The 121,751-nt window shown below is 32.7% G+C and overlaps 8 protein-coding genes across 22 annotated transcripts; 4 read left to right on the top strand and 4 right to left on the bottom strand.

Annotated features, from left to right (window-relative positions):
- Window positions 1–11,978: 11,978 nt before the first annotated feature.
- LOC148625487 (uncharacterized) lies at window positions 11,979–25,879 on the top strand. 4 transcript variants are annotated; one of them, XM_088569073.1, is made up of 13 exons: window positions 11,979–12,346; window positions 13,472–13,577; window positions 14,825–14,915; window positions 16,166–16,311; window positions 17,171–17,309; window positions 17,992–18,177; window positions 19,155–19,355; window positions 19,820–19,909; window positions 20,769–20,876; window positions 21,557–21,673; window positions 22,794–22,907; window positions 23,463–23,561; window positions 24,799–25,879. In XM_088569073.1, exons 1-13 carry the CDS (start codon window positions 12,244–12,246, stop codon window positions 25,015–25,017), a joined length of 1,719 nt encoding a protein of 572 aa, XP_088425199.1. In that variant the 5' UTR covers window positions 11,979–12,243; the 3' UTR covers window positions 25,018–25,879. The 4 variants fall into 4 exon arrangements, with proteins under 4 accessions (XP_088425199.1, XP_088425201.1, XP_088425200.1 ...); XM_088569075.1 differs by lacking the exon at window positions 21,557–21,673; XM_088569074.1 differs by lacking the exon at window positions 22,794–22,907.
- A 1,680-nt stretch (window positions 25,880–27,559) lies between these two features.
- On the bottom strand, window positions 27,560–39,593 carry LOC148625486 (zinc metalloproteinase nas-4-like). Its single transcript, XM_088569077.1, has 12 exons — window positions 39,470–39,593; window positions 38,715–38,733; window positions 37,466–37,498; window positions 36,516–36,550; window positions 35,069–35,153; window positions 33,315–33,453; window positions 32,765–32,940; window positions 31,349–31,573; window positions 30,844–30,876; window positions 30,182–30,334; window positions 28,081–28,328; window positions 27,560–27,675 (listed from the first exon to the last, which is right to left on the bottom strand). Exons 1-12 carry the CDS (start codon window positions 39,536–39,538, stop codon window positions 27,589–27,591), a joined length of 1,302 nt encoding a protein of 433 aa, XP_088425203.1. The 5' UTR covers window positions 39,539–39,593; the 3' UTR covers window positions 27,560–27,588.
- Window positions 39,594–43,797: 4,204 nt separating this feature from the next.
- Window positions 43,798–56,065, bottom strand: LOC148625485 (CAP-Gly domain-containing linker protein 2-like). 3 transcript variants are annotated; one of them, XM_088569071.1, is made up of 7 exons: window positions 55,677–56,065; window positions 54,830–54,996; window positions 52,892–52,909; window positions 51,858–51,966; window positions 50,915–50,985; window positions 49,288–49,362; window positions 43,798–48,802 (listed from the first exon to the last, which is right to left on the bottom strand). In XM_088569071.1, the coding sequence occupies exons 2-7, from the start codon at window positions 54,969–54,971 to the stop codon at window positions 48,498–48,500; spliced, it is 720 nt and encodes a 239-aa protein (XP_088425197.1). In that variant the 5' UTR covers window positions 54,972–54,996; window positions 55,677–56,065; the 3' UTR covers window positions 43,798–48,497. The 3 variants fall into 3 exon arrangements, with proteins under 3 accessions (XP_088425197.1, XP_088425196.1, XP_088425198.1); XM_088569070.1 differs by having other exon boundaries at window positions 55,735–56,053; XM_088569072.1 differs by lacking the exon at window positions 52,892–52,909 and having other exon boundaries at window positions 55,735–56,037.
- A 1,528-nt stretch (window positions 56,066–57,593) lies between these two features.
- On the top strand, window positions 57,594–66,617 carry LOC148625484 (uncharacterized). 3 transcript variants are annotated; one of them, XM_088569068.1, is made up of 7 exons: window positions 57,594–57,870; window positions 58,707–58,898; window positions 62,843–63,056; window positions 63,528–63,661; window positions 64,186–64,344; window positions 65,077–65,199; window positions 65,790–66,617. In XM_088569068.1, the coding sequence occupies exons 1-7, from the start codon at window positions 57,792–57,794 to the stop codon at window positions 66,146–66,148; spliced, it is 1,260 nt and encodes a 419-aa protein (XP_088425194.1). In that variant the 5' UTR covers window positions 57,594–57,791; the 3' UTR covers window positions 66,149–66,617. The 3 variants fall into 3 exon arrangements, with proteins under 3 accessions (XP_088425194.1, XP_088425193.1, XP_088425195.1); XM_088569067.1 differs by having other exon boundaries at window positions 58,590–58,898; XM_088569069.1 differs by lacking the exon at window positions 58,707–58,898.
- Window positions 66,399–80,899, top strand: LOC148625483 (uncharacterized). 6 transcript variants are annotated; one of them, XM_088569065.1, is made up of 9 exons: window positions 66,399–66,539; window positions 72,502–72,596; window positions 75,394–75,485; window positions 75,691–75,984; window positions 76,469–76,664; window positions 77,545–77,684; window positions 78,922–79,086; window positions 79,434–79,562; window positions 80,352–80,899. In XM_088569065.1, the coding sequence occupies exons 3-9, from the start codon at window positions 75,395–75,397 to the stop codon at window positions 80,798–80,800; spliced, it is 1,464 nt and encodes a 487-aa protein (XP_088425191.1). In that variant the 5' UTR covers window positions 66,399–66,539; window positions 72,502–72,596; window position 75,394; the 3' UTR covers window positions 80,801–80,899. The 6 variants fall into 6 exon arrangements, with proteins under 6 accessions (XP_088425191.1, XP_088425192.1, XP_088425187.1 ...); XM_088569061.1 differs by having other exon boundaries at window positions 66,403–66,539; window positions 72,517–72,596; XM_088569062.1 differs by lacking the exon at window positions 66,399–66,539 and adding an exon at window positions 66,679–66,823.
- Window positions 80,900–90,273: 9,374 nt separating this feature from the next.
- LOC148625482 (octopamine receptor beta-2R-like) lies at window positions 90,274–91,714 on the bottom strand. Its single transcript, XM_088569060.1, has one exon. The coding sequence runs from the start codon at window positions 91,385–91,387 to the stop codon at window positions 90,290–90,292; it is 1,098 nt and encodes a 365-aa protein (XP_088425186.1). The 5' UTR covers window positions 91,388–91,714; the 3' UTR covers window positions 90,274–90,289.
- A 2,127-nt stretch (window positions 91,715–93,841) lies between these two features.
- LOC148625481 (meiotic recombination protein DMC1 homolog) lies at window positions 93,842–95,025 on the bottom strand. Its single transcript, XM_088569058.1, has one exon. The coding sequence runs from the start codon at window positions 94,982–94,984 to the stop codon at window positions 93,959–93,961; it is 1,026 nt and encodes a 341-aa protein (XP_088425184.1). The 5' UTR covers window positions 94,985–95,025; the 3' UTR covers window positions 93,842–93,958.
- Window positions 95,026–95,258: 233 nt separating this feature from the next.
- On the top strand, window positions 95,259–113,876 carry LOC148625480 (uncharacterized). Of its 3 annotated transcripts, none has more exons than XM_088569055.1 (15): window positions 95,259–95,327; window positions 99,805–100,036; window positions 101,142–101,254; window positions 101,363–101,439; window positions 102,123–102,245; window positions 102,574–102,658; window positions 103,351–103,442; window positions 104,049–104,086; window positions 104,777–104,917; window positions 106,518–106,589; window positions 107,402–107,521; window positions 107,676–107,798; window positions 108,668–108,782; window positions 109,396–109,526; window positions 110,689–113,876. In XM_088569055.1, the coding sequence occupies exons 2-15, from the start codon at window positions 99,897–99,899 to the stop codon at window positions 113,780–113,782; spliced, it is 4,464 nt and encodes a 1,487-aa protein (XP_088425181.1). In that variant the 5' UTR covers window positions 95,259–95,327; window positions 99,805–99,896; the 3' UTR covers window positions 113,783–113,876. The 3 variants fall into 3 exon arrangements, with proteins under 3 accessions (XP_088425181.1, XP_088425183.1, XP_088425182.1); XM_088569057.1 differs by having other exon boundaries at window positions 95,296–95,313; XM_088569056.1 differs by lacking the exon at window positions 95,259–95,327 and adding an exon at window positions 98,903–99,267.
- The last annotated feature ends 7,875 nt before the right edge of the window (window positions 113,877–121,751 follow it).

Below are 121,751 nucleotides of genomic sequence, written 5' to 3'. Positions count from 1 at the left end.
TGTCTTATCTCTTAATCAATGGAAATGCACTAAAATGCAACCATTTTTGTTCTGTGATTCAACTTTTGTCGGAAAAAGTTCTTTTTTACATTTTTTAAATTCTATACATATGTTCTTTTCTTATTTTCCGTTACCTACAATAAACGATTCCACTTAAATCACTCATCGAAGAGTATTGGGGTCGATTGACTCCACCTCTAATTAATACAAAATAGCAGAAAACTTTACCACTTTTCAGTTAAAAAAGAATGATATTCAAAAACTACATTGATTTGTCTTTCCGCTGACATATGATATATCCGTACACCCTCTAGGCACATTAAAGTTCGAAAAATCCTTAGCCGTCCGCAGCACTAATAGTATATAGCTTCCGTGCAAATTCCAGGGTATATTGCAATGTCGTTTCCCGGTCTTTCCTATTATAATAACGACGAAATATAATAGGAAATCCCAAAAATGACATACGTGAGATTCATTTATATGCGGTACTTCATACTACTATCTAATAAAATGAAGTGCTGATTATGAATGAATCTCGCGTATGTCACTTTGACATGATGTATGGTTGGACCTCAACTTTTTAGACGGTACTACTCAGTTGAAAAGTTGACCGATAAAATATTAAAATAATTATTAAATTCTGTATTGTCTAAGATAGCTGTGGCTGCACAGATGTACGGTTGATCAAACATTTACATAAAAAAACGCCATATTAACATAGAAAAATTGAGTCGTTACTCGTTCTCCTCACCGAATCGGTAATATACGCTCCCAGCTGCTGGGTTTTCTAGATCATTACATTGACCATCGAGACGTCTATACTTGTTGAAAAACCTTGGACAGCTCTTCAAAGCTCTTTCATAATGACCTATGTTAAATGTTAAAACGATAATCAATAAATCTTGCATTTCTTCATTGTATTTTGTTCTTCTGTAGAAGCAAATCAACTAAAACGAAAACGTAAAAAAACATACAAGCCAAAAGGTTGAAATTATTTAAGATAATATACAAAATAGAAAAATTATAAAGACAAAAAAATGCTTGCTTAGCTAAACGTTGCATGTGTAAAACCAGCACTGAACAAACATGAAGCCAGTCGATGATTATTTAAGCAACTGACTATATAGGCCTCGTAAGTACAATGATCAAAATTAGTAGTTACCAATTTTCGGATCCACGCATCCTTCGACTATAGTATGCCTATGTTCGGTGTAGCTGTTAATAAGATTATTGTTTTGTAATTCTGATTGTGACTTCATAAGCATCACGATGTCGTTCGGGTAAGGATATTGCCACCAATTTGAATTAACTAAGGAAAAAGTCATGTATGCAAATTAAATATGTAATGATTGCTGATTAAAATCTTACAAATGCAACAAATGCAACATTTTTGTTTGTTTCCATCCTTCAATGAATTAAGTGGTGATTAAAACAAAAAGGAAAAAAAATAAAGTCAAGAATAGCGGCATTATAATTGATAACTGGATGAATTCATGACGTTATTACAAATATTTTGATATATAAACTGTTATGTCTTGTCCTTTTAAATTCGGTAGATTTTGCACTCATTCAATCAGTACATCCTCGGCAAATCCCGGCAATGCTCGGAATCAACGAGATTGGCCGAGAAGTTGCGATTGGCACTAATTTGATGTTGATATTGAATTCTTACATATCCACTTTCAGACATTATAATCGTCTTCTTATAATCGAGTTTTCACCTTAGTAAATTGTTAAGTCTTGAAGAAGCTGTTTTTTATGTTGTCATTCAACGGTTTCTGTCGGCTGATACTGTTTTCTTGTATTAATTGGCCTGAATTATTTATATCTTGTACATGCAATATATATATTGGTTTATAATTATTTCGGCATATTCTTATGAATGTCAAAAATCTGTGTGACTAGTCCTATTTGTAATGCTACTGCTACATATTAAGTAGCAGTCTTTGTAAAAATTATGCAAATTCTGTTGTAATATGTGATACACCTAAAAAAATACTACACATCTTTATTTATATCATTAAGTTGCTTTATAGGTCTATATGTATAATTATTCATTCCAATCTGTCTGCTCTTAGGAGATAATCCACATTGAAAATCTAACAGTTTCTATTGTGTTTTAGTGTCATTTACAGAGTTATCGCCCTTAGTTTTAAAATAAATTCTACAGTGCATTCTATTTATTTTTTTTTATCTCTTATGAACAAGAGTTTTATGAAAAGCCGTATGTAATTTTCTGTTTACTTAAGCATTTTAAACAAAATATCAAACACAAAAATATGTAGGCTTTCTAACCATGTGTTACATTTTGCATGATCTTAGTTGGAATGCTACTTAAGTAAAATACATGAAAGCAATTATCATCCGTTTTATTTCGCTTACGAGACGTTTACACTGGTAGTCGTTGCTTGTCTGTTATCCGACATGATTTTGTGGTTTTTTTTTTGTTTTTTGTTAACTGAACAAAAAAGAAAAAAAGGAAATGAAAATAATACTTTGATTACGATATCAGCATCCTTAAATCAAAGCCACCGTAAATATTTAAACCAATAGTTCACCATCATACTAAGCTCGCGTAACAAAACAATTTGTTGAATCGTACTTTTTAGCTTCCAGAAATCAAACTGTTTGAAGAACCACAAGATTGCATATTCCATGAAAAAACACCAAACAAGGAAAAAAAACGGGGAAAATACAGCACGTCAGTAGATAAGATTATTCAGTGATCCTTCGAGTCAAAGAGGAAGTGATTCAGAAACCCACCGAGTTCACTTTTATTTCTAATTTAAAACAGTTACAGACCACATAATAGACCCTTTTGTGCTCATTATACACTTCCGCGAGGAAAATTCTTCTGTTCTGCCCAAGTCCTACCTCTCGGAAGTGTACATTGAGCATGCGCATCAACTTACCACAAAAGGGTCTATTAGACTTATTTGTCATGCTATTGTTGTAGTTACGGGAGGAAAAAAATAATAATATAGATTGTGTATTAAATTGGCAGTTTGCAAGAGTTGTCGTTCTTGATTTTGTTTTTTGACTTTGGTTGATTTTAGTGGGAGATGAACTTATTGTTTTCTCAAAAATACAGATATGTATACAGTAAAGGACTAACGTTACGTAAAAATAAAGGATATGTTGACTAAAAAGCATCGTTTGTCCGATGGATTTTGCTACACCATGAGTCACCTCTACCTTCAACAGTGTCTGAATTTTATATGGACGTATGCTTACCCGGACAGCTGTCTGCAGTGAAATTCTCTGTTAGTTCTGGAAGCAAAATTTGATAAATGTATGTTTTATTCTTTTAACAACTTAGAAATACAACATTAAATGATTTATGATGACCTTGGATTTTTTCCTTGTGAATGTTTTAAATAATAAAAATACCACTGATATGTCTAGTGTATCATCTATTTACAGCATTCTCTCTTGAGACGTTATAAAAATATGTTTAAACCATGTTTCTATCACAAAGATCATAACAAAACCTACCTTTTAACATTGAATTTAAATGTCCATAATCGAAATCTGAAAGAAAGATGTACGTATTTTTGTATGTATTTTCAATACATGTAGGTAAGTGAGAGTCAAGCATTCAGTATCACTATGTGAAATAGAAAAGAATAAAAACAAACAAACAAACCAAAAACAGCCTCAAAAGCTTTCAGTTCGAACTGAGCGAACTAACTGCTAACGTAGTTAAAATAATTAAAAATATCGCTTGACAATAACCTGTCAAATGAAGAGTTGAGGTTTTTGAACAAGCTAAAAACAAATATGCACCAAATTAAGAACTTTCGGAACATTTTTAACGAACCAAGAACGAACATGAAAGCGTAAAGGAAACGAATCACGGCCTATTGTATTATATAACGTTTTAAAAATGAGAGTTAACGTTCCGTATTTTTTTTATTTCAAAGAGACATTGATGAGATTAAGGAGATCTTTTTTTGCTCATGGTTTCACTGAAGGAGGTACATATAAGTTGTTCACTTTTATACATCTCAGTACAGGCATTTACAAATTTTTGTAGGTTTAAGAATTCTTACAAGAAACACTGTCCAAGTTTTTTAAATGGAATAACCACGAGCGTTGAAATAGGGTTAAAATTGCATGTTAAATTTAAGTTACAAATGTAGATTTTCGCCCTCTAAAGTGTTATTCCTTCGTGTTACTGTACAAATAATGCCGAAACTTCCTTTATAGTTCAAACAAAATCTCTTTTCGGTTTAGAAGGAGCTGGTTTTTTTATAGTGTTAACATAAATCATTTTAGTTGTAAATTACGTCAATTTATCACTTTCCTTGAGACGTTTAGGAGGAGCTGTGTTTAGCCTTTACAATAAAGAAACGTGGACAGAGAGACGGAATGATTCCTTTATTACCCCTTAACTTTGTTTGCAAGGGGGGGGTATATATTTGTTGATACTGAAAACGAAAATAGACTTTCCAACTCCAGGATAACTTTGAATAACTTCACACAACTTCGAATGACAAACCTTACCCGCGGTCATCAACTTCAGTTTTGATATTATCTTTTTTTTCTAATGGGTTCCTTCGAAAGCAAGTCGGGGTTCTCAAGACTTTTTTTTTTTTATATGTTGAAGAATCAAGGTACAAAGAGTCTTGAGAACCCCGGAAAGCAATGAAATAATTTTATAATTATATACTATTCTATTCAAGATACCATATATATTCCCATCGGAGTTGCTCAATTTAAGCGATAGTAAATTCTATGGGGGTAATAAAAATCTGTTCCCTTCATTACCTTCCAATAAATGTATAATATAATAATAATTTGACAATTTTTTTATTTTCAAAGTAGAGATGTAAAACTGTTGATAACAATGCAAACTTACAATATAACTATTTAGTGACCACTCATGACCCTTATATACTTTGACACACCGAACAAATTATTGTTATGGTTGCCTTTAGCACTGGACCCAACGTTTAAACCTGCTTGTTTCTGTAACATTTCCAGTAGCCTTGTCTTATCAGCATTTTGTTTGTAAGACAGGTTAGGTACGCCTGAACTAAACGTTGTCGTTGTTAAACTCTCTGCACCAGTGTCAGTTTGAAAGAAAATGTTACTCCTATGAGCAGAAGCAGCACTTGAGCCTGTCAGGTTTAAAATTAAAGACATTTACTTCTTTGTACAAAGTAATACTTGATTTAAAAACCTTTGCTTCAAAAACTTAACATATTCTGCTGCGAATATGTAAAAAATCTCAATGTGGTTTTCCATTGCCATTTTCGGCCTCTACGGTGGCCTCCCCGCCGGAAACTAGGCATGTAATTACCATTCCCCATAACAGCCAAAAATGAGATTCATGTGGTTTGTGACATACTATTATCATACACCAATGTATGAATCGAGCATGATATAATATGATAATAGTATACTTCAGTTAACATATGGTAATCGCATAATTATCATTATGATAATCATAAACTTTTTACAAATATACAATTATCATATGCTTCCAAGCCAAAATGATCACATGGAATAACAAAAAATATGATAAACATATGACAATCATAATCTATGTAAATATGTCTATCACATGATTATCATGTGATTATCATATGAACACCATAATGATCAACATATGTGACACATTTGGCGTGTATAATCTCAAGATGTTTTTAACATGTACCTCGTATTGTTTTGCGTATTTCAGATCATTGTCATTTGTCTCCTTTTTGGTAAGTTGTTTTGTTAATCAATTTTATAAGGCAAAAGAAATTTTTAGTTTTCCTCAAAAGTATCGTGGGGGAAAAACGTCACTTCGTAAAATGTAAAACTTTTCTTGGGTGAAATTGAGTTTTCTTTTATTTTTCTCTCAGGGAACTAAAGCAAATCCTAAATAAAGGATTTCATCCGATATTGTTGCTTAAGCCTACACCTGAATTAATATTAACTGTAATTTTAACCATTTTTGTCATTTTTGTCGTTTTGAAAGCTACGGAATATCTTAATACTATCCTAATAATTTCATGAAACTTGTATTGTCGGCTTTATTTGCATACTTCGAATGGATACGTCCCTACCTGCCCGGCTAAAATCTGCTCTGAAAAGAACTGAAAAGAACAGTGTGAAGATTGTCGTATTCATCGTGTGCAAAGCACTTTCTTCTCTGTCCATGTCTTTCTTAAATACCAAGGTTATAGCGGTAATTGAACAAATAGTCCATGATTTTTAGGTACCATAATACCTCCCATTACCGAATCAACAAAGCTTTGTTGATTCGGTAATGGGTAGGGTCCACCGTGCACCCCACTCATCAACTTCATAGTGATTTTTAGGTACCATAATACCTCCCATTACCGAATCAGCAAAGCTTTGTTGATTCGGTAATGGGAGGTATTATGGTACCTAAAATTCACTATGAAGTTGATGAGTGGGGTGCACGGTGGACCCTCCCAGCCTATGGACTAAATGTTGAATTACCGCTATAACCTTGGTTCCCTTGATTACTCTTTTAAAGGTGTGTACATGTACACTTTAAGATAAGTCACGCTTCATGCAGAAACAGTGAAACATGTCATAACCGAAATCTGAATACCAAAACGATCGATATAGCAGCCTGAACTTTCCCTTTTTAGCCCCATTAAAAACTCTCTAGATTTGCACCATATACACATTCTAAATATATATTTAATTGGCTTTAATTAGAGTGTTTATGGAAGTCACAGAAATTATTTTTACACTTAAAGAAGAATATTGTATTTACGTTGTATGTAGCAATAACTGTTTATATGGACAAGAGCACATACTTTCCGTTTTCGGAAGGAAATACACACATGTATGTTAATTCTGACATAAGCACCAGTCAGAGTTATATTCTCGAAGTTACTATATATCTTTGGCTTAGTTTAGGATCCAGACTGATCGTGTGGTACAGTACCTGAACCGGTCCGTGCAAGAAAAAATTGCGAGAGGTCATCGATCACCGATCAGTGTCCGATTAGTTATCGATCCGTCAAACCGATCCATTAAACCGGTGATCGCATCACGTTGCCTGCACAGAACGTCAATATTTTTTTACGGATTCCGATGTATTATTTGTTAATTTTACATATATCAACATAATGCAATGGATTTAAACATCAATTAATACTTTTATTTTACATTTGTTTCATTTTAAACAGAGCATCCGTCATTTAATTAACATAACAAAAATGCGATCAGACCGGTCACTGGGTATCGATCCGTTAGCGATCAATCAGTCAGCGGTCATCGATCCGTCAAATCATTGAGCCGATTGGTTCAGGGATTGTAACTAGGGAGAAGAGATAAATTAAAAATAGGAATGATGAATAAGTGAACAATATCCACGTTTAAAGGATGAAAAAGAACTACATACAAATAAAATATAAATAAAATGTAAAAAAAAATAAAGAAAATGAGCCCAAATTTTCGGCCTTACGGCCTTCGTCAAGGGATATGGATTTAAATATGCGAATCAGAATATTTTGGATCGCAACGTTGTGAGTATGATATGTCAAGACCAAAGGAACACGGTCCCGGTTTTTCACCCTTTCTTGACAAAAAAAAAAGATTGCATTGTGTCACATTGAGCCCTGAAATCTTGGTCATCGCTGCAAATGCGGCGAAGTCTCAGAAATTGTGACTTGGGAATGGCATTTTTGCATGACTGAGGATGACATGACTGATGATTTGAGTAACGATGTGCATCCGCGTGTTTGTAAAAAACTGAAGTTGAAATAAAAAATAACCTTGATATGCCTAATATACGTTAAATGACTGCCTCCTAAAATTTTCAGTCCCACTATAAATAGCTACTAGAATATGATGACTGCTCGGGGATGCTTGTTCTCGTAATAATGCGACACAAGGCGTTTTTTGATAGATAACTCATCCACAAAAGCACATATTCATATTCGCATTAAAATTTCTGTTAAGGAGGTAGACCTAGGGTAAGGGACACAACTCTTAAAAATCATTGGAACGTTTGTATTCAGCATTTTACATCAATCTTATGTAAGCATCTAATTAACTTGGATTCATTTTATTCTGCTTCAAACCAAAGCTTGAGAGGCTTTGGTGAAATTGAATATAATACAAACATATCACTGATTTCATGAGTTATGTCTTTTACTCTAGGTCTACCTCCTTAATCCTATCATGGTCTACATTCAACATTAATATCCATCAGATGACAATGTTGCGTTAACACGTAGGGTTTTACTGTTAAATGAACAAAATATACCCCTACCCCGCCGGAAAATCGCTTAAATTGACATATTTTTCAATGTCAAAACCTCTAGAGTGTTAATGCTTCAGTAAAAAAGGCTTATTTGGTATTTTCTGTTTAGTATTTTTTAACATTTTTAACAGATACTTCTGGGGTTCTTTTAATGAATTTTGGCGATTTTCGTGGTCAGAATTTATCAAAAAATGCAAAAATTGGGATTTCCGATTTTTCGGCCAAAAGTCAAATAAATTCGACGCTTCAAGTTATTACTCAACTAAAACGTCTCAAATTTGGTATCATTCGATAGATAATTTAATTTTCTACATAAATGAACCAGAAAAACTAATTTTCAAGAAAGGATTTTCAAAAAATGTTAAAAATGTTACCCCTACCCCTAGAAAGCTCGTTTCAGTATCAATCAGATATCTCATTCAAAGCATACTGACACCGTAAAACTCATATTTTAGGTATTCATAATTAAGCTAATGATGTACCTAACATGTCTGATCAATTCAGGCGCTTAGATCTTCCCTTTGGTGTGACATTGCTATAAAATCGGAAAAATTGGAATTTTCAGAATTTTAGAATTTTCTACTATATCACCTGATATTGTCTCTTTTCAGAATACCGTAGTTTAAACAAGCTTTTGTGTGACACGGTTCATTAATATAATGTCTTAGATTCAAAATTAGCCCAAGTAATAAATATTTGAACTTTTCCAAGTCAAGTCCTACCCATGATAAAAAAAATGCCATATCATGAACTAAATTATTAATTTTTGGCATATTAACGGTATTCAATAGACAGGTTGTGTACTATTGTTTAAATTGTCGATGTATTCAACATTTTTCTCCTTTCAGGCGTGTATTTTTCGGTTTTAATGTGACAAAGAGGAGTTTTTTCATAAAAAGGGGAATTTTGGGAATTTCATATTTTCTTAAATTTCACCTATAATTGGCCATTTCTTTCATATACAGTACTTCAAACAAGCTTTTGTATATTCAAATACATTTATATAGTGTCTTAGCTTTCTAACGAGCTCAAGTAAAAAATATCTGAACTTTGAAGTCCAAATAGGTGGGAAATTGCCACCCCTACCCATGAGAAAAAATGCCTCAACATGAACTAAAATATTAATTTTTGGCATATTAGCGGTGAACAATAGATATGTTGTGTTCTGGTATTTTATTTATCGATGTATTCAACATACCTGCTCATTTCAGGCGCGTATTTTTCAGTTTCAATATGTCAATAATGAGTTTTTCATAAAATTGGGAATTTTCGGATATTCATATTTTCTTCCATTTCAACGGTATTTGGCATTTTTTTTTTCAAGTACCCTACTTCAAACAAACTTTTACATATATAAACACAGCTATGTAGCATCTTAGCTTTCTAATCAGCCAAGGCATCGCATACTTTAACGTATTCCAAGCCATTTGGGCTAAAGAATGGTACCCATACCCACTAAAATTTCCGTATGTGGTAGATTAGCATTTTTTAAATGGTGTTGGATACATGTATGCTAATCATTCATTGTAGTTGCATCTTTGAAACCTTATATGTATAAAAATAATGATAGCAAACAAAATTAAATTATATAAAGACTGTGATATTTTAAACAAAAATTATACAATTTACGTGCTAAAATGCGTGATAATCTGTTTGATTCTAAAATTTCCCTTTTTTGTAATATTTTGTCGTCTTCGGGACGATAAAAGCATAAGTTTGCTTGACAATGTGATTGATACAAGAAGATCTCCATAATAAATGCCAGACAGACATTGCGTACAGTTCGTGTTTGCTATTAACGATTATTTTCTTTCACATTGGGGCAGATTTTAGTGGGTAGGAGTACCATCCATTCTTTCGCCTAACTCGCCTGAAATGAGAAGATATGTTGAATGCACCGATAATTAAAACAACAGTACACAACATGTCTTTTTTACATCGATTATGTGCTAAAAATTAACATTTTGATTCATATTTAGGTAATCTCTTCATGGGTGGGTGTGGCAATTTTTCACCTAATTGAACTTTGGAAAGTTCAAATATTTATTATTTGGGCTCAATACAAAGCTAAGACACTATATAATTGTATTTGAATATACAAAAGCTTATTTGAAGCGCGGTATTTGAATGCTAATATGAAATTCTGAAAAATCCCTTTTATGAAAAACTCATTATTGTCACATTGAAACTGAAATATACGCCCCTAAAATGTGAAGATATGTTGGATACATCGATAACTAAAACAATAGTACCCAACATGTCTATTGTACACTGTTTATGTATTAATTATTAACTTTTGAGTTCATGTTGAGGTTTTTTTTTCATGGGTAGGGGTGGCAATTTTTCACCTAACTTGACTTATTAAAGTTCAAATATTTATCACTTGGGCTCATATTGTACCTTAGACTATATATTAATGTATTGTATCACATATAAGCTTAATTGATCCACGGGAGATATAGAAGAAATTCTGAAATTCTGAAAATTCCCCTTTTTATGATTTTATAGTAATTATTATCCCAAAAAGAAAATCTAAGCGCCTGAATTGATCAAATATATTGGGAACATCATTATCTGAATTATGAATATCTAAAATATGAGTTTTAAGGTGTCAGTATGCTGTGAATGAGAATTCTGTTTGATACTGAGACCAGTTTTCTAGGGGTATGAGTAATATTTTTATTATTTTTTTTAATCCTTTCTTGAAAATTAGTTTTTTGTGGTTCATTTTTGTAGGAAATTAAATTATCTATCGAATGATACCAAATTTGAGACGTTTTAGTCGAGCAATAACTTGTAGAGTCGAATGTATATGGCTTTTGAAGAAAAATCGAAAATCCCATTTTTAAAATTTTTTGGGGGATAAATTCTGACTACGAAAATCGCCATCAAAAGAACCCCAGACGTATAAATTTTGATAATAATAAACAAAAAACACCAAATAAGCCATGTTTACGGAAGCATTAATACTCTAGGTATTTTGACATTGAAAAATATGTCAATTTAAGCGATTTTTCGGCGGGGTAGGGATACATGTTTTTTCATTTAACCGTAAAACCCTATGCGTAACCGCAACTTTCTTTGTACCATTGTAAAGCTGAGACACTTGGCTACATGATGATATACGCACTTGTCAGCTTACTTCGTTCTGTAGAAAGAAGTACGTAGAATAAAAAAAACTTTAAAAATAGATTTTTGCCTCAATGAGGTATAAAAAGTAGACAAAAAAATACAAAATGCTTCAGTTAATTTTTTGGCGACAAAAAGATTCGTAAATGGGAGATATAAGGGTACCTGAAAATCATATTTTCGTTGATGAGTGGGGATGCACGGGGGTTATCTCAGCCAACGTACTAAAATAGATGGCCTAAAAATAGCCCCTTTTGTGCTAACGGTGTGGTAGTCGATGAACATGCGTAAAGCATGCTCAATATACGGTTCCGCGAGGAAAATTCTTTTGTTCTACCCAAGCCCTACCTCGCGGAAATGTATATTGAGCATGCTCACCAACTTACCACAAAAGGGTCTATTGACGTATCAAAAATGTTTTCGTTTATTTTTTTTTTTTCATTTTTAATGACAAAAAAAATCGATCAAGCTTTAATATACCACCAACTCTGTACACTTTATCTGCTAATAGAAATTTTATCTATTCTCCTAGTCATAAATAATGAAGTATATAATTGCAGGGAGAGTCCCAGACAGAAATCACGGAAAAACCTATTCACCGACAACAGTTTCGTACATTACACACTTCTTTGATGTAAACAAAAAATTGGCAAAAAAATAAGGCACAATATTACTTATTTATTTAGCTATTTATGAAATGTCAGTCATTATAAATGCTGCAGTGCTTTTTTGTTATTACCACTGTATACTTACGGAGACCTAGTCGTAAACATTGTTAACATATTTACAACATTTTAGAGACTCGTAATTCATTTAAACAACACGTGATGGTTGATAATTTCAACAAGCTTGAGTGAAAGTGAAAGTGAAGTATCGCAATGGCATATACTGGAACAAGTCAGCAGGGCCAGCTTTTATGGACAAGACAGGTTGAAATCGCAAACACAACTGAACAGGCAGTGGATTCCAGCATCCACAAAGGTACTTGTTAAAAAAATTAATCCCTTATGCCAGTTTTGGGGCTGGGCACAGGAGATATATATTTGTTTTTGTTTTGACCGCCACACGGCATCACAAGTCTTGTTGTATGCTTATTCTATTCAGAGAGAATAGAGTCCCTGTTCAGTTGGCCTACAATGTAGACACTTGTTTCTGTTGATGCTGTTTACTGGTATTAAATTAAATGTGAAATTAATATTCATACTGATAGCAGGGTCTTTATATTATATACAGGGTCTGGTCACTAACAAAGTCTATATATTGTACAAAAATAACTATACCTCCCCAGTCTTTAAAGCAGGTAAACTTAATACCTATAATAAAAAAAAAGAATACATACAATGTAATTACCTGAAAATGCAGACTACCACATTAACATTTTACCTATTTATACCCCAGAGAAAGGAAATTATTCAGGATTTTGTTGAATTACTTTTGTTGCTTTATACGCATTATTTTGGTTATCTTGCATTCTTTGTTGTGTGTGTCTGTCTTTGTCCCTGGATTACTTTCTTTTGATTTCTGCTAGAATCTTAGTTCCCTTGATTACTCTTTAGTCATATGAGATGTAAATTATCAAAATGATAATGGCAAAGTAATGACGAAAATACTGAGGAACAGTGTGTTCTCAAAACACAAAATTATTACACCAATGTAAAAAATTACATGTAAAAATCAATGATTGCTTATAAGTTAGAAAGGAAAAATAAGTGAAAATGGTCAAATTCAACCTGATAATTAAAAATTTAAACTCACTGTCAAGCAACCTTAGAAATTATACCATTTTAATTGGTACAATGTATTTCATTTGTAAGTTAAAAAAACAGAAAGATACAATGATTAACAGGTAACTGGAGTATAGATTCTAATGGTGAAGGAATGTCATTTAGTCATTATTTTATTATTATTCATGCCACATTTGTTAAAAATAGGGTATTACTTAATTTTCCATTTATGCCCCATTTTTAAGGTTTTGTAGCAGGTTTAAAATGGAAAGCATGCTTCCTTCTTTTCTTATTTCTGACATAATAAAGTATGTACATGTAGGCTCATTGATTCTTTATTTCAGTCTGGATTGCTAATGTATGTATCTTCTTCATTTTTTAGAAATAACCAGAAATCACTGGAAAAATACAGATGGAGTTTTATGCTGCAGAAACAAAAGCTGTAAAAAAAAATTTTCATTAATTGAGAGGTTTCACCATTGTAGAAGGTACTAAAAGTATTTATCGTAAGGGAACAACTAATGTTTTTTAAAGGGTGGCAAAGATAAGATTTGGAGTCCTGGGATTTTTTTTAAAACTTACCAAAATTTTGAAATCAAGCTACTGAAAATAAAAATCATTATTTTAGTACATTGTACTTGCACAAAAAAATATTTCTAACTGAACATAATTTTCAAGTTCCCATTGAGTAAAAAATTGTATGTGCCTTATGTTTTTTCTTTTTCATATTTTTGTTCTTTTAAATAGAAAGGGGTATTTTTTAATATACCAGCCTTGTTGTAAAGGGAAATTTTTAGTTTTTTGAAACAAGGAAAATTGTTACCCACAAATATGTTCACTTGACAGAATCTGAAAAAAGTAGCAACCGCAAAATATAATCTGTTTACAATATCTTGACATTGTCTGTCCATCTGTCCATTTCAATTCATGTCATGGCTGTAATGTTTTGTCTTTGGTACAGGCTTTGTGTCTATGCTATAACTTTTTTGTCTTTTCATGTAGGCTTTTGATATTTGACATAAGGGTAGATCAGCTTAAGATGATGTGGACCACATATCATGGTTGATGACCTTTGACCTCATGGACAAATTAATTATTTTTTCATAACTTGTTTTGTGTATTTAGGCTGTAATGAGTTTTGTGTGATAAATTGAATGTAAATGCATGGCTGTTGTACATGATTTTTACCACAATGATGCCCATAGAGATGGATTCCTTTTCAGTGATATCTAGTGTAGTTGAACTAAAGATCAACTTTTGTTATGTGGGTCAAAACTTGTTGGTCTTGGTTTAAAATCTGTATTAACATAAGGCAGTGTTTCAGTATAATGATGACCTTCAAGTGACCTTGACATATTCAAAGGTCAACATTATGCACTTTTTGGGAGAATTATTATACCTTATTCTGAAACCTTTACATATTTTGGTTTTTTAAAATCTTTGGCATGTAGGTGTTTTAGCATATATCAAAAGTGTGGCGTATGCAAGTCAGTCCTGACTTCTGAGTTCAAGTCAAATTCATGTTGTTTTATCTTTTTATTTAACCACTTAAAGTGATTAATATCTTCTCATTGTATAAAATCGAAAACCACTATAACATGTATATTCTATATGTTATAGAAATCAAATTTGGTGGAATAATTTGGCATAGACTGAATAAGAGAAATATCAAATGTTGATAAATCACTATCTTCTGTATAACAAAAAAGTATATTTATTTTTATTTTACTTGTAGATGTGGTGAGATCTTTTGCAAAGTTTGTTTGAATTTTCAAAGACGCCTTAATATTTTGGCTCATCCAGATCCAGAAGGAAAGCTATATAAGGTGAGTTTGAACAATCCAATTCTAATAATGATGCATTTATTTGTGTCACTCATATTTTAGGTTGATGATTTGTTGTTGGGTCTTTTTTAAACTTTTTTTTTCCTTTGGTTTTAAAAGGAATTAGCTATTTATATTCTTTTTTTTTTTCATATTTAAACGTTAATGTTGAAAGGTTTCTTTTTTTTTTAAAGGAGCTTACTGTTTTGTTGGAGACTTATATGTACTCTGTGTTTTTATACTTCCTGTTTGCAAAGTTGGGTGTAAAGTGATAGGTACATCCATCTTTACTCCCTTACCTTCGCATTGCTGAAGAGAATTAAATGAAACTTTTACAGAATCTTGAAAATATATTTCTATTGTGCACCTCCTAATTTGGGGGTTTCACATGACAAAACATGGACTTAGTTATAAATAATGGGCTGCAGAGGCACTAATTTCTAATCCAATATTCTTCCTGCATCAACTAATGAACTTCAGTAATAGTTTTACAGATCTTAGATTTTTTTTAAAATCATCTAAGGGATAAAAAATATATATTATCAAATGGATGATCAGGGGTATAAGTTAAGTGTCACAGTTTGTAGTCAGGTTGTTTGTTGGTTTTCTCTGTGTAGTTACTCCACTATTAGAAGTACATATATAATAAGGGTTCTACTGTAGATTGTGATACTAACATAAAAATATTCTTCATGTCTGTTTTATTATAAAGATATTGACAGAGTATGTAAGACCAAAAAAAATTAATGGTGTAGTTTCCTGCTACTAGCAAGAAAAAAATAGGGTACATTGAATTTATGGGGAAACAACCCAGACTTTAATAGTGCTTGAGTCAAAATGACAATAACATGTATAGGGTAGGTAGGGTAGCAGGAAACCGATATTTTAAATTTTGTTTGCCTAATAGGAAATGTCAGTTAATGTTACTGGGATCAGAGGCAGATACTGGGATGAGTAACCAAAGATTTAGTTGCACCATCATGCTTCAGGGATTTTCTTTCATTTCAACCATTTTTTTTTAAACTGGAGGTTGTGAGCTTGGTGAACTGGTCTTGGTGAGCTTGGTGAACTGGTCTGGGTGTGAGCTTGGTGAACTGGTCTGGATCTGCCTCTTGGGATCAGATTTTTTTCCAGCTTTTATACTTTGTAGTAGATGTGTAAAAATGTACTGAAAGCATAAAACATGTAGTATATTAGCACATGGACATAAAATGGTATGAATCTTTTTTTTTAATTATTTGATCATTATCAAGGTTTGCAGAACATGTTTTGAGGAAGGAAAAGATTCAGAAGGTCAGAAGCGAAATTTAACTGAAATATTCAAGTTTCTTAGAAAACAGGGACAGGAAAACACGGTTCGTGCAGAAAATGGAAAAATATGTGGTTCATGGCGAAATAGGTAAGTATGTGAAATTAAACAAATACATCTATTTTTTATCATTAATATCATAAATGAACACTAAGGCATAAAGAATAAAGAGAACTGTAATGAAAATATTGTGTAAGTAAAGTTTGCCCTTTTTAAGATACTGACAAATTTAAATGAAATATACTATGGAAAATGGCTAGAAAATGTTCTCACAATTTTCTGTATAAAAGTAGTCCAAAAATATTTACATCTCAGATGTTTCAGGATAAATTTAAATAGTTTTTCAGTTGTTTTCTAGATGTATTGAATATATTTAAGACAAAAAAGACCAAATTGAGAAAAATGATGTGCAACCCATTGCCTGATTCTTACACAGAATGGTACTTAAGAAAAACACAAGCCATAAACATATTAAAATAAATCATATAGTTATACAAATACATTTGTACTAAAGGAGACTGCATGATTTGTGTGTCATGCATAGAAATAAAGACCATATTATCATGCTGATTATGATAATGTGTTTGTGTGTATCAGTTAATTTAGGATATAAACCTTGATAAAGAATTTTTGTATAGTGAGAAAATGATTTCTGTGTATGTATACATTTGTAGATGTGTTTGAGAACTTGATTTTTTTATGAAGTCTTTTTCATCGTTTACTATAGACAGTTACTAATCCAGAGGGGTTGTGGGGGGTTGGCATCCCCCTTTTTATTGGAAAATTTGTCATTTTCATGTGTAAAATTCATGAAAAATGGAAAATAATGTCCTAGAACTCTTCTTTTTATGAGGAACCTTGGCTGGCACCTCTCCTTTTTAAAGTGTCTGGATCCCGCCCTGTAGACATTTCCACCTGCATTCTGCTTAGTTGTATTTTTGTAATGTAGAATGAACCTTGAAAAAGAGATTGGTAGATTGTTAATTGGCTTCAAAGAAACTATTGGATCCTCAGAAATGAAAAGAACATTACATGAAATGACAACAATTATATCCACACCTGTGTGGCAGAAAGCAACTTTCTGGGTGGTATGTCAGTATAGTAAAGTTGATATTTATGAGGCTTTCTTTATTTGATGATGTTAGCAGTGTTTTTTTCTGTTATGCAATGTTAGGCCAAATAAAAATATGTGTTTCCTGTTACAACTTTGAAAAAATAGGGAAGGTAGGGATTTTTATTTCATTTTACTGATTTTTTTCTTTGAGTCAATGGGGGAAACATTCTGACTTTTAACAGTGCTCAATGAAATTGGACTTAAAAAAACTTTAGGGTACACTGTTTTTATCTGAAAAAAAAATAGGATGGATATGGCAATAGATAAGACACATCTTTTTTTTATTTGGCCTTAATTAAATCTAGTTTATTGGCAACAGTTTTAATGATAGTTAAGATAAATGTTGCTATACCTATATTAGCACTTTCGGAAAAAAAGTAACTTTTGTTACAGGTACTTTTAGACAGGATGCAATGGAGTCTTTTGATGACATGCAACAAATTTTGTATTTTTCAGTTTATTCTCCTTTCCTACTGATTGAAATCATTCCAAAAGCAATTATTACTATCAGACAGTGTTTTTAGCCATACAAATTTTCTGATACATGTTTAAAGGGAGGCATGGACCTCCATTGGATCATGTTTACAAGAACATATTGCATTTTTATTTAACAGTGAAGATTTGCCTTTTTTGCCTTGATATAAATTTTCTTTTAGCAAGAAAACATGGCAGACCATTGCCAGAAATGTCACCAAAAATTCAATGTAGTAAAAAGTAAACACAACTGTAAGGTCTGTGCTAAAGCTGTGTGTAAATCCTGTTCATGTAAAGATGTTATTCTGTATCTGGCTGATGATGATGACATTAAGGAACCTAGAATAGCTGTGATTCGAGTTGTTGGGGTATGTTGAAAATAAATGTTAGTGGTTGTCTCTGCCTTCTGCATACATGAATATAATTTGATATTTTTTTTTAAATGCAACTTATCAAAATTCACACACACACACACACACACACACACTAAGAAATAGGACTTGTGCCCTTCAATTTCAACCCAGTGATGGATATTTCACTTTTTGTTGACTACTTATTTTTGTATCTAGATCTTTCAATTTATTTTGTTCTAATGTTACTGATGAAAAGTTACTCCTTGAGACACCTATACAATATACAGATATATACAACAATTATATTTTATAGGTATTTTTTTTTTGTATTTGGATAACAATCCTGTTGATCATTTGTAACATTAACATCTGAATGCATTACATAATCCATAAGCATATATACTAATGGAAAAAAGAAACTATGCACACCTTTTGGGTTTAATCAATCCAAGACGGAAAACCTTTCTATCATTATTGTAACACATTAATGTCTTATTCCTCTTTCCAAAATATCCCAATTCAAATTTTCATCATTAGGAATCCAAAAAAACTTTCTTAACAGAAAAAGATAGTTGATGAAAGAAAATAAAATCACAAATCTGATCTTGAGGAAAAGTATGCATTTTCAAGTATCAGATTGTGATTAGGATGAAAATGTTTAATCATCATTCTGTGGAGAGTTTGCTGTATAAATATTGTAAAAAAGTGGGTTTTTGAATCTTAGAAATGGGAATTCACGACTTTTGCCAAAAAATGATCTACATCATTACCTTGGCATGGTGTAAAAAATCAAGCACACTTGAAGTATTGAATTCAAATGGGAATGCAGGGTTTCTTTTTTCCATTAGTACATTTTGATCGAATGTTATAATATGGTTGCCATTTTACTGAATGTATGTCTTCAATTAATACTGTGTTGTATTTGGTCTTTGAAAATCCTTAATTAGTCTAATTATTCCTTGTATATCTGTTCCTTTTTTTTAATTGTATAGAGTCCTTCTGTAGAACCTGACTTAGCCTTATACTTGAGAGTTTGTGATGAATGCCTCGTTAAACTTAAATCCCGACAAATTGCTAGAGTTGAAGAGGAAGAGAAAATGTCAAGTTTTGGGAATGACTCTCTAGAAATGATGATCAGGCTTCACTCTGTTATGCATAAATATGAAGAGAAAATGGAGAAACAGTTGAATGAAGTATGTATTTGTTTCAAACCTTGAAGAGTACTGTAATTGTTTGTATTGGGAACTTGTGTTATAGTGTTATTTTTTGTTTTGTTGTCAGTCTGGCACTGCATATGGCTATCTTGTTCTCTGTTTTAATCATCATCTCCGTGTTTTTACTTCCAATCTTTTACTTGTTCTGAATACTACACAATGATATTGTCTACTGCAACAAACTACAATGTCAATTTCAGTATATAAGAAATAAAAAATGATGTTTATTTTTCATATTTGCATCTTTTTGTGCCAGTCAGAAACACGTATATCTTTTTCTTATAAAAATGTCTTAGTTACATGAAAATTGAATATAGGTGACATATGGGAGTGAGGTCATCTTTGAGAGATATGCTCACAGTAATTCATGTTTTGTTTGCAATATAATATGTTCAAACATACCACGATAGTTTTACACAGGTCTCCTGTAAAATTCTTTATAGTATCAAGTTATAATAGAAAGTCTTGAGGACAACACTAGTAAACCCAATAGCAGTGGAAAAAGCAACATACAAACTGTAGCTAAAGCACAGGTAAGATCACATACATACAAACTGTAGCTAAAGCACAGGTAAGATCACATACATACAAACTGTAGCTAAAGCACAGGTAAGATCACATACATACAAACTGTTGCTCAAGCACAGGTAAGATCACATACATACAGACTATAGCTAAAGCACAGGTAAGATCAGATACATACAAACACAAACTGTAGCTAAAGCATAGATAAGATCACATACGTACAAACTGTTGATGAAACACAGGTAAGATCACATACATACAGACTATAGCTAAAGCACAGGTAAGATCATATACATACAAACACAAACTGTAGCTAAAGCACAGGTAAGGTCACATACGTACAAACTGTTGCAGAAGCACAGGTAAGGTCAAATACATACAGACTTGTGCTGAAGTATAGGTAAGGTCACGTACATACAAACTGTAGCTGAAGCACAGGTAAGGTCATACACATACAAACTGTTGCTGAAGCACAGGTAAGGTCACATACATACAAATTGATACTGAAACACAGGTAAGATCATATACATACAAACTGATGCTGAAAGACAGGTTAGGTCACATAAATACAAAGTTGTGCAGAAGCACAGGTAAAGTTGCATACATACAAATTGTTGCTAAAGCTCAGGTAAGGTTGCATACATATAAACATGTGCTTAAGCACAAGTAAGGTCCCATACGAGATATTTTATAGAAGTTGTTGCTTAAAGTAACTTTTCGTAACATTTCATCAATGAATATCAAATGTATGTTGAAATAAAGCAAGTACTCAAAAAATTATGAAACATGTAACAAATTGTACAAATGGTGTAACTTTATGCTTAGAAAATTTTATAGCTTGATGAAAATTGTGTATTGTATTTTCAGGAAGATTTAGCTGATTTTCTAGCACAGTATGTAATAAATATACAAAAGATGAAAAAATTAACCCCTGAGTCTAATACCCAAGCTGTTCTGTTTAGAAATTGTCTCAAAGTGAGTAACTACCAAGTGTTTCAATTAGTATTAACTGCACATGTAAGATTATCAAACAATTTCCTTGAAGCAATATTTGTTTAGTTTTGTTTTTGTGTGGTTGAATAAAATAACCATGACAGGCTACAATAAATATACATAGCTATTTTTGGACTTCACAACAGTAATGCCGTCTATACTTTTCCCATACTTTCCTTTATAAGACCCTTTAAGGGAAATCCTTAACATTTCTCTGCTTTCTTAATCCGTCACCTTGGAAAGTTAATGTTACAGATGCACATATAGAATATTGAATTTAATAGAATTGTAGTTTCATGAATCTAGAACCATGCTCATTCATTAACATTAAAAATTACAGGAACTGTATAGTAAAAACAATTTCTGTGCAACTGAACTGCCTTTTTTCAAGAACGATGAGTTTACTCATTTAGGCATTTAAAAGGTGATATTGTCACCATACATCAACAAAAATTAAAGAAAAAATACTGGTTTTATACAGATAAGTAAAAAAAGAAAAATGAACTTCGAGAATCCCAACAGCAAGGATTTGTAATAAAATCTAACATTGTCATTGGTAGATTATATACAGAGTAATACATAGATACATGGCAAGCAAACCCTTAACTCTTTAATACATAGAAAAAAATCTATCCTCATTTAATTTTTTTTTGTTATTTCAGGGAAAATGTGATTTTTACTTTGACAATCAGTATAGATACAAAAGTTTAAAAAAGATTTTAGGGGATTCAACACCACCGGTTGTTCTGGAGTCTATTCAAAGAACCGTTGACAAGCATGTAAGATGTCCTATTAAAATCTGTCCAATTTACCTTTTTGACTCCATCAGTAATATGATCTTTTATATTGTTTAATCATGTTCTTTGTTGTGCATGTCTGTTTTCCATGTCTGGTCTTTGTCCCTGGATTACATTCTTTTGATTACCGCTGTAACCTTGGTTCCCTTGATTACTCTTTCATAGCATGTGTCTATATATTCAGTAGTGTAAATGACTAAAGATTCTCAATAATCGTAGACTGTTTCATTCAACTTTGCAAGATTTGATAAGCAAATTTCAGTTTGAATGTACTAAAATCATAAGCTGTAGCTTACTATAGAAAAAGGAACAGATACAAATACACCATCGTGTATTACTATAACCCTTCTAAAAATAGTAAATACAGAGATCACCATCGTATAACCCCTATAAAATAGTAAATACTTACAGAGATCACCATCATATAACCCTTCTAAAATAGTAAATACTTAAGAGATCACCATCATATAACCCTTCTAAAATAGTAAATACTTACAGAGATCACCATCTTATAACCCCTATGTAATAGTATATACTTAAAGAGATCACCATCATATAACCCCTACAAAATAGTAGATACTTACAGAGATCACTAAAAGGTATTCAATAAGTGTACACAAAGCCCGCTTGAAAAATGAACTTAAGGGTCTTTTTAAAAATAGTCAGGACAAGAAATACAAGATCTTATTTATTTAGGACTTTCCATTTGATTTTGTTATTTGTTTTTGTTTGTGTTATTGGTACAGTTGTTTATTGTTAATGTGAAAGTACTTTAATTCGTGGATACCAATTTTCGTGGATTAGGGAAGAAACACAAGTTCGTGGATTCTTGAATTCGTGGTTTCGATATTTTCAGTTAACACATCTATGAAAATTTCCTTTTCATTAGGAAGCATATTTCGTGGTTTGGCATACCCACGAAAACCACGAAAATTGGTACCCCACGAACAATAGTACTTCCACAATAACACTTGATCAGGCTCTGTAATTGCTGTAACCGTGTTTCCCTTTAATTCACTTTCCTTTTATAATTCATTGTAAATTTAATACCAAAAATTTATTTTGTTTGAAAAAAAACCTACTATCATGTAATATGTTTTAGGCTATAGTGAGCACACAATTGTATATCAGGCAGCTTACTTTTGAAACCCTACATATATGTGAGAAACACAAGCTTAAGGACATTATACCAGTGCACCTAACCAGAACTGATGAGGTATACAAAGTTGGATAAGAAATATAATGATTTTTGTAAAACAATTTCTAAATGATAGTCTTTTAAATGCACAATCTTTAGTTTAACTTCTTATTTTCCTCTCAGCATACTGTTGTTTTTTTGTGATATTTAACACAAAAAAAAGAAACAATCAAAATTGCGTGGGTTCATAAACCAAAAGGTTCAATTGTTTGGAATATATGAGCTTCTAAGGATCTTGGTTATAGAAGATATGGAAGGGGAATCAAGGGATCTAGGGTTCAAAAGGCAATTAAAAAGAACAAAACCAAGGGGTAATGACTAGACAAAGAAAACAGACACACACATGAATATGAAATAACCACGATAACACACATACAAAGAAACAACTGTAAGTGAGCAACTTAGACTCACTAAAAATTGGGAGCATGGACCAAATGCTGTGGTAGGGTTATCGTTCTCTGCGTTTCTAAAAACGTCAGTGATCACTTGATCAACTTAATCAAGTAACTTTAATATCATAAAGTACGATAGAAGTAATAATAACCTTACATATGTATATTTTATTACCTGAAGGAAGTAGAAAAGGAAGCTCTAAGTTGTATACAGTCTGATGGTGATGACCCTGAAATTCATTCAGAACATTTACAAGAGCTACTTCAGCTGCAATTGAAGGTAAGTTACGTAGTCTTCATCATATATGTATCTATTAATGGGTGATAGGGTAGTCTTCATCATATATGTATCTGTTAATGGGTGATAAGGTAGTCTTCATCATATATGTATCTATTAATGGGTGATAGGGTAGTCTTCATCATATATGTATCTGTTAATGGGTGATAAGGTAGTCTTCATTATATATGTATCTATTAATGGGTGATAGGGTAGTAGGGTAGTCTTCATCATATATGTAATTATGTATCTATTAATGGGTGATAGGAGGTTGAAATATAATGAGTATTAATATCAGTTTTTCAAACAATTCAATTTCCAATAAGTTTTTTTTAAAACACTTTGTTTCCGTCTTTCATTGTCTTGTTAAGATTTTTGTATGAAAATTGAAGTCGAGGACTTTCATATATTTTTACAGGAGCAGTCATTTGTTTGCTAAGATTAAAAACCTTTTATTTGACAAGATCGATTTGATTTATATCGCAAAGGTAAAGAATAAAGAGTTGGAGAATTTGTGTGTAAACGTCTACCAAGTTTCTCTTCATTTTTCATATGACAAAACAATTAGCAATAGAAAAAAATCTCACATCGTGGAATCAGAAGTATACTGACATGTCAAATGGGAATATCTGAAAACAAGATATGAATACACAACAGGGTACATATACAGCCAAAGAAAGGATGAATAATAAGTCACACTTCACACAAAACTAAAAGATACCCACAGAACAGTACAAACTATAACCAGTGTCAAATTCAGATGCCCAGCAGGGCAAGCAATCCCAACTTGTATGACCCATAAAATGATATGTGTCAATTAAATGTCATGTTTCTTGGAAGATCAGGGTGTTGACCTAGACTTTCCAACGTAACAACCCAGGAACAGATATGGGGAAAGCTACAAATGCACCAGTCTATAACTTACATCCAAAACAGCAAATTCGGAGAACATTTATACTCTGGTGATGGTCAATATTAACCATTATTTAATTTGAATCACATACAAATATCCCGATATTCACATTTTTGAGGATATTTATGAGAAAATAACATTCATTTTAAGACATGATAGCTGCAAAACACTACAGATTTTATAACCTAGTTCCATGGTCAATATCACAAGCGACCCTAGGATTGAGAGAAACTTATGGAACGAAAATATTACCTGAGCTGCCAGATTACAGGCTACGGGTAAATGGCCTCGAAACCTCAAAATGCATATCAATCATTTTTTTTGTAGGATCACCGTTTGATAAAACTGTCTAGAAGATCTTTGAAAAAATCTGGCTCCTACCATGCAGCAGATATGTTAATTAAACGATCAACAGATATTATAAACCAGGTCAAAGTTCAGCTTATGCTAAAATCTGCCAATAGGAGTTTTCCATTTTCCAAGAAATCACTTGACCAGATAGATGAAGAATTGAAGAAACTTACATTGCAAGATGTTATTACGTAACATTGTTATTTCTATAGGAAACATTAAAACTTACTTGCTCAGGGTTTAACTCACAGTATCAAACTGGTATTTATTACTAATATTATAACTGGTCTTCTGATATCCAATGAGGCAGTGATTTTTACTGATTCAATATAGCGGAAATGAAGCGTGAAAATGTTTTGTATATGTCCATGTTGTTTGAGCAATTTTTTTTATAACTTTATTTTTTACCATAATCAATTATGCTAAATATTTTTTTGTAAACTAAGTATCTAGATTCTGATATTGACTTATTTAATATTGAATACATTTCATTATAATTTTTTGATGATTTTACATGTGATGCATCATGTTATTGTTTAAAGTTTTTATATGGATATATTTTTGATATTAATCAGTTAGTATTAAAACTAAGATATTTTATATATAATTTGTGACATAAATGGAGGTTTAAAATAGTAATTTTTATTTGCTTATGGAAAAGTATCATACCAGTATTTTCCTCATATACAGCTTCCTGTCAGAATTAAGCAAGTGCTTTAGTAACATCCAAAAATAATGTAGGTCATTTACTGAAATATTTTCACAAGAAGTCCCAAATACTAGATGCAGTGATCAAGAAGGATAGATCAACACGCACTTATAACTCATTATTTGATTTTATTTCTTGCATAAATTACCAGTAAATCCGACTTTCTTTTGGTTTTGATGTTTTACGATGCAGTACATGTATTCAGTAATACACACATAGATAATCATGTTACTACGACTACTTTGCAATGTCATGAATGAACATAGATGTTTCAAGAATGCACAATGATATATGACAAACTTTAAATTGTTTGATCACAAGACCAAATAAATGTATTTGATCACCGAATCCTTTGTAAATGCGCTGAAATGTTACTCAAGCAGAAAGAGCACTTATCAACGAGTGTATGGAAACTATGATTCATTTTTATATAACTGCACAAAATTTGATATACTACAATGGTGTAAAGATGTAGTGGTTTTCTTCTTGATGTATTTTGTTTCTCCACAAAAACTAGTCTCAAGGTTACATAACAAAGTTAATTATTCTTTGGTTGGTTTTCGGAGTTAAAATTAATTGATTTGGTAGTTTTATGTACTTTATACTGTTTTGATTATAAAAAAGAAAAATGTTTATTTTGAGACGTGATCTACGGTATATTTAGACAACAGTCAAGGTAGAAAAGTGATTAACATATGACCAACGTCATAGACGTTTAACGGTCTTTTCTTGCGACGTCATAGATAAATTTTACGTAATTTTACAGACGTCACATTGGAATTTTACTCCAAAGCAGTCGCCATTTCGTGCAACATATATTGTGAGGCTATTCAAAAATATGAAGAAACTAGTGCTGTAAAAATCGAAATAAATCACAAAACTCCACTAAAACAATGTTTCAGTGATTTATTTCTTAATTAATGTTGTTGCAACATTACATGTCAAACTGACGTCACAAAGTGTTTCTATTCAACTTTCAGTAGTTACTTACGAAGTTGGAAGGTTTGTAATTGGGTTTTCGATCTCGAAATATGGGTCATATACGCTTTAACAAATAATTTTTGTCAAAGGTTGTCTTGATGCAATTTGCTTTTATTGGTGGAATATTTAAGTTGTGGAAGCATGTGACCAAAACCTCGTGCAAAAAAAAGTGTAATGAAATCAAGTTGGAAATCAAGTTTGCCAATTTGACAGAATTCACATATTTTTGCTCCACTTTGCACTAGAGTTCCTATGCCATGTTTTGATGAATCGCAAAATTGATTTTGTTGGCAAAGTAAGCACACATTTTACTAAGTAATCAAGAAATGTTTCTAATTTTTGAACAAGTTAAACGAAATAACTAGTTAACACTCATAAACCGCGATTAACTTAATTTCATACGATTGATAGTTCAAATTCGTATAATGAACTCACCACGTAATTTTGTTGAAATTATTTGAATCGTGGAGTGCGGACCATTCGACGTTAATGACGACAAAGATTCAAAATAACTTGGTTTGCTCAAAGAGAACCAACCAATCAGAAAGCATATTAAAAAACCTAAGTTATTCTGCAATATCCATACTGATCTTCATTTATTTTTAGGTCAAATTTTATATAAAGCGAACCATAGACCTGTTTACTAAGTTTAAAGGTCTATGACCGAACAAAGCGCTTTGTTTTAATTTTGGTCATGATTGTGTAAAATATCGAATTTAGATCAGTTTTATTCTTCAAAAATAAGGTTTCTCGTTCGTTGTTTTTTCTTTTTCTTTTTTTTTTTTGAAAATTGTGATATCCTGTCTTGAATGCTGGTAATGTCATGTATAAATACATTTCAGACATTATAAATTTATTCTTTCTAATTTAATTTATTTGTTGTATTAACTCTTAACAACAAACAGCAAAAGAAAATCATCAATATGTGTAAAGAGCCTTATTTTTATCATACAAATATCCGTTGCATTTATTACTGTTTTAACTTTCATAAACTTGCAAAACACACGTTTAACTTCTGTTACATCAAGCATGTAAGAATTACTAGTATTTACTTTATTTTACTTTTATTTACTTTTTTAAGCGCAATGACCGTGATAAATTTTGACGTCGTCAATTGCAACCATGCTACGATCTCCGCTCCCTATATCTGCTTCGAACACAAGCTGTAAAATATTCAAGTAACATTTGTCAAAACATACTCAAATACAGAATGAGAATCTTTAAAAAAATAAGTGAAGAAAAGAACATTTTAAAGAAGCCTGGATCCATTCTGTCTTATTTTTTTTTTCTATGCATGAGGTTATTTAAGTTTGTAATGTTTTCTTATTTGTTGCTCTTTCCCACTTTGATTACAAACAAAAGCAAGTTAAGCTTTCCCTTCATGAAACTAATGACCATTAATTGCCATTATGTTTCGGATTGTCCTTTACCTAATTGATTAGTGACAGTTCACTCTCTCCATCAGTTCAATAAATCGGAGTTTAACAACCTTTAAATAGTCGTGCCATCAGCCATGAAAAAGTACCTATAAGTTAATCAGTCCGTGTCATTGTTTTACTCATACTTACAAACCATGGTATTGGTACATTCATGTTAATTCTCTGAGTAGTCCATTGGTTTGGTTGGTCACCATCCCATCGTTTGATAACATGGTTAACTCTACCTGGAACTTCTGCTTTGACCAAGAACGACTTGCTCTGAGATCCATGGGCGAAGTAGCTAAACTGAATACAATTAACTCCTTTGGGCAACTGAACTGTTTGAATTCTTGTCTTACTGTTGTGATGATGACGAGCATCGGCAAGAAGGTAGTGCCCTACAATTATATTCATTTTGTTTCCGACCATTAATAAAACGTAGAAAATATAAATACTAATGTTTGAGAATTTTTGGGTTGATGTTAGATCTATTCCGAAAAAATCGCTGATCTAATTTGTGCTCCTTGAACTTGCTGCCCAAAAATAAGTGTGTGTATTACAGTTTCATTTAATTTCTTGGTGTCAATTTAAGCTGGAAGTGAGAAAATGATAGCTTATTGCGTAATTTTGATTTGTGGTCATTGAGTCAATAAAATCGGGAAAAAATCGACTATTTGTCTGCATTTCCGGAAAAAAACAATAGCAAGGGAACCAAGCAGAAATCAATATATATTCCAATGATACAGACTTGAAAGGGAAAACAGACACACACAACAAGAACAAAATATCACCTACAAAGGAAGAAAAGAAAATGAGCAACCGGAACTTAAAACTGGGAGCATATACCAGGTATACCGGCATGGTAAGCGTCCTCTGCTTTTTTTTTTTTTTAGAAAAACCCACCGAGTTGCACATAAAATGTCACGTGGGGAAAAGTGTCACGTCGGGGAAAGACGAAATGGAAAAGGAAAATCATCACCATAGAAACGCTGTCTTGCTGAAGGTTAAACAGTTTAATATTGGGGGATAAAGTGTTTCACAGCACTAACAATTATGACAGAAATTATTTCAATTGATTACAAGTGATCTAATGATACATTCGGACTACAATTTACTTTTTTCATTTCCCTGATTACGAGAAAAATTATCGAAACTTTTTTTCAGTCAATTTGCTTTCCAGATAACTATTGTCCTCCATTTTGGTTGTTCAAACATTTACAAATTTGTGGATGTCAATCGTAATATTTGATAATAACTTAATTTGATTCGTAACAGGATTTCTGCTTTGTTTTCGTGCGCGGAACAAGTTCAGCAGACTCTTTAAAGCTAGGCGTTCTTCGGCACTCGTGATAATATTTTTGTTATTCACTCTTTTCAATTAATTATCCTATTATTATCTGGAGTGAAATCCATTAGAAATTAAATTATATGTAACGATTTTAATTTTTGAATATTTTATACGAAATAACCTGGCTTGGGCTATGCGATTTTTTAATGTTTATACCGGAAACATATAGAAAAATTGGATACTCGTTCAGTGTTAAGTGCTAGAATCTGTTGGAATCAGGCAAAATTGAAGAAAAAAAACATGGATTACGCTCGGAAAAAAACATACGTGTTTGACAATGTGGGCACTTAGTTTATTGTCCTTTGAAGATAGCTTGACAGTCCAGTTGCCTTAGAAGTGTCAAAGGATGCGGGAAAGCGAGTCCAAAGTTAAAATTTAAATTGAATGATAAGGAAAACGTGAATTCATCTCCCTTGGTGATTAAATTGCAATGCATTTCATATAATTTATAGTTTTTATACCTATAGACACTTAAAATAAATGAATGCCATTCCTGCATATCAGATAACATTTTAAATCAGATTTCATGGACAGACCTGTGTGGTTTTTTTCGACCATGATTCACTCACTGTCTGATACTTGCAGAGAATATACTTTAATTTGTTACTACCAATACAAACTCATTCCTTAATTCTTCGTCAAGAAACCAGTAATTGTTGTTAAAACTCAATTGAATCTTATTTGTAAATAAGGATCTTAAAATAAAAAATATGTAAGATTTGCATTAAGTGGTAAGACACATTATGTTCTGAGGTTTTGTTTCTATGAATTGGAAAACGTAAGTACCTGCTCCTGTTGTATAGTCTGCTAATGGTCCAGAACCACTGACACCAGTTGTATAGTCTGCTAATGGTCCAGAACCACTGACACCAGTTGTATAGTCTGCTAATGGTCCAGAACCACTGACACCAGTTGTATAGTCTGCTAATGGTCCAGAACCACTGACACCAGTTCCTCCCGTTTTTAGTGTCCAGTCAAACTGGTCATCATGCAACTGCTTAAGGTTACACTTTCCACTTGTGATTCCATGCTCAAAATCACAATTGACTAAATATGCTACCCAAAAAAGTAAAATTTTCATTTGTTTTGCTTTTGTTTTTGTGGGGTTTTTTTGTTTGTTTGTTTGTTTGTTTTTGTTTTGTTTTGTTTTGTTTTGTTCGTTTGTTTCTGTTTTTCTTTGTTGTTATTTGTGAAAGAATTTTGGTTTGATGTGTATTTATGTTTGTAAATTTGTTTGTTGTTTTGCATTTCATGAGTTCAAACTGCACAAATTCGACTGATAAACGCAATTTTAAAATGTTGGAACACTCCATCAAATCAAGCTTATTCGAAAAGGAATGACAGTTTTCGATGATGAAATAAAAATGTGATAAAACATTCGATCCCTTAGAAGCAAGGATTACTAAGAACAAACGTCGGAGGAGGAGCACTTATGAACTCGCTTGAAGAATTTAAACCTGAGATAGACTGAATTAAAACACTATATTTTGACCATCACTTTGGTTTTCATTTACGTGAATTAATATATTAAACGTTTTCAAGTGGAATGTTAAATAGAAGCTTACTTGGTTCTTGTGCTGCAATGATGTGGCTCGTATCTGAAACATTTTCGTAATAATAAGACAATTTAAATTTTGTTTGCATTATAAAAATATATGTTTGCAATTGTGCACCATATGTTATAGCGAAGAAAGTAAGGAATATAAGCTACAAAGTGGTTTTCATGTTGATTAGTAAAATTAATTTGATTGTTTGTATTACTAAATGATTAAATAACAGTTTTAAATGAAAATCAGGAATTCCATTCATGTCAAAAACCCACCAAATTCACTTTTATTTCTAATTCAGAAACACTTACAGACAACAAAATCAGTCTTCGTTCGTCATTTGTTGTTGCATTTTTTAAATAAAATTTGCATAGACTGTGTATGAAATTAGCATTAAATGGAAGCAAGACTTATCGTTTCTGATATGGTTGGTTTCAGTGGAAGTTTATTGTGTTGTATATATATTAAATGTTTTGAAATTGTTTTGAACCGTATAAGTATATTTATCCTTTGACTACTCTACCTGATCCACAATTATATAGTTTCTGTATCATCTTCACATCCCCAATAGACAGAGCTAATCTCTGGCCCATGATACCATTAGGTTCTATTTTAGGGATGATTGTTGGCTTTGATTTGTCCTTGGCGAATGAATAAGGTCCGTAGTGCATGATTGAACCGAAGTTATACGGCATTCCATATGTTGTTGAGTCATGAGTTGTATGCATTTTAAAATCCTTTTGCTGTGCTAAAACATTAATCAAAGAACGGTACAACTATTTTTCTGTAGGCGTTATTGTGTAGAGAACGGACCATTGACGACATCATTGTTTGTATATCTGAAGTTTTGAACGATTTTACAGCAATTTATACTTCATTTGGCTATATTACTATATTTTTGCTTGTATGTGAATATAGTGTATCTATCTACACCATGAAAACTGATTTGATAACTGTAACTGACGTGTCATTGTTTCCCTTTCCTCTTTCGTCTTCCCTGGACTTGACTATTTATGAGCAACTCGGTGTGTGTGTTTCTAAAAAAAACATAAGACGCTTACCCTACCGCTGCACCTGGTCCATGATCCCAGTTTTTAGTGAAGTCCGAGTTGCTCATCTACTTTTGTTACTTTATATATATATTGTTTTAGTTATTTTATGTTCTTTGTTGTCTGTGTCTGTTTTCCATGTCTGGTCTTTGTCCCTTGATTACATTCTTTCGATTTCCACTAGAACTTTGGTTCCCTTGATTACTCTTTGAAGGATCTTTTTTTTTTAATTTTGGAAAAAAGCTATGGTTTCACTTAGTGATTCAATATGCATATTAAAGGGTAATAACAAAATTACCAAATTGATAAATTTTAGGCCGTAGTCAAAACGAAACGCCAAAATGGGAAGTCGGTATAAAAAAATGGCAATGTCAAGATCAAAACCGGAAAGTTGAAAGCCGTCTTGCATTGTTACATGCATTTCCGATGGGAATGATGGGTTAAATTTTATTTTTTAGCGCTTAACCTCTCGCTTTCATTTAGTACTTTCCGGTATATTTCAATAATAGCGGGTATCACCATTACCATAAGTACAATTAAGGAGGTAGACCTAGGGTAAGTGACATAACCCTTACAAATCATTGGAACGTTTGTATTCAGCATTTTACATCAATGTCATGTAAGCATTAAAGTAACTTGGATTGATTTCATTCTGTGTCAAATGAAAGCTTGATAGGCTTTGGTGAAATAGAATATGATACAAATATATCCCTGATTTTATGAGTAATGTCCCTTACCCTCGGTCTACCTCCTTAAGAGGTAGAGAGTAGTAAACTGGTTTATATATAAGTTGTGTAAACCTTATCAATATACCAAAATGAACTGACAGACTGACATTGTAGGTGAAAGGTTGTATTATATTGTTTTTTTTTAGTTTAAATATGAATTACCAGCAGGAACATTGTCTAAATTGATCGTTACATATCTATCTCTGTCATATCTGTTTTGTTCGTGCCAAAATCCCAGAACGTGTAACATTTCATGCATTGCAGTTCCTTTCCTTTCACATCCATGCCCTAGTGATACTGTTCCTTTCCCAGAGTGATGTCCGACCGGAGAATGGCACCTTTAAAACAAACATAGATAAGATATTACTGAGTGTACATCGATCGCTATGTAACTCCGCCTATTAGTATTGGTATTATAGTTTGTATTTTCCCTTTTTTTGCATGATGACATACATTGTATATATAACAACGAATACGGTAATTTAACAAACTTTGTTCAGCCCCAAAATATTCATCAAAATGAAAGAAAAATATCTGTTTTTTGTCTTTGTTTGTTTGCTTTTTCTGTAAATTGTTTAATCGTTTGCTACTAAATGTACATGTTTTCGATATTTCAGATATAAGCATTGAAAAAAACAAAGAAATACACCTTATTGATATATAAGTTACTTGATATGTAATACATCTGTCAAACCATAAGGTTTTGTCTCACCCTGTGTGTGGTTCGATACGAATGTAGTCATGGTGTGAGCTGGTTTTTGGCACAAATTTCACACATGTTTTTCCATGAACTTTTGTATCGGTTTCAATTTCTTGCATTGCTTCTATGTATGTATTACGAATGTCGTTGGCTTAAAACAAGTAAATTATTAAACTATATTTTACAGCTCCATTACTACTCTGCTGATACAAAGCACAAAAGCACGGTATATTTACATAGCAATATACCTTACACTAAGCAGACAAAAGACATTCAGCAACCTGTTTATTGAAAAGAATTAGAAAATATTATTTGTTTGCTTTAAGCAATATATACCACTCGGTGTTAAGTATTTTTTTATAGAGTGTTCTTTTTACACACATTATACCGTTTAAGGCCGTTTTATATTTAATGAATTGATATTTTTAAATACTTTTCTTAATTTGATTTATATGAAATGACATCAAAAAGAGACATCAGAGAGGAAATCAAAACCAGGAAGTGAAATAGGATAGGGTATGTCTTAAGAAGAGGGCCACATAACATCCCTAGAGTTTCAGGGACTCCAGCTGGAAAAAGGAATCTTGGGAGACGTAAACAACGATGGCGACGCACAGGGGAGGGTGGGGTGAAAGAGATAAGGATGTCATGCCTAGATGTACAGAAGAAGCACATGGCAGAAAGTTATGCAGACAGCTGGTGGAGGTCCTAATTAAATACTTTTCATGATGACAAATCTAAATCTCTTGGCTGCAAATCAAAATGCAGGACAACTAATCAAATTTGTATTATAAAGTAACGGCCCGGGTCTCAGCTTAGTTTTCATGAATGGTGGTTCACAACACTGACCAGTTTATGGCTACCCAAGACAACAAAGCTTCTAAAGTATTCCAGTCAAAGTTTCCAAGTATCATAGAAATACCGTTGTTTTTCCGATACCATGAATAAATCATCTTAATAAAAAAATCAACAAAAAAAAACATAAATTTTCTTGAAATTGAAACAAAATTCATAAGAAAATATGTTATTGTTCGTTCAGACAAAACTTCAGAAATCATCTTCTTTGTTTGTAAAAGCCATTCAATTGGTTTGATCATATCATTTAGCATTTGGAAGTTTACGCAGCAATCCTAAATATATAGTTACAACTTTTTATATAACAGAATCATAAATATGTTTTCCCCAAAGATGTACAAGGGGGACGAGTAGATAGCCCATCTAATCAATTTGCCAAATATATATAAATAGTGTATTTTGGTGCGTAAATGCATTCATTACGATATGTATTAAAGTTTTTTCAAGATTGGTTACTTAATGTTACAAAAAATATCCAGCTTTATTTGCACCGCTTGTTCAACTCTATTTGCCCTCTTTTTCTACACACTATCGTGCTGATGTCATCCAAAAAGGTACTTGAAAATAGGGAAGGCATGTTTTCAGTCGCCACTCTCTTCTCATTAACATGTATCGATTATCCGTTTTTAATTCAATAGCATAGCGTCATGGAAGGTTTTGTAAAAAAAAAAGCAGGAACTGCTCGGAGCACCTCGGTTATCCGGCAGGTTGAGGTGGACTCGTTTTACGTTATAGTTCCTGTACGGCTTGGTGTTCGCGGCAATGTTTAACCAGCGAATTTCTCCCGTTTTTACTTTCGGTTTTGCCACTTTTTCTTCAATACTCAAAGAAGTAAAATTAACTTATTGATTTAATAAGACACACGGATACTGAATACTGATTAAGCCACAAGACTATCGTTATTAACTTACTATATTGGGAGGAGATTTCATACGGAACAATTCCGTTCGGCCATGTAGCTGTTCTATAGTACCGAGTGTTGATAGCCAATCTCGTCTGAAATATTATAATCTCGTGTCATATTTTATTAAATTACAAGCCTTCTGCTTTGATGAAAACTTAATTGTGTCCATCATCTCAAATTTTGTAATGTGACTGCAACTCTTCTCTGATGATTTACTGAATGAATTATATGGAATGGCTGTTTATATTTTTTGTCTTATTTCAAATTACTTCGATGCCCGTGGTGCACTTGAAAGTAACATGCGAACACGTGATTGGGGTTGTTTCTCCATATACAGATTAAATCATAGTCATTCCTAAAAGAGCTTATCTCTGGGAATACAACAATTAACAACAATTTGTGTATGTTCATCCCGCTCCTTCGGACAAGAAGCATATATTACTCAATAGTTAATGCCTCGAAAAAAGTTTTAAAAATATTCCCACAGTATTATTATTCATATACATAATAAATGTATAGTCATTCCTGAAAGTGCTTGTCGCTGGAATACAATGTAAACATTTAAAATGTGAAATGAGTTGTAGGACATTTGGAAAAACCATTTGCGAAACAAAAAATCGATATCCGTTTTTAAATCTTAAATTGTAAATTAACTGCTACTTGTCGCCATTTCGTTTTGTTAGTTTTCACCAGAAAGAAACTTTATGTTAACAACAATTTGTGTATGTTAATCCCGCTCCTTCGGAAAAAAGCATATATTACTCAATAGTTAATGCCGCGAAAAAAAGTTTAAAAAATATTCCAACAGTATTATTATTCATAGCCTGCCAAACGTATTCAAACATAATCCCTATGACACAGTGGAAGTAATGTCGTTATCTATTAGTTAAGTGTAAGTGTTTGTAAGAATCAGGCAAAATGGAAAATCAGAATCATGCATGTCAAAACCCTACCGATATGACAATGTAACATCACTCAATGACACTTTCTCTATTTGAAAAGACCGTTATTTGATCTCTGCATCACCGGCTTTGCTCTGAATTTTTTCAATAGAATCTAAGAAAAATGAAGTTTTTGATAGAGTTATCCGCCCTTGAAAAGTTAATTTTCAGCGCATTTCAATGAAATTGCAACTCAATGGTCCAGCATGATATGGAAAATCTAGTCTGTTTTCCTTGATTCTGAGGGTGCAAATAGTCAAATTACACTATCAAAAAGGATGGGTTTTTTTATACCATGTTTCACCCACTGCCTGATTCTTACAGGGACTGACACTTAACAGCTATCCATTCAGATGAACAAAATCACATAAAAACATGTATACATTTATATATCTGCTTAACGTCACATCATATTATTTGTCTTGATATTAACACTTTTTAATAGCGTTTTGTAGGTTTGACTTGATTTATTAGTGATGTAACAACTAAATTGTAAATCTAACGTAATCTTACTTCAGGGTCAAGATCTATATCTCCTTCAAAATATCCTAAAACAAAGACATATCAATATAAAGATCATTTATCATCGAATTCTACAATCTAAACGTAAATTATTAAGGAACCTTCATACGCGTTGTCAAATCTTTTTGACGTAATACTGTATTATTCATGTAAAACAGTCTCGATTTCAATCGAAATAACGATTTGTTTTTAATAATACGAATTAGCTTTTAAGATATACCATGAATATATGCATACAGTCGATAATACATATATATGTAAAACCCAAACTAGACAATCTTAAAAAATCTTAATGAATAACATTTGAATATGTTCTATTATTATTTGTTAATATGTAGTAAGGGTTGATTTGTACATATTATGATTAAGTACCATATAGAAAATATGAAATTCCGACCATATCCAGATTTATGGTAGAGGTGATCCACGATGTAGAAAAAATTCACCAAACAAAAAATGTCGAGTTTTTTTGTGAATATATGCTATTTTTTATAGTGTATTCATATCTGTAATTTTTTTTAGAAAACCAAAAATTTATCTCCAACTTAAAACAACAAAATCAAGAATGATCAATCTTGCAAAATGACAATGCCATACACAATCTATAAATTTGCAACAACCAAATGCCAAACTACGACCAGTAATGTGGTATGTAAAGTTTCTAAATCAGAAATAAAAACAGTTGATCGGTTTTTGACATGACTGAATCACCTCCTGTCTGATTTTTTTAAATATAATGACTAGTACTCTTAGAGTAATCTTGAAATAAAGATTCCATATCTATGATGCCTTGCAATCTAGTGAAGAGAGTTCCTGTCATATATGTTTCAGATTTTAATTATGCTTGGAAAATTCATTTTAATGAATATTTGTGTCAAAAACAATATGCTTAATCGGATTGTCTTGCTTTTTTCTGTATTTAAACAATTGGTTGTACTCACCTTCATTCTCTTCTGGATTGTGCAGTGGATCATCTGAAATCAACAACAGATGATGATATATGTCATAGTTCGTTAGTTTTTACCTCTGTAAGAAATGTGTTACTTCCAATCATAAAGCATCTCGTCCAAGTAATTTTAGAGCAGATGGATATTAAATTGGGAAATTCTACCAACGTAATTATTCTTTTAGGTAGAAAACATGTCAGAGGGTGTCCATGCAAAAACCAGGCAGTGATTGACTTATGACAAATTTTGTTTTAATTTTTTTTTCATCTATTTCATTACATTGGAAGCACAAAAAATCATTGAAAAGAAAATAACTCTAATTTTGTGCAAAATTAGTATTGGACATATATATATAAAATAAACATTTATTTCGAAAAAAAAAATTCTGCAGGATAAAATTAAGCATCTGCTATCCATAATATAGGAACTGCCTGATTTCTAAATGAATAGACTCTTAATATTTTAATTACAGCAAACAATGAACAAAAAAATTAAGCACATTAAAGAAGGGAAAAGTATAACACTAAAATTATCAAGTGTCTTTTACTGCTTCATGACCTTATTGGAATGTGGTCGCAGTGAAATACAAAACTTTAGATGTACCAACCCTTTGCAGAAGCTCATAATTTAATGTGATTAGAATTATAGATTTTCTTTTCGTAAGGTTTTAGACCTAGAATAAGGCGCATAACTATTAAAATCAGGTATATGTTTTTAACATAATCAATTTCACCAAAGCCTATCAAGGATTGATTTGAAATAGAATGAAATCAATCCAAGTTACTTTGATGCTGTCAAGAGATTTATGTAAAATGTTTCACATTAACGTACCGATGATTTGGAATTTCTTTTAGCCTAGGTCTACCGCCTAATTTTTTTTTTCACTCGAAACGGTAAAATTGAAATTTTCAACATGCGAGCTATAGCTTTATGGTAAAATCTTGACTTGCCATAGAGAGCGGAGACATATTTTAAATCAAGAATAGACTGAAGGAGAATTTGTTTCTCCCATGATATATGTAGAAAACTGTAAAATGTTGGGAAAAAATCTCACAGAAATTAATCATCTCCCGGTGTTTAAAAAAGTTCCCTGCATTTTCAATCACCGGCTAAGATAATGAGAAAACTTTACAAATAAAGATGTGTTCTTCTTTGGACTAGAATTGATTCTTCATTGTGGCAACAACTGCAAAAAAGTTATCGTATGACTGACTTGATCATAATCGCTTAATGTTATAATTACCAAGAAGTTCCACTTCAATCTGGAGGAAAGGAAAAGACGAAATATTTATTGACATGTTATATATGACCATTGTGTTTTTTTAATCATGAAGTTACTTGTATTTTCTGACCAAATCAAAAATGTTTAAGCATAAATCTTATACTTGTATTTATATCTGACCACTGATACTTGGATTTCTTTTAATTGCAAGCTAACATAAATAAGAAAGTATTTCAAGAAAAATATTACATCGAAAAGCATTTTTTTTCAAGTAAGACAATATCAATTCAGCTTTTTATCGATAGTGCTAATCTTGGAATCAAGAAAAATATTTCCACTTTCCACCAGTGTTATTTAGTCATAGTGATGTGTTACGGGTTCAAATAAAATCGCCTTGATTAAAGATAGTTGTAAAAAATGACTTTCGTTAAAGCAATATGCCCAATACAAAAAAAAACAGAAGCAAACTATCAATAATAAATGTATGTTTAAACAATAAAATAAGAAGATGTCTCTAAGAACCTGGCTCGAAATTTATGCCAATTTTTTTTCTAGAATGAAAACAGTTGGTCTTATATACCCAAACACATACTAAGAACTGAATTAAATTCCAAAAAGACAAAAAAACAAAAATAAATCGCACTCATAATATCATACTACGTCATCGTTTTTCGGCGATGATAGTTGTTTTGGTCAGATTGCGTTTCTAGTCGCTTCAAAATCAAAGACCTGGAAATGTCTACCTGGAAATTTCAGATGAAACTTGCATACGTTACCTTCACCAGCGGTGTAGCGTGAATAGAGACATAAAAAACAAGTCCCAAAACAAGAAACAAGGAACACATCTTACAAGGAAAGGACTTTGATCTAATGTGAAATGGTCTTATCAGAAAGCCATGTGAACTATCATCTAGGTTCGTGACATTTCAGCAGGCTAAAGTTTTCCCCGATGCGTAAGAAATCGCTGATAATGTCAAATTTGAAGGGCGGAAGTGCATTGAGGTCTAAGAAATTATCTGACAGGAGTGACTTTGTGCAGGATTTTAACCAGAAATATGGGTATTGAATCCTGTATTTAATACGTAGCTTTTATAATAAAACATTACTTTTCCATCCACAGTCTCCATAATTGAAATGCCCAAAAGTTTATTCCCCAATTTTTTTATTTTTTTTTTTTTTGATGGATCGAGAACACCCCCTTCCGAAAACACAATTCAAATGGACCTATACTCAAGAAGTAGCCCACACAATCTAGCAAACTCTTATCCTAAATCTAAACAATTTGCTACAGAAGATATTTAAGTTTTATTTATAGCATTATGACTCAAATAAATACAAAAAAATGTCAACAAAAAAACACAAAAAGGCATATCAAGTGTCCTTGGAAATGAGAGATAAGTCTGTAAAAATGGCTGAAATAGCAAAATTTTATAAAAGATCATAATTATGCCTTATCTTATAAATTAAATGTAGGGATATTAGAGACATTTTAAAATTAACCAGTGGATTATCTTTATCTGTTTTATGTGCTAATGTCTTTTATCAAACAACAACCTTGATTAAATATGTAGTAACTAGATAGTAAATCATGTGTCCTTTTTGGGGGGATAAAGAAGTTCAAGAATTCCAATTAGATGAAAATGATGAAGACGATATTCTATATATATCAATATCTTATAAAGGTGAACTTTACAAACATTTTGGTTGTTATTTCTGTAGATTATGAGGTATAAATACTAGTACATGAATCATGCAATCAAATCATTGCGTCGTTTTTTCTTCCACACCATACACACATTTTGCCTGATTCTTAGACAGAGAAATAATTGAAATGAGTTACATATCATGGTCAGTGTAACGTGAAAAAGTAAATAAGGTACAAAGAGCTACACTTAAGAATCATTCAATATTTGTAATTGTATATATGGAGAATGCTGTATTCATTTGAATTAAAGAGTAATCAAGGGAACCAAGATTCAGTAAAACATTTTTTGTTGCAATTTCTTTTAGTTCAAACTTTGGGCTGAGTGAAAGTCACACGACAAGGACAAAAGATACAAAATTCATAACTGAAATCTAACATATAATGTTCGTAATAACATTAAAAAACACCTAAAAGTCTAAACATCCTATGCTTTTTAGACACTTCAAGTTGGAGCCTTGTATAAACTCTCTGGTAAAAAAAAATGGCTAAGATGAGATATATTTCCTCATTGTGGCGATAGAACTCACGATGTGGACTGAAGATGAGAGATACTGTGCATTCTTGAAGATGCTAGTCAACGAAAACAATGACGACCCATACATCTAATAGGAACATTGTCTTAATGAAGAATTAATAGTTAAATTTCATTATGCACACCGAGAAAAGTATGGCACATTTATATTCTTGTCTCAATATATTAATCTAACTTAAAATGCATCAACGAGTAAAAAGAAAATGTCCGTAGGGAATGAAAAGTCATACAAGCAACTTGTGTTAGGGTTTTAGCGAGTTTTTCCAACAAACGAAACTCGCCAAGAGTATCAATCAAAATACCAAAAAGTCCTTACATAGCCGGAATTGATCGTAATAATCATTTATTATTATGGTTAATATAACACTATATGGACTATCAATTGGAATTAGAAACAGCAAGAAAAATAACATTTAGAATCTGAACAAATGGTTCCCTTTCAAAAATAAAATTCCCCATTATTGACACGAATGTGGTGGAAGGTTTTTAATATCGCTGGCTTTCTGTCCAGCAATTGGTCCAGTTTTCTGAATTTGATAAGGCATTCATGTTCTATTTATTTAACTATTTACCACTACTTCCCGGTGCATTCCTGATTATATAATAACTACATGTATAATCACCACCACCATGCAAAACTGCATGTATTCATGTCCATAGCGCAGGGGTAATAGAAATTGCCTTGACCTTAAAAAATTGAGATTGCACACTCAGTATATAAATCTTAACAAATATATTCATATCTTTTTGTATATTTGGTTATGCATGAAATTATGCCTTCAGTAAGTCATTACATTGGTTATGGTAACATGTTTTAAAATAGATGTCCATAGCATGTCTCTTGAAGGTTAATTGATAAATAAAACATGCAGACATCGCTTCTTTAGAGTGAAATATTTGAGACACTCTTGAAGTCAACTCATTTGAAGACGTATCAAATCTTTGTAACAAAATGCTCAAAATAACGGTCTCTAAAAGTGTCGGTGTCTTTCTGTCCGGCAATTATTCCTGTTCTGTGAACTTTGTGTTACCAAATTATACGCTTTTAGTTATTTACCACCATTTCCCGTTTATCTTTGTACTAATACAAGTATAACCACTAGATCATGTCGAGGACTGCAAGTTTTTATAAAGAACAGGGGTCAATTGATTAAGGACATACACGAGATAAAATTGCATTTATTCTAACATGACGCTAAGCCGTTGCAAATGTAATAATTTGTAAAATATTCTTGCATAACTGGAATGAATATATTAACATATAGCGTCTTGATATATGTATTCAGATAAAAATACTGCAAAACAATAGGTCACAAGATACAAGTAATTACAACGCACTGACTTACAAAATAAATGAAAAATTAAATATTAAATAAAGTGTATACACAGATGCAGATTCAAACAGCCTCTACATTATTGTGACATACTCAAGTTTTCTTTATCAAATTGGCAACATATAACAATTTATTCATGTGTGTGTACTTTAAACGTCACAATACTGATGCCATTTTCTCATAGTCCTATACACTATATCGGAATAAAAGAAAATATAATTTCAATTAAAGAGTTGTTGGATAGTTGGCAATATAAAGCTGCTAAAGTTATTTTCCGCACGGAGCTTAACATACCGAATTATGCTATAGGAACCGCTGTCGGCCTTCCGTCTTCAGACATTTTTTTTTTTAATTTAACCGTATTTTAATCTTATTTTTACTCGACTATGTAGGCAAATCTATTATGAAATGACTAACGCGAATGAACATTTTTGGAGATACCATAGCTGTATGTTATACACCATATACGTCATACTAATCCGAATGGTTTCTATTCAGATGATTTAAGTCAAGCCTGTATAAATTCTTTGTCCGGAACAAACGCTAGAAATAAATTATTCCTTGAATTGCATACGAAAAGTAGTTTGGATTTTTATAGGCAAACATATGTAGGAACTGGTAGACAATCACACTTGAATAATAAAAACTTCCGAGCCTCTATAATAAAGCTTTAAACAAGAACAAAAACAATTTCCGCTAAAAATGTATTTATACAGAATGGATTTATGCGATCTTTGTACCACCGGGGTGTGCGAGGTTTTTCGATTGCCTAGCGTATGATGATATACGTCTGAAATTTGCAGTTTCACTCAGGTTGTAGTACATTAAAGAAAATAATACTTGTGATAAAGATTAATCAAGGGAACCAAGGTTATAGCGGTAATCAAAAGAATCCAATCCAGGGATAAAGACATATATGGAAAACAGACATACACAACAAAGAACATAAAGTAACTAAAATCATACATACAAAGTACTGTAACAAAAGCAAATGAGCAACTCGGACTCCACTAAAAACTGGGAGCATGGACCAGATGCACCAGTAGGGTAAGCGTTCTTCTCTGCTTTTCTAGAAACATCCACAAAGTTGCTCATAAAAAGTCAAGTCCAGCAATGAATGGATACGATCTTATCCAGAATGAAAACAAAGTCTCATAAACAGAGTCTGATGCAGGTTAAACATTTTAGACCATACCCTATTGTGGACCAAGTGCATCAGTAGGGTATGCATCCTCTGCTTTTCTAGAAACACCTGCCGAGTTGCTTATAAAATATTAGGTTCGGGTAGAGGAAAGAGAAAAGAAAAACTATGACTCGTGAACAAATCGGTTCTCATAGCGCAGATGGATAAAATGGAGGAAGTACAATAGGCAACAATGAAAAAGTAAGAAAAAAAGAAACCTATAATGAACAAAGGAAACCATGCATAGCTTGTTCAGAGGTTAAAAAAAAATATGGTTAAATATGAAGGTATCAAAAGACACTAGTAATGTATTGTAACAACATTTGATATGCAATAAAAACAAGACAAAATAAGTTTTCCATTTTATCAACATTAACATATATAGTTGAATTCAATATACAGGTAAAAAGTTTCTAACAAGATCATCAATAAATATCACATCTTTTTTTCATTATGTCATGCGATAATAAAAGCAAATATGCAATTTTCTGAAAATCTTAAAAGAGGTAAATATCATTTTCACAGTCTGTCGTGTAATAACATCTAGTGAAGTATAGATAACTATCAGGACCACTGCAGTACCAGCTGCTCCGGTGGTGTAATATCTATTTTGCCAGATTTACTTTGGACTTGACTTTATTATGGATCGGATTAGTGTTCGGTAATTTTGTTGTTACCCTTATTGTGACATCTAGCTGAATTTGTATTCTTATCTCAATCTATTATCTCCGTTTATTTTGAAATCCACAGCGTATTCTATATAATTTTTATCTCCTAAGGCCACAGGAAATATAAAAAAACCGAAAGATAATTTCTGTAACTATGGCAATTCAATCAAAATATCAAAAATATAAGTATGTAGGCTTTTCACCCATGAATCACATTTTTGCATGATTCTTAGCTGGAGTGCTACTTAACTGCATGCAACTAAAAATTCTGTTTCTCACATTCATTGAGCTTTCAATTTTTGCCATTGTTATCTGTTTATGTTTTCTTTGTGCACAAAATAATCAATTGTTCAAGAGAAACTGTCAAAAATACAAATTATATTTAATCATTTTCTAGAACATAAACCAATAAACCAATAACATAAGATATAATCTTCTCTCTCTTGTTTAAGTATTTTGTATCACTTGGAGAAAACTCAAGTGAGTTGTGTTTAGACAAAATTCCTTGAGAATCGTATACAATTTTTCAGTTAAAGTCTAGGTAATGTCAATGAATTCACAAAATTTACATTAAAGGGACTTGTTGTAAAAACAGGAGTCTAAATATTTTAAAAAGACAAGTGATACAGACAATTTCATTATTACATTTTCATAGCTTCAAAAGAAAAACAATTAACTGTTGAATACAAAAATATGATAATGAACTTACCACTAGGACAATTTTGTAAGTTTTAAATTAGCATTTTTATATGTTTATCTAATATTCATCATGTAGATGATATCATATATGGTTTCTGCTTTCCTGTGAAAATGTTTTGAGCTGACAGTTTTAATGCCTACATATTTACTACTAACAGAGGTAACTGAAAGAATATTCCATCAAATCAAAACTTCAGAACTAGCAAAGCATTCTTCAGCATTTAAACACAGTTTACATGATAAAAATAATATCTTCTTTATCAACAAAAAAGTTTGGCATTTTAATTAATTGTATATTATATCTGAAAAAAGAACAAAAAGGGCAGAAACAACTTTTGTAAGTATTTGTAAGAATCAGACAAAACGGGAAAAATCTAAAACAAGCATGTCAAAAACCCATCAACCTGACAATTTAATTTCACTCAAGGATGCTTTCTTTGTATAAAAAAGCACCATTTGGTCACTGCATCACTGGATTTGTTCAGAAATGTTTCAATAGATTGATAGAAAAATAAGGTTTTTGACAGAGTTATCTACCCCTGAAATGTTCATTTTCAGTGCATTTCCATGAAATTATATCTCAATTTACCAGCAGGATATGGAAAATCTCCTGTTTTCTTGATTCTGATGGTACAAATGGTCAAATTACACTACCAAAATGATGGGTTTTTCATACCATGTTTTACCAACTGCCTGATTCTTACAGAGACTTACGCTTAAACAAAAGACAAGAACACATTTCAATGAAACACAAACAGTAAGAAAACAAAACAATTCAACAATGATCAACTTTTAACAAATAATCAACAAAAAATAGACTGCTGTTTAAAATATCACAACAAACTTTGTTTTGTCTTCCACCTTACACCTAAATTAGTAACTAATAGATATATATTGCAAACATAGTTAATTAGCAACATTGTTACGAAAAACAAGTATTGTGTCCCTTTGCCAAACTCAACATAAAACAAACCCATGAAAAAATAACTGTCAGATGAAAATTGTTAGTTGTTACATAATTGAAGTCATAGAAATTGCAACAATCAAGTAATCCTTTTTGCCATTTTGACTAAGTCTTGTGCATTTTCATTATAATACAAAAACATGAGATGAATTAGTAATTTAAGTTTCACATTTAAGATGATTATTATTCATCTGTGCGTGTTTTGTCTAGCAAGACAAATTTAAAATATATGAAAGTTATATTGAATACTAAACCAGTCATATGAAGGGATGTATGCATGGTATTAAACAAAAACAAAGTTTACCATTTTGTCGAAGTTTAAATTTTGGTTTCTAGTCAAATATGAATTTAGTCTTATTTTCATTGATGCAGGTCTTGAATATATTTAAGGAGGTAGACCTAGGGTAAGGGACATAACTCCTGAAATCAGTGATATGTTTGATCATATTCAATTACATCGAAACCTATCAAGCTTTCATTTGAAACAGAATGAAATCAATCAAAGTTACTTTGATGCTTACATGAAATTGATGTAAAATGCTGAATACAAACGTTCCAATGATTTTTAAGAGTTGTGTCCCTTACCCTAGGTCTACGTCCTTAATTAATGTAGAAAGCAACAACTACAAAAGCAGCATCTAATAATTCATAATATGTTTATGCTAAAACTCATTGGTTTTGATAAAAAATATAGTTTACTAAATATGCCTTGGTTTTTAAATCATTGCTATAAAATTAAAAGAACAATCTTGTATAAATAGCTATCTAAAAACAGCATTTTTCTTAACTCAGTAGGTCAATTTTGGTTCTTTAATTAATATCACACCAGCAATATCTAAGAAATTTGAATGGACCCACATTCTGTGCCAAAAATTCTTTTAATTTCTAGCCTGAACAGTCAATTTCAATATTTTACCTCCATTTTGTATAAATTTAACTATCCAAATTAAGGAGGTAGACCTAAGGTATGGGACATAACTCTTACAAATCATTGGAACATTTGTGTAAAGCATTTGGCATCAATTTTATCTAAGCATCAAAGTATTATGGAATAATTTCATTCTATTTCAAATGAAAGCTTGATAGGCTTCAGTGAAAATATTACAAATGTATCACTGATTTCAAGAGTTGTGTCCCCTACCCAGGTCTACCTCCTTACATTGTACTTGTACAGTGAAACCTGTCTTAACCAAACCTTTCTTGGACTGAAAGATTTAAATTTCTTCGGTTCAAAATGAATATAAACTGATATAAATGGTCTTTCGACTGTTTAGGAAGGTTTTTGGCTTATTTAGGTTTCAGTTTAGACAAGTTTTACTGTATATCTTTTATATCTATATTGTAAAACACTGATATAAATAGGCTTTCAATTTGATTGTTTAAGGAGGTTTTTGTCTTATTCTGGTTTCAGGTTAGACAGATTTTACTGTAAATCTTTATTATAATACTTATGTTGTACCAAAGGAATGCAGAATATGAAATTAATTTGACATCATCATATTTACAGTGCACAGTTGTGGAGGAATATATAGATGTCAGTTCATATGATATTGATACAGTGAAGCCTTTCTAAAACTGAACCCTCCATAATCCAAAAACCTGTCTAAACTGAACTCTGAATAATCTGAAAATATCTCTAAACCAGACACCTTAACAGTCCCTTTGTATCAATTTGAATGTGTTTTGAACCTTTGTAAACTGAACACATGTCTAAACCAAACCAATTTTAAAGTCAAAATGAGGTTCAGTTTAGACAGGTTTAGCTGTGGTATGTCACTGGAATATAATGTCAAAGAGAATTCAGCTTATTACTAACAGCTCTGATGATCTGACTTTGTCCTGGGAATAGGGCATTGAATAAAAAAATGAAAGGAAAACTATCATTTAGTGTACAAGGCTAAATAGATGTGATGTTGGTCTTATTTCTTTAGATATCATGTCAAGAATCCAAAAAATATTCACCCTGGATAACTGATGTACATTGTCACAAAAGTTTTAAAGAAAAATTGGCATTTAAACAATGAATTAAATTTAAAAATATGATCCAGAATTTGAGTTTGGGGTGGGAGGGGGGGCGTTAATTGAATTAAATGCCATGCAAAGCAAGGCAAGAAAATATTATGGGGTGAAACTTATGGTAAAAAAATTTTTTCCTACCAATTTAGAGGAGGCGTACGTCCAGCACATTGGATCCGCGCCTGATGATTGGTATATTTTTTCAAAGTTTCATCGTGAAAATCTCACAAAAGTACATTTTGATCATGTAAAATATTCTGTAAAGTATATATGTAGAAAATTAACTTCCATAGAAAGCTTCTTTTTAACACCTTTAATTAAAACATTTCAAAAATACATCCTCACCATGCATCTGTACAATCAAAAATACAGATCCATATAAAATCAATTCGAAAATAAAATATTTTTTAATCAAGTATTTAAATCAAATTTAATCATTATCATTCTTAATGTCTTAAATAAAAGCTACTGATAATGCAAAAAGGGGGGAACATAATATATAAAAAAGACGCCAATATAAGCAAAGCAAAATCTGAAAGAAACAGAAAATATCTAAATATGACTTATACAGATTCACTTAACAGTACTACTAGTTCAAAAGTGAAAAGTACAAGACATGACTAATTTCCTATTCAAAATACCTCTTTAAAAAAAATATTGAGCTATAAATACACTAGTACTGCACCATAAGAAAATGAGCAATTTAAGGTGAAATATCATTCCACTGTCCATACTTCATAGAATCTCTACCTGTACCCACAGACATTTCTCTAACATAGTGTGTTCCTTCCCAGCCTCGCTTAACCTGGTTTCTTAGAGCTGAGTATGGCATGTGGGTTTTAGGAATTGTTGGAGAAGTAATAAAGTCATCTTCAATGTCATATTCTGCATGGATTGGCCTTGTTAAATATCCAAGACTAGATAGTGAGCGGGTCATGGTGGCTGCAGGAATTCTGTTACCTACAGAATGTGTCAATGGGTATCTCTTGGCACGAGTAAAGTAAGAATCTGCAAAACAAAACAAAAAAGATAAAAGGTAATTAATACATGAAGTTGCATGCAATGTCATCTTAAGTATACCCCCACTCCTACAGGAAGTTGACACTGGATAGCAACAAAAATCATTTACCCAGTACAACATATGCCATCTATAGAAACTCGCATACCAAATTTGAAATCAACCTGACTTCTTGCAGCTGATATTTTTGTGACAAAAACTTTGACAGACAGACAGATAAACAGACAAGATCATTCTGATATTGTTATACCACCCACTTGTTCAGTGGGGAATAAAAATCTTAACTCTGCATTGCATTCCTTAACTTCAAAATGATGCTTAGAACGGAATACGCAATAAAGTTTTATTGATTTAATTGAATAAATTATACAAAATAATATATAATTCCTATGCATATATATTTGATTGGTATAGTTTTCAATTAGGAGGCCAGATTTATTTTTAACTGATAACTTAACATATATATAAATATTACCATCAACAGTTGCACCACTTTTTACTCTCCTTTGGAATCTCTCTGACACTATTGATGGGTCCAAAGGCTCTGGTTCTGAACAAAGTAGGAAAACGATTCATGAAGTTAAACAGATTCATTAGTTAAATTATATATTTTCCTCTTTTTATTATGCAAATCGACTATTTTAATTTTGAAAATAAGAAAATTTTATCATATAATGACTTAATTCAACTTTGAATGTTTCAACTTTCAAGTGTCAGTCTCTGTAAGAATCAAGCCGTAGGTGAAATATGGTATGAAAAAACACAGAATTTTTATAATGTAATTTGACTATTTGCACCATCAGAATCAAGGAAAAAAGACAAGATTTTTGATATTATGCTGGACCATTGAGTTACAATTTCGTTGAAATGCACTAAAAATGAACATTTCAAGGGCAGATAACTCTGTCAAAAACCCCATTTTTCTAACATTTTATTGAAAAATTTCTGAGCAAAGCCAGTAATGCAGAGATCAAATAATGGTCTTTTCAAATAGAGAACGTATCTTTGAGTGATATTACATTGTTAGATCGGTGGGGCTTTGACATGCATGTTTCTGATTTTTCCCAATTTTCCGGATTCTTACAAATACTTACACTTAATGGTCTTCTTATTATAGACAAAAATTTTCTACCATAAAAGTTCCTTGTACATGTGTATAATGTTCTTAATTTTGAAAGACAGACTTCAGAATTTAAAAATATGTATACTGGTATACCTAAATTTTTTAATGAACAATCAGTATATATACACTGGAGTCTGTCTAATCAAACACACCTTTGAGCCAGAAAACTAAATTACATTTGTAGTATATGTATAGTGGCTAATTATCAAATTTTCCCTGAGTAATATCGTGTATTATTTCATAACTAAAAAAATGTTCTCTTTTCACTCACAGGTTTGTCATGCCAGTGATTTATTGAACATAACAAGTGTGTAATATATATATTTTTGATGTCATTTGCAGTAATGTTCAGGAAATTCATTTGTTAAATCAGATTATTGTTTAAGATACATCTACTAATAAAACTGATCAAATCATACTGAGAACTCAGAAAAAATAACATATAACCACACATTAAAACTTTGCTCTTTGGCACTCATCATCGTATATTAGTTTTTCGATCTTTCCAATTAATTATTCTCTTATTTTTTATTAAATCTCAAATAATGAAAAATACAGGATTTTACAGAACAAAAAACAATAATTGGGATGGAGCTTGAGCGACGTCCAACAAATGTATATTCCCTGTCAAAACATGAGAGGCTCAAATTCTTCCTGTCGTAATAAGTGATGTTTTAGGAAGTGACATCAGCAGTAAGGGTGTGATTGTTTAACTTTCAGTGTGGATGCACAATGTTGTCAATTCCCATTAGTTGAGACATCAGCGATATAACAACATAGCTGTGAAATATCAACGAAGTCAAATGTTATTTCGGTACAAATTGCTCTGTCCTTCATAGGCACAGCCTAACTTCATATTACTATCTGCATTAATCATGAGCATCAAAAAGTCTTATAATTATATAAGATTTAGAAATACCAGCAATAAGAACAGAAAAAGATTAAATTTATGTCCTAAAATACATGACATTATACATACTTGGAGGTGAGGAAAACAGGGGTTCATCTATTTCAGCAGTTGCTGCCACCTTATGATATTTATTGTAGGTCCTAAATAAATGAGGAATACATTACATACACAACATATGGTTTCAAACATTCAAAATACAAAATAACCAAGGGTGGATCCAGAATTTCTGATTGGTGGGTTGCGTAAATGCAGAGCAAAGCAATGCAAGAACATTTTGGAGGATAGAATTTGTGAAAAATCAAGATTACATGCAAAAAAAATTGTTACCCTCAATTTTAAGGGGGCGAACACCTAGCAGACCTGTTCTTTTATCCCAAGCTGATCATAACCAGGAAATTTCCCTTGATTAAAGGTAAGGGTAATAAATGGTATATCTGTTTACTATAAGAACATCTCAAATAGTTTTTCTATAATGAAACAATGAATTCTATAGGTTATTTAATAATAAAATAATAAAAACATAGCTTCGCTTAAAATTTTACCTTAAATCAATTAAATATGCTAAAGTGTATGTATGTTACAAGGTATTTATTTTCTGTAAAATATCACCTTTTGTGTTACTTTTTATTGAGCAGCTCACCACCCAAAATAAAATACAGTCTTGAAATAGACATAAAAAGCCTCAATTCAAATTTTCAAAACTATGGTATAAGACTAATTTTCTCCCATTTAATTAACTATCAGACAGTAATCAAATATTTCTGCAAGAGGTTTGCCACAATTTTATATTTTCCCAGTTTTCTGCAGATTTCATTGGAGGAATAGATCATCCCTCCATTTTTATTTAAAACAACTAATTATCCACTCTCTATCTTAAAATTCAAATTTTAACATGCTCACAAAAGCTTGAATAATAAAAATCTAAACTTCATCCCCTAGGTTGGACAAATAATTCAAAACAAATCTTACTAAAGGAGAATTTGTATAACACATTATTTATACATGTACATACCAACGAGTCAGTGGTATGAACCTGATACAGCTGGCTCGAACAAATACTCCATGTCCATTGGTACATTGGAAATATCTTCTACCCATCAACATCCCATCATTTTCACCAACTAAAATTCCAATCAAAATAATTGAATGAACTTAATAACAATAGACCCTATTGTGTTTACTACAGGTTAGTTTATGAGCTTGATTGACATATACTTCTGGGAGATAGGGCCTGGGGTAGAACAAAAGAATTTTCATGGCCTGAAAGGGAATATTAAATGCGATCTTCGAGTACCCTGCAGTTAACACAAATGGGTCTTTAGACTAGATAACATCTAAAACTACAGAATTAGATAAAATATAAAACATAAAATCAAATCGACAAAATATTCAAAGATAAACATTTCAAAATAATAACTAAACAAGTACTGGTATATATATTGGTTCAATCCATAAAAGTATGCCACATACATGTAAGTCTTATATCTCACATTGGTATCAAATTCAGGCAATTTCCTGGCAAAAATGTTGAATTTCATACAACAAATACACCATAGAAATTTGAAAATCTAACATGTATACACATATCACAAAGTTATCTTAAGTTAAGAAAAAGTACATGTAGCATGTTGATATAGAGCTCCAAAATTTATTAAAATCTTGCAACCAAATGTATTTAAAGAAAGAAAGGTATCTTTATTTGTATTAGTCATACATTAATCTAAATTTAAGCAATGCTTGTTAGCTGCATGAACATTTTAAAGGCAAGACAATTAAAACATGGATTCCTAGCCTTCTATATTTTAACCATCACAAGTAGCCTTCTACTTATATCATATCTATAAAAATGGATCATGGAACTGTGTCATAGAGGATTCCAATATAGGAAGTAGTGGTAGAGATGTTTATTCACTAGAAATTAATGTGTTAAAAGGTAAAAATGTTTGATTGTATATGAAGAAAGGACACTAGCTGTATGTAGTGGTCAGTTTTCATTAATATTATGCCCATTAATGCAAAAGATCAGAAGTCAGGTAATATACCAACCTGTGAATGGACCATATACTGTTAAAATATTTAACAAAAATTGATAAAACAAAGAATATACAGGAAGCTGATCAGAGAAGCATATTAAAATGCAAACTAAACATATTACGCTGACAAGCATATGCTTTTCTATTACTCATGACTACAGATGAACAGTTATTTTATAGAGCACCTTTTGTAACTAAATACTATGTAAGTCAATGACCTTTCCATTAGCCTGAGATCTTTTTGCAAAAAAAAATAATAAATAAATGTTCTCAATTTTGGAGAAAAAAATCTTTTTTTCTTATTCATTGAAAAAAATAATGATTCTATCTAGTCCCATTACTTAACAAGGTAGATTTCCAAATAAAAATATTCACATCAGTTGCTGCTGAAATATAAATAATAATTTTACACTTATGGGAAAAATGTTCAAATCGAAAATCAAATCCCAGATGCCCTGTCAGGGTACAAATGGTCAGTAAATTTTTTTTAAAATGGGGAAAAACTAAACAGTGAGGTCATACATGCATTACCTGCTTTTAAGTCCAATAAACTTTCTTATATATTGACAGTGAATTAACTCTACTACTTAATTGTATATTAACATATTATTACTGTACTATAGATTATAATTTATAGAAGGTATTATATACACTGAGTCTAATTCAATTAAAGTAACAATAACACAATCTTGTAAGTTAAGTCCTTATTCAGACTAAACAATTCTGACATTTAAATTGTACAAATGTTTTGGCCTATATTCAGTCTTTCAACTTTGTTGTTTGAATAATAGCAATAACATCTTTCTATTGTCTTTCCTAAAAATTGTGTCATTGTAGGAATTTATTACAATTTAATGTCAGGGAGTTGTTTAACTTTCATATAAAAAGTTACTATCTTCCAAATGTATTTCCTTTGAAATTTGATTCAGAAGGATTAATTAAAAATTTGAAAAAAATATATAGGTATGCATGCATCCTAAATACTTAATTTATTATCAGTCTTTTCATAATAAATACATGTACATGTAAATATCGATACATGTACATTACAGCAGTGGATTATAAAAAGTGTATTGAACAAAGGGCCAAACTAGTCTTATTCAAGATGTTTTCCAAATTAATTAAGAATTAAGATTTTTATTAATAGAGTTGAAAATTTGGTTGGCCCATTTGAAGTAACAGAGCATAGAATTTATTCTTTTTAATGAAATGTAGAACTTGGGAATTACTTTTTACAAAATAAGTTGTTTTCCTACCTGAAATAAATGAATTTTTCACATCATAATACTTATTTTAGTCTACAGGGATAAAAATTAGCAGTTGCCTATTGCCTAGTAGCCCATGGCTACTAGATTTTGAGATGCGTTTCCAAATTTTGGGGTAAAATTTAGTTGAACATATGGAAAATACTAAACAAAAATATGGTCTGGTCTACCAGCTTGTATTTCCTAATCTTCACCCTTGGTCTAGGATGTTCACCACTTGCTTTTGGAATAAATACTATATGCCAAAGATTGAGGTTACAAATCAACCTCAATTAGAAAATTCCTAGTCTTTAGATATTACTTCAATATTGCTGACATATGTGACCAATTGACCATACTTAATAATTTGATGGAAGCTAAGAAGACTCTATAAAAATCAATTACAAGTACGAAATATCTGCTTTTTTTCCAGCTTGTTGCTCAACTCCTTACGTGATCTAACATGTGAAATACATTTTTTGTAGTTTTTTTCTTTCATCCTTCAGCTGCCAAAACATCACAATACACAGTTGTTGTAATGCACATGTTATTTGACATCATTGATGTTTAGGGATACTCATACACATTCTTTTGAATAAAAAATTATTACAGCATTAAAACTGCTGATAAGGTCTATTACCAAATAAATTAATATGATCACTTAAATGTTTAAACTTATAATTATATAACAAAGTTTAAAAACTTACCAGGCTGTTCCAATGATACACCAACCCAATCTCCAGGCTTGTGTATTATAGGACCTTTGTATTTCACAGTTCCTCTGTATATTCTATTGTTGTATTTGACTTCCACCCTTTGTCCAACATTCACATTCTGATGTAAAACCATTTTCTCTTTTCTCCTTAAACTTAACCTATCATAGACATAAGATATTAACATTTTTTGTCCTTTTTACAAGTGTATCATACATTTGTACATGTAAGTATATTTTACAGCTGAGGATTGATAGATATTTTGAATAGCATAATGTGTGTATACAATGTACATGTGCATGTATGTTTTAATCAATGTGTGACACTATAATATAATAAAATTTTATTATTATCATAGTATAAAATGTCGATTCTGGTACATTTAACAATTTAATAAAATTTTTACACTCAAATTAATCTGTTAATTGTCTTAAGTCATTAATTCTATTAACCACAAGGAAAGAACTAAGTTGAATACAACATTCAGATGAAACTGAAAAGTCATGATTACATATGCTCAAACAATATTATTAATGGATTGAAACAAAAATTTTAATTATGACTACACTGGAAATATTTTTGTTTTGACCATGGCTAAAAATATCTCCAACGCGGAGTCCAAAAAGGGATTAGGTTTGCAATATAAATGAAAATAAACATTCGGACCCTTGAAAATTTGCAAGATTCATAAGAAGTAAATCATTTTTAGCTGCCAATTATTCCTTTAAAAAATCAAAAAGCATTTTATTGTGCGTACAATGAAAAGAATGATAAATAAGAAGAACAGCCCAGTATAAAGCTTTACATGTTTGACAAGATATTGTCAAAAACGATGACTTACACGAGAAAACAATACTGTAGATATTTATCAAATGGTGTGTTGGTTTAACGCTTCTTACCCTTCCTAATGGAACTTTTCAATAATGACACTCAGTTATCTTCCGCGAGCATCCTTACACTTTGTTTATTGTTTCCATGAAAAATCTGTGTGATTCAAACGCATTGTTCATGTCATTGCAGCGCTTAAAAAACAGGTGCTCCTCGCTACCAAATAAAATCTTGATTAATGGTACAACCGTAACGTACCAATTATATATATAAAAATAAAAACCCATATACGCAGATAAATTATAATGTGTAGTGTACAATGATATTCTAAGATATACAAAATAATGGTTGTCAATGATGTTAAGTATTCTTTTACATTCAAAACCAGACATGCATAACAAGATCAAGAATAAATCAAGTTGTCTTTTAGCATAGGCATAGACCACATGTAATTGTTATACAGGTCTCTGAAAAATTGGTTGTAGGGTTCTGGGTCAATCTGCAAGTCGCCAGACAGTGGCAATATACAATTAAACACAAGGGTGTTGCCACAGTCTAGAGACTTGCACACTGACTTATAGAACCCTGCAAATATCTTTTCAGAGAACTGAATGAACCAATTTAAGTATCATTTCCATAAAGAAGGAAATTTTATTGTTACATAATTTCGTGTATTACTTGTTTAGTGTGTGATAATTTGTTAAAAAAGGGACTCTGTTGTTCACAGATTACAGAAAAAACTCCAGATGGATTAATCAAAAGCCATGAAAGAAACCATATACCGCCAAGGACCGGATCCAGACACTTTAAAAAGGAGGGGTGCCAGCTAAGGTTCCTCAGAAAAAGGGGGTGCTAGGATAATATTTGCAATATTTTGCCGATTAACGAAAATGACAAATTTTCCAATAAAAAGGGAGTTCCACACCCTGCATCCCCTCTGAATCCACCACTGCCTCCAGAGATAGCTATGGGCCTTCAGTGAGCGGCGAGAATATTTCAACATCCGGAAGTCTGCCTTCGACTGAACCTTACACGACAAATACGTGTATACCGGTTTCGCGAGACGGGATTGGACATCGACATGCCCTGTACGTATAAAATTGATAACATAACATAACATGCAAATATCAGGACAATCAACGATAAACGAAAAGAGTTTATAGCACTTAGTAAATGTTAATGACAAATCTCAGTTTAAACTGATATGGAAAAAATACAGCACCTTAATTAGTCCTAGTTCATATTATAACACAACCATCATAAGCCTTATTTATTTCGAGTTTAGTATAATGATATTATTGAAATATATTTAAACAGCGTAATTAGTGTCCTGTCAGTATTAGTAAAAAAGGCCTAAAATAGTACGTGTTGTGTCAAATAAATTAGGATCAAAATGGATCTCGTTGTCAGAACGGCATGGATTATCATTTGTTTTTCCTAGATCTTGATTATATATATTTTTTTAAATTGCGTCAAGTTAAAGAACAATTTTAAAAAGTAAATAACATTTCGAAACTTTAGTAAATTCAACACTGAATTATATTTTACTCAGTTAAGGAAATAACCATTGTCGGAACACAAATGGTACCCATTGGAATTTGATTAGTTGAAAGCCTACTATCCCCTCCAAACATTAGGGTTATGCTCAGTAATACATAATTAGGCTGAACAATATGCAATACTTGACATTATATTGCAAGTTTGACATCAAAAAATTCAAATTATAATCAAAGTCTAAAGGTTTTTCATTGATCCAGCAATAAAAATGATATAAACAGATGCTTTATGTCCCTGTATGTGTGTATACAAACAAATCAAGACATAGCGGTGAGTTATACCAGAAGATTTTTTACAAACAGTAAATACGTCGGAAAACACGTTTTGGGAATTTAATTTACTTAACTATATTTAAACAACAAAGGTAAACTTTTATCACAAACTATTTTTAGTTAAAGTATAATGTGTGTTTGTGTATTAGTTTTAAAGACATAAACATGCATATGTTATCTTCATGTGTTTGAGGAAACAGTAACTGCTCGTTAATTCCATTCTCTGCAGTGTAAAGCTATCCATTCTTGTCTAGAGTGACACAAGTCGAAGAAGTGATACTTCAAATCAGTACCTGTTGATGTTGTATCATATAGTGTTTATATTCTATGTATTGTCTTTCGTGTATTGTGTTTGTGATTCCACGTTTTCCGGTAATGGTAAGTGGAACTACATGTATATGTGTTAAAAAAAAATAATAATTTTACTATAAAACTTAATCGTGATTTATTTTGGACATTAAGTTCCGGAACATGGATTAAAAGTGTACAAGTACATGTAAGTAAGTATCTTCCTTGTTAAAAAATCTTGTGAGGTAAGGGTGTGGAAGGTTACTTGGAACAGATTTAAACTGACGGTTATAAGAAATAGTACAACATTGATGTTATAACTTAAATTGTCGACTTTTGTTACCCCAATTAACCGCCTACAAATAAGAAGCCACAACATATATGAATGCTTGATATTGTTAAGTGAAGTTTCGGAGCGGTCGTTAATACGATCCTGCGACAGCTTACAAAATATCATGCCCTGGTCTAAATTGTCAAAACGAAAGAAGCCAATTTTTGGTTATCTCTGTAAGTATTTTTTATTTTTATAGGGGATATACGGTGGTGCATTCGTTGTATTTCACCGTATATGTTCCCTTAATTTTCTATTTAGAGTAAGAATCGTAGTGAAAACCGCAAATAAATTTCCAAAAGTTTAGAGAGCTTACAAAACAAGAACGCATGGAACATTAAATTCAAATGAAAAAATAAAAGCAAATCCTTGGTGTATGAGTGTTTTCATAATGATAATCATTCATTCAATTAATACGCAATTACATGTACATTTGTTTTCAAAACCTTTGGAAAAAGTTAGTACTTGCAATTTTCAGTGACTGATGAACGAACAAATTACATCACCATAGACTTCGCAGTCGTCTCATCTTTCAAAGCGATTCGGTGTTGCATAAAAGACTCGCATACAATAATTTGGGACTTTAAACAAACAGGAAATTCAAGATGGCAGCCGATTATAAATGTCAAGCGAAACATGTATTCCTCAAATCAACCATTACTTACGAAAAGAAACCAAACAATCCAGATACGCAGCATTGGTTTGAACAATGACGGAATATATAGGTGTAGGGCATTAAATAAAAACCAAATCATCGCTGAACACTCAACAAATATAACTGTGTATTGTAAGTATACATTTATTTATTGAATGCCACGATAAACTGCCATTTTTAAAATTGAAAGAACGAAATGCACCGCAATCTCAAATAAATCCTTTGTCTTATTGAGTAGAGTCTTTGTGCATGGCTAATACATGTAAATACTTCCGCGGGGAAACTTATTCCTTCTTACCGCAAGCCCTTCTTCATGAAATATACGTCACGCACACTTCAAGTATATATCGACAAGTCAACAGAAAAGACAAACTGGTCATTGGAAACCCCGGAATAAAAGGTCCTGTAACACGAATTAAGTAATATAATATATAGTATAAATACTACAATCTGTCAAACAACAGCAAAGACAAACCGAGATTTGAAGATAAGAAATTCATTATAATAATTCAATCAAAACAGTATTTGATCAAAACAAGAGTAAAATGGGCCGAATTCAGACTAGAACTCAAATCCTTTTCTGTATAGTTGATACTTGGTAAGATTGGGGATTTTAGTATAACAATATCCCTGGTTAGACTGAGGGATATTTTTTGTATTCAATAACCACTTTGTTATTGTGTCCAATATGAATCTTATGTCCATATTGGTCCCCAAATGCACAGGGTATAACAGGCTGCCCGAGGTATATGTCCCGTTAGGGGGAATGTCGAGTTATATTTTAAATTAGATCTTCCTATGTATTTGATTCAAATGCTGCTGGTGATAGGTAACGTTCTGAAACACGTGAATACTGGAAATTTAGAGTTCTGTGATCTTGGGTTTTATAGTGAGACCACGTGATGTTCTGTTTTTATGGTATGGCGTAATAGGCTGGAATGAAAACCAAGTTACAACAATATAACGTTATTAAAATATATGGCAAGCCAAAGTGGACAAAAATCAGTATTTTCTAATATTAAAAAAATATTTTTTTAATATTACAAATTAATTTTCTAATATTACAAATTAGATTTCTAATATCACAAAATTCTTTTTTCATATTGAAAAAATCGATTGAATTTCTAATATTAAAAAAACGATTTTTTTCCTTAATAACAACAGCATGCTTGATTATATATTTTTTTTCAAGATTCATTTGCGAGACGGGTAGGTCGCTATGAACTCCTTGCGGAAGAGACGTTTAGTTCTCACAGAAATACGGAATAACCATCACGTATACCGTACTCCCGAAACCATTACGGACGGGTTTGCTGTTTACTTTGAACAGCTGTATTCGCCTTCTATGGCAAGCACGTTTGACAATACTTTCTATAATGAATTAGAAACAAACCATTCGGAAATTAACGATTTGTGCAAACGTAATCATTTTCCTTATTCCAAGTGGTCCAATTTCGGAGAACGATACTGCGAATATAATCAAACAATTAAAGCTACGAAAAGCATGTGGCCCTGACAAAGTGCCAAGTCAATGGAAAAAAGGACTTATTGTGCCAATCTACAAAGGTGGCGACAAACCAAAAACTGCACCGGACAGTTACAGGCCGTTCTGTTTACTCTCTTGTATTCTAAAAGTGTTCAAGAAAATTATCCCACAGCGATTACAAACGCACATTTTAACTCCCGATTTGTTTCCAAACCCCTTCCAGCAGGGATTTCAGAGAGGCCTTAGCTGTCTCACAGCCTCATTTATTGTACAGGAAACTATTTATCATAATCTTGAATTGAATAGTAATGTATATGCTGCATTTCTCAATAGTCAAAAAGCTTTCGACACAGTATGGCGTAAAGCTTTAATGTATAAATTGTATAACTTAAAGGTAAAAGGTAAAGCATGGTGTATAATAAATGAATTATATAGTAATACTGAAAGTGCAATAGCTTTAAACCAGTGTAAATCTAGATATTTTAAAGTGTCTGAAGGGGTGAGACAAGGGGGAGTATTATCTGGTTTACTATATATTGTTTTCTTTAATGACCTCCTTGTCGACCTTGAAAAATGTAATAACAAAATGGGTATTAATAACTTAACCTGTTTTGCACCTTGTCTTGCTGATGATATTGCATGTCTTGCCACATCGCCTCTAAAGTTACAACAGATGTTAGATGTTTGTTCAAATTTTGCAAATAAATGGCGTTTTGAATTTAATGGACTGAAATCTTGTATTATGTGCTTTTCAAAAAGAGCAATGCGACCTAATTACCGCTGGACAATTTGTCGTCAAGTTTTATACTAGTTACTGAAAACTATAAACACCTTGAAATATAGTTAAATTGAAACTTCAGATCTTATGACAGAACCCAAAACGTATGCAGAAAAGGTCGAAATACATATTTTGCGAAACACTTTTTTGCATTTATCTTGGGAGACTGCCATCTACTTATCTATGTGACACTGATTTAAAGAGTTTTCGTTCATTGTGCTATTTACATATTGCAAAATCAGCTGCTGAATATAATCGTTCTGTAGCCTCTATACAGAGACCTATTGAGATTTCATCTTGAAGACGTGCAATGTCGGTTGTACGGTGATTTTGTGTGGTTGTAGTTACTTTGCATAATATTGTATTAAACAACACTTGTATATAAATACAGATTACTTGTTCTACATATAATTATGATTATATAGTTTGCTATTTTTTTTTCTATTATGTAAACTCTGTATAATTTGTATCATGATATCTCTTTTATAGAGGAAATAAAGACATGATTAATTGATTTGTTGAATTGAATTTCTGATATCAAAAAACGATTTTTTAATATAAGAAATTGATTTTCTAATATTAGAAAATGGATTTGTCGTATTCAGTTGCGATTTTTTAATATTAGAAAATCATTTTGTAATATTAAAAAATGTGACTGATTTTCTAATATTACAAATTCAATTTGTAATATTACAAAATGTGTGATATTTTATAATATATTACTAAATTAGGAATTTTTAATATTACAAAATGAATTTCTAATATTAAAAAATCTTTTCTAATATTAAAAAATGCTTCTGTAGTATTAAAAATTCATTTTCTAATATTACAAAATATTGATTTTTGTCCACTTTGGCTTGCCATAGGCTTGGAAATTACAATTTACAAACATGAAAAATATCAAACGAAATAATAAAGAAAAATATATGCATATTATGCATAAGAAGGGATGATGGCATGTTTTCCCTATCACAGTTCACAGTAAATTTAGAGATCTTAATATGTCACATTTGTGTAATACAGAATATATTTTAAATAAAAGCGTTGTAAAACATATTGAAAACGAATCATTTATTATGTATAAACAAAAATGGTATAATGAATTAATGGCAAATGACCAACTTATAGATTATTTAAAAATGAATATGGTAAAGAGAAATCTGTAGGCCTAAATATGCCAGGTAGATATCAAAGGGTATACGCTAAATTTAGATGTGGTGTGGCACCCATAGAAATTGAAACTGGCAGATACCAAAGTTTATCAATCGAAGATAGAATATGTTTTTATGATGAATGTGTTATGAACAATTTTAAAGAAAAACACGTTTTATTGTATGCCCTTTATATAGCAAATTACGCAATGAGTTATTTAACAGTGCTTGTGATATTAATGATAATTTTATGAATATGTCAGATTATGAAAAAAATTTGTTTTTATTCAGGAATGAAGATAAATGTTTTTACACTGCCAAAATCTGCAATGATATTTTAATTCATAGAAAGAATGTTTTATATAGATAGCGAAATATTTCAATTTGTATATATTATAGTCTCTTGGATGGTAATAATTTTATTACTTTTAATTTGTGTACTTTATTTTATTGTATATATGTATATGAGAGGTGAGATTTAAATAAAGTATTTGTCTCTGAATAGCATATCGATTCCCCCTTAATTGTATTTAATTTAACAATAAGGGTTTTTTCTAATGAATAGTACAGATTTATAATAATACATGTACTTGTGGTCAAAATACTCAGGAAAATTTCCCAGGTCTTTTACCTGAATGTACAATTTTTTATGATTATATAGCATGTGTAAACAGAGAAAAACCGGAGATCTTTCCACCGAAGAGTCAATATGGACACGGTGGGTCGATAGCCATCTTCACCTGTACAGGTGATTTTGGATGTACACCTGATCTTTCCGCCACTGTTTCTTGGTATTCACACGCAAATAATGAAAAATGGAGTAAATTGCCGAATAATAACAACTTTCCGCGATACAATGTGACTGTTTTGAAAAGGTAAGTGAATGGTACTTAAATCGTACTGATTTTTAGTAAGTTTGGTTGATTTGTTTAAATGAGGACGCTTACCCTACCGGTGCATCTGGTCCATGCTCCCAGTTTTTAGTGGAGTCCGAGTTACTCATTTGCTATTGATACTTTGTATGTATGATTTAAGTTACTTTATGTTTTTTGTTGTGTATGTCTGTTTTCCACGTCTGGTTTTTGTCCATGGATTACATTCTTTTGATTACCGCTATAACCTTGGTTCCCTTGATTACTCCTTAAAACATTTACAAAACCGAACCGATGTTATCCCTTAGTATTATTTCAGTTTATTAGCCGTTTTCATTTTGTTCGAAGGTCAGTGGTTTACATGTTGATTTTTTGAAACGTTTATTTGATATTTTTTCTTTTAATTTGCTGTTCACCTTTATACCAAACACCAAGTATATGATATCTAGATTTGTTAAACTGTTATATTTTCAGAAATAAAGATACAATTATTGAGAGTAAACTCATACTGACTGGTTTAAAACGTGATGATTTTAGCAGAAAATTTGCCTGCTATGTTACTTCACAACACGGAAACCGAAGTTTTCCTGTACATCTACTGAAAAAAAGTAAGCCTGGTATATTTGCTTCTTTCAATTATCCTTCCTACCCGTCATTCAAGGGAAGGGAATGCTTACAAAATCAATTGCCGAGCGGATATTTTGACGTAAATGTTTGGGAAATTGGGAATTCATGAAGAAAAAAATTACTATTTTAGGGAGGGTGGATGGAGGTATATTTTGTATAAACTATAGATTTCCAAAAAAACTATACAATTTTGGGATGAAGAAAGAGTAATAGAGGACAAAGATTAATACGAATTGGACATGACCTTAGGGATTACAGTCAGACAGGAAGTTAACTTGTAACACTGTGTAAGGATCTTTACTAGTTTCGTATCTAAAAGAAAAAACAAAATGTTCAAAGCTCACATCTCTAAAAATGTTCACTTATGTCTAAAACTAAATCTTAGTTAATGTAAAACTGTAAAAGGTAAAATCTCTATATTCACCTTCGTCCTCCTACAGGTTATACCTGACATACCATCTAACTGCAAATGTTTTTGTTTTTAATTGTCTATTTATAATTCCAGGTATTAGAGTTTCTCGAAGCCTTTCAAAAGAACAAGTATGGACGATAGTATGCACATGTGTGATTGTGGTGGTCGCGGTCTTTATTATAAGAACTCGATTCTACAACATCAAGTTTTTTATATTCTCGTACCTACCTATCTTTGGACTTAAAGACATGGGTAAGTGGGCTTTAAAATATCATTCGATAAAAAAACAATTAAACCCCCTATATAACAACACAGATTCTTTTTTTTTACATAGAATTAGAAATAAACTTGTATGAAACACTCCTCGAAAATACCTCCTGTCTGATTTTTCTGAATGAACATGGACGTAGTTGAGGTTAATTCGTCTCTTACTTGATTAACCAATCAGGTTGATTAGTAGTGGCTAGATTTCTTGCACAATATACAAATTTTGAAGCATGTCAGTCGGCCATTTTAACTGCTTTAAAATAATAACATGTAACTCAGAAAGGCAAGTTCCATAAAACGCCATATTTATATTTATTCCTATTTGTAGATATCTTATATAATTTAGTAAACATCCTCTATTTTTACAAGATATCCTATTATGGTCAATTAGGTATAGCTCAGTGCTAACCGATCATTTCATCTTTTAATGTAAACTTCACGTTCTCATTCAAGCAAAAAAAAACACACACATACACACACACACACACGTAGAACACCTATGTACAATATTCAAGAGGTACATTTTAATCTCGTGTGAAGCTAGAACTATAAGGTCATGACGGTAAACACGGCACCGATCAGCAGTTTAATATGGAGTTACTATAGTAATTTATAATTTAATTTATGCAAATCATATGCGAATCAAATTACGAATCCAAGAAGTCGCTAACAATATTAGCGACTTAATGAAATATAAGTTTTACCTGTTCTCTTTAGATGGCTGTAAATATCATGCATTCATTCTACACGACGACAACGAGGACGATCAAACGTTAGCTACCCTTATATCTAATCGACTGGAGAAGGATTCATACTCTGTCAGAATGTCTAGTAGCGACGGTAAGTGGTTTCCGAACACGATTATATTACAATGAGTGATTAGTATTTAGTGCTTTGTCTTTTGAACATAACTTATTTTTTTAATGGATGAAGAGCAGATTTTTATATATTCCAATTATGTTTTTGTTGAAATGAACATTGAAGGACTGCACTCTCCATACTTAAAATTTTGCTTGCATTCTCTTGATTTTTTTTAACTACTTAAGATGTAAGTAAGAAGAGAACGATTGTGTTAATTTTGTTTAAAAATTAAGAATTAATGATCCAGCGAGAGCACGAAATCCTCTTTATTATTATCTGGAGTTTGTAAATATCAAATTGCATTGTTCTTATGTAGACTTGTACTTATGGTCTTTATCAACAACAATGCCTGTGTCAATGGAAAAGAAATAATAACATAGTTCATTGTTCATTAATAATAAACTAACTTGAACTTTTAAAAGCCGTAACAAAGAGAAGTTGTAGCCGGAACAAAGTGAAGTTTTAAATTTGTAAGGAAGGGGGTTAAAGGAAGAAAAACTCATTTGTACATCTTTTTTTTAAATTTTTTAAAAGAAATAATTTACTTATAAATTTACATTTCTTCTCAGATGAATGTGGCCTGGAAATGAATAGGATAGAAAAATCAGTGGAGGACTGTCGTAGTCTTATCATAATATACCCCACTGATGTGCCTAAAGAACCAAGGAATAGTCATTTCGTAAGGCATTGTGGGGTACAACAATACTTTAGTACAAAGCTGATAACTGTGATAAAACGTCACAGTCAGCGTAGACACGGTGGACATGTACTTGATGATGATGCTCTGACGAAGCTTCTGTTTCCTGACAGTCAACATAGTTGTTCTTATCAATTCAATAAGTTTTATTGTGAATTGAGACTGCGGTTACCAAAAGCTGACCGCAGCAGAAAAAAACTTACACCAGAGCAAGAAACTTTAAACGCATAGTTAGCTTAGCAGGAAGATAACGCATAGTTAACTGGAAGATAAAAAGACTCAAGTGTTTCGAGTATTACCCACAAAGACATATTTAACTTTGTATAGATAATACTTGTCAGTTAAAGCGCAATAGATGAATTTGTTAAGAAACCTAGTCGGCCTTGAGTAGAAAACGTTTATTGCGTAATGCCATTTTATTGGGAACGTATGTAGATTATTTTGAAACAGTTACTGCACATTGGAAACTCCGTGAGAATGATGTATATATTCTTGACATGCTTAGTGACAATTTGGAATTATTTTTTACTGAGAAAGGAAAAAGAAACTGAACGTTACCTCGAGAATTAAGGATCAGAATCGCCATAGAGGACAAGATATGAACATCAATACAACAGTTATGGTATATGTCCTATGTTTTCCTGCATTTATACGATTATAATTAGCTTTTATCCCAGTCGAATAAAGAAAGTATGAATTGCTTCCTTGTATTGTGAAATGATCGAATTTCTATATAAAAATACAAAGTACTTTCAAGGTCAAAAGATACAACTTAAGTGATATTTACCACCACGTCTTTCTCCATTAGTTTAAATAAAACACCAGAGATATACCACAGGAAAGCCTACTATTGTATTTGTCTATAGTTGTCTTTCGACATGGAAAGAAAAAAATAAGGCTAACTAGGTAAGATAGATCTTAATCTTGTCTTTGCATAATTTTACAATTTTGTGGATGACTATATCAACAATATTTTTTTTATTTCTCACGCTTATTTTTCAAATTTGGATATTGTATTCCTTGATTAATCTAGTTGTATTCTATAGGTCTTTGATGGTTCGGTTTAATTTTTCTGGAATGGCAGCTGATATTGTCATTATCTGTTTACTCAGGTCTTTGAATTTTTTACATATCTGAAGGATGTGTTTGGTATCTTGTTCCTCTTCCCCACGTCGGCACATTATGTTCTATTCTGAGTCTGAATGTGCTGACTTTCTGAGATCTTGACAGCTGATGGTCACTATCATGTGGTTGAGATTTGTGGAAAATAGATTTATGATTATCTTCAATTCAACTATTAAAGTTGGTGTATTGTTTTGTCGCTCATTTTGTTTGCTCCTTTTTTAGGTTAACAATAATGAAATTATTAGTGAACGAAAACATTCAAATATATGTTGAAAAAAAAATTATTTTAGTCCACTTTGTTAAGTGAAGTATAACTACAAACATGAATGATCGATATCTGCAGCCCTCAAGTTAATATCCGATCTTTTCCTACTTGCTATGTAAACATTACTCGTATGGGTAGTCTTGTCCTTTCTATATGTTGGGATGGGGAACGGGAAGTTTGAATAGCCAAAGGGTTTGGTGATTTTGAATATGGAAAGGTAGGAAATTGATAATTAACAATTCTAGAGATTTTATGAGGAATGATGATTTTCAGTCGGAAAAAGGAAATTTGCTATGGGGAATTAGAAAGTAAGCACAGAGAATGAGATGGTAGAAAAGCACAAAAATTGAAGGAAACGTAAATGAGACAATATCCCCACCAATCTGACAAGACATGATAGGGTGTACCGTGAAGCTTTCAACACGTTGCACTGAGCTATAAAATATCATTGTCTGAAATATGAATTTGGAGACTTCATGGTTGTAGATAAGCAACCAGCATATGTAAGTATAAGAATAAAAATAGACACCCCCAAAAATGCCAAAAAAATGATATGATTGAAATTAGTTGTACAAAAGGTTTTCATCAGATTGTTTTTATGTAACTACACAATAACAGACACATTCTGATAAAACTTTAAAATGGATTTTTTAAGATTTGAAACGCGTTTTTGTAAGTTTTTTTCTTATTCTTTTAATGAATCATTATAAACGACTCTACTAATTGCGATTGAATTCAGCAGTGGGAAATTACTCAATTCTGAGCTGTGTCAACCATATAAATTCTATTTGCGATCGAATTAGAATTCAGTTACTTGAAGAAAAAAAACCTTTTTTTACAAAATTATTATATTCCTTGAAGTCGGTTTTGTCTTTAATGTTTTAACACAAATCTGAAAACAGTTTTATACCATATCATATGAATTCAAGTCACACGTTGACTCAATATAAACACATATGCATTCCGGATAAAACCTTTGTTTAATCTTAATGCGGCGCCTATCACGGTTGGTAAACAACTCATAGCATTTCTATATTTCTATAGATTTAGGCAATTCTATACATAAATCCACGGAAGATGTCTTTATTACTCTAAATACACTAAAATTAAACGCTGCTAACTGTACTACTTTCCGTTAACTTATTTTGAATGACATACAGGAAATGAACACTCTGAATGGTAAATTAGTACAAAGGCTTTTGTACGTCTCCAAAATACAAGCAGGCGATGTCAAACAGTCGTACCTGAGACTAAATAATGATACTGGAAACTAAATTCTATAAAAATTACTTAGTATAACAGCCCAAGCTCAAAACCTAAACACACCAGGTTCGCTGAACATCTGAATGTCACTGACAGGACTCCCCGAATATTATCAATCTGAACTCAAACCAATGAAAAATCCATACATAAAACACCTGAACGAACCTGAACTAACTGAATCAACTCCCAGTACAAATATACATTGAATAAATAAATTAAGACACCATGATACAAATATATAATTACTAAAATATAAAATAATAAAAATGAAAATACACAAATAAACCTATGAATGCACATACATACAAAATACAACCTTACCACACATTCCCCCTACTGAAAAATTACGTTCCTGTCATTACAACTTGTGTGGATGGATGATGACTTTAACAGAAAGGGTTGCTTCTCTGGTCAAGCCAGTCTCTGTAAACAGAGGTGTCTATGCTAAGGTTGTACAGCTGCCATGCTGGTTTCAAACTGTCCAGAGCAAAGCCAGGATACTTGTCTTCGCATCCTACCAGACCGTCTAACATGCCTGAGTCTGTTCCTACTCTTGAGACATATCACTATGAACAGAGTGACAGTCAGTGATATCTTCAGCTTCATTGGAAGCGCCTTTCTGTGACTCCTTGGATTGGGCGTCCCCAATCGAATTGGCATTGTCAACTGGTACATCCATGTTAACTAAGGCTGACAACAAAATTAACGAACACTGATCCGATTCATAATCAAGTCAAGTCAAAAATAAATCTGGCAAAATAGATATAACACCATCGGAGCAGCTGGTACCGCAGTTTTGCTGACTTGCTTTAGGCATTTCAAACTAAATTGTGGGTTAAATCTAGGTGTTACAGCGCGCTAAACCTCCCTCTTCCATTTCGGCGTGAATATACCAGTGACGATTAAACAGCATTTGCATGCTATTGTCATAATAGGTAAATCAGCGGTCACATCAGCACAAAGATTGCTCATTATTTTAGAAGAAACCGAGCATTTTTCAACCAAGGACTGATATCTAAAAAATAAATGGGTAAAATATCTTTTAAGACGCATTTCCTGGTACCCCTGATTCAGGAGTCTGTTACGCAGATATATATGGCGTTCCATGAAATCAGAGTAGTTAGTACTTGCTCTAGCGTAGCGAATCAATTGTGAAATATAAATACCATAAGCAGGAGATAAAGGGATATGACTATACAGATAGGGAAAATTTATGATATTAAAATTAAAGTCGTGACTTTTATCATAACTTTAGTCCTGGAATGACCACTGTTGTAAAATTCGAGATGTAGGCCCCAAAAAATGCAGAACAAGCTGTTTCTGTTGTCTCCTTTATCCCGAGCTCTTGTGGATATAATAACGGTAACAATTTACCATAAGAAGGGTTGTTGATGGACAATGCATCAGTTTATCTGTATGTACAGTTAAAGGATTAAGCATCTTTTATTTTTTTATTCTTAACGAGATTATTCTGAGGAAATTCAGTCTCGTATGAATATTAAAACAAATCGGCTAGGAGAGGAGCACAGTTAGTGCCCATTGGAATGCCAACTTTTTGAAAAATAGCTTCTCCAAATGTTACTGTTTAAGGCGTTGTTTGACCTCATCGTACATTGCTGGTGGAATTCGCCGAAAACGTTGTTTGAAAGGTTTGTCATCCAGTAAGTATATCCTATGCTTCACTGCGGTGTTACTAATGTTGATATTGTCTTTGGCAAAAATACTCTCAAATGACTTGATCAACGGCATGCCTCGTTCAAGTTGCTCTGGTGTAAAGTCGCTTTTGTTGATATCTATCTTATCTAAAACTGATGTAGTGCTTGGTACGACTGGTGTGGATTCCTGATGTCGCGGTTCGATTGTTAGTTGTTGGATCTCTCACAAGACTGCTGATGGTGATGGGTCTTGTTGTCACATTGGCAATCTTCACATTTACTTTTCCTGTGTCTTTATATCTGTATTCGATCAAGCTTGGTTCTACATCTAGATCTTTGTAATTGGGCTGGTGTTTAGACGAGACTGACATGGTTGGAGTAGTACTGTATCTACATATCCTTGACTTTTTATGTTGGTGTTGGATCAATGGTAACTTGTCGATTTACAGCATTCTTGATAACAGCTAAGGTATTATGGTGTCGTGCCAGTTCTTTCTCTCTGAGTGTAATAGCTCAAAAAGTCAAATACCATGATGATGTAAGGTCGGATCTCTGTATGTACTTTTCTCTATTATGTTGTTGAAGTGTTCCCATAATATGGTTACGGATGTTGGTTCCGATTTACATTGGTATCTGGATATTGTAGTTGCTATCAGGAAAAAAATAAAAGAATACATGGATGGGTATCCTTCTGATATGGCAACTTTAACTCGGCTTCAAAATAATCCTCATATAGGAGTTGCTGTCCATCTGCTTATTCAATGTCCAGTAGAGTTGTAAGTTTCTGCAATTGTATGGCTGCTAAATTGTTCTTATAGTCAGTTTGGCTTAAAGTTTATTTTACATTTTAAAACTTGTTTAGTATTCAAAAATATGAAATCACATGAATTCATAGAGATGACAGAAAAAGGGATAAATATTTAGAAAACAAAGGAGAGCAAACTGAAGCTAGCTGAACATTACACTGAAAGGTAATTAATCTATCAATGAAACAGAAAATATAAACTACAAATCGACTTCTTTCTGCTGCAACTTAAAACAAAGATAAAGATCTTCGATATGGATGCTCAAATACATCTTATACAACACTTTTATACATTAGAAGGTAAAAATCGACCAATCGAATAAACGATTCAAAACTCGAATGAATGGTACTAATATAATGAGTGAACTAGAACAAGAAATTTCTAACATTGTATAGTAGAATGCTGTATTTAAATTCATGTGTAAAGTATATCAAGCTGTTACGAATTTTATTTTCTTGTATGTGTGTTACCTATTCTGTTAAAAGGGAAGTGTGACCATGATAGTTTCCTTGTATTTCTTGGAATATTTTTAGCATGATGATCTAATTTACAATAATAGTACGTCAAACAAAGTTCAAGAGTATTGACATTTACTTTGTTCGCCATAACGGGAATTTTTCAGACCCTTATATTTATATATAAATATATACATTGATGTTGTGATATACATTACGCTATTATCATCAGATACTGTTTAATTTTTATATGTGATATGTCACTTTAGACCCTTTCTGTTAACCTTCAATCATGCATCGGCAGTCGAATCTTCAGTACGCGTTAAGCGTTAATGTACAAAATCTGAGTTGTGGACAAGTTATTCAATACATACGTAGGAGTGAATCACATATTTTTGCAAAAACATTATATAAAATTTTCAGAAATCCAATACATGTTTTATATACACAGAAAGCATCGATAAGGGTTTTAAGCATGTGTGTGTTCATCGTTTTAATCGTTGCTTTCATCGTCAAATAGATCGCTGCGTTCATTTAAATCTTGAACGTCATGCAGATGAAGTTATTTTAAAACTTCAGATCATGGACAGTTTTTGAAATATGTTGCTTCTGTGAATTTCTTTATTTTTTATAATAACATGACTGTAAGGCTATCAAATCCAAACATATGTATTTCAAATAAACATATTTTTCATGCCAGTGGTGATTCATTAATCACTCCTGGACTAGCATCATTGCGGAGATCGTAACGTAACCCTTTTGGGAGAATCGGACACCAGGGTTAGTCATAGTATCAATAAGGACTCGTGTATCATGTGTACCATTGAATAAAAAAGTTTGTTCTGCATTAACGACAGCATTTAACCCAGTGATTGAATCAAATAAAATTTTATTGGGAAATCCACGAAACGTTAAGGAAGCATCAGGAATGTCCAGGACAAATACCTTGTTCCCACATTATCCAAAACTATTGATCGGAATTTTTTAAACGGAAAATAACTTGGTTTTATTTTAGCACGATTATTTATAGACTGCGTCAAAATTTTACCTGTCGATAAAACCGGTGTACCGAAATAAAGATCCTCCATTCACGAAACCCGAAGCAAGAAGGTATGTATATTGTTACTACATTAAAATATCATTAATACATTGTATTTTGTTCGTAAAATAGTAAAATTTTGGATTCCCAATAGATACTTGAATTTATCGCCTGTTTTATTTGTACGCAAAATTACGGCGAGGGGTCTTGGGGGGTTGGGGGGGGGTCGTTCAAGGCCCCCAGTGAGTCATTGCATAAAACCTTTATTTCATCTTTAAAATGTCTGTTTTTATTTTTGTTACTTTTTCCGAAAGTACGCAACTGCGTATTTGCGTATAGGCAGCTACGCCCCTGATGAAGAGTTTGACGTACACTTTTTAAACAGAAAGTAGGTAGTTAATTTGACATCCTTAATAGGTTCGGAAACTCCGAAAACCGAAACGTACTGGATGTCAGTTTAGCATGAATTCCGCCGGTGCAGTTAAAGTACATATTTAAAAGGCATAAAATGAGAAAATGGGGGACGAAAATATTGACATTATTAATGTAAGGTATTGAAATTACAACTTTGTTTACAGGTGGTATATCCTAAAAAAACAATTTTGCACATTCTTTATTTCAACAATTTTGAAACATGTTCAATGATAAGATAAGATATCGTTAATGTATAATAAAACTAAATATACTTTGTATCATATTGACATTTTTAAAGGTATGACGGGAAACTAACGCCTGGTTACTTTTCATAAGGGGGCTCTCAGATGGGAAATATCTTGATCTTTTTCTCTTGAATAACTTTCTTTTATTTGTGTATAATTTTATAGCTATCGATTGGAAATCAATTGCATAAACATCTGATCAATGAATATATACATTCAACAATTATAACCAAACAGGAACTTCATCCCTCGAAATATTATAAACACGAATTCGTGATGGATTCTCCACCATAAAGCCTTGGTCAGCTAGACTTTTCATTTGCATTTAAGATCAAAGGTAACTTCAGAATCACCAAAATATAATATTGATGCTTTCTTACACTTATCTTGTTTTGTCATAACACGGGATGAATGTTGCCTTAATAAAAAAAATGTTTCAAATGATTGAATTTTGTTCTGGTTCGATTCTTCGACGCGTCGGTATTTTTTGTGCTGATATTTTATAAAACGAAAAACAATGCGTGCAAGCAGTGTTTCCTGGTCAATATCGATTCCGAATGGCTATATTTTTCTACAGGAGTTCATTTTGTTGTTTTGTTTTTGAGATCGGGGGTAGTTCTGAAAGTTTTAAATTACCGCACAAAAGGTTCTTAATTTTAATTTAGTTTAATTAACGGTGCCGTGTATATTGGAATATTTTTCCTTAAATGCGTGCACATCATATGCTTTGTTAGATAAAATGGATGGTTTCATTTACAAATTCATGCAATTGAATTAATCTCTCTGCATTGTTTACATTGCGGCAGAGTATGCTATTTTTTTTCTCATTTTATAATATCTCGGTTTTTACCCAATTTGAAGATCTCAGTAGGTCATAAAACTTATTATTTAGAGAACTCTTTCATTTGAATATATTATATTGTTTGGTTTTTTTTAGAATTCATTTAAACCGAAACAAGAATTGGCGAAACCAGTGCATCCAATATCGTTCAATTAATTTACAAGACTAAGGATTATTTATAACAACAGTATATTCACAATATTCATAATTTTGATTGAAACTTTTCTTGCCTTTTCACAAAGTATTGGCTGCATTAAGACACTTAATGAAAAAAAGAATAATTTCATCACCATGCAAAAATTTATCTTGCTATCACCATACAAAACTTTATCTTATCAAGTGAAGAGACTGGATCACTATCATACTTGTGCATCCATAAAAAAAAACATTGAATAATATGTATTTTGTATTTTGTAAAAGATGTGATTGTATTATCATATTTTCTTATCACTAATTCTGCTATCGGGGATAACTGTCATCATAATTTGACATAAAACTCTTTTAAACTGACGACCCTACTTTAAAATGTCTTTCTATTACAAATGTGCTTTCAAATGATTTTTTTCTTGTCTACTTTCACTGGGTATGTAAAATCATGTTTAAATGTGGGTGTGGCTCTCCTTAATTTTGTCAAACAAAAAACCGATTGGGTTTAGTGTCCAGAAAAAGCTGTGCCCACGGCCACGTACATTAGTCCTCCCTGGTTTGAACATTTTCTACATTCGCCACTGATATGTGTGTGCGATATGAAATACCATTTTGTAGTAAGTGAGCAACAAATTTTGTGTCGTGGCTTTGTTCAGTATAATTTCCAGCTGACTGTTTAATTTTTAATCTAACATGTCTTGTTCATCGTAGATTTTATATAATACGCCATCGTCCTGCCTTTTTATTTCAAATTTCACCATTGCGACCCATAAAAGTAAACTGGTTGCTTCCTTAGAGCTAGGTTGTTGTCTCTTAATATACGATCATATTGCATTAAAAAGGATATCAGTGATTTTCATAGGAACAAAGATGAGACCAAGAAAACAGACAAAATGACCTAAATAAGAAAATAACTGGAAGAATACACGGTGCAACTAAAAAAATGAGTAACCCGGACTCCGCTAAGTTAAGTGTCCCTGTAGGTTTGGCATCCTCTGCTTACCTTGTAACACCAACAGAGATACTCATATGGTCTAAAATACGGTTAAATCAAAAGAGGAAAAATACGATATTGTGAACTATTCTGTTTTCACGCTGGAAATGATCAAACTATTACGATCGATATTTTCTAAACATACACTTATTGGTAATACCTAGAAATTATTATGCATTTAATTTGGTATTATTTCCTTTACATTTTGACATGCTTTCTTTTGTTAGTATGGCGATATTGTGTTATGTTCTAATACTCATGGTCCTGTTCGGTCAGGGGTACGGCTACTGTGATTCGATCAAGAATTCGTCGAGAAAGAGTAAGACTTTTAGTTATTTCATACTTTGACGTATAATTTTTTAAGTTGTTGAATATATGTTAACGACTCATGAACTTTAAATTACGGTAACTTATGAACAATTTACTCGGACGTATTTTTTGTTTGTTTTTTATTGCAGTTAAAAAACCTTCTTGATAATGATTGATACATGCACATGTAATTATTATTTTGGTTTCTTATTTAGATTCTCAAGTTTTCTTGAACGTGGGAGATTTAGACTATGCGAAAGAAGGAAATTACAAGACAGTATATTGTTGCGCTCACAACTTTCACAAGATAATGTGGGATTTCAAAAACCATGGCGATGTAAAATGGCAACAGTTTCCATGGGATCTGGATGGTTTGTCGCTCGGAGAAATGAATCAAACATTGTCTATTGAGGAGGTCCAAAAGAAACATGAAGGAATGTACAGATGCAGAGCTTTTAATGAATCTGGTGATATGATTGCATCTCACAACACTGAAGTTAAAGTCTATTGTAAGTATGATTATAGGTAAATCCTTTCCTAATTCTTTCACCGCAGCAAAAATACTACAGTAGACTTTAAGAACATTAATTCTTACGTAAAACTCATTATGCGAAATAACCTGTTAAAACTACAAACATGTAATTCCTTTCATTACATATATAATTCATGAATGTTTAAAACTTCCTTGATTCGGTTAGAAGTACTGATTCACTTACGTATTGTTTGTCATAATATCACATAATATCACTCTTATTTTTTACTAAATTTGTGGTTTTTTTTGTTTTTTGTTTTTTTTTGTTGTTGATTTTGTTGTTGTTAAACAGTTACTCTAACAGTCCCTTCAGTTAAAGTATACTGGTATAACATATGCCCCTATCAAGGTTTGATTGATGAGGGATGTATACGACACATGATTACTGAACAATTGGTGAACTATTGACCTGTATAAATATCTATTCATGTAAATTATTTTTTTCCGAAACGATTTGTCAGCTTGTAAGGACAGGGTTAAGCCTGAGGCCTACGGACCACAGAACCAGTATGCGAACATAGGTCAGACAGTGACCTTTACCTGTAGTGGGGATTTTGGTTGCACCGCTGATGGCCAGCAAGACGTATCCTGGTATGATTCAGACTGGAATTTTCTGAGCGACAAAGACCCAAGATACAAGGTTTCGACAATGAAAAGGTGGTTCTTCAATTGTATTTATAATATCTTACTCTCTGACATCTCATTGATGTTATACATTTGTCAATAATTTTATACAAAGGGTTGAATGTCTAATGGTTTCATTATAGGATACCCACACAATAAAGATAGTACATATACTATGCATGACAATTGAAAGACGGAAATCCATTAAAAAAGTTCTGCAATAATTTAAAAAGCTCTAATAACACATAACACGAAACATTTTTTTATAAAAAGGGGATTGCATTCTAAACCCAACAAACGTTCATATGTTACCATATCACTGTACTATACTTTGATACCAACTATTATCACATATTTCATTAAACTAACATCGATATTGCATATGTTTTCTGTATGTTATCAGCCCCAATGGTAATAATATTTCATGAGAGTCTGCCTTCTCGTGAGCTTTACTGACGTCACTTCCTCACAACTGTTCAAAATGTTATCGGCGACAGTAGCACAGGACAGAAAGAACAATTGAAAAACGATTAATTGACGAATAATTATCATCTGTTATCGTTTTGTAGAGCGATGTTACTATAAACACCAAGAAAAGTCATATGCAACAAACACATAAAGAATCAACCGAATAGACCGCACACTTTATCCGCGAATCTTCTATGGTAAATAATTCATTATTGGTATAAAAGTATATGTTCTTTTTTTAATACTGCCCTTGTAATCAGCTTTTGAATGATATCGTCCCTCAGGAGCGATATCAAGATCTGGGGTTAATAACAAGGGCAATATAGAAAAGGCCATGTATTATAATTATAATTATTTTGCGTGTTTCACAAAATATCTTTTGGTCATCTTTCGATGGGTCATTTGCCGGAACGAATTGAGTTTAATGTGGTGTAACTATTTTCAGAAACAAGGATACACAAATTCAAAGCAACTTCACTGTACGATATGTGGTTGAGAGCGATTATGGTAGAAATTTCACATGTTATGTATCAAGTACCTACTCGGATGGCAACAGGCAATTCATCGTTCAGCTGCGCAAATCAAGTAAGTAAGTCAAGGGTAAGGGATAAAAATGTGTGTATCTATTGATAAGGCTCAGTATTGATTTCTGTATTAACATTGATGAAACATAATATCAGGTATTCAAAAATGTATTCAACTGTTGGCTATAATGCATTTTCAAGGCATGAAGGCATGCAGAGACTTCAGTGATTTTTGTGATTTTATATTTGATCCTCTAATGCTGCTGATGAGAAGTTACTCCTTGATACTCTTGTACAGCCATATCAAAATTTGCAATATATATGATTGATATTTATGTATTACTATTTATTCAACGGGTCATAGTTTTCCTTTCCTCGTTTGTCTACCCCGGACTTGACTTTTTATGAGCAACTCGACGGGTGTTTCTAGAAAAGAAGAGGACGCTTACCCTACCGGTGCACCTGGTCCAAGCTCCCAGTTTTTAGTGGAGTCCGAGTTGCTTATTTGCTTTTGTTACTTTGTACGTATGATTTTCGTTACTTTATGTTCTTTGTTGTGTATGTCTGTTTTCCATGTCTGGTCTTTTTCCCTGGGTTACATTCTTTTGATTACCGCTATAACATTGGTTCCTTTGATTACTCTCTCATCATTTAGTGCCGTCATAAGTCCGAGTTACTTTTTGTTTTCGAGATGTCACCACATTATTAGTAATAAATCGGTAGTAAAAAATGTTGAGTGAATCTGTAACTCTTTATCTGATTAGTTCTACTGACAGACTACAAAGTTCTTGTCGAATTAATTACTCCTTATATAAGAAACCTTGATTCTGATTGGTTGAAGGCGGTGTATTTTAAACATTTTTTAAAGATTTACAGCTGCCGAGGTATATGCACAAGAATATGCTTCGCCTTTTCCCTTTAGTCGTGGTGTTTTCCAAAATATAAATGCCTTCTGTAAATCTGTATATGCCCTTTTCTTTCGTGATCTAAATTGATATTCAGTGTCATTAAACAGATATATCATGACAGGGAGGGGTATTTGCGAAAAAAGTCGAAGGAAATTTGTTACTCGAGAATGATTCCTTTTTTTGCGCCCTGCCATGATAAACCTGTTCAAAACCTGCTTCTGAATACAAACAAATACCAATCATGTAGATTGCAAATTTCGATATGCGTTACGGATGTTTCAAGGACTAACCTCTCATCAGCAGCATTAGTAGTGATATATTTTCTCATTTTCATAATTAAATATATTTACATGTGTATTAAAATTTTGAAACATATGTCGTACATTTTAGGTTATGTAAGGAGAGAGTCTGTTGATTCAGCTGGTGTAATTAGTGTAGGAGTGTTAAGTGCTATGGTGTTACTTTTGGGTGTCATATTGATCATAGCTATGTTTTACCATCAAATTAAACTTTTCATTTACTCGAGATTACCATTTGGTTATCTACAAGATATAGGTATGTATTGTTAAGTTTTGCATTAGAATGTTATATGCAATATATATATGTAATATTTGAATTTCTAATTCTGAGATCTGAAGAAAACTCTATTACGTAGTACATAGCTTGAGAAATTATCACGTATAATTAAGTACGAATGTCTCATGCTCTTTAAAAAAAACCTACAGCTTGAAGATAGTTTTGAAAATAATTAAATTAAACATCTGAATTCTAGTGTTGGTGAATTATGTGGATTGAATGCATTCCATATAATATATTACAATAAGTGCTTTTCTAGATGTACATGTAAATGCAATGTATTTTTGAATGAATCTATAATGAAATATTCCCTCTTTTGCATTCAGGTGACAAAGATTACCACGTGTACATTTTGTCGGAAGATCAAGATATTTCCATTGCAGAGAAAATTAAAAAACAATTGGAAGATGATTCGTATGTAGTCAAAACTTCTGGGAGTATATTACCGAACCAAGGTATACACAATCTTTCAGAAAAAAACATTAAAATTAAGAGTACGAATTACTGCGCTATACGTTACATTGCAAGAGTAATCAAGGGAATCAAAAGAATGCAATCCAGGGACAAAGACCAGACATGGAAAACAGACATATACAACAAAGAACATAAAGTAACTAAAATCATACATACAAAGTAACAAAAGCAAATGCGCAACTCGGACTCCTCTAAAAACTGGGAGCATGGACGAGGTGCACCGGTAGGGTAAGCGTCCTCTGCTTTTCTAGAAACACCCACCGAGTTGCTCATATCAAATTAAAAATTATTTATAGTCACATAAAATTACAGGGATTTTGTATAATCTGGAATGCCTTTTTAAATTATATATTACCACTGTTAGAACAGTCAGGAATTCTACATTATCTTATGTAGTTCTCACGCTGTAAATTACTGTAAACGAGGAAATTCTCAGACAAACATTTCACGTGGGGGGGAGTAATTTTCGCGAAAATATCTTGCTCTGTCATTTCTCACAATTTAAACATCGAAAACCAAACTATTCGCGTGGGGGTTATTTTCGCGAATATTTTCTCGGCGCGAATGTAGAGAAATAACCACACGCGAAAATTATGCAAGTATACAAATTCCCCCAAATGTTAATTGCATCTCGGGCCATTTCAGGTGACCTCAACCCATACGACTGTACTTAGATTTTAAACAGGATTAATATGAAAATACCCATTTAATAACACTGCAGTACTTATATTCTAATAACGAGTATTTCAGATAATTAGTGTTTGTTTCAGATATTATGCAGATGACTCAACAAAATGCCGAAAGAAGTAAAAGTCTTATACTTATCCATCCTACTGATTTTAAAAGAAATCCGAACAATAATTTTGAAAGACTTTGTGGAGTTACAGAATACTTTGAAGGAAATTTGATTACGATAATTAAAGAGAAGGCAAACTTAGAATCGGTTGTGGACACATTAATGGACAAAACTTATGTAAGTTTCGTATTCCCATCACATGAACATGGCATATGTGTCCCATTCACGGAGAGAAGATTCTATAGTAAATTAAAGCTACGACTTCCAGATCCTAGAAAGAAACACAAAAAAGGATCAAAGAAAATGGATCATACGAAAAAAGTGGAGGACGAAGATGTCACCAAGTTATTGCATTCGCAAAACAGCTCTCCGTGTAATGACGGAAAATTTGAATATGGAGACGAAAGAAATCATGTTGTTTAATTCTTCTTAGTTCTAGTCACAAAAAACATGTCTCAATTCTTTGACCAAGCATTAACACTTCTGTAATTTGTGATGGTATTAAATAGTACTTTTTACAAATTATTGTCTTAATTTGGCTCCATAAAGCGCGTTGTAGGGATGATTTTTTACGTTTTGCTCTGTCGATTGAAAACGGCCATTTCTTCCATTTATGAATTCAAACATTTGGTTTCAGTGGTTGAGTGTTGTTTTTTTTTCTATTGAATCAGTGCATGGTGGGGAGTCCATGTAGTTCAGCCATAATTACTTTTCTGTTTTAATTTTTGGTTTAAGGAAATATCACACAGTTTTATGGTGGTGATATGTTAAGAAGTAAAACATTATGGTTTGAGATTTGTTATATATTTTTGGAATATACCTGCACTGACATTTTTCCAGCTGTCGCACATGTACGACTAATAATCGAAAGTAAGCCATTTTTTACCCTTAGATGTGTATGGGTAAATTTGTCTTAGAGCTGGATGAAAAGCTGGCTTCAGAACAATTCTAGCGGTGTTCTCATATAACTTTTTTCTAGCAGTTTGAGCAAATTACAATATCAAATATCTTAAGTCTTACAAGCCTAGAAATGTGTACTTTTTATCATCTAACATCCATAATTCTACTACAATAAGATAATGTACTGTTATATTGAACAGACATATCATCACAGAGAGAAGTATTTGCGAAAAATATCAGTCAAAGGAAGAGTAATTTCCGAAGTCGATAGACTCTATATTATATGACAATAAATCACCAGAACATTGCTATCAGTCAAGGAAAAAATCTTTGTCCTATTTTAATTTTCTGTATTTTGAATTTGCTATTGTTTGGAAAATTTATTTATCGTTTATTTACGATAACTTGAGTCAAACTTATAGGATATTTCTGAACACATTGAGATTTGAAAACCTTGTTTCTGAGAACATATCTGTATTATGTTTGTGGTATAGTGGAACGAAATAGGATCAAGCTCAGAGATCAACCTTTTTATGTGTTCGTTGGTTCCTTAAGAAAATACCTGTCCCTGTTTTTCAATCAGTGTTCAGATATCTCTTACCCGATTTTTGAGTAAAAGGGGGCACACCCCAAAAATAATCTTTTTTGATTATTTTATTTTGATTTTTGTTTGTTTTTGTTTTCGTTCTCGTCTGTTGTCGTTAACAATTTTTCAAAACTCTTCTCCTCTGACACTACTTGAGCAATTGGAACGGAACTTAAAATGAATGTTTCTTGAGGTATTCTGCATAGAACTGATGTTGGGATTTTTGATTTGTCGAAAAACATGGGCATTGTTACTAAAAATAGAATATGGGGTCAGACAGTAGTTTTTCGAATATATTTTCCAAAACCCTTAGTTAAGCCAAATTCTTTTTATTGTTGAAATGATCCTTATTATAAGGCCTACAAAAATCTTTAGGGATAAAACTTGTCAAACGACCCCTTGTTAGAATTATTGCCCATGAAAGGCAAAAATTACGTTTTTTATTTTTTATTATAGAAGAAACTTTCAGTTGATGAAATGATCCTTATGATACGTCCTACCAAAGTGATTGTAAGTCAAATTTGTGGGACATCTCCTTGTTAGAGTTATTGCCCTTGAAAGACAAAAAAAAAAAAAGAAAACAGGTGAGCGATTCAGGCTCCAGGGATCCTCTTATTAATTTTCGGTCCTAATTGGTAATTTTTATATTTTGATTCCTTACGGTTCTGTCATTTAACGTCCTATGGTTGATATTTCATGCATTTCAGGATAAGAATGTCAATCGAACAGAACCTGCTTTGTACTAGTCAAACATGCTTAGCAGGATCTTTATTGTGCTAGCTCACGGAAGCAACAGCCCACAGGTAGATATATCACCCCACTCAGACACATTTTCCTCACTTCGAACCAACCAATCGTCACTCTACCCCTTAAATACAGCGTGGCGGAGAAGCACCGAGGCGGTCGATTCATTATGAAAATCCTACCTGCGTTTACAATCAGATTTCAGATATCACTTAAGGTTTTCGAGTTACTTAAGGTTTTCGAGTTGCCTTGTGCAGGTGTTGAAGACTATGCTTACAGCAGCGCTAAGCTTGTCGTAAAAGGCGACTAAATAGTGCTCAGAACCCTAGCCGGGGGGCTAGAGCGCTCTGCCCACAGAGCAACTGGGATGTGTGCCCCAGGTGGTGGAATGGGGTACCCCTGGTGTGTTATATGCTGGGGTTGACAGGCTATAATACGGAAAACTGTCCACAAACCATAGTGGTGCACCGTGTTGGGAAAGATGCCACGTTCCTCGCACGTTAAAGAACTCTACTGTGGTATTCTCCCGGAGTAGGAACCATAGGGCTCCGCCACAGGAGGCTAAATTGCCCAACCCTACCCACCTTTCCCTATTTCCAGTGGCAATCAAAATTTGTCGACCCCATTGTCCTTGTGTCCCATCACTTTTTCATTTCATCATCATTTCATGTTCATTTTATCATCAATTTCATGTTCGCTAAACTCCCTCTTCCATTGCGACGTGAATATACCAGTGGTGACTAAACAGCATTTGCATGCTATTGCCATAATCAGTAAATCAGCGGTCTCATCGGCACAAAGAGCAATTTACAAGAAGACAATGATTCTGTCAGAGTGGATAAAGGCCGTGAGGTCTTTAATTTTGAATGTTTTAAGTAGGTCAATGAGTGCCAATGCTGCACCAGTTTTTCAAAGACCCCGATGTAACAAAAAATATTGTCTACTATACATGATAGATATTTTGTCGTTCCAACTGACAAAACCCAAAACAACATTGTTTTTTGTCAGCAAAACGTATTACATCATTTATTATCAAAAGTAGACGTAGAAAATAATAGCAGTGATAAGACCTATACTGCCACTACACTCTCAAAAGAAGAGATAGATGATAACTCATCTGTGGCAACATCCCTTTAGCATCTACGTATGAAGTTTTCATATCACAACTCATACGTTATGCCAAAGCTTGCCGTAACTACGCAGACTTTTTTTTATCGTGCTAGGACTCTTACGGTTAGGCCTCTGGAACAGGGTTATGTTGCCACAAGATTGAAGTCATTACTACAGAAGTTTTATGGTCGCTATCATGAACTTGTGGATCGTTATGGTGTATCCATCTGCACCATGAACACTGATTTGTTCATCGTGTCAATGTTTTCCTTTCCTCTTTCGTCAACCCCGGACTTGAATTTTTATGAGCAATTCTGTGCGTGTTTCTAGAAAAGCAGAGGACGCTTACCCTACCGGCGCACCTGGTCCATTGTCCCGTTTTTAGTCCGAGTTGCTCATTTGCTTTTGTTATTTTGTATGTATTATTTTAGTTACTAAATGTTCTTTGTTGTTTATGTCTGTTTTCCATGTTTGGTCTTGTCCCTGGATTACTTTCTTTTGAATTTTGCTAGAACCTTGTTTCCTTTGATTACTCTTACAAAAAACAATCATTACTCATTATTTTAGAAAAACTGAGTATTTTTCAACCAAGGACTGATATTTAAAAAACAATTTGGTAAGAGACCTTTTAAGACGCATTTCCTCATACATCTGATTCAGGAGTCTGTTTTGCAGATATTTATGGCGTTCAAGGATATCAGTGTAGTTAGTACTTGCTCTAGCGTAGCGAATCAATTGTGAAATATGAACACCATTTGCAGGAGATGAAGGTATATTTCTGCTCAGGTAAGGATAATTTATGATATTAAAGTCGTCTCTTTTATCATAAATCTTAGTGCTGAGATGACCAATGTTGTTAAATTCGATATGTAGGTCCAAAAAACTGTCTCTTTTATCTCGTGCTCTGGTGGATATATTGACAGTAACCATTTAATAAAAGGTTTATTGATGGACAATACATCATCAATATATCTGTATGTAAAGTTAAAGGATTTAGCATCTTTTAAATTTGATTCTTTACGAGATTCTGAAGAAATTCGTTTGAATATAAAAACAAATCAGCTAAGAGAGGAGCACAGTAGGTGACCATTGAAATATAACTTGTTGTTTGAAAATAGCTCTTCCAAATGTGATAAATATGTTATCGATGAGAAAATCAAGCATATCACAAACCTGCTTTTCTATGTAGCACACTTTGCCCTTCTGCGATATTTGAGAAAATATATGGATTTGAAACCAAGAGCATATTTTTTTTAAAACAGCAAAAGATTTACGGATAAGTCCTTTCAAACAACATTTCAAGTTATCATGTGGTAACGTAGTGTAAAGAGTTGAGAAGTCAAAAGTTTTGAGAGAACTAATTTGCGAAAAGCTGCAGGATTCTAGGTTTTAAAGGAAATCTTTTGAATTTTTAAGTATCCACATATGATTAATGCCACTACGAGATTATGTGGTATTGCAACAAACTTGCTGTCCATCTTTCACGGCAGGCAATATATTTGTAAGATGAATTGGCATCTCCTTCGTGGAGCAAGATAAAGATCCTGTTATATACCTTTTTGCATGTATTCTTATGAAATGATTCGTGGTCAGACAAGTCTGACTATCGTTGGTTGGTGAATAACCCTCGGGTACCTTTGGTTCACCAGCAGTGGCATCGATTCAGTAGATATTTTCAATACAAATGTATCAATCATATCATATTACAAATCCCGATGTGCTGTACATGTGTTTCAAGTAGTATTGTTACACTTTCTATCGTTACCACTCAATCAAATATAAAGGAAGATCTAAATTAAAAAAATGTTTACAAGAAGTTTTTAAAACCAAGTGTAGCAATAGAAAGCCAACGCAAGCACCAAAAAGTTCTACCATATGCAATACAAGGAATAAAGCCTTGGTGTTTTATGAAATACTGCAAATTACGATAAATATTAATGAAATGATTCGCGGTCATACTTGGTTGGGTAGTAAGTACCCCGGTAACCTTTGGTCCACCAGCAGTGGTATCGAACCAGTGGTAATATTAAATACAAATGTATCAATTTTGCGAATCTCGATATGCTGTACAGGTGTTTCAAGAAGTAACTCTCATCAGCAGCATTAAAACCAAAAACAAAGTAAGATATTAATCCAAATAAATGTATACAAGAAGAGTACCGAAATAGAAAGCCAGCACCAAAAAGTTCTACTATATGCAATACAAGGAATAATGCCTCGGTGTTTTATGATATTTTTAACAATATTTAATACTGCAAATATATTTATTTTATAGCTTTCCATCTACAAGTAATTATTAGTTTTTTTTAAGGAAACATTTTTTGATAAGTAAGCTATAGGCAGTCACACAAAATATTGTTTTCTGTTACTGTCATATTGTTTTCAAATTTCATTCTACACTAAAAAAAATTAAAATACTGTATACAGACATGATTTTTCTCATTTTCAAAAAAAGTGGGAATATGAAAAAAAATGGAAATTAAAGGGGGTAAGGTGTAGGAAAACACTGTTTTCTGCCTGTTCAGACAAAAATCTGTAACTTTTGATACTGAAATTTCATGGGGAAAAAGTAGGAATTCCAATATAAGTAAGAAAAATATCATGTCTGTGTACATGTAAGTATTTAAGGTTTTTAGTTCTTTAAGAACAATTTAAAAGCAAAATCAAGACACATGAGAAATGATTCGAGAGCCGACTCGAGATCATAACAAAATTAAGGCAAAGCGTGCTTTTCTGACATTATCATCGGAGTCGGTTCTTCTGACAAGTATAATAGTGTATTGAGCTGGCTCTCGTTACTCTCGTAGATCAGTTTTCGTAGAGATGGATCTATGAAAAAAGTTAGAGAGTCGGCTCTGGTAGAACTGCTGCTAGAACAGCTGGCCCTAGAACAGTTCTATGACACTTTAGTACGGTCATAGAGCCGGCAGTTTCGCTAAGAGGTAAGAACAGGTTTCATCTGTACGTGATGGTTCATATGTATTACTTCATTTGTAATGTCACAGGATGATGTATAATCAGACTTTCGGACATTTGAGTCGCAAATTGAGACTTTTTGACACAGTAGGTTACAAATGTAAGCTTGTACTGAAAACAAGAATATTATTTGTCAAAACAAATTGATCGTAAATGGAATGCATGAAGGTACCTAAAAAGTATCATTAAGTTGATGAGTTAGGGTGCACGTTGGATCATCCCAGCCCAATAGACTGATTCCCTGAAATTTGAAAGATACCGGTGTAAACAAACGCATTTCTGTTTCTCGTTCTAGAATTAATCCGTACAAAGTATCTACATTTTACCTACATTTTACCTACGTTTTATTCAACAAGACTATAAATGTTTGTAACCTATAAATAATACAAATATAATTATATTTCGAGTAAACTTACCGCAAAGAGAAAGAGGAGGGTGTTGGTCTGGGTACTGATATGTCTACTGCAGCAAAGCTAGAGGTTGTCTGGCATGCTATTTGATTTGGTGTCATATAAGAAGTCCCTGAAAGAAATTCAAAACTTTTACATTGTAAGAGTGCATGTGCTATATAATATTAATGCAATGACAATATCAGAAGAGAATGAAGTCATTGAGGACAATACAAAAGCAAAACATGATGATTTTATTTCAACAACAATATGAGAGGGAAAAAGAGTAATGACTATCTATCCTATATACATCACCTAGGTTACTTACTTTTTCTATTAAAAGGTTCTTTTCTTTCATACAAAAATTCTTGGGACGGATCGGGCTACATCACATACAAACAATTAATAACATCAATTTTCAAAGATCCGAAAGTAGCTGAAACTGATTAAATATGTTGTCGTGCCAGCAGACAAAGCTCCTAATAACATCTCTCTTGTATGTAAGACGTACTAATAGTTATAATCAGTGTTCATCATCGGAGGTATATGTTATCTATACATATAGTAACAAGACCTGCATTCCTTCCACGCAGTTTATGCAAAAATTGTTGATACCATAAATCAGTTTTATCTTGATTTAATCTCTCTGCGACGTGCGACAATACTTTTTAGGAAGATAATGGACCACAAAAGAATGCATACAATCAATACTTTATAGCTAGATCAAAAGAATACACTACAAAAACTCTTTCCAAGATTGCATATACCTATTCTTAAAATAATGAAAAATATAGTTCAGGCTTACCCCAACACATGTTTTTTCGAAGTTGTAGATGTGGGTTCCAAAATATTCAAAAGAAAATTTGGAAAATTTTGATTAAAAATAACTATCTAAATTCAAAAGCATATTTAAAACATTCGATTTCAACGCCTTATATCCTAATTCTACGTCCGCAGTTAAATATTAAATCAGAAACATCATACATGTCTATTAATTAAAAAAAAAGATGGAATACCAGATACAAGTTTATAAACTTGGCAGGTTTGAGAATGATAGTTATCGTCTTCATAACACATCAAAGATGGCGTTGGTAAAATAATGGAATTATTTGTCGACAAAATAATTTTTATCCAGTTTGGTGGACATTAAAGATTTAACACCAATAAGGGTGCAAGATAGGGAAATCTATGGCACGGTATCAGGGTAAAAAATACACACTTATGCATATGCTTAAATAATGCATTTGCTAAATTCGATTTATGCATATGCTAAAATCAGTTTTGTATGGAATTAGTTTAGTTTGGATTCCGTGAACTAGTTTGCATAAAAAACTGAGAAATATCACGACAAAATTAAATTTTGTCACAAAATTCAACTTTGTGTTAACAAAATTGAATTCTGTCACAACAAAATCCCTTTTGCGTGCAATTTAAGACAAAAGTCAATTTTGTATGCAAGTAAGTTTACAGAATCCTTTGGATATGCAAATGAATTCTCTCATCACGATTTTGTAAGAAGGTTTCTCATTGGATATAGTATCCACTTCTATCTCGCAGACGCTGATTTCCGATTACTTCGGGCAAGGACATGACCTATTTTGCAAAAAGTAAGTAATACCTAATAAAGTATTACTTTTGCAGAATAGTGCATTGCAACCATATGATATCTTTCCCAATCTAGCACGAGAAAAGTGGGTGTTTTGATTTTTTTCTCTCACTTCGTTTAACAGCTGGACGTGACGTATCAGGCCAGTCAGGTGTAAAAATTAGGTCAATTTATCACAGTATAAACAAACTGAAAGAAATATTCAATCATCGGTTATCATCGATATGATTATTATTCTAATAGAATTTTCAAATACATTGTCGACATTGGTAAGATATGATCGTCCATTAACTCTTTATTTCAATACCGTCCGTGCGAGACCTGACAGGGTAGTCAAGGACGTTAAAAAAACACCTCACTCACTTCATTCAATTGTGCCAATTTTTAGGGAAAGCGCACGTGTTCTGTCTCAACCATGGAGATTTCGCACAAATACAAAGTGGATTTTCTTGTCTCTTTAGTGAGAAATTATCGTTCACGCACGAACTCTTTAAGAACAGAGGAAGATGCGATGGTTTCGCACTTAAAATTGCCCATTTTCCATTCTTCTGTGGCAACATTCTTTCAGCCCTGTGTATGGAGTTTTTATATCACAGTTCATACGATATGCCAGACCTGTCGACGCTACACAGATTTTAGTACTGTGGCAAACTTTATACAAATAAGTTATTGGGACAAGGTTATATTGTCACAAGTCCTTTAAAAGTCCTTACTTCACGTGCTATACGGTCGACATCATGAACTTATTGAACGTTGTGGTGTATAATCATATCTAAGATAGGAGAGTTACTGTTCATAATGTCGTAATTTCTGTCTTTTGTTTTAATTCGAAAGTTTTTAGAAATGGTGAAGACACTTATCCAACTGAGACATCTGATATTTCTCTCTCTTTAATAAATTTGTGTTATATGGTGTTTGGTATGTTTTTTTGTTGTTGGCTTTTTTTTTTTTGCTTTTTTTATTTATTTTTGTTTATTTTTGTTTTGTTTTGCCTTTTTGTTTTGTTTTTTTTTTTTGTACCCGGATTCTGAATACTATGTACCATTTTTGTTTTGTTTTTTATTTTATTTTGTTTTATTCTTTGTTTTACTTTGTTTCATTTTGGTTTTTCGCTTTTTTGTTTGTTTTTGTTTGTGTGTTTTTGTGTTTTTTTTTTGTGTGTTTTTTTTTGACAGATTCATGCACTACATTGTACTTTGTTCTAGTTGTATTTATTCATTTTCGATATTTCACATGAACACATCTGACTTTTTATAGACGTGGATATCGTCCCTTTTGAAGGCCGTGTAAGAGTTTTTATTTACCTTAAAAGCAAAAACGTGAAGCTGAAACTTAATACAAAAGTTATCCGTACAACTAATATAATTGGAATTTAATTAGGGGTTTTAATGTTGATTTAAAGGTGAGATTAAATTGAGCACTATTTATTTATACACACACAGGCCTTAATTAATCCCCGAGTTTAATATGTATTTATAACAAACTGATTTCGGCTTACGACAAAAATCAGTGCATGAAATTACTTTCAGCGTAATACTAATAGTGTGTGTCCATATCTCCAATTAAAAAAGCAAAATGACAAAAATAAATAAAAAAAAGCTTTAATATTGCCCAAAGTCACGGTACTCATTCTTTTTAAATGTCTTTTTAAGGTGAGAACGAAAATTCTCATTTTGAATGACGTAAATCAATGGTTTAACAAATGCCACGCAATGTGTAAAAATCACAAAAATGTAAAAGACGGGATCAGGAATGCCGTGGTAACGATCAAAGGTCAAGATGTATGTCACAATTATGTACGGTAACCACATCAATAAATACGTGCCCGATATTAGCGCGTATGTTTTTATAAGGGCTACGTCACTATTATACAAAAAGTATGTGTTCCTCATGTTCCCGTCACCAGACGCGTCTTTCTCGTCGTCTGAACTTTCATCTCTTGCATATCCATTATCATCTATTTTTAACCCTAAGACGGGTTTCTTTTTCTTCAATCCTGCATTTTGGAATTTAAGTTGTTGTCGCCTTAGTCTTGCGGCATAACTGTCGCCATTTGCGAAGTCATCTTGCTCAAGAACTATTTGTCCTCCTTGTGGGTTAGCTTTCTTGAGCAATCTGATTTTAACAAATATTACGATATACGCAGCAGTCATTACTATGAATGGAATGCCAACACCAATAGCTGTTGCAAATCTCATTTGCCTTGTATTTTTCTCGGTGTCCATAGAGCACTGAAACTGGTTCTCGAAATATGAAATTTCTCCCCATCCAGTAAATGGAAAAATTGAAATTATTCCATCAAAAATCCATAATGAGACTATAACAATTATTATAACTGTGTTCATACAGATTTCTCTGTGTCGAGAGGGTTTCATTAACAACAGACATCTCTCTAAAGCAAGAATCATAAAGGTATGCATGTTTACGAGAAAACAGAAAGACATAGCAAATTCTTGTAGCTGACACACTGTTGTTGAGAAGGGCCATGATCCCATGAGCGCCGAAACAGCACTGAACGATGTCCATAGTACAGCTGAGATTATATCTACTAAAGCCAAGTTAATTATAAAGTATTTTGTCGCTTGACGTAGTTGTTTCCTTCTTGAGTAGACTATAAACAGAATACCATTCAATGTTAGTCCTGCGATGATAATTAAACAAAAACTAATCCCAACGCCAAATTTTGATGCTGAATCCATAGCTACAGTATATAAAATGCACGTACTAAACTAAAAAAGTTTATAACTTGTTCACTTCTCACATTATTCATCGATTATCCTGTACAAATGTATTTATTATTCACATTTCCGTCCTTGCCTCATGTTTGTTTAAAACGGATCAACGTATAAATATACGATATATTCTTCTCTTTTATATTAAACTTCGGGTAGGTAAGGTAAAGTATGTTAATATCCTTCACTTTAAAAGTAAAGTTACAAAGGAGATAATGACACCTGTAGAGACCCAAACAAGTTTGAGCATGTATCAGACTTGATGAAATCACATGTATACGTTTAAATCCTATCCCAAAACATTTTTTATTTGTCATGTTTTATGTTCATATTGATCAAAATTGGACATTTAAAGAGCACGATAATTAAATTCTGGCCTTGGATTAATTTGGTAATTTTGTACAAGCTTTTCGTAAATAACTCTATGCACTATGTATATAGAATATCATATTAGTGACTGTCGGGACTATGAAAGAGGCTATTGCATAGTCACTGATATTAATACATATATCAAATGATCGTTTGAATTTCTCATCGTGGCATTGCTATAAGTACATTGACAGCCGTTTTCCCTCTAAGCTATATAGTTTTCTTTAGTTGTTTTGTTTTGCTTCTATCAATGCTACAGTAATAGATATTTTCATATAAAGCTTGCTTAAGGTTCGAGGCAGTCGTATTGGGTCGTGGTTAGTTGATAGACACGAGGCAACGCCGAGGGTTGATCAAGGCCCAATACAAGTGTTCGAAGACCTAATATAGACTTAATATGAAAATACCCATTTGATGACACCTTTATTGACCAGTTAAGAGGAAACGGAAGTTAAAGCAATACAAATTAATACAGAGCATATGCCATGTATTAATCTACATTGGTTCAATATAAAATTACTGCAAAAAAAAAAAGCCAGCATATCAAATGGTCCATGTTTTTCTTTTGTATTTTTAAGGTATTGGTTAAGAAGTAAATGTATAAATTTTGTTCTTTTTCTGCAGATCGTTTAGTTTATCCGTTTCCCCGAGGGACAAGTTATATTTTTTTTCGTTTTTATGAAATTGCAACAAAGTGAAAAATTATCCATAAAAGAAAGCCTGTATTACTCATCAATCTCGAAAAAAAAAACACAACAGAAAACGCCTTGTTCTAGTTCTCAAAAGGATACTTAGATAATACGCACTCAATGTTGTTCTTGTTCTCACATTGTCACATGTGGACACAGGAGTCCTGACATTGTGATGATGTGTAGTTCTTTGGTAGCTAGAGTCTTTTCTTAAAATTTCATTTTTTGTTGAAATAATGCGTTGTCAAAACAACAAATACTTAGACAAAGTTCTATTTTTCTAATTCTTGAATTGTGGAGACTTGGGAAATTGATAAGTGCATTGGTGAAAATTGTCAGTAGACATTGTAACGTATTGTGCAAGTAGTTTTAGTGGAATTTGGTGCATCAAAAGTCGCCATTTTGTCCGTTTTTAGCATGTTCATTGATTCTATCACTATAACAATCGATTCGCGTTCAAGTTCCCGTGAGGCAGATAATTCGAGTTTCGGGTTCAAAGCATATAAGTTTGTTCGGAAGATATACATGGTTGGTCATTTTCACAGTTGATCCGTTACTGTCGTGTCTGTGGTCTACAAACGGACTTTTTTGTAGAGCAAGGATACTGTCAAATAAGCTTTTAAATAAAATAAAAAAAACATGCATCACTTAAAGAAGTTTGACGTCCTCAGTCATCACAATTTGTTTGACCGATATGAAGTTTCTATCTCACAGATGAGACAAGATATTTGTTTTTAACTTAGATTTCACATTTATCGGATTAACAACCAACCAAAAATGATACCTAGCGCATTTTAATCACTTGAAATATGACGTATACCAGTGGAAGAGCAGAACATGCTTACCTTTCCGGAGCACCTGATGTCACTCCGTTTTTTTTGTGGAAGTTCCAGTTTTCAAGGCCCAATCTCCAGTTTTGTATTCTTCTGTCAACACAGTGCGTGTAGATCGTCTGTTTCCATTTTTCACGTTTTGGACATGAACTTGGATTTTGCTGTCTTGATGCTTCAGTATGTATTTTTGTCGATATTTCAATATTATTTTTGTTGTTAATGTTTTTTATTGTTATTTTGCTTCACGCCTATCAAATATAATTTAATTTACTTTTAAAGTTAAGTACTTAAAAAGAATTAGCTATTTACGATAATCATCCAATGATCACTGTTGACATTAAGTGATCTTGGCAGTTGCATACAAGTACCAATGAGTACTAGAATTAATCTTTGGATCACACTACTCACAACCAAAGGATGTATAGTTAATTTTTCATCTGTTTGTTTTAGTCATATTCTATATTCGATTATCCCGATTTGATAAGAACATATTTAGTCGTGGTTGTAAGGACAAAAAAGAAAACATAATATGGCATTTCATCCTCGATTTTTATCAACATAATGATAACATTATCAACATGATCAACAAAATGACAATTATGATTTGTTTAGGGTAAAATTTTATAATGCCAAATTTCAAGTTGAATTTAGTCTTTAGCGTCGTTTACACCACCAGCAGTAATGGCAAAAGTGGCTTCATTTTCAGGAAGATCTGGACTGTCATAAATCTTTGCAATTCTGAGCTCGCCTCTGCCTTTGCGTAAACTAATTCTTGTTGTTGAAGCATGGGCTAGGATGTTGCCTCCAATTGGCTTCTTGGGATCTACTTGGAACGACAGAGCAGCACCTGGATCTGAAGTCATCTGGTTAGTAATAAATACTGCAACATTGTATTCCTCTGAGATTTTTTGCAGTCTTGATAACATCTGTGCAAGTTTTTGCTGTCTGTCTGCCAGTTCTCCCCTTCCACTGAAGTCTACACGAAACAGGGCCATTATTGAATCAACTATTAAAAGTTTAAATACGCCTTGTTCCTCATAAAATTTTGCTGCAACGTAATCAAGCAGTTCATGTTGATGTTCACTTGTGTATGCACGGGCATATATCACGTTGTCTAAGACTGCGTTCTGGTCTAGGTTGAATCTATCTGCTATAGTCCTCAAGCGGTCTGGGCGAAATGTGTTCTCTGTATCGATTAGTACAACTTTCCCTCCTGTATAACCATTAGCACCGGGAAGTTGAGCTGTAACGCATAAAGTATGAGACAGCTGAGTTTTCCCAGTTCTGAATTCTCCAAAGGCTTCTGTAATAGACATGCTCTCCATCCCTCCCCCTAGAAGTTTATCAAGCTCTTGGCTGCCAGTTGAGATTCTAAAGCATGTTTTCCTTTTATCAGAGTACTCTAGAGCTGTCAAGAAGCCTGGATCAGAAAGTTTGTTCGAAGCTTCTTTGATTTTCTCCATCTTTGCTTCTGATATACCTTTCACAGCGCATAATCTTTTCCTGGTGGTCATTTGTACTCCCTTTATTGTGCATATCCCAGCTTGTTTTAGCTTCTTTATGTCAGTAATGTTGATTCCGTGGTTTTGGAGTAAATCAATATCTTGAAATAAAGATTCCTCGTCATTGTCACTTACTGTTTCTTCTTCAACAACTTGATCTTCTTGTTGCATATTGCTCGTTTGACTTCTGATGTTTTCGTCTGCTAAATCAAATGTGCGCACGCATTATACATGATGATATCGGTACAGTGGCTTAGGTGTCCTTTTTAGACTTAAAGATTTCTTAATACTATCCAATATTTGAAAAAAAATATCAATGTTCTGATTTATTGTCTTTAATATGCGAAAAAATAAATCATTTGTCGGATGGGTAATAAGTATTGACTTCTGGAGTTTATTATTGAAGGGGCGAAATATTTCTGGTACGATCTTATTACAGTATTATATTGATTCTCCTTGCAGGAGGTAGAAAATTCACATAAATGAATTTGTGCTGCAGTGTCAGTAACAAAAAGTACAAATTTCTTTAATTTTAATTTGAATTTTAATGATTATGCTTGCAAGTGATGAAAGCTTGATGATGTTTCATATGGAAAACCGTATCGCGCAATCGTGCTTCTTTTGTGACCGGACAAAATGAATGTTTCATCACATTACTAGTTAGCATACATGGCCTCTTTCCCGAGCATGCTTCTAAAAGTTAAATTTAAAAATTAACGCAGCTTCCCTTGGCCCATTTGACATCTTTATCATTTTAGCTACTTTTAGCAATTATCTAATGTTTGTCTAAATGATTTGCTTATATCGAGTGATTATATTTTATTATTTTATGCTAAAATACTGTACTGCCACTACTGGTCAGTGCTTGTCGCAAATCTGCTCACCAAAATGTAATTCCTCAATGATCATTGTTTTGTGATAGCTTATTTTGAGAGCAAAGTATCTGTTTTGTGATAGCTCATTTTGAGAGCAAAGTATCCACAATCTGTAAGATGTTTAGTCCTAAAATTTGGGAATGATCTTATTTCACGGTAGAGGAAAAAAGTCTGTTGGTGAGAAATAATGGCTGGCAAGAACTACTCCTTTACCAGAGGCATAAATGTACTTTATATCCAGTCCAGGACCATAAGATGATTTAAGAGTTTGAGTTAGATTATATTTACAATGAGTTTTGGAAAACCCCAAATTCATCAACATTGAATTTGGTAACTTTGAACTATTTCAATTCTTTGCATTTTTCAATAAAATTTGTCATTCTCTGTTCTCTGACAACTTTCAATGGATAGGGCATGTGATTTTCTGAAATTCTACATGTGGAAACCAAAATCTATCTACGGAATAATACTAACTAGGATTTAAACACAAGCACCTATGAAAATCCAATAGAAATTCATACATCTCTGAGTCAAAGTAAACTAATTGGTAACTGTAGCATAACTTATTTGTATGGCGTACAGATTTTGAAATATTTAAGAATTGATGTTTGCACTCAACTCTCTGGAAAAAATGAAAGAGAAACAAAAAAGTAGCTATTACCAAATTTCATAATGAATTTGGAGTTTTTCAGAACTGTAATGGAATATGCTATTTCTAGAACACTGTCTATCAGTTGTCTACCAGTTGTTATAATGCAAATTGCTAGTTATCAACTTTTTTGGAGCTTTTTTACATTTACAATGTATTCTTGAGGTGTATCCATTTAAGCTGAATAGTATCAATTCATATTCTGTAAATTGTAATTACAAATTTCTGGTGTTACTAGATGAACAATTCACACTCTTTATACCTTTAGTTTGTAATATGAAATGGGCTGTGGCTCAATATTATAATTATTTGAACTGTTCTGATCGTAGAAATTGAATATAAAACATATGATTGAGGAAATTTTTTTTTTTTTTTAAATTTCCCAGTGTTATGATTTTTTTTAATGTTTATTAATATTTACTCAAGTTGTTCCCACCCTCATACATGAACTTAGCTACGCCAAAGCACTGTGCATGTAACACATAATTTATATTCATATACAGATGAAATATGATCACAAAGTGTAACTAACAAATGTACATGTAAATGTGTGTTAATCTTACCCAATATCACAATTAAAAGCAGACTTTGCTTGGTTTTGATTGTTCCCCATATCAGCATACAAAAATGTACATGACATATGTTTTTTTTTCTTTTCATGTAGTTTTGCCTACATGTATACTTACCCAAGAAATACCACGTACAGATAACCACACATTAAAGAAAAAAGTCATTTGGAACCATTTACCCTAACATACATCTAAAGAAAAACCTTTATCCTGCTTTTTAGGGTATTAGACATGTGAATCAGTTAAATTCGTTTTTTTTACTCGTGTCTTTGGAGAAAGAGCTCAGTTAAGTATATGTAAAAAGAAATTATAAGGATGGTGGTGTGTAAATTGAAAGTCAGGACAAGCTGAAAACAAATACAAGTATTCTGATACTTTTTTCTTACCCAACTCAGAATATATTCCGAATTTATAATACTAATAGGTGACACAATTTCCGCTTTTTTCATATTTTTGAAATTCGCTATTTTTCTGAAGTACGAGCAGTTGTCTGTCAATTTGTGTTGTTTCATTGAAGTATTTGAGGATCTGTTCTGACAACACAGAGTCACTGCCTGAACATGTGTAAGTATCATTATAATATTGACATAGATTATGTAGGTCTGGCACACTGTCTGCAGGATTCACTTTACTGTACCCTATATTTTGTTTCAGTGTTCTACATGTAGCTAGAAGATAAAAAAGTCAAGCATTCAAACTTAAAAAGGGCACTTTAGGATGTAAATATTTTTTCTTTATAAGGGCTATATTGTACATCAACCTCAGTATTTTAAGGTTGCTTTATGTGTACAATGTAGAATGTAATGTTTTATTTGTCAAAAAAGTAAATCCTGTCCTGATTGCTTTCTTTATTTCTTAAGAAAAATGAGTAAACTAAGTCAAAAACCTGTTACATAGGAACAAAGACAATTGTCTGCTAGGCTGATTAATTTATACAATGTATAAGTAATATGTTTTATCTTCAAATTTCATAATTGCCTGTTTTCCTGCATTTCAGTTTTAAAATGGGAGTTGATTTTTTCTGTTGAATAAGAGAGAAAGTGTGAAAACATTTGATTTTGGAGGATGCGGTTCAGAATATCTAGAATCAATTTGGATTGGAAATAATAGTTTAAGAAGACAATGGTAGTGTTAATCATAATGAAACTTTATCATACTTAAGCAAGGAACATCATACGATGTAGATTAATATTGAAAGTGGTAAGTTATTACAGTTAATAAATTTTGGGGGATGTCAGGAGGCACTTTTTATTTGACCCCACCATGCATTCAATTATTTTCTTTCATTGTTAAGGCTAACTATCTTAAATAAAAACCACCCATCAAATCTTAATAGTGGTGTCTACCGACCTTTGCTAATAATTTAATTTCAGAAGTAACACATTTTTTGATGAATTAAAAATTTTATCAATCACCTTATAGACCAAATTTCTGTATTGCGACTGACATCATCAACCTTTTTTAATTATTTAATTGGTAAATTTTGATACTTTAGCTAATTGTAAGGGAATAACTGTTATATTTTTTCAGTGTATTTGTAATACTAAATATACCTCAATGCCAGTGTACACTCTTGACAAAAGTGTGCACCACCTGATTGATTATTTCTTCATTGACAGAGAAAATGTCATTCCTCAAATAGAGTTAAATAATGCATTATGTTGTTTTGTTAATGCTTCATTGTTCAATAACACTTAAGTACACATTTAACCCCTATAAAGTTCTTAATTATTTTCAAGGTCAATACATGTACATGTTTTTTACAGCATTAACTATACATAAGGCTCCATTCTATACACTATACACTATATTTAACTGTTTTTTAGACTTTGCTGAAGTAAATGGGTGTTCCAGTTGAGAAGAGCAGTATATTTGAAGATGGTGTTGATAAAGTTGTAATAATAATTAAAATAAAATAATAATCCAACCATTTATGCATACATCTACATGTATTTGATAGCTGATAGTCTTTTGATTACTGGAAGTACACTTGTAGATGTGATTGAAATGGTTGCTGAGTAGCAGTATAAAGTACCATGTCTAAAGATAGAGATTCACAAGAGATCTACAACTATTCTGCAAGATTGTTGATTAAAGACCAGTGTGTGTATGATGTCAAACTCATGTGTATACGGAAAATTGTGATTTATATTTTTTGCAGATACTCTTATAGTTTTGAAACATGTCTTAATGATGGCAGATTTCTTGATACCTGTATTCCTGCATAAAGATACTGTGGCACATAGTCTTTGTGTCTTCATGGTGACGGTTTGTGTGAAGAAATAGCTCAGAGTGATTGATTTGAGTAAATGATGTTGTCAGTATTAGCAATAAAGTATTAAATGAGATTCATCTTCAATGGTTAGCATATTTAACACATTTATGTTTTTTTAATGTATGCTTGTTTATTTCTAATGCCTACTGAAAATAATTTCTTAATTCTCTTTCTTACTTAATTGTATTTTTGAGGATAAAAACAAAAAGTGTCTCCCTCGCCACCTTTTCTGGTCAATAAAAAAAAATTTAAATGTTTCTCTCTCTCATTGGTTTTAATGAAAAATGATCTGAGAACCATGAAATTAACTTTAATTGCCTAAGCAAAGGTTTGGATGTTGTCAAATATTGCATTTAGACTCAGTCGGGAGGTAAGTCCTGTGAATGATGATGTTTTATAATCCTTTGAGAATTTATGATGACATTATTTACTTTTCTTCATTTTTTCTAACTAATCTTTACCGTAAACGTTTATTTTAATTTAGAAAAATTTAAATGTTGGATGATTTGGAATGTTATAACTTGTCACCCACCTTGACGAAATAAACCTATGGGATCTGAGATTGGTTTCTGAATTTAAGAATTTGCTATGTTTGTTAATGTTTTAGTTATATTTTTTTGTAGATTTTCAAGACCTATCTCAAGAAGGATGATTCTAGTACCAGCAACTGTTTGATGATTTATATCTGAATTGTGCATGTTTTGAACATTAGAAAATGGACTCTTTCCTTCTTGGACAAGCTGTCCAGAAAAATGGCCCTATTTTAATCAGGAACTTGAAAGAAGAGAACCAAGACTTCCCTGAAAATGTTGTTCATTATTTGTCAAAGTACAGAGAAAAGCCACCACAGTTCGAGTAAGTTTCTGTTTTGGTAACCTTGAATTTAAATACGGGGACTCCATGGTTACTAAACCTCAGTGTTTTGGTTTTTTTTCCTCAGGTTTTAAAAAAACTCAGTTACCTTCAACAAGTCATAGACTACAACATATTGTTGATCTTGACTCGATAGATTGAAGTTGATTTTAAAATGGTAACAGCTAAATCTAAGATATCCTAAGAAGGTGTCAGAGCCAAATGAAAAATTACATTTCAGACATCAACAAATACAGTACAATAAGATGGTAGCCACAGGGGAAAATATTATCGGTCGCCCACTCGCCAATGCCAACTGGAAATGTGCCATGGCGACCATTTTTTCTATTTTAGTAGCCCATCTGGCGAATTGCAAAAAAAAATTATTGTAAACAAAAGTTGCAGTTGGATGGATTTGTCCGGAATTTGACCGATCCAATTCTAAAATTATAGTTAAAGTGGTTGAATTTTTTACCATTACTTTTTTTCTTAACTCCTCGCTCCTCAATTCTTGGAAGAGTTGTTGTTCTTTATTTCTAGTGATATCCAACAAAAATTTTTAGGGCCACCTGGTGGATAGAACTACTTTGATTCGCGTATGACTACAAATCCGGCAAATTTTTCAAGATGAAATTCTCATTTCTGCATCCGAGTTATTAATAAGTGTAGTGGAAATCTTCCGATTAGTTCCGATTGGGTTGGGGTTTTATCTGGTTACCATTTGATTGGAAACGTAGTGTCCCTAGTTAATTTTATCTGCAACCAGTTCTAATAATACGGAATCATTATAACTGATGTCAGTTTCTTATTTAGAATTGCTTATTAGTTTCCGCATCCGTTATTTCGTAAAATGAGGAATTTTATTTCTGATGTAATTTTGTCAGAAAAAGTCTGGGCTACCAACTTTTTTTCTGAGCTAATTGATTTTATAGTTTAGTAGCCCAGGTGCCTACTGGCCTCAAAAAGTTAATCTTGACCCCTGTAACCATTGAAATATTTGTAACATACATTTTCGTGTTTATCATGATTATAACTGCAATTCTTTACATTCAATTTTTTCATGGCATGATTTACATTGAAGTGATTTGATTTCTCTCATATTTTTCAGGGATCTTATTTTAAGAGAACAGATTTGCAGCTTTGCATCAAAAAAAGCAGATTTTTTGTTTGTCACCCCACCAGAGAAAACTGAAAAGGACAGAAAACCACCTGATTATGAAGGTACCAATTTTAGTAATGAATGATTTTATCTGTTTTGAAACTTAGCTCTCTCTAAAAAGTGTGATATTAAATGGAAAGATAATGCAAATTTTATGTGGTTTATTTCAGATACATTTGCTAAGATGCCACCATTAGAAACATTCATGGGAATTCCAGAGGCTGAATGCAGGAGGAATTTCTTTAATGTAAGTAAATAATTCTGTCTGGACATATAAGAATTTGGTGTAATTGCTTTATAAAAAATTAGTTTAGTATAAAAAGTGTGAAATGAAAAAATACCTAAGTAGTTCTGTTTAAGATTGATTTTAAAAAGCGAAAAATATGGCATGTTTCTCATTGGGCACTGCCAAATGCAATGGCAGTAAAAGCTCCATGGCTAAAGCTTTAACTACTAAAATGTTCAATTTCTAATGGTTGAGAGACAGTTTATTTACTGAAATTTCTAAAATATATTTTCATCACTTTCATTTTTAATAAAAATAAACTTGTTACGATACATGTAAATTGAAAGATGTTTAAAACCAAATGAATAAACTGGAAGTTCTTTTACATCTGTTTCTATGTTATATCAACCTGTTGAGACCAGACAACTCACTTAACATGACAAATCCTTTGTATTTGCGAGAAATAAATATCTTAAAAAGCCATCAGTCTGAAAGGATTTTGATTTAGACAGCTTAACTTCAGTAACTGTAGAAAAAAAGCTCAGCTATTATAACCAGTACATGCAGATTTAATTTGTGCATTATGAAAAAGTTATGAAATTATAACTGAAATGATCAATCTATATTTATTTTGTCAATAATGACTTTAAATCTTAATAGTACATTTTAAGGATAGTTTGTACATTGTTTATTTTCTGTGACAGAGTATAGAAAAACACGATGTTGTCATTGGTGTTGTCAATACAGTGTTAGATAGTGGACTGGTCATAACACTTCTCTGCTTAGATGATACAAAGTCTAGAGATATTGATCAACTCAGGATTTCAGTAAGTTTTAGTGTTATATTATTATTTTAACTCCATTTTGATTTCTCCTTGAAATTCAATAATAGAAATTACAAAAGTACTAATTATCTTTCAAAAATGTCCATTTTAGGACTCACCACGGTTAACAACTATTAGAAAGGAAGCCTTTTTTTTGCTGACTGGCATAAATTATACATGAAATAAATGTTCTTAGCAGCTTCATACAATTAAGGATGATTACATCCTATAAAAAAAGTCAATTTTGTGTAATATAGACACTACTGTTTGTCTATTTTTTTTTCACAACATCAGATCAGTTATCATGTATATGTTGATTTTTAATTTTAAGGCATTTTGTCCAGTAAAAGAATTACCTAAGCTATTTCCAAATCAGGATGCTATTGAAGGTTTTCAAGTCAGAGATAAAGTTAGGGGTAAGCATAGTTTTTATTGAATATTTCAAACATGTAAAGCTGACAAATGTTTTAATATGGCTTTTATTTGAAAAAAAAAGAAAACATGACAAATTTGATCAACTAAATATCTAAAGCCTACATTGTGTAACCAGTGATCGAGATATCATGTTTCTAAAGCATATCATGGGAACAACAGTTACAAGTTCAGATTCATGTATTTTCCTCTGTAAGGCTTATTTTAATACTTCAAACACGTTCCTAAAATAGACTCTGATAGTACACTTTCGAATCATAATTTTGAGATCTAATGGAAGTTTCCATTTTACTGGTTTCCACAAGCTTCAAGTGTATATATTGATGCTTTACAAAGACCAGACAAATTTAGAGGACCCATAATTATTGTCAGATAAGTAGTGGAAACCCATAGAGCTTTGATGTATTTTAGTTAGGTTACTCATACATAAATTGTAACTGCACCAAGTTTACATTCAGCAGAATAGAGGCTATGCTTGTACTGTTTCCTGCATTGTAAGATCCTCATGATGATTTGTTAATATTTCAAGCAAGGTTTTATTACTATTTTGTGTGGGATATAGTGTTTTGAAAGATTGAGTACTGGTAAAGGCTTTCATTTGACGGTTTGGTAATTAACACTTTATTTGAAATGCTTATGAGTCAGTAAATTGATGTATTGATTGATAATTTTCCAGCTATTGTTTTGAATGTGAATCCAGAAACAGAGAAGTTGATTGTATCTATGGTAGAAAGATCACTTCCAGATGATAAGGCAGATGTTAAACTGGTCAGTTTCTACGTTTATGGCTTGTACGACTACACGTCTGGGCATTATTGTTCGAAATGTTATTCTTTGGATAAATATTATTCCTCTGCATATTTTATACAGATTAAACTGGACTGATCCAGTAGAAAACTTTTGTCCAGTTGATAAATCTTGAAACAAGCTGGTCGTGCAGGCAGTTTTTTCTAATCGAACAGGTGACACGATTACGATTTAAATCAAAGTGAAAGACCAAATCAGTGTATAATTTTCAATTTTTGTTTGGTCTTCATTGCACTTGAAGTGTACTGTTTATGTATTGGTTATTCTTAAAAAAAAAGAAAGAGCAGCTTTCTAATATTTGTTTTAAATATTCACATGTTTTGTTCATTTTAGTGGAAAATCTCATGGAATATGTTACGCAACCAATGTTTGGGTTTTTAAAGAATAACATGAAATTATCTTTTTATAACATGGAAATTATTGTATCTTTTTATGACATGAAAATTATTATATCTTTTTATAACATGGAAATGATCATATCTTTTTATAACATGGTTTTATTACTACTGCAACAAATAAGAGAACTAACTTCACTGCAAATTTACATATTTTTTTTTTGATTTACAGGCTTTAATAAATGAAGATGATTTTCCTGTGCAATTTAGGTAAGCTTGACATTATCTTTTATTATCTTTTTTCTTTATAAGACTTAATCCAACAGTTACTGCTTGGCTCACTTTATCAGACATTTTTTTAAGACGAGGTATGTAAAACATAATTTAAAATGTAGCAGTACATAGTTGACACTGCGTGGTTAAAAAATTACATCATGACTACAAGTGATGTCAGTTCTGCTAACAAATATAAATATAGCATTAACATGATTAAAAGAATTACAATATTTATAATCAGAATCCATCTGTTACACATTTAAATTTAAGAGATATATTGTTTACTGCCAGATTTAATAAAAGAGACATTTCTTCTTCGAATAGCAGCAATACTCAAAAGCTAAAATTAGTTTCCTATATATGTTTTAATAAGTGTTGAAATTTCTACCTGCATTCAGACGGCACATCAGGAAGAGTCATATCAAAGACTATAAAATTGATAGTCATTTCTTCCCTGCCAAACGTATAGTGGTAACTGAATAGCTCATAGTCTGTGTAATGTGCCTAAGTGGGATGACTTGCTCGTCTGCGGGGTGTTCTTTCTCTTAGTGTGGTGTGACTAATGCAGTTCATGGTCTGTTGGATTGATAGGATATTAAACTACAATCAATCAATCAATTAATAGAAAAGAGATATCTTCCTGTCTATGTTTTAATCTTGTATTTTTTTTACAATTCCCTTTAGGAGGAAGTTACATATTCGTGGACTAACTTTTGATGAATTGCTTCATTCAATACTTGGATTTAATAATTCTGGCAATATAGAGTACTTATTAGATATGCTTGATCAGGAGGAAAACTTGTCATTAATGAGAGGATTACATGGGTATGTTTCAATATTATTACATTATGCAATAAAATGAAGTTTCAATTTATAAATGAAAATATTTCAGTATTCATGATATATAAAGTGTATGAAGCAACAAACAACGTTTCAATATTCAGGATGTATATTGTATGGAGCAACAAACTGCAAGGACTGTTGGGTTATTATATCAGCATTTAAGAATACTATTCAAAGAGTTGAGCAATTATTTTTCCTTCAGAAAATTTTAACAAATGTACAGGTAATTCAAAGTTTAAACAAGAAGTCCATTTATTTTATTTGTTAAAAATAATATCTATCAAAAAGTACATCAGATATTTTAATATGTATTATTAAGGTTTTCATTGTGTGTAGAAATACTTTCAAGGTTACCAGCACTTCTCTTGATCTAGAGGATGACATTGCACCTGAATTCTTACTGAAAGAATTCTTGATAGGCTTAAATTGTTCATGATTTCTACCAAAACAAATCCAGATTAGCATCACAACAATGGGCTCAATGGGCAGAGTTTTTTTAATTGAACATCACTGAAAAAAAGTGTTAAAATATAAGACTTTTCTAAATTGATTTTCATACATGTACTTATACTGAAAAGGTAAAAACAAAAGTTGAAGTATAATTTCTTACCTTTCTTTGTTTTAAAGAATTTTCTTTTTGAAGATTTTTTATAATGTGAATTTTGGACATAGCTTTTGCTATTTAAATCTTTTAGTATGAAAAAAAATTCCTGTGTTTCTGCTAACCCTGCTGACCCCTTTTTTTTGTGCATAATCTGATGTTTTTTTTGCCATTTTTATAAGCAGTAATAAAGTCTGAATGTGTCTCCAAAACAAACCAGTCAATAACTTTTTGGAAAAAACATTAAAAGTTTTGCATACCTACCGACCATATTTTTATGGAGCACATAAGCGAAACACAGGATGTGTTTTCTTTGCCTAATAAAGGAAAAAAAATGTAAATCTATGACAGTGTTCATCTTTAATCTTGTAAAATTGGAGATCAGTCAAGTTAGTTGAAAATGTACCTCGGTGTATTCAAAAGGCTGTAGAAATTTTATTTGATGGTAATGGTACCAGGGTAATGTGTTCACCTAATGTGCTGGAGGTTGTGGCATCCATCCTTGGCCAAGTCTTACCAAAAATTTCAAAATTGGTCACTACTTCTTCGCTTAGCAAGGTATTTAGGGAGTAGTGATGATTGGTTGGTTCAGAGTCAGAATAACGTGTTTTAGTGGGGTGACATGCCTACCTGTGGGCAGTTGCTTCTCTCTGAGCTAGCACAATAAGCTCAGCTGTCAGACAAAGCAGGGTCTGATCAGTTGGTTCTCATCCTGAAATGTATGGAATATCTTCCATAGGACGTTAATTCATTATCAATCAATAGATGTTGTACCATATTATCATTTGTTATTCTTATATATTAAATGCCTTACTTAATATACTGAAATGAAAGGTATTAATTACATGTAGTTGTTTATAATAGTTCTGTTTTTTATAAGTTTTATCATTTAGTCCAGGGAATCTTTAATGAACAATCTTATTATAGTCCTTGAAAGTTTCATGACAAAATTTTAGGGTACATTTTTCTTTCCATTTTTAGATTGAAAATCCCAGAAAAGGAAACAGCTGAAAGTTTGAGACGATATCAGTCTCAGAAAATGGCACATTCAAGGTATGTTATTTATTTTTGTTTCAGTGAAGTTTTATGTTCTTACATTATTCAAGTACTGTGGAACCTGTGTAAACCAAACAAGACAAAACTTCTGGCGAAAAAAAAAACATATCTAACAAACCTACCTATTTTTTAATGCCCACCCTAGACATGGCCATTTTTGGCTCAATCGCCATTAAAGTCTACACTGTTTTTTTTTTTTTAAATAAAAAAATTTTCCTACATCCTACCTTCCTACCCTTATTTTTTTATGTTGGTAGCAGGAAGTGAGACTATTATTTTTTTTGCCTAATACCTGCTTCAAGTTTTCTATTGGTTTAGATATGTTACACTGTACCTGTATATTGTAACAAAATAGACCAAGAAATGCTTTCTCAAAAAAGATTGGTTTATAAGTACATCTTATTAAGCTCTATGTGTATGCATATACAGTAAAACCAAGTCAAATTCAAAGGGACCAGGCAAAATTGTTTGAGTTATCCAAGGTTCAAGTAATCAGAGGCTGAGTGTAACCCAGAAAAAGTTTGGTCGATGATTGTTTCTGCTTTTACATCATTTGCTACACTTGTACATGTTTATGTACTTCCTCCATGACTTCTTTGTAGTTTGTTTGAGTATTGTAACTTTTAGTGTCAGGATTTCTTTTAAGTAGCTTTGCCAACGTAGAAAAGTATTCTGGAAAAATGATATTCACATTAAAAATGTAAATTGCCCAAAAGTACAATTAAACATAAAAAGGTTTCAGGCCATTTAAATACCTTTTGACCATCAGGCCATTTAAATACCTTTTGACCAACATTATTTCTTTTCAGTGTTGCTCAAGGAATCAGCCACTTTAAAGCTGGAAGGCAGCCAGAGGCCATTCAGTGTTTTAATAAAGCCTTGGATATTGACAAATCTAATGTAGAAGCTTTAGTAGCACGAGGAGCTCTGTAAGTAGACATATAACTTTTTATTTAAATAAACCATTTTGGTTTGGGATACATTGTTCAGGGTATGTTTATAAATCTGAATATTTTTATAACACTACAGTGGCTTTCATTTGATAAGTACAAACAAATTTTAATTCAAAATCCTTTATTTCAGATATGCTAACAATGAAAGCTTCAACAGGGCTATAGATGATTTTGAAGATGCAATAAAGATAAATTCATCTCATGCTAATGCTAGAAAATATCTTCATGACACTCTCCTGGCTTTTGGAAAGTCGTAAGTACACAGATATGATTTTTGGCAAAATTTCACAGGTGAAAATCGGTTTATAGTATGTAAATGTCTGATGGGCTAGCGGGCGTGGAAATTATTTTCATAGTACTTTTCTAGCAACGACTAATCACAGCCTCTTGATATTTGGTATCCAGCATCAGGTATGGATCCCATATTGTTGGATCCGATTTCAGGGCTGTCCGACAAATACTACCTGTTCAAAAAATTTTTTGCCATTTCTGTCTTTGATCCATTTTTATCCACTTTAAAAAGGAAGTACACTTTTTTCATACAGGATCTTTCCATTAAAACTAGTTGTCATAGAGTATTCAACATTCCCATTTGACTTACATCGCTTTGTCAGCTGAGTAAAATTGTGCTTGATGAAATGGCTATCATACAGTAATAACATAGGAATCAGTAACCTTAGAAGAGACAGTATTCAAATGAGTGGCATGAATAAGCAATGGGGGGAAAAAAACTCTAAATGAGTAACATATGCACCCCTATCAACTTCGACAGTGGCTTTTTCAAGAGATAGATTTTCAGTCATATTATAAATTATTCAAGTTAACTTAGAGAAAATTCATGTTGGCAGGCCTTTCATTAAGAGGCGGTACCAGGTACTTTTACCCTTTTTAAACTACTGAAAGGTACCTCCAGAATTTAAAAATTTCATATATTTTTATTAAACAAAATGATGAAAAGTACCTTCTACAAAACCAAAGTTACCTGCATTGCAAAAAAATAATGAAACCCCTGTGTTGGCATAATCTTCACCTACATGTAAGGTTCATTGTTACAATAAGTAAATTCAAATACTTTTTTCCCCTGGTATACTAGATAATTGATAAATTTCTCATAATTTCCAGGAAAGAAGACATAGAAAAATATGAAGAAGCTGAAGAGCTTTACATTAAAGCCATATCCTTAGATACAGCATCAGTAGAGGCTAGAGAAGCCTTGAGGTTCCTACATTATAGAAGGGTAAGCTTATCAATATTGCTCAAGGCTGCATTCAAATTTCTATCTGTAATTATACTGCCTTTAAATCTACTGCCTTATTGATTTTAAATGGTAAGAGAGTTCATTTTTCTCTTCATGGCCAGTTGATGCCATGCTTTTCACTGCCCCATTTGTGCTGTACTTGATAAAATCACGGTTGTGAAATATAAATGTGCTACCCCATTTTGCATAGGGATATTCCTATTTCATGCAATAAGAAAAATAAATACCTTTTTTGTCCTGAGGTATGTTAAAGGGGAAACTGGGACATCCAGTATTGTATGTAGTAACTCATTTGGTTAGCAGTAAAGTACCTGAAAGCAAATATAAATAAACATGTTTGGTTATTAGAGTAGGCAATTAATATACAAACTTTCACTTTTAGGTTTGCTATAAACATGGATGGATTCACATTTCTAATTTCTTTACATTATTTTGGTCATGGAAGGATTGGAACGAACCAATTGAATTTATTTGAAACTTTGCACAGTTGTTTAATGCCATAAAATGCAGGTTAAGTTGCCATCCCTCCTTTTCACGATTATGTGGCAGGGTATCTTTTATTGTTCTATTAATACCCTAATTTTAATTTTAGCATAATAAACAACCAGATGTTAAAAGAGTTTCTAGTCCAAGAGAAGAAAGAAGAAGTAGGTCACCAAATGGTTTTGAACAGACAGCAAAAACTTTGAAGAAGCTAATCAAGGGAGAGGATAAAAGGCACAGGTGAACATCTTCAATGATGAATAAAATTATTGGTAAAAACAAGAGAGCAGAAGAAATCATAATAGTTGTTCATTAGGATGTTGCATTAGAAATGATGAAAAAAAAATGAGAAGGAAAAGGAGTTTCAGGTGATAATTTTAAAATACAAAATCATACTTATGCAACTTATTTCCAGTTTCACTTACACTTTTCTGTATTCCCCTTGTTTACCTATAAATTCAAAAGAATGCTTTCATTGCATCCTTTCTGTCTTCAGCTGGGAAAATGAAGCCATGTTTGGTATGAATCTATTATAGGTTTAGTTCATGTTGTTTTCTGCCAGTTCCTGATTCTTTTTAATATGACTGCAAAAAATTTGCGGTTGTATGATGGTATGGTACTGTTGTTCATGTCATCCATGGACACTTGGTATAAGAGTAACAACTTAAGTATTAGTTTTTTGATAATTTAATAACAAGGTTCCAAGACCAGTTTTTTTATAATTTAATAACAAGGTTCCAAACCACAAAACAAAGGTTGGTATTTAAGGGTTATGGCCTTAATTGTTTGGAATTAGGAGCTGAAAAAGGGCCAAAACAAATATTTCATAGAATTTAACTATATGTCTCCAGTATAAGAATATGGATGTTTATGATATTGTTCCACAATATTTTATCCCTTTCAGGTCGTACTTAGCTTAATTTTGGAATTAGACATAAAACCCTTAAGGTACGTGGGGTCAAAAAGCTTGGATTGATGTAAGAGATTCTGACTGAAACTATTTATTAATTAAGGACCAAAAAGATTCTGTTAAAATTCTTATCTAATTGCAATCATATTCAAAGCTGTATCAAGTTTGAATGATGTGTTCATACTTGCCCAACCTCTTCAGGGTTCAACTTCTGTGGTGGTATCAAGCTGTGCCCAGCAATGCTTTTATTGCAGTATTGTCATGTTTTCTGTGGTAGAACAATTTATACCAAATATTGCCAGCCCTACCTTTTAGAAGCTATTGATACATGTCATTACATTTGATAAATTTTCAATTTTCTTACTCTCAGATGTGATAATAAAGTGGAAGTGGAAGAAGCCATTTTGACATTTGTTCTGCTTGTTGAGAGGTTTGAATATCATGATCTAATAGAGGTTACTGTCATGTTTTAACACGTTTTTATTATTTCAGGAAAAGAAGAAGAAGAAGGTCAGATGACAAGTCGTCTTCTTCTAGTGGTTCAAGTAGCAGTCATCATAGAAAACGTCGATCAAGGTCAAGAGGAGGTCACAGAAACAAGAGTCCACCACCAAATGAAAGGCGGAGACAAAAATCACCTGAAACTGAGGAAGAACATCATGAATATGGTGTTGATCTACAGTCTTCATTTTTGTCTGGAGCAGGAGCATCATTTTCTGATTTATTTAAATCATCAACACAAGAAACAGAGAAAAGTCAGAGTTCGAAGGAAGTTCAACAGATTCCTGTGGTAGGAACTCAGCCTTTAGCCAATCCATACATATACCCTCCTCCTGCTGATTGGTATGGTGTACCACCTCCTCCTCATCCTGATCAGGCTCACATGTATGGATATTATTACGGGCATGGTCCATATCCTGGGGTACCACCTCCTTTTCACCCAACTGGTGAATATCCACCAGTTGAACATCAACAGAGAAGTAGTAGAGATGACAGGAACAGGGATCATAGAAGCAGAAGCAGAGAATACCGAAGTAGAAGTCCTGAGAATCTTAAAAGCAGGGATTGTTATAATCACTACAGTAGAAGTAGGAGTAGAAGTTACGATAGAGAACACACCAAGAAACGCACTACACAAAGAAGTAGGTCAGGAAGTTATGATGACAGAAGGGGAGACAGAAGACATAGTTTTGATGAAAGTCAAAAAGATCCACAGCAAAGGTCTAGTTATGGGAATGTTCAGAAATATAGAAGGATAAGTAGAAGTCCAAGTTATGAAAAAAGTGCCAAAATAAGGAGAGAACAAAGTGCTGAATTTCATAGAGGTAGAAGTCCAGGATTCAAAAGTCAAGATTCAAAAGAATACAGAAAAAAATTAAGCCATGAGAGAAGTGAAGGTCCTGATTTTAGGGGTAGAACTTCTTGTGATCACAGAAGAAGTAGGAGCCCAGGCTATGATAGAAAACAAAGTCACAGTGGAGAAAGTAAAAGTCCAAATTACATGGGAAGAAGTAAAAGCCCGGACTACAGAGACCAAAGTAATAGCCCTGACTACAGAGCTAGAAAAAAGAGTCCAGGCTACAGACAGACTGCAAGATCTAATGACGTGCAGATGTATGACAAAGCTTCTGCTTATGGTTTCGAAGATGCACAAGTAGAAGAGAGAAAAATGGAGAGTAGAGGTCGTAGATCATGGAGTGAAAGTTCGTTCAACTCTGAGGCATCTGGACAGAATTTTCCTGAGATGAATTTAAGAGAGCCAGAGGGCAATAGCAGAAGCCAGAGTCCTCAAGTAAGAAGACAATCACTGGAGAAAATCCCAAGAAGAGAAAGTAAGGAAGGATCATTGAGACAATCAATTGAGAAAGATCTCGTGCACTCAAAAAGAAAAACTAGCGTTGATGCAGATGAGCCAAGTGTTACACCTGTGAAAGGTAATGGGGTTAAGAAAGGAAAAATAAAATCTGAGAAAAAGAAGAAGACAGGTGCCGGTGAAGAAAAACAAAAGACAAAAAAGAAAAAGAAAGAAGGAGCTGAGAATAAAAAGAAGTTGAAGAAAAATATTGCAAATGAAACCAACAGTGCAGATGATCCTCAGATAGAAATCAGAATAATAAAAGCAGAACCTCTGAAAAATGAAGAGAACATATCATTTACATCTGATCAGACAACTGAAGATATTCGTAGGGTTGTTCCTAAGGAAGAAATGTATGATGACGTGACTGATTTGTCAGATAGTGAAACTGTTAAACGTAAGGAAAAAAAGAGGGATGATTCAATGGATGAGTTTTTGAAATCAAAATGGGACAACGAAATTAGTCCTAGGGACTCACCTGTTGTAAGGTATAGAGGATCAGAGCCTGGATACTCTTACAAAGGATCAGAATCTAAATCCAGAAGAAGTAATTCAAGGGAATTTGAAGGCATAAGAATTCACATTACTAATGACAAGTTTGGTAAAACAGAACAAAAAGACTCTAATGTGGGTGTTGTTGGAATGTTCCATGTAAATGAGCAGTTGGACAACCCTAATGTTAAAGGTAACTTGAAAAAAGAAATGTCATCAGATAGAAAACCATCTGGGAGTGAAAAAGGACTTCCTGATTTGGTAAAAAGCATTAAAGCAAAAACTGAGCAGGAGCAATATAGAGGGAAAAGATACCATGACGAGCAAGATCGAGGGTATAAATCTAAACATGAGCAATATCATGGCTTCAAGCCTAAACATGAGTCTTACCATGCATATAAATCATCACAGAGTCGGGATAGAGGATTTAGACCAGATCATGCACATGGCAGAAGTTTTAAACCAGAACTTGCACATGGAAGAAGTTACAAACCTAAAATCGAACAAAGTAAGGTATACAGGTCTGAGATGAAGAAACCTTACAGAAAAAGAACTCCGCCAGGAAGAGGACGTTCACGGTCAAAATCCAAGACAAGAGGACGACCACAACGCCGCTCAAGGTCTCGTCATCGTTCTCGCTCAGTACACAGATCGAGATCCAGGCATCGATCAAAATCGAGACATAGATCTCACTCAAAGCACCGTTCCAAGTCAAGGGAAAATTCTCCTTCAGAATCAAAATCCCCTTCTAAGAAGGAACCCTTCCATCAGAGATCAAATTTTAAAAGTGTTAGAGGTATAAGAGGTCGAGGTGGATTCAGCAAGACTAGACCAGTAATTACAGGAAGGAATAAATTCACAGATTCTAGGTCACCATCAGTGTCCCCTGGTAGAAAAGTTGAGGGTCTTCACTCCACAACCAAATACTACCATCGTGGAGGGCTTGCACGGGGTAGGGGTGGATGGCAACCTAGAGGAGCAAGAGGCGGTCATAGATCTCATAGGTCTAGGTCTAGGTCATACAGCAGGTCAAGGTCCCGAAGTAGGCATCGATCGCGGGATCGTAGGACAAGGTCGCCCGGACAGAAACAAGAAAGGAATAAAGTCACTGACAATGTGCAATCTAAAAAATCTAACCAAGATGAAAAAGACGAAAATTCAAAACTTAAAGAAATGGAAAATTTTTATAAACAATTGAAAGAAAAGAAAAAGGAACAAGAAGAAAAAATTAAGAAATGACCAAATGAAATTGTAGATCTTGTAGTACGATTTTTTTTTTGTGATTGTTTTTTTTTACAGAAATATTGTCAGTCATATAAAATACCAAAAAGCTGTTTATTTAATAAGGATTCCACCCAAGTTTATTGTGTCTGGCCTGGGAGTCGAGACTTTAAAGTTATTGCTTTTCTGGCGTCGGAGTCAAGGTTAAGATGTTCTGATAGACATGTCATTAATGTGCTAGGTAAATCATATTTGGTATACTGTCATATCTGTCTCAAGCAGTCATGGTCAATCGACCTTAAAATTATTTGTAAAGATTTCTGATTATAGAAGAGATAAGATAAACAACAACTGCTAGGTCAATCATATTTGGTATGCATTTGTATTACCATCACTACATCACAGTCCAGTACCTATGTCATGCATGTGTCACACAGTCACGTGGTTTATTTCTATTAAGTCACTTCAGGATGAACAACAACTGTTATGTATTTAGTGTATACACGGACTGTAAATTACATATACAATACACTCCCTAGAGTATAGTAGCATTTATAATTGCATCTTGACACTGACATATCTCAGTAATAACAGTGTATTTTAGCATGATACCCCGATAAAATATTCGAATGAATTGACTACCGTAACATAAAACAAGTTCTTGCTACATACGAAATTTAAATTGTCAGTTCCTTAACGCACATCTCCCTCTTGTGTGTAATCACAGGATCTTCCTCCCACTTTCATATCCTTATAAAGTTTTGATAAAATTAGGAGTACATTTATTGGATTTATCCTTTGTTGGGTGAATAGTAATATGCTCCATTTTATTTTTTAAAAACGAGTTTAAGCGACGCACCCCAAATCAAAGATCGCCCTATAAAATCTGGCTGCAAACATTGATAGTATGAGCAAGACCATGCGGTGTAACCGTATCCCTTCAAGGTCGAGCGGACTACAGATTAAGGTGGAACAATGGTGAAGATTTTTAACTTCCATTTTAAATGAGGTTTTTGCTTCAGCTGGATTTTCTCAATGTAAAATATTTTCATCCGAATTAAACGTTCTACTAATTTAAACCAAGTTCTTTGTGAGTAGGTTTTTTTACGTTTTTGTTGACGGTATCAATGTTATCTACATCACAAAAATTACAGCCCTGTACAACAGAAAAGCTCAAACTTCGCCAATTCCACAATTCTAATTCCGCGCATAATTTGTTCAAACAATCGCTGTATTAAAAATAAATCTAGTCCATGTATATGCAATGCTATAAGAAAGGTTTGTTTCACCTTGAATGACATTATTATTAAGATTCTGAGAAATTTTAACGAACTAGTCATATAATGATTTGTATTATGCGTCCCTGGTAAAACATAATCTTAATGGTATGGTTTATGAAGGGCACTAACTTGTAAAGTGATTCTACGGTTTCTTAAGGAAATTTATCTAAATACGAGAAGGGACGATTTTCAGTTGTAAAATTTAGACTATTGAAACCATGCTTATGGCTTTAGAAGCAGGGACATCCAATTTGCGTCCGATGTCCTTACTAAAAGCAAGGCAGCATACATAATTTAAAAGTTTAAGGGACACTGTGGTAATGCCACAGACTCCTTCCATATTGCATCGATACACTGCTGCTTCTTTCGTCTAACCCGGACGTGACATTTTATCGACAACTCGGCGGGTGTTGGCAGGTGACGCTAACCCTACCGGTGCACCTTGCCAATGCTCCTAGTGTAAATTAGTGGAATCCGAGTTGCTCATTTACTTTTGTTTCTTGAACTTTATATGCAGTTTTTTGTTTTTTGTTTTTATGTTCTTTTCATTTTCCCTGTCCAATTATAGTTCGAATCCTGGTTCCCTTGATTTTCCCTCCTTTTACTATTTCTAAGAATCCAGACAGGTCCGATAGAAACAATGATTCACTGAAATAATATAGCACAATTTGTTCTAGCTCTCAAAGGGCCATGTGAGCTATTGTCATCACTTGGCATCCGTCGTCGTCGTCAATAATTTTTCATAACTAATTCAGTGACACTACTTTACCAATTGGAACCAAACATGATATGAATGTTCCTTGTGTTATTCTGTATAGAACTGTGATTTTTTTTATTTGCAGTCAAATTCTAATGGATAAAATTTTTGCTTCGAGTTTTGATCCGTCGAAACACATGGCCGCCTTTACTAAAATAGAAAAAAGGATCAGACAGCAGTTTTTCGCATATATCTCTAAACCATTAGGTCTAGCCAAAATCTGACAGGGTATAAGTGATCTGTATGATGAGCTCTATCTGTGGTTAAATTTTCGTGTAATTGTATGAATTGAGCGTTTTTGTTTTGTTTTTTTTTTTTGTGCAATTTTTTATGTTATTATCTTAAAGATAAAACATGACCACTTTTAGAAAAAGTAAAACGTAGCTTATCACGCAAGGTGAGCGATTCAGGCTCTTTATAGCCTCTAGTTAATGTTATTACTCTGAAAACTCATTCCCTCAGAAACTACTGGAATGTTTCAAATGAAAGTTGATATGATTGTTCCTTCGGTTATCCTGCTTAAAATGAATAACGTGACAGTTTGTTATCGGTCAAAAACATTGCCACGTTTAAGAAACTTGAGCAGAGGGGTCGTACAGCAGTTTTTGGCATATACTTCCCTAACCTTTAGGTTTAGCCAAATTCCTACTGGGTAAAAGTGTTCGGCATGAAGGGATCTTTCTGTAGTCAAAGACATCGATTAGTTAAAAACTTTATCGTTAAACGCAATGAGAGTAACTATTCCTGGTGCACATGCCATAACCCCTACATTGTGTTGGATTGGGGACGCCAGAGTATGAAAACGTAAGGTAAGAAGAAAAGGGAGCAAAAATTTTACATTATAAGATGACATCGGTTAGCATTGCTCTTTCTGTAATGTGGATGTGAGAAACACCTAGTCTCTGGTCATCGCGGTTACGAAGTCAACCGATTTTTGAGCATATCGTACTACTACTTACTCTTAAGCTCACCGTTCTTAGCCGATTGGCGAACTGTTGCTTTACATTCGTATTCATCTTTATTTTTATGTTACTTGAGTATATAGGGTCAACTCTTTCGCTGTACCTGTGTATTGTGATGTTTTTTTGTGCCAGCTGCAGCCTGCCCTGTGGTATGAGAGTGTCCTCGTCGTTCATTGAAGACCAATGGATTGCCTTGGACTGACATTTTCATCCCGATGGGGTTGTTGCCTCTTTAATTGACATATTTACCATACCCATTCTTGTTATATTCTAAAATGTCAAGTATTTTTTTTTTCGGAAAAAGAATACATTTATTTTGCTAGTAGTGTATAAATGTACGAAGTCAAAAGATGTGAAATGAACATGAATGTACATTATCAATCATATCAATCATCATACTTGCATAGTCTTCCTTAAATCTACCTAAAATCTTTAAGTTTCAGCTCACTAAATGTTTTTTTTTTAATTCTTAACCAAGTTCATTCATATATCTACTGCTGGGTTTTTGGTGAAAATGAGAAAATTACTGATTGGGTAGTAGAGCATTGAATTCGCATGGATGAAAGGAAGCCAAAATCAGCGGTATAGAATATTCGACGATTAGCGACTTTGCAGACTTCAGTCTTGATTTCTAACGGATGTTTTGTAGTTCCGTAAGTCGTGATACTCTTTTGCGGACCACACTTATGTCTGTTATGTAAGAGGGGAAATGACATTTGTACAGACACATTTTTGTACGACTGCAAAACAAATAACGGTCGTATTTATACGTCGTCTTAAGATCTTGATGAAATTTCACAAAAAGTTTCCTCTTGGACTTCATCACATTAGAACCAAACTTTATTCTATACCTCTCACTCTACTACACTCCCTTTACAAAACAAGTCTTGACACTCCTGTTTCTGACCCCACCTCATCATTATACAGACTTGTTGCCATCATTTTGGATATTGGTTTCCACAGACTCTTTAAACCAGTTTGTGTGAAAAGTCAAGATGAAGAAAAACGATCATTTCTTCCACTACCTTTGTCAACAAAGGTATAGATGCAATTAATTTGGCTAACATCCTCCATCACAAAAACAAAATTCCCCCTTATTCCAAAGACAAATCCATACCAATTATTTCATATTCCTATACTTCACCCATCGCATCCAAAATTTTCAATTATAAAAGGCTATTGCAGAACCTCGAGATTGAGGACTTCAAGGCTAAACCACCTGACTGTTCTTGCAAAACCTCTCCATTCAAATATGGCCCTTCTGGTCACGTCGTTACGGGAGATTTAACCATTATCGAAAACGAATCTCTGCGTAATATCCTCTCCAAAGGTCCCAAGTGCCGTGAACCACGCTCCATAAATTGGAATGATAACTTTAAAGTTCTTATGTCGTCGAGGACTATGCAAGAAAATGGATAAAACGAGAACAAGAAGACATTGATTCTCTGTTAGAGTGGTTAAAGGCCGTTAGGTCTTTAATTTTGAAACGAATGAAAGTTTTAAGTAGGTCAATGATTGCCAAGGCTACATCAGTTTTCAAAGACCCCGATGTAGCAAAAACATTGTCTACGATACATGACAAATATGTTGTCGTACCAGCAGACAAAGCCCAAAACAACATTGTTTTTGTCTGCAAAACGTTTTATATTCAATGTTTATTATCAGAGGTAGACGTAGAAAATAATAGCAGTGATAAGACCTATACTGCTACCACTCTCTCCAAACAAGAGCTTGTGGAAAACCATAAATCTGTGCTATCCTCTTTTGGTCTCTCTACCAAGGACGATGATTGTGATTTACCGTCTATGTACTGGATTCCTTTTGATTACCGCTATAACCTTGGTTCCCTTGATTACTCTTTAAACAACCCTAATTTCGGGGATTTGATACATCGCATCTACCCAAAGAACTTGAGATAAAGGATACTACAGACAGTGTGAAGTCAGCCTCATATCTTGACCTACACTTAGAAATCGATGGTAAAGGAAAACTATTGACCAAACTTTACGACAAACGTGATGATTTTTCATTCAGAATTGTCAACATTCCTTTCATCTGTGGCAACATCCCTTCGGCTCCTGCGTATGGAGTGTTCATATCACAACTCATACGTTATGCCAGAGCTTGCAGAGGAACTACGCAGACTTTTTGTATCGCGCTAGAACTCTAACAAATAGGCTTCTGGAACAGGGTTATTTTGCTACAAGATTGAAGTCATCACTACAGAAGTTTTATGGTCGTCATCATGAACTCGTGGATCGTTATGGTGTATCCATCAGCATCATGAAAACTGATTTATTCAACGGGTCATAGTTTTCCTTTCCTCGTTTGTCTACCCCGGACTTGACTTTTTATGAGCAACTCGGCGGGTGTTTCTAGAAAAGCAGAAGACGCTTACCCTACCGATGCACCTGGTCCATGTTCCTGGTTTTTAGTGGAGTCCGAGTTGCTCATTTACTTTTGTTACTTTGTATGTATGATTTTAGTTACTTTATGTTCTTAGTTGTGTATGTCTGTTTTCCATGTCTGGTATTTGTCCCTGGAATACATTCTTTTGATTACCGTTATAACCTTGGTTCCCTTGATTACTCTTCCAAACCAGAATAAAGGTAAACATTAATTTTGGAGATCATGACCTCAATCGTTTGGGACAAGCAAGTATTCAGCAAGTAAAAGCTCATTCATGAATTTCATTTTATACCACTTATATAAGGTCAGACTGGGCTTGGTTGTGTGGAGAGTATGATCTACACCGTTTATGAATTAAAATCAATTATAGCATGTGAAAGAGAGATCTATATTTGCTACTATACCATACGGTTTCTATACCACCGTATTGGGAAGGTATTAATTTATTTAACGTACCATTATTATCTTAACTGCTTATGAATAAGGATAAATAAAAAGCTTTACCAAGCGCAGCATGGTACGACCGAGGCCAGTTGAACTCTGTTCACTTGAGACAAGTGTGGACACAATATTAGTTTTTGACACACTAAACATGGGGACTAACAGTTCATTATGCCACAACTCAACTATTTCAAATCCCTGCAAAAGTGAGAACCGAGCAATAAGAACTAATCTTAGAAAATTACCCAGGCGTGACATTTACCTTTAATTGCTGAACTGGACAGGCAAAAAAAAAAACTACAACCCAGACGAATTAAGCATCAACTGACAAAACCATATGAAATGCTGAGCATAACGAATAGCAAATGATAATACGTGTATAATAAAGAATATGTACTATCCGGTAGGTAATACACAATAAAATAATAAAACACATCAAAAATACACCCTGTCCCAGTATTATTGGATTGATTTCTGAAATGTTTTATCAAATATCAGTTTTTTGCTATATCGTGTCTATAATGAACTGTAAATGTAGCAGCTCTTCAGACAGTAAAAATCCAACTGGAATTAAATTTACATGTATTTTTAACATAAAAGAATAAAGATGAGCACTTGTCTTAGATGAAAGTGAATGAGATAAGCATATGGACAACGAATTATTTAAAAGTCATTCTCGGTCTGGGGAAGATATATCGTGATTAGAGTGATTAATCGGGTGATATATCGAAACTACCAATAATTTTACGGGGCGGAGCTAGAAGGGATGAAGTAAAATATATTCAAATTATGAACTGTTAAAGCTGAGGAATAAAAACGTTTGCAAAATGACCGCTAGATATATGTATGTATATAACCTTATATAGTACAATGGTTCTAGACGGATAGTTCTTGCAGTGCAATATTACTTTGTAAGTAAGTGCTTTTTGGCTACATTTCTAACATACAACAAAAAGAGGAAGAAGTAATCAAGTTACAGCAGAAAAATATGATCAACTTTATGAAACAAATGAGCATCGACAGTGAACCTGGCTTGGTGGGAGATAATAGTATAAGGTAAAAAATATATATATAAATCAACGTACTCATGTACTTAATCAATTTATATCAATCGTTTGAATTTTTAGGCCTCAAATAATCGTCAAATTGCAAAAATAAGGCAGAAATAAATACCAGACATGGAAAACAAACATACACAACAAAGAACAAAGTAACTAAAATCATACAAAGTAACAAAAGCAAGTGAGCAACTCGACTCTACTAAAAACTGGGAGCATGGACCAGGTGCATCGGTAGGGTAAGCGTCCTCTGCTTTTCTAGATACACCCGCCAAGTTGCTCATAAAAAGTCAATTCCGGGGTAGACGAAAGAGGAAAGAAAAACTATGACAGGTTGAACAAATCAGTTTTCACGGCGCAGATGGATACATCGTAACGATTCACGAGTTCATGATGACGACCATAAAACTTGTAGTGATGACCTCAAACTTGTAGCAACATAACCCCTTTCCAGAAGCCTATTTGTTAAAATTCTAGTGCGATATAAAAAGTCTGCGGCAAGCTCTGGCATAACGTATGAGTTGTGATATGAACACTCCATACGCAGGTGCTGAAGGGATGTTGACACGGATGAAAGGAAAGTTGACAATTCTGAATGAAAAGTCATCACGTTTGTCGTAAAGTTGGGTCAGTAGTTTTCCTATACCATCGATCTCTAAGTGTACGTTAAGATATGAGGCTGCCCTTACAGTGTCTGTAGCATCCTAAAGTTCTTAGGGGTTTACTCTATCTTTATTCTCATAAACCACATATAAACAATGGTATAGATTAACATTAATATAGTAAATAATGTAAATATAGTGTACAAAGTAAGACAGCGTTTTTACAAGTATTTAAACATTCATCCTGGAGATTGATTCTTTTTATTAATAATTTGCATGAATTTGCATAATTGAACAAGCACTGAAACGTTCTTTGTGTTCATCAATTCGTTAAATTTTAAACAGTTTGGTCTGCAGATATACTTTTCTTTCAATAACTTTTTTCTATCGTTTTCCAAAATTTTACAAACAAATAAAAAATGAAACTCGTCGCCAATATCATCTGAATTACAGAGAGTACATTCCCCTTGCTCTCTTT

Source organism: Perna viridis, chromosome 2 (genome assembly GCF_037379345.1).
Source record: "Perna viridis isolate PV_CMFRI_1.1 ecotype Kerala chromosome 2, ASM3737934v1, whole genome shotgun sequence".
In the NCBI taxonomy this organism is placed as follows: domain Eukaryota; kingdom Metazoa; phylum Mollusca; class Bivalvia; order Mytilida; family Mytilidae; genus Perna; species Perna viridis.
The sequence above is the reverse complement of the archived record's forward strand: the minus strand, read 5'-3'. Positions and strand labels throughout refer to the sequence as shown.

Excerpts from the sequence above, each read along its gene's own strand:
- LOC148625487 (XM_088569073.1), top strand. The coding sequence starts at position 12,244 with ATGGCATATACTGGAACAAGTCAGCAGGGCCAGCTTTTATGGACAAGA. Across the intron at positions 13,578-14,824 it reads AGGTTTCACCATTGTAGAAG|ATGTGGTGAGATCTTTTGCA; the intron begins GTACTAAAAGTA and ends TTTTACTTGTAG. Across the intron at positions 22,908-23,462 it reads ACCTAACCAGAACTGATGAG|GAAGTAGAAAAGGAAGCTCT; the intron begins GTATACAAAGTT and ends TATTACCTGAAG.
- LOC148625486 (XM_088569077.1), bottom strand. The coding sequence starts at position 39,538 with ATGTGTTCCTTGTTTCTTGTTTTGGGACTTGTTTTTTATGTCTCTATT. Across the intron at positions 31,574-32,764 it reads TTTAGACAATGTTCCTGCTG|CACAGCAAAAGGATTTTAAA; the intron begins GTAATTCATATT and ends TTAATGTTTTAG. Across the intron at positions 30,877-31,348 it reads ACTATATAATTGTGGATCAG|ATACGAGCCACATCATTGCA; the intron begins GTAGAGTAGTCA and ends AAAATGTTTCAG.
- LOC148625485 (XM_088569071.1), bottom strand. The coding sequence starts at position 54,971 with ATGGTTTTACATCAGAATGTGAATGTTGGACAAAGGGTGGAAGTCAAA. Across the intron at positions 49,363-50,914 it reads CCTGTTTTCCTCACCTCCAA|AACCAGAGCCTTTGGACCCA; the intron begins GTATGTATAATG and ends TACTTTGTTCAG. Across the intron at positions 48,803-49,287 it reads AAGTGGTGCAACTGTTGATG|ATTCTTACTTTACTCGTGCC; the intron begins GTAATATTTATA and ends TTTGTTTTGCAG.
- LOC148625484 (XM_088569067.1), top strand. The coding sequence starts at position 57,792 with ATGTTGTATCATATAGTGTTTATATTCTATGTATTGTCTTTCGTGTAT. Across the intron at positions 63,662-64,185 it reads TGTACATCTACTGAAAAAAA|GTATTAGAGTTTCTCGAAGC; the intron begins GTAAGCCTGGTA and ends TTATAATTCCAG. Across the intron at positions 64,345-65,076 it reads CTTTGGACTTAAAGACATGG|ATGGCTGTAAATATCATGCA; the intron begins GTAAGTGGGCTT and ends TGTTCTCTTTAG.
- LOC148625483 (XM_088569061.1), top strand. The coding sequence starts at position 66,516 with ATGAACATCAATACAACAGTTATG. Across the intron at positions 72,597-75,393 it reads ACGAAACCCGAAGCAAGAAG|TATGGCGATATTGTGTTATG; the intron begins GTATGTATATTG and ends TTCTTTTGTTAG. Across the intron at positions 79,563-80,351 it reads GAGTATATTACCGAACCAAG|ATATTATGCAGATGACTCAA; the intron begins GTATACACAATC and ends TGTTTGTTTCAG.
- LOC148625482 (XM_088569060.1), bottom strand. The coding sequence starts at position 91,387 with ATGGATTCAGCATCAAAATTTGGCGTTGGGATTAGTTTTTGTTTAATT.
- LOC148625481 (XM_088569058.1), bottom strand. The coding sequence starts at position 94,984 with ATGCAACAAGAAGATCAAGTTGTTGAAGAAGAAACAGTAAGTGACAAT.
- LOC148625480 (XM_088569055.1), top strand. The coding sequence starts at position 99,897 with ATGGACTCTTTCCTTCTTGGACAAGCTGTCCAGAAAAATGGCCCTATT. Across the intron at positions 101,440-102,122 it reads GCAGGAGGAATTTCTTTAAT|AGTATAGAAAAACACGATGT; the intron begins GTAAGTAAATAA and ends TTTCTGTGACAG. Across the intron at positions 108,783-109,395 it reads GGTTCCTACATTATAGAAGG|CATAATAAACAACCAGATGT; the intron begins GTAAGCTTATCA and ends TTTTAATTTTAG.